Source organism: Paramormyrops kingsleyae, chromosome 19, assembly GCF_048594095.1.
Source record: "Paramormyrops kingsleyae isolate MSU_618 chromosome 19, PKINGS_0.4, whole genome shotgun sequence".
NCBI classification, from domain to species: domain Eukaryota; kingdom Metazoa; phylum Chordata; class Actinopteri; order Osteoglossiformes; family Mormyridae; genus Paramormyrops; species Paramormyrops kingsleyae.
The window spans coordinates 19,512,176-19,656,354 of NC_132815.1; the positions used below are offsets into that span (position 1 = coordinate 19,512,176).

Sequence of the window (144,179 nt, forward strand, 5' to 3'; positions counted from 1 at the left end):
TAGCCTCTGAGGCGCTCACACACGGAGTTACAGCGAACACCGGCTTAGCCTCTGAGGCGCGCACACGCGGAGTTACTGTACAGCGAACACCGGCTTAGCCTCTGAGGCGCGCACACGCGGAGTCACAGCGAACATCGGCCCAGCCTCTGAGGCGCGCACAAGCGGAGTTACAGCGAACACCGGCCTAGCCTCTGAGGCACTCATAAGCTCAGATACGGCAAGTGGCGGCTGAGCCTCTGAAGAGTTATAGGTCGTCGGGTCTGAACAGTTTTCTAGGCTGACATTGTGTTACGTTGTAGGGATTTCCCACCTTCTGAACCGAGTCCTACATAGCAGACCCGCGGATAGCCCTCTCGGCCGAGGCGAATCCAGTGAACTCCACTGTCCGGGATTAATGGGAGTTAAGCAATAGAAAGTACAGGCCAGGAGTAATCTGAATAACAGAAATGTCATGACTAAAAACGCCATAAAAGATCTTTTATTAAATTGGAGTCAGATATAATTCAGTTGTACCTAAAAGGGTAAGTAACTTTGCAGGAGCGCTCGGAAGGATATTCACGCATTCCAAGCCTTCGGCTGTCCAATTGGATTTTGCCATTGGGCCAGTGGATGGTTCCTACATAGCCATAGGCTGAGTTGCTGTGATTCCCAATTGCTTCCACTTTGTTAAAATACCACTAACAGTTGCCCGTGGAATATTTAGCAGCGAGGAAATTTCACAAACGGACTTATTGCACAGGTGGCATCCTATCACGACATCACGCTCAAATTCACTGAGCTCCTGAGCGTGACCCATTCTTGCGAAAATGTTTGTAGAAGCAGTCAGCATGCCTAGACGCTTGATTTAATACACCGGCAGCTATGGAAGTGATTGGAACACCTGAATTCTATGATTTGGAGAGGTGCCCCAATATTTTTGGCAATATAGTGTATCTAGCTTATACTGTAATTGACAGTACAAAGTCTAATGAAGCCTTTACCAGAAAATCTAAAGGTAATGAACTTTTTCGGGGGGTGGGGCTGGTAATTGCTATTATCTGTTTCTCTGTCAATTCCTCCACATTATGCACCTGCATATGTCCTTTTCCATAGTCCATAGCCTAGGTCCAGGCCTTTATTACATAGCAGCTTCACCTTGGCTCAGTATGATTTGCAGCGACACTCTTACCAGGTGTGTCAGCATTTCATGAGTCGAATGGGAAAAAGTCACCCATGCATTAGAACAGGCCATAACAGATACAGATTACCAGGCAAGAACAGGACTCCAAATGCCACACATCAGCTACTGCTACAACCATTTGATTTGTCAAAACTTTGCAATAAAGGCAAAAATTTCAGGTGTTTTGCTTTGCGTCACTTATTACCCCTCCCGGGGCATAGGCCGCCACCAAGGGATCTCGGTCCTGGGCTTTCCAATCCAGCTGATGCATTGCAGCCCATTCTTCTGGCATCTTTTCCAAGGCCTCAACGCCAGGTATTTCTGGGTGATTCCAGGTGAGCACTTGCTTGGTGATGTTTGAGGCCGGCTTGTGGAGTGTGTGGCTGATCCATCTCCAGCGTAGCCTCAGGAGCTAGTCTTCTGCCGTAGTTCCAGATGAGCTTTTGCAGACAGGTGTTAAGGAAGGTCTGCATTTTCTTCATTATTGCCACTGTTGTTCTCCAGGTCTCAGCTCCATAAAGGAGAACCAACTGGACGTTGAATTGCCTGACCTTTATATGCAGAGTCAGTGCCTTTGAGTTCCAGATTTTCTTCAGCTACAGGAATGCTGCCCTTCCTTTGCCTATTCGTGCTTTGAAAATCAGTGTCGGTTCCACCTAACTTGTCAACGACACTGCCCAGGTAGATGAAGGCTTCCACCTCTCCCAGAGCCTCACCTTCCAGCTTGATCGGGTCAACTGTGGTAGTGTTATCTTTCAGGACCTTAGTCTTCCCCTTGTTGATGATCAAGCCTACTTGAGTCGAGGTGGTTGTCAGACTTAATTTTCTCCTGGGTTTGGGACAGTAGTGCAAGGTCATGCCAGTTTTTGCCAACCTGCTGAAGACTGTGTCCACTAGAATGGCAGTAGAATTGAGCTTTTGCTCATTTCATTAATGAGTCTCAGGCACAAGATTCAAGTAATTTCATGAACTAAGTTCACGTACAGCAGACCTACAGTGGACTCACCCACGGTTCGACATTGAGAAAACGGGAACAGACAGCTCCAAACATTTCTGAAGGCAAATATTAGACATTGTAAATGGAGCACCTCTAGATGTTCAGCTCATGTTTGTGACCCTTCGAAAGAATGAAGCACGACCCCCATTTCGATGCACCAAATTCAGAATAAATGGTTCATTATTCTAGATCACAAGACAGAAGGTTAGGTGCAAAACCTGAACCTTGATTTTTGCAGTAAAGAAAGAATCTGTGGGAAAAAAAAAACACAGTAGAAAACAGGTTTATTGTGGTAAGGTTAAGCTGACACAGAACGTTCAAATGACTTCCTTTCAAAACATCCCCCAGGGCTCCCAATTAAACTTCCTTTGAATACCTGAACGCAGAAATAAACTGCAAGGCACAAACTATGAGAAGGTACGCTTGGACATACAAACACAACAAGCTACAATAAAACGCGTCTGCTGTTGAAATAACGACAGGTAAAATGAGAAACTGGAGAAACCCGCGTCTTTAAAAACTCTGCCGACTGCCAGGGGACACATTGGCCCTCGCAATCCAGTGGTCCAAATTTAAATCCAATCCCACCCCCTCGTTGTGTTCTATAAAATATTGTGCATATCAGCTCATCAGGCAGAATATATTTCTCAAAGCAGTGACAGCGCAGACCTAACAAGCGGTGTGTGGAGAGAAAAAAAAAAAAACAAAATCACATGCCCTTTCATTGATCTAAAATTACACAATACTGCACTGTTAAAACAAAATGCAAGGAAAAAAGTCTCAGGATGAAAGTCCTTACAAGATAAAATTCATGATTAGAATTCAAGTACAACACAGAAGATTTGATTAAAAGGTTGAACAAATACAAATCAAACCAACGAAAGATACCCCTTTGAAAAAGGAACACTTGTATTGTAATAAGAGCACAGTTTGGCATGGTCTCACCTTCCCCAGTAAACGGCCCCAACCTGTCAGGAATAAATAATGAATGCGAACATGATTATTAAAGGTTACTGTAGTACACTATGGAGGAAGAGAATGATAATCTGATGGTAAAACCTGTCAGAAGCGGTGTTGACTATTGGTGGGTGGGTGGGGGGGGGCAACCAGTCAGGACTTTTGGACACCATGGAGAAGGGGTGAAATGGTGCAGCAAAATGATGATTAAAAAAAAAAAAAGAATTCACCAGCCTGGGGAAAATGAACCCCCCAAACAGACCATAAAAAAAACAAAAAACAAAAGATGCGGCCAGACACCCACCCTCCATTTTTCAAAGGTTCAGTCAAATCACAGCTGATTACCACTCCAATCACACATAACCCTCTGTGGTGACCAGCTCTGCACTATTCTACACCTGCGAGGCAATCTGTTCAATGTTATCTACAAGTTTGACGAAGGGCTTGAATATCCACTGCAACACATGGCTGGAAAAGTAAAAAAAAAAAAAAAGCTGAACAAACAAGTGTCACTAATCGCGTCCTGCGAAACGCTTGCCACTGCTGGTGCCGACCAATCAAATTCCCGACCTTAAAATCACTAGGGCTGCTGGCTCCGGCATGGAGGAGGAAGGGTGATCTTGAGTGTTTAACCAAAAGGGGCGTCAGATTTGAGTTTAGCTGGTCCACTAGCCCTAGGATGAACCACAGAAGTAAAAAGAATGTTTAAAAAAAAAAAAAAAAGAAAAGAAAAAAATCCTACAGTCACCAGTCTTTTGCATGATGAACAAAGAAACCAGCGTATTTTTCAGCGATGTGCGAATGGGGAGGGCGGGGGGTGTTTGCTTTAACGTTATAGTGTTGCCACTCGTACTTGCGGGGCCTGGCGGCTCTGCGCCGCGACATGTCCGCATGCCACGCCGAAACGCACGGAGTCCGTAAAGGGCCTGATGTGTGCGCCGTCCCCCCCCAGCCCACCGGAGGCGCGCCAGTCCCTTCGCTCTACCACTCGGCATCCCCGATGGCTTTGGAGAAGACGTAGTCTCTTCCATTCAGGTTCATGATGCCATCTTTCAGGTGGAACTTCCATTTGTTCTTACTCCTGTGTATCTGGGGAAAACAGGCAGAGCGAGTCAGCAGACACACGGGGGGGGGGGGGGGGGGGTCGGCAGAGATCATGGGACCACAAGAATGACCCATTTCTTACAGAGGTCCTTCATGCATGCACTTGCATGTTATCCTCACTTTCTAAGGAAATCAACGACCTCCACTGTGTAACCTCACCAGAAGAGGCAGCCATGTGGTGTGTGACACTGACCTCTGATTGCATAATATAGCAATCAGTCAGGAGTGACTATGTATGAAGCAGAGTGCTTTCCATCTCCACGTCACATGCCACCCCCACAGCATCGCCGCCCCCTTACCTTGTCATACTGACACACGACCACATTCTCAGTATCAAACAGCTCCTGGCCCTCTTCATCACTCACATCGTCGCCACTGTTCAAGGGCTCCTGTGAGGTTGAGAGACTCAGGTTAGTTAATAAATAGCTAAATGTGAGAGAGACACACACTGACTGCGAAAACAACAACGATCAATCAGTAGCTAGCTAGAACATAGGTCGGTAACCATTTCATCTTAAATGTCTGACCCAATATTTACAAATTGATAGAGAGGGTTTGAGATACGATTTTTAATGTGATGTCGGTATACATGCATTTAACACAAAAAAAGTACATACAAAGTACACCTCAGTTTTAAATGACTCGGACACGTAACAGCGCAAAGTTCACAATATCATTCAGTTCTGCAGCGATAGTATTCACCCTCACCCAAGTTCGTTTGGCTCTGCAGTTGTCTGCCCTTCACTCTCCACTTTACTACTGTAACTGTGCTGACTGAGCAGTGCAAAATGTATACACTAACCACTCCGACCTCAGCTGACTATAATATGTAAATTGGAGAAAATATAATTTTACGAAGACCTAGGAAGGCGCGGTGAGGATTTAGCTACTATGAAAAGTATATGACATAATTAGGAATCCCAATAAACTTTCATGCTTCATCCAATCTCGGACACAGAAAACTCCGGAAAGCATACAATTTGACCGGAGAAATAATCTCGTCATAGAGAATGACTTTGAGGAAGATGTAAGTTATGCAGATGACATCACAGAAGTGCGCGACATACCGCCTCATTCACATATAGCTAAAGAAACATCTAAATGAAAAATAATTAACCCATAAAAGTACATTTATATTATGTTATGACATGAAGATGTGAATGCGTCTATTGTTCTGAGAAGAGCCGCAGCCTCGTGCTAAGAAATCCGCACGTGGCTCACGAGCCACAGGTTGCCGACCACTGAGCTAGAAGAACTGGGCAATTAAATTGAATTTTAATTTCAATTATGATTTTGGCTTCAACAATTATCAAAAGATATAGATAATGATGGTTTCGCAATGATGCTCACGCTTTGTGTTGCGTTATAAACCCAGTGTGGCCTTTTCTCAATTGAAAGGAAATCCATTAACTTTTACAAGTCCAAAAAAAATGCATATTTGTAAAGTCAGAGTATTGATTTAACATGATTTCAATATTGACCAAAATAATCATGATAATGATTTTTGCCATAATCAAGAAGCATTACTTTTTGCATGGCTAGCAAGCAGTGTTAGCCTTAGACATGCACGACATTGATTAACATACTGGCATTGGTCTGAAGTGTCAGTCTTGGCTGATATAGCCGTCCAATATTTAAACCTTTTCAATGTTCAAAGTTAGGGTTTTTGTTGGTTCATTTACCACTTAGAAGAGGTCTGAAAGCACCGGCCTGTGAAATGTTTACCCTGTACATTTGAGCGTTTTTCTGTGCCTTTGATTTTAGGCTTATTACATTGTATGTACATGAGTCAGTCACATCAGCTGTATGTCTGTTTTCAGGACATTTTGGGCAACTCAGATGGGTCATAATTTGAAGTGTAAATGCTGACATTCTTGATATTCTATTCATAATATTTCTCAAAATATGCTGAGATTAGAGTCTCTATGATGTGGGAAGGCAGGGGTTTCATTGAGGACATTTCTATGGCTTAGTATTGTGAAGGATGAAGACATGGTTAGTGCAAGGTGGTTAGGAATCTGATTTTCCATTTGGTAACTTTTAGAAGTTATCTGACAGACAGCAGTGCATGGTTACACACACACACACACACACACACACACTATTATTACTTTGTAACATCTGAAAGAAAATGAAATTGAAAACCACTGATTAGATTATGATCCACTGAATAAAACAGACAGTTTTAGAGTCTTAATGCTGAATGTTTATCACTATTGTTTTTCCACCTACATACGCTTTGATTGGTAAAGTGAAATCAGGGAATGAAACTTAGTCGGCATTTTAGCCTCAAACAACAAACCAGCGCTGTGACACATTGTTTACACATGTGGGAGGTGTTCCAATTATGCGATGGGCACAATCTATTCTGCTGTTTTGACTTTTGTGAATATTACAAAAATAAAGTAGTTGTCCTCCTAACGAATAGACTACTGCTTTTTGTTGGCATTTTTAGTAAAACTCCAGCCAATGAGTGTTTTTCCATCCCTTTATTTATATGCCTATAATAAATATTTTTCCCCCCAGAGGGGTAGTACGTGGATCATTGCAGAAGCAAATATGCGCGTTGTTTTCTGTCAGATGTGAATATCATCAATGTTTTATGGATTTTTGGGGTGCGTTTTGGTGGAAAATGTTTAAAATATGTCTCATTGCACACAGGATTACTCTGGAATACTTTAGCAATGTTGCAACTTAGACGACTGGATCCAGTAGCTTCTCAATACCACCGTTGTAATTCATATCTGTGCGTTATACCGATCCAAAGTTACGAGTCTGAGATTAACAAGGGTGAAAAATCAATATAATTTTGTGGTTGTTCGGTTCCAAGGGTTAATTCATTATTAAAATTTCTCTTCATGTATCAACATGTTAAGAATAACAAAATCAACCTGAAATGATCGATCTCTTACCGCTACTCTGCACCGGCAAGTACAGCAAGTTTCACCTTGCCACGCGTACAATTCAGTAACTGGCTTTTGACAATTTTACACTGGCATGCTCTTCCTGTTTAACACTGATTTTTAATGTTGTGATATTCTTTTTTGTATTCCATTAAAAGCATGTAATTAAATTCCCCAGGTAATTTGGGAAAATTTTCAAATTAAGTTAAAAGATTTGAATCTTGATTATCAAAATAATCAAATCAATGAATGGAATCAAATTGTAACAGAAATTAAAATTCTCCTAATGGGTCAATTCATTCCCTCAATCGTAAATCAAACTGGCTTGGGGGCAACAAGTTCGACCCCCAGCTACAGGATATTTGCACAATTTGTGAAGCCATTAGGGAATGAAACTAATGTCACTATGACATTAGTTCAAGTCAGACAGACATTTCAAAGCGCAAGGTTACTTGCATGCTTTAGACTAATGACCAGTCTGAATTATTACCTGGGCCTTTGATTAACGCACATCTCTTTCTGATGTTTTCAGAGACTTGTGCCTTCTGGATGACGGCTAATCGTTTAAATGTACGTTAATTAAGCAGGCATTTGTTCAAAGTGACACTAAAGAGGAAAGCTTGGGGTCAGAATGGGTGAGCCAGGGTCCCAGGAGTATTTGGGATTACAAGCCCAACAGTGATACGATTACTGTTGGCCATGGGATTTAAACCAACAACCTTATGGACACAGGCACAGATTACCAACCTACTCAGCTACACATCTGAGTCACAAAGACAGACAGCCAGGTAAGGAGCTGTTAGAAAGGAGCACTGGGCTTGCCACGCTCCTGCCCAACGCCTGACCTCCTGCCTGAAGGAAGCAGCGCAGCAAAATGCCTGACCTCTTCCACCTGTCCATCCTCTCCACCATCCTTGTCCTTGTCCTCATCTTCATCTTCGTCGTACTCGTCTTCCTCTTCCTCATCCTCCTCCGAGGATGTATCCCCAGCACCGTCCACCTGGAGCATCATGGGAGGGGGCTGCTGTGCGGGGGCTTGCTGCTGCTGGGGCTGCTGCGTCTGAGCCTGCGGCGGCGCTGCCTGCTGCTGCGGCTGGATCTGCACGGCTCCCTGGCTCGCCTGCGCAGTCATCGCAGTCGCTTGCATGACCTGTCATACACAGAAGCTACAGGTAAGACTGAGAAACCGAAGAACCTGCCGTTTCCATTAAAGCAAAACTCATATTCCCCCACAATGCAGATCACAAATCAGAGGGCACCATGCAGTGGAAGGGACGTCAGTCTAGCACACTAAAAACAGGTATTTCAGAAATACCATCTAGTAGGGGTGTAACAATACTGTCTACCACGGTATATCATCAAACCTTTTGGTACATCACCTGCTGTAGTATTTAGCCCTTGAAAATAAGACCCCGGTTTTTTAAGATGTATTTTCTTGGTGAAAACACACTCTTATACTCACGCCATTACATATAGAGAAATGACAGGCATATTGTAATATTGTAGTTCACGTGTGCCAGAGATATTCACAAGTAATTTTTTCCAAGTCAAGTCTCGAGTCTTTGAAGGGCAATGCCAAGTCAAATCTCGAGTCTTTGAAGGGCAATGCCAAGTCAAGTCTCGAGTCTTTTGTCCCAAGTCCAAGTCAAGTCTCAAATGAACGTTCTCTCATCAGATGCTATCTGCGGAATAGGCCTACAGTATTTTTGAGATAGACGTTCTGAAGGATTCTTCTTCACGTACTCTACGTTTTAATATTTTTTCCTGAATAACCATTTGGGCAGCTGAACAGTTTTACCAGGTGCACTGATATAACAGTAGCCTATTCTATAACAGCGATTAATGCATAGGATTAACGTTAGGCTACGTCAATAGACTACATCCATATACACTCTGCTGCCATCTGCTAACTGGTAGCAGAGTATAGGGCTTCTATTGGCCTGCTACTTGCTGGTAGCCTAGGCTTGAGCGTAGTGAGATGCTAATCAAATAAAATGGGTGGGGACCAATAAAGCTGTAATCTGCATGTAGTCTGTATAGCCTACAACTGTGGTTTGATTAGTTTGCTAGCAGTAATGTTACTTGTCCATACGCGCCAAGTTTCCCTTTCACCTAACCAAGTGACTGACCAATCCCTTGTACGTTTTGAGGTGCCTGATGAAGTTGGACGTAGTTGAGCCGGCATCATTTGTCCTGATGCCACACACTTTGCAAGTGGCCGTTCGCTTGTTAGCCGTCTGTGTGAAGGCTTTATAACCAAATGCGATAACAAATGGCTCAGCTGCAGGTGAACTTGCCGTCGCCATGGTCTGTGTTGATTTGAAATCTGTGTCTCTGCGCATGCGTTATGTTGTACGTAATATCAAGGGAGGGAAATATTCAGTCTGCCTCCGATTTTCCCATAACACATTGGAAAAACAAATGAATGAATGTATGGTTATTTGGAAATATAGAGTTTAAGTAAAGGGAGACACGTGTTTGTTTTAAAACTAAGGATGCCTGAAACCTTACCACTGCCACGGCCCCAACACCGCGATACATACTGAACTATGGGCAAAATGTATTCAGCCACTCTGCTAACCAGCGTCTTACACAGACCATATTAAGCGACTGAGCTTAATAAAACATGTTACACTGTTAAAACAAATCAGATCAGAGGCTCACACGGGAATAGTGAATAAGCCTTAACTGGGATTATTGGGACTGCAAGTCACCCGAGCTGCTGTTACTGGCATTTGACGAGAGCCATTTAAAAAGGCATTTACCACAACTAGCTGAAATGGGGCCCCGGGCATCAGCGCCATCAGCCATTAGTTTGGACCAACTGTTCATCAGTGAACAGCACATGCCAATTTTTCTGAAGACGTTCTCCTGATTAAGCCTTAATATAAACCATTCAGGCACATAGATGATGTATCTCACAAAGTTTAAAAGGTGGCAGTCAGAGACACATGGACGATCATCCAATGGCTAAGCTACACATTAACAAAATCTTTGAGTACCGCCCCTAAAAGTCCAGGGTGACCTAGGAGAAGGGCAGCAGGTACCCTTTGTACGCTGTAGTCACAGTAACCAGCCTGGCTCTCGGCTCACATGGCCGAGGGAGGGGCCAGTCATAAGTGGTAGAACATCCTGAAGGCTCACCTGCGTGTTCTGTGCGACTTTGTTGCCAGCCAGGACAATCTGTTGAGGCTGGATGATGACACCAGTCTGCTGGGGGATCCCGCCTTGCAGAGGGGTCAGCACCTGATGAAGAGCACAACCTGGGTCAAAGGCACATCAACCACCAAATGAGCAAAGCCACCCCCCCCCAGAAGAACATCTACCTGCTGTATGACCGGCGCCTGCACCCCTCCAGGCTGCATCTGCTGCAGCACCACCTGCTGCTGCGGCTGGAGGATGTACTGGGCACCGTTGGGGGCCCTCATTACCTGCAGGATCTGACCTGGGAACCAAACCACACCGCTAACAAATCCAGCTAAACTTACACAAATTATCAGGAGAGTCATTACCACTCTCAAACCTGGACTAAAACACTACCCAATGTAACAACTAGTGTGAGGTACAAGAATTAAATAAAAGTGCACCCTCTGCTAGTCCTTTGACAGTGTCTGGACCCACCCCATGGGAACAGAGATGCCAGGGGGGGCTTTACCTTGATTGGTTGTTATCAGCTGCTGGTAAGGTCCGACTCCCGTGGGCAGGGCAAGCGTGGCTGCAGTGGCTGCCGCACTCTGCGGGGACAAGCAGCCGACACAGAACAGAGGACGTCTTAGCAAAAGCATATTGAGGGATGCGACGTCAACCGCTGTCTAATGCAGCCTGAAGCTCATCCCCAGCCAACACTCAGGGACAGTGTCACACAGCTGCACAGAAAGCATCTCAATCAGGTGCCAGGTGACTCACCATCCCTGTGACGGTCATGTGCTGGAGGACCTTGGGATCCTGCATGATGACCTGCTGCTGTGGGGCTGCAGGCAGAGGACACACACACACACACACACACACCTCAGTCACTCTACACAAAGGAAATGACATACCACCGGAAGCCACAGGTGACAAAGATAAACCTCACTATTCAAGACCACATCTTAAAAGCAGTGATTCCAGGGTGAACCCTACACTACACCACAACTATGGCTCACAGAACCAGTGCTGGTGGGCTGGTTCTCGCTTGGTGCCTTTGAGAACCTGTCAACGCTTCCACCAGTTTCCAAAAAAAAGAAAAAAGAACAGAACTGATGTTAAGTAGTGCAAAGGTTCATATCCATTCCGTTTTTGGATTTATTTTGATTTTAAGTTTTTAAGTTGGTTTTAAACGACCTAGTTTCTGATTACGTTTTTATAAGCTGCGGAACCAAAAAAATGAGCCTTTAAGTCTCAATTTTTCAGAGTATGACTCATTGCGCCCCAACTCTCTTGCCTGTAGCCGCCTTTGTCTCCGTAAAGGTTCCCCCGTCTGAGTTTATTCTCGTTCCGAGTTTTACCGCTGTCCTTTTAAGGATTGCACAATAAGAGTCTGCTAAAAACTGAACTTTGCTGTCTTTATGATCTCTTCACCATTTGAGCGCCACATCTTATTTATTCTATCAGTGACATGTTTATAAACTACTATTAAATCTGGCCAGTAGATTGTTTTTATACTGTGGAAAACAAAAGATCAATGTAACGTTATTTCGCGAATAAGCTGGCAAGTTGTTTCACTGTCAGCACCGGTGACAAAAGAAAAACTATTGGTTATGGATTAAATTTTCCGGGTATGCAAAAGGTTTGGACGCACTTTCACCAATGTAACAGTTCCAAATTTTGAGACCAGCTTGTCTATGGTGGTATGCTGGAGCAGTTTTTTCTGGCCTAGGGCCAGTGTTTTTTTGCGGTGGAAATGCGCGGAACCAGTTCTGGATTGGAAAAAAGCCCAGCACCGCATTTGTGGAAACGAGGAATTAGAGCATCACAATGTCTGGGTTGAGAGGCCAGGATGACATTTCCCCAAGCTGAGGTCAGAACTTGGTCCAGACCATTGGAACATCTTCCTGTTATTCTCGGAAAACCTAAATACTGGCATTTTGCGGCAGCCATCTTCTGTCAGCTGAGAGGGTGTCCCACATCATCCTGATTTTGGATCACGTGCCATGGATACCCCACTAACATGTGTCAGTACAGAACAGAAATACTTTACCCCCATGGGGAAATTGGGTAGTTCTCACATAGCCCATCATGCTTTCCAATACAGAAACAGGTGAGAGCAAGTTTTGGGGTCAGCCAGTTTCCAGCCTCCCTGGAGAAATTGGGGCTAAAGGCCTTGATCAAGAGCCCCATGATGACGTCGCTCTGTCGACCATGGCACTTGAACCAGTGACCCAATCACAGGTACAGAGTCCTAACAGCAGAGCCCCACACCGTGCCAAGTGAGCCACAGACTAACAGATGCAACCAGAGCACCTCCAAGCCCTATAAGTATCACAACCAGAGCACCACCTGTTCAGGCACACCAAAAGGGGGGGGCGGGGCTTACCTTGATGGGTGGAAGGCAGGACGACCTGCTGGGTATGTGCCTGTACCTGGGCCTGGGGGGCATGCTGATGCGGCTGCGCATGTAGGGTCTGCTCCTCCGAGTGGAAACCCTCCACCGCCTTCGACTGCATCAGCTTACTCTCCCACAGCTGCCGGGGGTGGGGGGTGTCATTGAGCAAGAGTCACAGCAGGCCAGCCAAATATACTCTAAACTGCGAAAATAAACCTCTCCCTCACTCTCCCGTTAATAGAAAATGGGCCTGATGAAGGAGAGTTTATCAGACAAGTCGCAAAGGACCAGAGGGCGACAAACTGACCATCTGGCCCAACACAGCTAAACCCATTTCAAGTATACATCACCTTGCAATAACTTTAGAATATTACCAGCCAACTTCACCCACTAGAACTCAGCTATTTTAACACTTTAGAAATAAAAGGTGAAAACAAAAGTTATACCGTTTTCAGATCCTGTAGGATCTGTTCATCGACACCCTCATCCAGGAAGAGCTCCCGCACGTCATTAATCACATCCTCAATGACACTCCGATAGAGTTTAGGCTGGGGGGGGAGGAAAACAAGTCACATGAACCTAAAGCAGTACAAAGGAACCTTAAGGCATGACAAACGCAGCTTCGGTTTCTAAGGAAACCCCAGAGCAGCACCATGACAACCATAAGCCACCATGGTGCCATGCTGCTCTTTTGATTCCCCCCCATTGTCCCTCAGTCTTCTGATGCAGACAAGTAAGGAAGCAACCATCGAATCATCATCATCACATGGGCATTCACACAAGAGGGAACAACCAGCCCTTCAGAGTCCGAGGGCCAGCAGAGGACATAAGGTGCCCTGTTTATGGGACCGAACATGATGGGCAAACTACCTAAAATGCTTCACAACTAATGTGGGGTGTTCAAAAAAAAAATTGGGCAGCTACTATTGTACTTCTAACTTGATAATTATGGGCAAATAAAGGTGATCACTGACTGACAAAAGGGACAATTCACTACGCACTCAGGTTATAGCAAATTGCCCAAAACAGTTTATTCAACACGTCCAAATAAAGCCTGCATTCCCCGAGAAGTCACACTGACCTACACTCACACAGCCCAAATGTAACCTTCCACAACATTTTCATAACCCATTGCCACCCAAGGTTATAAATTCTATCTACATATACAGACACAAGTCTGTCCACAGAAATAGCATGTCTAATGTGAGGAAGGTCATGGAGGAAAGAAAAATAAAACCTTAAGAGGCTGCCCCCCCACTGGCTTTTATTACCCAGCAATTGATTTAGTGTTAAGTTAAAAAAAAAGTAAATCATTTAAATACATTTAAAATAAGACATGGTGATGCTTTCTAGAGACACAATCTGAAAACTGGGGGAATTCCTGTGTTTGTGAAACCGTTCTGAATTCACCAAAAACATACAGCAGAACAAGTCACTACATGCGTTTTCACAACCCGAGGGGGGGAAAGCAGGGATCTGACCTCACATTTGTCAAATAACAAGCAGATCAACACAGCTGCAGCTGGCACCCAGATACACTAAAGAGCTTTAAGGATGTCCAATTAGATTTTTGTTTCATTTGATCTAAACAATGGGAGTACTAACAATGTTATTTAATAAGCAGCGTTATTTAAAAATGCATGTCTTTTCTAATCTACATGGCAGTACTGAATTTCCATACTAATGTGATTCTAAATAAGCAAAAGCACGCATAGGACGGCGACTTAGCGATAACTAAACGCCGGGATTCATCGGCTGCTAAAGGTATCGCGGGGATCGGAGCATCGACCCCCCCATCCCACCCCGACCATCCGCAGGCATGAGGGAGGCATCCCTAACACGGACGGCTAGATGCGGATCCGCTCTTCGCTCCGCGAATAAAACGCGCTTGGAGGCCCGTTTATGGACATCGATATCCTTTCGCTGCAACGTTACAATATTAATTTCACCAATTTAAGAAGCAGAGCGGTGGGGATGTGCGCGCACGTCCGCCGCTAGGAGCGGACCTCCCTCCCTCAGCCCGACGGCTCTCTATTTAAAGGACAATCCGCCGGTTTATATGGAGAGCCGGTGACGTAGCGTTGAATAGCACCTTCCCATCCCGGGCGGTCTATATTAGAGAGCCGCTATGGCTCTATATAAGCCAAGAGCAGGAGCGGCGGAGGGTCAGAGCCGCCGGGCGGGCGAAGGGAAGGAAAGCCGCGGCGATCGGGCGCCGCCGTACCCACGCCTCTAACCCGCAGCCGCCATTTATTATGTCCGGCAAGGTGGTGTGTGCGTTTACTGGATTTTCATTTGGTTATTTCTGTTTTGGAAGGAGGGTGGCAAAGAGTCGAACACAAAGAGGGGCTTGTGACCAAATGCACATCGAATAATTTTATGAAAGGGGGGTGGAAAATAATTTAGCAGCGAAACCCGAAACTGCAAAACGAGCAGCTTGGTTATATATATATTTTTGTAAAAAATCAGATCTGCCGTGGTGGGCGACGTCCACAAATGCGCTGGGCAGTACTGCGGGAGATGGTGCTTTCCGACTGGGGACACAGATAAGACCGCCTCGTTAAACCGGACGCCGAGACATTTAATGTTGAATGCGCTTGCCCCACTTCTGCAATAAAAACAGCGATTTACTAGGGGGGTGGGAAAAAAAACAGATGTTTGGACGCCAGCTAGCGTTAGACGGACAGAGATGGGGAGTACGGGATGGACACAAGCCTATCCAGCCACCACCGACCCGTTAGCATTAAATCACATTTAGTATAAAAAGTCACCCGGCAAAGAGGGCGGCTTATCCACAAGATCACACTCGACATCCCCCCTCCCGATCGCAGCATAAAGCCAGAGTAGAGACGGCGTCTCCGAAAACGAGTCAAAATCCGTCTCGAAAGAGGGAGGGGAAAAAAGAGAAAAGTTGAAGAAATGGCCGCTTGCGGCTAGCTGACACCCCGCCACACGAACGCGGCCCGCCGGGCTGAAAACACGGCACATTCAGCAGACCCTCCACCACGAAGCGGCAGCGCGATCGGCACACAGCGGACAGGCAGAGAGGATTCACTCGGCGCCGGAGGTCGGGCCGCACGGAAGGCCGGTCCTTACCACTGGGTTAGAGTTAGCCGAGCTCGCCATTACTAGCGGAGTATTAAAAACCCAGAAGGAAAGCAAGCGGACGCCAAAGCACACGGGAAACGGCTAACACCTGGAGCTTAAAACCTCAAAAGAATTCGACATCACGCTCTTGTCACATTAATAAAAACAAAATAAAAGCAAATTAAAAAATCGCGAATTGATCGCAAGCTTATCGTTAATCCCAAGGCTGCGTCGCTCAGCCGTCCTTCTTGCGCCGAGGCCCTCCTTTATATACGGAGCATGAAGCTGCAAATGCGCGAGACACAGGGCAGACTCCAGCCGGCCATTAAATGAAATATCGCGAGAGTAGCGAGGCGCCAGTTGCGGGCGGATTACGCGCTATTAACATACGGATACAGCTCGCGTTCTCGGGAATATGTTTTTTTTGTGCGCGCGTCTGACAGCCGGAATGAAATTAACGCAGAACACTAACATTTAACCATTTTGCCGCTTCATTATTAAACGGTTATGATTATGGCAGTTAAAGTTATTTCTGCGATCTTTCTTTACCAAAAACAGTTTTGCATAACTGTATACATGTGAATATTGATTAATATGTTATTTTATTCAGACTTATATGTAAGTGAAAATGTGCCCTTTTTACACAGACAATACGTTAATTTCTAAATTTCATTAACCGGGTCACAAAAGCAAAGTTTGAAGTGAGTAACAGCCATTTTCTATACTTTTACAACAAGCAGTTAAGAAATAACACATACTATCCAGGAACAAAATTTGTGTTGCACAATGTAATTAAAAAAAATAAATTTCGTGTTATTGAAAAGTGTGTCAACACATTCACCCAGCGATCCTTCCGAAGGCCCAGTATTTAACTGCTGTGAAAGCAAGCATACAGTTTCAGGGCCGAGAAAGAATGTTACCATTCAAGTCCGTCTGGACAGGCAGACAGTCAGAGAAAAGAGGGTGACACTGACAGGGAAGAGTAACTAGTGACTTAGGTGTAGTATTGATCTTAGCCACAAGAGGGCAGCACATTACAAAGATTAAATGTTTTGCGTAAAGTCTCTCGAAATGGGACTCAAACTGCGGGGTCCCAAAATGTGTCGTGGGGCGAAGGATTTAAATGGGCGACTTTCCAAAGGTGTCTCCGGACAAAAACTTTCAGAACCACTGCTTTAGCGGTACTGCGCATTTGAAAGGAGGCTTTTAAAAATACTATTACATACCTTCACAATTCAGGCCTACATGCACTGTGTATGTACATTTTGTCATGACATATTGTAGTACTACTTGGAATAATGGCATTTACACTTAAATGCTCGGTATTTTGTGTTTCTGTAAATTTTGAAATGTTTAGATCAATAATTGCAGGGAGAATATCTGTTAAAAGTGTTTAAAACGCAGCTTTGAATGGAAGACTTCCATCCACTCTAATTTCTTACATACACAGAAAATATTCTCTTTTTAAAGTTGATTAATTCATGTTCTATCTAAAAATAACTACAGTCATTGGCCTTCTTACCTGCTATTTTTCCTTGATTTTTTTCTGAGAGAAAATGAGCATTATTCAGAAACAAAGACTGGGGAGAATTGAAAAGAACAGAGAGTGCGGCATCTACTGTTATACTGCAGATTCTATGCAGCGCTCTTTCTCATCTCAAGTTCTCAATCCTTTTATCCTGATAATTAAAATTAGAAGCTCATTTTATTTTTGGCCTTATTTACCTTAATGGGATACACAGAATTATGTAACAAAAATGAAACAAAAAAACTTTCATCTGTATTTCATACACTTGTTTTGCAACCATCTGAAATCTCTAGATCCTGCGTCTTACCTGATAATACATCAACACAATTGTTGGGAAAATAAATAATAAACCAATTTTTATTATCACCATGGAAACTAGCTGTTTCTCTCACTGCCTCATAAATTATCATGGGGGAATTAGCTTAGACATGCACTGTGGCTGATCAGCCAATTGATGCAAGCAGAACAAAACAACATTGTTTATTCCATCGACAAAATATTATTCCATCTACTAAGAGAGACTTGCGCACACAGACCCACAGATAGATCCACGCAGCATTCTGACAGCTCTGTACATCACTACCGTTGCGAGAGGAATAGAGAAGCAGGGATCACTTGGAGACAGAACTCCAGCCTCGGTGATGTGATTGATGCTCTCCTTGCTTCCTCCCTTTGAGCGCCTTTGGGTGAGCATTGACTGCATCTCCTAATGTTTGGACTTTGTTTCCATAGCTACACTTTTGTTGCATTTCAGCTCAGAAATACTTGATATATCAAAAAATAGTTATGTGCTTATATATATATATATATATATAAACACATTTCTTGTCTCCCTTAATGAGCAGTCATCTGCCTGTAGAATCATTATTACGGATATAAATGTATTTTCTTGTTAGGCTCTGACACTTTAGTTGTAATATAATTAGGCAGTGTGAAGTTTGACTGTCAATCCCATTTTACCATCCATCCATCTATTGTATCTTCCAGCTGCTTATTCTGGACAGGGTGACAGGGATGCCTGGAACCTATCTCAGGCAGCTCCAAGCACTGGGCTCCGACCCACCACCCACCGCATCCCCGTCCAATGCAGACCACATACACTCACACACTACAGGCAATCTAGAGATACCAGTTAGCCGAACCGCATGTCTTTGAACTGCAGAGAGAAACTTGTGTATCTGGAGAAAACCCGTACAACATGGAGAGAACGCACAAACCACACGCACACTGTGATCTGTGTCATAAACACTCCATTGCCTTATGGATGGCAAATCCTACTCTCACCATCCATCCATCCATCCATCCATCCCAGGAGTCACAGGGCACAAGGTAGCAGGCACCTTAAACAGAATTCTGCTCCATCACATGACTCACACACATACATTCACACAGAATAACATGCTATAGGCATTTTGCCTAAAGTGCATGTATTTGGGCTATAGGAGGAAATGTCCTACCAAACAGAATGGGAGCATGAATCGAACCCGTAACCTGAGAGGTGCTGCTGACCCAAACCATCAGGCTGCCTCCATCATCACTATTCTTCAAATCCCTTTTCAAATATTCTTCATTTGAACAGCTCACTGCTGACTTTCCGGCTTCCTTTCAAGCTTCAGTCTTGATGAAAGGCACTGAAGCATCTTAATTCACTCCGTTATGTAACATCGGCAGATTATAACGTCAGTATCAGACTCAAGGCTTGCAACAAGGTGCATTCACTTTTCTTATATTGGAATGACCCATGTTACGAAAAATATAATTTCAGGGTTCATATTAAAGTTTATGACGAAACTTTAGTCCAAAATAAAAATGAGGCAATTTAGAGTTCTCAGAACGTTCAATATTATGTTGACGGATGCAAGTATGATATTTAAGTGAAAATTATTATTAGAAAAAACATTATTATACTTGTGACCAATAGATGGCAGGAGAGTTCATGAGCTGAGAGAGGCTTCCGTGTAATTTTGCCTGTGCGGTGAGATAGACGTAACTCCCCGCTGTTTATTAAGTTATCTCTACGGAGCTGCTACGCAGTCATCGGCGCAGTAATAATCCGTGTTTAAAGAGGTAAATAACAATAGCTGTGATTGTTATACGCGTTTTGCTTATGAGAGCTTTCTGTGTTATTTTGCGCAAGTAAAAGCGTGTAATCACTGTGTTCGGTCGACGCCATTCGGCAGAGTTCGGTCATGCAGCCAGCGAGCTGTTTGGTCTGCAGGCATCACATAAGACACGGACTTCTAATGCATGATACCGTTCGTTTTACTCTCAGAAGGAAATTTGTTCGAGCAGCCATGAGCAAAACCAAAAACTTTTAATTGCTCAAGGAAAATAGATGAAAGGGATATCTTTATGGGTAAAGTTAGGGGAAAAGGGGTTTGAAAAAGATTAAAGAATAACAATAATGACTATACTCATAGGATAGCTGATAGTACAGCCATTAAAAAAATGGAACAGAAGGCCGCCTATGCGGTTCCCAGAACAGCGCTACTGTCCTGCTCCTGACAAGGGTACCTACTCCGGATTATTGCAGCATTACTAAGAACAATAAGAAGAACATAATAATAATGTGTTTCATAATATAATGAATGTATAAGTGGCACATAGATCGTTCTTCTGAAAATAACTGCGCAGCATTTCCTCGTGAGTCTAAATCACGGTGACCACTCACTAACCGTCACCACCGCGGGAAAATGGCAAGGAAGAGTGGGGGGGGAAGCAAAGTCAACTGGAGGCCCATTTGCAGACATTCACAGTCTGATCGAGCTTAAAGACACGGACGTCAAAAAGGCTCACCCAGCGCAACATCTAATTATTACATTTGCAGCAATAAGAGCCAATTTGGCTAAATCTTGCAGTAATTAATAGGTACGAACGTCAAGCTGTCCTCGGATCATTTGAACATGTCTGTTCAGGATTTCAGTTTACTCAGAATTCATTATGACGTGCTCTCTCTGAATGTCTAAATCGAGAGAATGGAAGATGTTAAGTTTCCCCGTTATTTACGGCAGAGCATCTCTTAAAAGCCCCCTTTAACACACACTGGACATGTAACACACCCTTTAACAGTTAGAGGACAGACCTAAAGGTCTGCCTTCTGAAAGAATCCCACTAGTCACACGAGAGAATGGGTGATGGGAATGGAGGTGATAGGACATTAATAACTGCTTGGATACATTTAAATCAGAGTAATAATCTGTCTTAATTATTGTCCAATGGGAGCTGACTGTGGTGGAGGCAGAGTACTAGCAATTCATGTTTCTCTCTTTTTTTTCCCAGGGGTCATGTGACCTTGCACGTAGGCAGTTCCACAGAATTATAAAGATAGAAACTTGCTCTCTTGCTCCTTTCCCACGTCCTCATGCGCAGCCACGACTGCCCTCCCCTCCCGATGAAGTGTTTCTAATCCAGGCGCAGCCATGCCCCCAGTCGTCTTCGTCCTATGCTGCCATTTCTGGGCCTGTGGCCTGTGCTTGGCCCAGAGCCGGGCTCCACAGTTTGGCCTGGACTTCAGTGCTTGGCCAGCGCTGGATCTCCAACGTACCCCTCCCCCCCCAACACACACCCCCCTCTTGTCACCGCAGGCCCAAGATGTTACCAGGTGGTTTCCTGCTGGTTGTGGATGTTCTTCATGTCTACCTGGACCTGGAGCTCTCCACGGCAACTGGAGGGGTTCGATCGGAGCGAGGGCGGGGGGGGGGGGAGGGGAATTGGTGAGGGTCATAAGCTGTTTCAGGCTGTTCGGGAGTCAAGGTTAGTGGAAACAGCACCTCCCCGCTGCCTGTTCATTCATTACTCATTCTGCCAATTTATCCCTCTGGTTAACCTACTTTCAGCAGTTAGGATGGCGGGAGCTTCCCCCCTCTCCTGCTTCCTTGCTCCCTGGATTTTCTGCTCTCTCTTTCTCAGCCTCTCTCAGGCACATGCATATTTTAGTCCATTTACAGTACTGACATTGCAAGGAAGTATGAAAGGGAATGGTGAGCTAAGGAATTTCAAATCAGGGATTCACTCCCTCCACAGATTTTTTTTTACAAGGGGTGCATATAAAACAAATCCCAGCCTGTCCACAGATGCTCTCTGCTCCACCCTGGAGCAATGAACTCTGGGATTGAAGGCGTACACTTGTGTGGAATGCACAGCCAGTCAGCTGCGCTAAATGAAACCTGAAAGATAAATCGACATGGTGAGCGGCTGCGGGTAAATCTGTCGTACATCCCGGCTCAGTAACAACCCCCTGGGCTCCACAACCACGGCTGCCGGCCAAGACATGCCAATTCACCCAGATAAGATTCAATTAAGCTGGGGAAAATCAATTGGCCTTCATTGTCCGCAGGTGACGCAGCTCTGCAAACAAGGCTAAGGGTGGCGGGTCATGTGGAAAAAACACAAGCCATTGGCCACACACCCCTCCTTCTGTACATTAATGCACCAATCATGAGAGGCCTCCGGTGCGACTGGCAGCGTGTGTTCAATACCATAACTGCCATGAGTTAGAGCAGAGTTAATGACTCTAGCTAAGGCTGTTAGGATTCATGTGGCTGGTGGCTTTGCTATCGCACAAACGCAGCAGTGTTGACTTGGATGTAGGTGTGTACACACACAGGACATGTAACACACACAGGACATGTAACACACACAGGCATGTAACACACACAGGACATGTAACACACACAGGACATGTAACACACACAGGCATGTAACACACAGACGTGTAACACACACAGGACATGTAACACACACAGGACATGTAACACACACAGGCATGTAATGCACAAAGGCATGTAATGCACAAAGGCGTGTAACACACACAGACATGTAACACACACAGGACATGTAACACACATAGGCATGTAACAAACACAGGCATGTAGCAAACACAGGCACGTAACACACACAGGCATGTAATGCACAAAGGTGTGTAACACACAGACGTGTAACACACACAGGACATGTTACACACACAGGACATGTAATACACACAGACGTGTAACACACACAGGACATGTAACACACACAGGACATGTAATACACACAGGCGTGTAACACACACAGGACATGTAACACACACAGGACATGTAATACACACAGGCGTGTAACACACACAGGACATGTAACACACACAGGACATGTAATACACACAGACGTGTAACACACACAGACGTGTAACACACAGGCATGTAAAACAGGCACCCACTATGTTTTCTTTTATGTGTTTCCTTCACAGCCGTTAAACTGACACCTCACTAACTGCCTTTTAGGTCTGTCTGTAAAGGAGCTTCCACACCTTGTGTTAAGCACCTTGGGGCAGCCATGTTGGGGGGGCATTGGTGTGTGACGGCTAATGGAAGCCGAACAGCACCAGAGCTGAGCTACGGACATTCTGAATGTGCCGGGGTGGACGGCTCCCCGCACGCAAAGGTTCCTACAGGAACCTTTGATGAATGCTGCTGTTTCACAGATTAATGGGAGCTGACGGTGACTATGGTGGCTGTAGGACAAACGGCACCCTTCTCAAACAGACGTTTAATTATCCTGGTCCACATTTAATCACCGCTGATTGTCAGCTAATTACCACTGGTCCTTGTTTGCTGGTGTAAAAAAGGTGTATTAAAAATGAACAACAACAACAACACCTGAACAAACCAAATGTATTATTGAATACAGATTTAAACTATGAATTGTATTATAAAAAGAAAATGAAATACTTTTATTCAATATCATCTGGCTTTCAAGACATTGTATAACTGCCTAACCCATATTTTGTACCAAAAGGAATTTTTATTACCCTGAGTCTACATCTGGATGCTTTACTTCCGGAAGCCACTCACTCAGGGGTATGGCAGCAGATCCCCAGCTGGGACTCGAACCAACAACCTACTGAGTCTTTCAACCTACCTGCAAACAGCCACTGAGCTTCATTGTGTTTTTAAAAATTAAATCCATCCATCTTCCATAACTGCTTATGCATTACAGGGTCACGGGGAACCCGGAGGATGCACGGGGAATGCGGCAGGGGACACCCTGGAAGGGATTGTTGAAGAGCACACAAAGTCACAAACTGCGGCCGATTTAAAGAAGGCACTTCTCCTAAGTGTTTCTGCTCTGCGGTAGGAAACAGAGTACCTGGTGAAAAGCCACACGAATGGGGAAAACAGTCAAACTCCACACACACAAAGCTGGGGGTGGAAGTCATACTCACAGTCCCTGAGGTGTGAGGTGACAGTGCTACCCACTGAGTCGCCGTGCCATTTAAATGAAATGTAAACTATAAAAAAAACACAAATTGGACACAAAGAGAACGCTCTCCACAGGGAGAAGGAGATGAGTGTGGTTGACCTTTGCATAGAGTAGCAAGACTTCCTCCTACAACTTAATTTACTGGCTCTCACAGAGGCTCCATGCAGGCCCCTCGCGAAACGCCAAAGCTGGCATCCGCCACGGGCTGCGGGGAGACCCCATGTGTAACACCGCCAAGGTCACTGGGGTCGACAGAGCCCCGGCTGCTGCCCGGCTGTAATGGAGAATTCATTCTAAGGCAGTCTCCTGTGTACAGAGGAGAGCCGAAGAGGACGACAGCCTGGCAGTGCACGAGATGGGCTGAGGGAGAAGCAGAGATAGAGACAGAAGAGTTACGTGCCGTAGAATGTGGGGGACGGGTGTCAGATATGGGGAAGCAAAGGCAAATCGGTTTCCCTTACTGCTGTACTACTTTACTTCCTCATGGTCGCTAGCAAGGAACGTTGCTACCTTCCGAATACGCTCCACTCTGCAGCGCATGACATCGCATCCGAGGAACCCAGCGATGGGCCGGAGGGCCAGATTAACTGCATGGATGAGCCGGCCCTCTTCTAAGTGATTTTTTTGACCCACAAATCAATCTCTGAGAATTCTGCGCGTTGATATGTAGATGGCTAATACTCCTTAATGAAGCAAATCAATATTAGGTCTTCCCTCAAGCTTGAGCTCTTTGATACCAAAAGTCTTTGTTGTGCCGAGTAAAAGTGTCTTATTATCCTTTGTGGAGAGGGGCAGGGACAGCCTATCAGGGCCGAGATAAAAACGACAAGGAGCCATTCGCCACCATGACAGGGCATCACAATCCAGGAGTGACGCCCTGGAAGTCCTATTGACGCGGAGCAGAACCCAAGCAGTCCTCATGACTGCAGGTGCATATGAATATTCATCGTTCCCAAGGCAGTTAGACATTCGCTTCTGATTCTAATCATCGCTGGCATGCTTGGAGTGTTCATGATTGCGGCTCAGGCACTGGGAACGGTACGTAATGGTCCTGCTTTCTCACGGATACTCATCGGAGAGGCCAGGACCCACCAAGGAATGAAGGTCACTTGGCTCTCTGGTAAATAATGCTCCCAGAATCGCTACAGAAGCCCTCCATGACTTACTGAGTGTGTTGACTGTGGCAAAACTGTGGCGCCCTCTGGAGGCCATAAGGGAGACGGCATTTTTCCCCCCAAAACCTTCCCTTCTTGTGTTTAGGCAAATTACAGAGAAAACACAAATGCATAGAGCTTGAAATCTATCCTGGCAATCAGCTGCTAATACCCCCGATTCAGTTTAATCCAGCCATGTTTGTGTCTGACTTCAAAGTGCCAGGGGTCAATTTAAGGGGCTGCGAGACAAATTTCGGTGGCTAGTAGCTTTCCATGTTTTCCATTCCCTGGGTCGCTGATTTGCGTTGGTGACTCATTGGGGGCGGGGGGGGTCCCTCATTTTTTCATTACCACCCATGTATTTCCATGCCTGCAAAGACCAGCCATCTCATCCCAGCCTTCAAAGACACGATGTCCTGAGATAAACCCCACGCCAGTGCTGTCTATGTGCTGATTCTGACTCCACAGCAGCGAAACCCGAGAACAAGGAGGCTGCCGGCTGTCTGAGAAACAGCTGGCGTTCCGCACCGGGCCGCGAGGGTGAGGAAGCACAAGCTGGGAACGTGCCCCGACATTCAGGTGAGCTCCAAAGATCACCATTCCAGAACAAGACCCATAACTCTTCAAAGTCACCACACTTTCATCTCTCAGAACAGCAAGCCCATAATCCTCATTCATGTTTTCTTAGATATGATTCATTTAAATGAATGTTCAAATGGATCTTCTTCTATCCCTGCTGACCTGGGAAAAATCAGAAACTGGATTAATACTGTAGTCTTTGTTCAGATTGCAAATCAATGTTTTCTGTCCCAAAATCCAGATGAGCTCAGATTTGCTGCCTTTGTCACTATGAGTGACATAGTAGATATTGCGAAGAACTATAATGATCTGTAGCCACCTGCATCTCCTCTAGTCTTACACTGCTGAGTATAAAGCTCAGTACTTCCACCGTGTGTCTCCAGTAGCACAAATATTCACAGGCTTTAGTGGTGATGAGTCCAGCCGTGTGTTTTTGTCACCACCCCCTCTGTGGGGTCAAAGGTCAGTGGCTTGGGGTTGTGTCCAAGTCCCATGAAGGAGTCTGTTTTCCTTGACATTAACTCTCTCCTTTGAAGCTTCGGCGGAAGACGCTGCTGACATGGCGCCTCTCCCCAAGAGAGCTCTCCAATGCATAACTTCCTTTTACTGGCCCATCAGTGATGACCAGCTTCCCCAACATGTCCTAAAATATCCCACAGAATATCCCATGGAAATTCCCCTAAGAGAGAGAGGACTCAACTAACTATATGGGTCAGTTGTATCATCACATGCCAAAGACACAGATAGATATTTGAATGTCCATCCAGTGGGAAATTACCTTTAGGGCAGAAACACCCAGTAAGAAAGCTGTACCAGAAAGTACCTCTAGAATTATATTCTATGAAGTTAAATTTAAGTGCGGTAACTATGATTGCATGTAAGTCCATAACAGAAGCAGCAAGTACAGGAATCAGACCATGCAAAGCCAACAGGTTTATTCTGTTTGGCTGCGCACCAATATTCTGCTATGATGTCATACTTGGATCCTCTTCATCTACTAGCTGGGCTTTCCTTTAGCACAGCTCAGAAGCACACAACCTGAAGGTTGTGATGGCACTTAGCCCCGCGTGGGTCATACAAAATGAATGCAAGTGGCAGTCTGCATAGGAGCCTTGCACAGCTCACAAACATGCATGTTTTCTTCACTGTCTTTGTTGCATAGCAACAGAGTTGGCCATGGGTGTGGTGAGGGAGCGGCTATGAACGAGGCAGCGGGCTCTGATTTCGATTGCACGTCTTTAATTATAAATGAGACCCTATCTGCTCTTCACTTACAAATGGCAACCATTAATTACGAAGGTGCTTGCAAACAAGGTGCTCGAAAAGATCATGTCTATTCTAAAGCAAGCGTTTACATTATAAGCTCTGGTGTACATTTAAGAGCTGGGACACATCAGAAACAGTCTGAATAATAGGAGTGATGTCATTGGCTTAGCCCATTTGTAATGTCAAACCTTGACACGCTGTCTAGTCAGCTATTAGTCCGGTGTTTTGGGAACCAGACCAACATAATCGAATGCCAGGAGGAGGAGCTGTGTTGCATTTCAGCAAGGTACACGCCCCGAGCTCCATTGATGTGTACAGTATGTATAATACTTAAGCCATGTCCCTTTGAACACAGGCTCCATTTATGCAGATGCATCATGATAAATAATGATGATGATGGTGTTTGACCTCCACTGAATGCCGTCTCAGAGCCCAAAGCCAGGCAGGAGTACTTCAAGAGGGGCGTACTGTACATCCAGACCAGCCCTGCTCCATACAGGGTGAGGAACAGCATCCCGTGAGTCAAAAGAGTGAACACTGAGACCTGAACACTGAGACCTGAACACTGAGCTGGGCAGAGCTCCGAAATCCCGCTGTCTATAGAGAGCAAAGCATTTTCACCAGCTACCACAGAGAGACCTTAATGCGATCCGGCATGTTCTCTTACTTTGACCTGGATACGCTGTTCAAAGATGAAAAGACAGATGAAGAGATTCCTCCCCAGGGGAACAATGAACATTATTTACCTTTGCCCTCTAAAGTCTTTCTTGGTACATATGTTGAACTGTAAATGTTCCTGCCTCTAAAATAAAACATTGATTATGTTTGTTCTGGAATGTTTTATTTGGTACATATGCAGTATTGTAGATGCTCCTGCCCTGCCAAACAATGAACATTGTTTACCTTTGTTCTGGAACATTCTCTTGGGTACACGGTCAGTTCCTGCTCTGCTGAACGTTGTTTACTTCCATTCTGGATCACGTTCCCCATTATGGGTATTGTATCTTCTGCTCAGCCCATGATCGCACATCTTTCCTCTTGTCGCAAGGAGAGATAAGCTGAGCCAAAGGAGCTGAAGTCATCCATGCACCAGATGTCCATTTGACAGGAAGCAAAGCCATGTCATGTTTGATGAAGGCTTTGAATGAGCTGAGTGTATGGGAAGGTAACATAGTGAACAACAGGCAGCAGACAGTAATCACACTTTCATTGCATTTTTATGTATCTGTGTGTTATTGTGTGCAAAGGAGTCAGAAATTCAATAATGGTTAGGAAACTGAACCAGACAGGGAGTCAGACGATTGCAGGACAGCCTCGTTTAATGTCAAGAACCCTTTATATTTTTATCTGTTAAACAAATAAAAGAGAGCAAGCCACGTGTGGAAAGTTGCACAAATGTAAAAATGTTGAACTGTGAGCTTAGCAATTCACTGTAGGTAAGGGTGTGTGCCAAACAAACAGGACATGTGATATAATGAGTGTATTTAACCACGCATACATACAAGTGTGTATAATGTATGAGTGTCTCTTAAATGATTTATCTGAATGATAATTAATGGAGTAAAGTACTCATTGCAGGAATGTTTTGGCCAAAACAAGATATACATTACAGCTGTGTCAACAAGATGCAGATAATAGATGGGCATGAATGGGCCTTAGAAAAATTACTCATAATTAGTGGGAAAACAGAATTGCGGGTAAAGTCACCTACTACATTAACAGAATATTTACCTGAATGAGGTGATCGCATTAAATAGCCTCAGGCAAACACATTAATCATTTTTTTTTTTTACTTTTGCAACCCTTTTTTATTGCAACTGGAAGACAATACATCACAGAACCTTTATGATAGGTTTCAGAAAAGTAAAAACAAAAAGAAAACAAAAGAACATAACATTTCTTTTTCGTCATAATAACGGACAAAGTGATATTTACATTTTCTGATGAAGTAGGTTGTCTTTGGCAATATGATTACACATCAAAGAAACACAGAATGCAGGTACACCTCCGTATTGGTAAGCTTCATTGCTCAGAATGGATGGATCCCTTGTAGATGCCGTCGAATGCATTTGTAAATGAAAATGCAAATCGATTCTGGGCTCTCCCCTTTAGTTTCCTTTGCAGAATGTCATTCTCCAACGACAAATGAAAATAACAGTTAACATTTCAAAACAAGTGTAATAATATTAAAACAACAACCCAGATGGAGCTAAACAGATCGGCTTCTCGATGCCTACTTGGCTAGTGGTGCTGCTGTGATAGTGGATTCTTCCTGTACAGCCTTTTTCACGCGGCAGGATGCCGGTGACTCAAACAGGGATGCGGTGAAGAGCCAGGCAGCGAATGACAAGGCCGTGGGCCATATGACCGACGCTCAGGGGCGGGAAGCGACTTTCCGCGGACCCTCCTGAAGGAGTCTGCTTTGTGGCATCATCATGAATGACTCTGCCGGCGGAATGCACACGGCCGGTGAGGAATGGCACGCCCCCCCAGTGGGTGTGGCAGCAAACCGAATGCACCGTGTTAATGGAGAGCTCTTCCTCCTCGGCCCAGTCAAGCTACACGTTTCATCAGGCAGTGAATACATCACTAACGGGCAGGAGAAGCACACATACTATGAGCTCGAATCAACAAGATCTTTTAGCGCGAGTATTTGAACAAAAACAACATGGCCAGCCCAAATATTGCAATAATGTATATATGCCTGTTAGAACATCCCTATCAATGTAAACCTTCCCAAAGTGGCAGTGTTGTGTTTGGTTTATTATTTGTATTTGACTGAAACATCAGAATGAATATTGAGATAGTAGATAAACTGACCTCCTGCCACTTTATTTAAACCCATAACAGGCTAAAGGCTTTGGCACAGAAATAAAACATGTCAAACAGGCTATAGTGCAAACTTATGGGTTAACATAAACATAAACGTGTGCTAATAAGTTTTTTTTTTTTTTTTTTTTAAACATTTTTTTTTTGTTTACAGTGACAGAATTAATGGGACAAATCTAAAGAGGGGTTTCCTTAGCCGAAGTGAGGATGAGTGTAAGAGGACAGTGTTTGGCTGGTACCTGGAAGCATGAGGGAGGTAGAACGTCAGAGACTCTGTAAGGGGGGGACGTGGGAGTTACACTCACTACTAACTTCACCTCAATGATGCCAAACGTTACACGGCCAAGTGTCCGGGAGGGAGGGGGCTTTAGCAGGCTGTCTGGCCCCCGCCTAAGTGGGACACCTTCATATTGCAGAGTGAGTTTCCCAACAGTCATTTTTTTTTTAAGTCCCTGAAATAAAGGTTCACCTTTAAAAGCCCGCCTTAAAATGAATGTGAAAGACACTAAATGAATTAAACAAACATAAAATGAAACAAAAATCTAGGTCTAAGGGCTTAAAAATGAGAGGCAAGGTCATTATTCACTAGGATCTATATTCATATGAAAATAATTCATGCTCCATGCGAAATACATTATTTACCTTACATGAATTTTGGATTTAAAAAACAGTTTTCTCTCCTTTTTTTTCTTTACAGAACTCATGCAACATGAAATGGATAAAAACTCATCTGGTGACATCGTTTCAGTTGACAAAGGAAAATATATCGACCGTGATTTTCTATACAGCGTTATCCTGACTGAATGAAATTGCTTTACTCTGACATGAGGATCGTAAAAATAACGTCATGACGGAAACAAAAATGATGTTCAAAAAGACTCCACAATCTTTCCGCTGTTTGTATCCGTCTTACACTGACAACACAGTTATTTTTTTCTTCTTTGTCTCCCCGTCTTATCTAGAGTTTTGCTGCTAAATGGAGGACATTGTTATTATTATTCATATCTACACCATTGATTCGGTTGCTTATAAACAGCACAGTTGAAGACGTTGACTATTTATTTAACTTTGTTTTTTGCTTGCTGCTTAGTAAGAACTTATGGCTTTAAACTGGCTGGTTTTCCTCGCTATTCACAGAAGACTGGATCTCACTGGTGGCTTCTGGGTGGCCGCGGTTGTCAACGGCTACTCAACTTGCCCCGTGCCCCTGTTCATGGCGTTCTGGAAGTTGGAGTGACCGATTTTGCAACCTCGACCCCTTCCCCTCTGTCCCCACCCTGGGCGTGACCATCATCTGCCCCCCCCCACCCACCCACCACCACCCACCCCCGCAGCCATTAAAAATAGGGAAAATGCTATGGAACTTCGTGTTTTGGAAAATTGAAGACCTGCTTTCCTGTTCGGCCAGTACAAGAGTAGCCATCTCTGATCGCTGCTGCTGAGCATCAGAAAGTAAGATCTGCTATGGCTTCAATCTCCTTAAAACAACAACAACATAAACAACATAAACAACAACAAAAGACAAACGGAAAAAAAACAACCCGCAGGAACTGAAAGGCAGGAAAACAAAGTGATGGTTGGTATTGCCACAAATTATTAAACTTTACCTGATGCCCTAAAGAAACAATATATCTGGATAAGGTGATGCACTCTGCTGCCGTTCCCCCAGCCTCAGTTTTTCAGCGAGTCCCTGTGCTCCTTCTGACCCTTAGCCGTGCGGTTGGTGATATTGTTCAGACAGGCGCGCATGCCGGCCAGGTGTAAGAGCGAACCGGCCGCCTCCTTCATCTCCTCGTCGTCGCTCTCGGGGGGCTTCTCCGTGCGCCTCTTCTTCAGCGGCAGTGTGTCTCCTCTCGGTTTGCCTTTTGTCCAATGAGCTCGCTTCCTGTGCTGGCTCGGCTCGGCTGCCGCGTCCGCCAGCCCCTTCCCAGGCCGGGACCTGCTCTCGTCCTCTTCGGCGTCGCTCCCGGTGCCGTCGCCCGGGCGACCGCCCTCCTCCGCTGGGTCGGACCCGGGCGAGGCGTCCCCGCGAAACTGGGACGATTTGGCGCTGCTGTAGTTGTGGTCCTGCTTGGGGTCGCTGTTGGCCAGTGGGGAGTCGGCGTCACCATCACCGATGTCGTCAGGTGGTCCGCTGTCACCACGCGCCCGGAAACTTCCTGGTACTGACCTGTGCGTGCGATGAGGGAGACACGGTGTCACGTACAGTGATGTCATTAGCATACACTTATCATTTGCACATATGTATTGGGCAGACGTATAAGAATACTCATCTCATACGGCAGACACACAGTGAGCTACCGTAATCTGAAGGAAGGGCTAATTCAGGGAATAAACCGTCCAGCTGTTTAAATCGTCCGACTTGTTAATTGCTTTGGATAAAAGCACATTTCGATCTAAAACTCTCTGGCAGCCTCCTAAAAACACTTAATTAATTTCTAACCCGTAAGAATCTGTCTGTGTTGGGCGTTTCAGCCTTAAACAAGACGCTGATTGAAGTTCACTCCTAAAACACAATCATACCATTTTCAAAATACATCAAACTCTGCTTTTCGCTGTAAATGAGTGCCGGTGAGATAGACCGGCAGGATGAAATGGAGACGAATCATGAAGACGCGTCTAAATGCTTATTTCCTCATTCATCAAGAGACTTCCTGCACCTTTGTTTATACTTAATTCAACATCCAAACTGACATCTTTGTCACAGTTATTTAATTACAGTGTGCAAGCAGACAAATGGCCACCATACACAGATACACAGTGCGTTAATAAACATTACCCATTCCCCGGGGGGGTGCCACATACAGACACACAGTGCGTTAATAAACACTGATCAGCCCTGGGGGGCACCATACACAGATACACAGTGTATTAATAAACAATGTCCCCTACATACATACAGTGTGCTAAACACTGCTCACCCCCAGGGGGCGCCACACACAGATACACAGTGCTTTAATAAACACTGCCCTTTGCTGGGTGGGGGGTTGGGGCACATAAAGACACACAGTGTGTTAATAAACACTGCTCACCCCCAGGGGGCGCCACACACAGATACAGTGTGTCAATACAAACAGCCCTGACCTCATTAGCGCCCTCGTTTGAAGAGGGCAGCGTATGAAGAGAACGCGGTCTCTGCGTCATCTGTGGTTTCAACAGGGGCAAATAGAAATGCTGCCTGAGGCTACATCACCAGTGGGGGGGGGGGGGGGCGTGTGCATGTCATGATTCTGCTGCAGTGGGGGTCACTGTTTAGAAGCACTCCTGTGGGACCTTCATCTGTCTGTACATCCATCCATCCATAACTGCTTATTCTGTACAAGGCTGGAATCTATTCCTGGATGCATGGGGAAAGAGGGAGGTACACCCAGGACGGGATGCCAGTCCATTGTGCTCATGGGAGTTTTACTTACACAAAAATGTTCTGAGGGCAGAAGGAAAAAATATTGGTTCAGAAAGATAACCAATCAGATTGTAGAGGAAGTGAGTCCAAGCAACCAGAGGAGGGAGGACCAACCAATTGGATGTCTTGGTCCCGCCTCCTCTAGTTGCTTGGACCCACCTCCTCTACAATCTGATTGGTTCAGAAAGATAACCAATCATTGTTCCTTCTGCCCTCAAAACATTTTTGTGTAAGTAAATCTCTCATGAGCATCCATTGCAGGGCACTTTAGAGAAAGGGGAAAAAACACACACACAGAGGAGGTGGGATTCAAACCCCCAGGCATGGAGGCATGAGACCACAGTGTTACCAACGGAGCTGCTGTGCTGCCTTATCTCAGGCTCTCAAACCCACGGCACTTCCTGTAAGGGCATAAACCGCTGGCTTTCATTCTAGTCATTAATTGGTTTAATTGGTCCACTGAGCTCTATTTATAGTGCCTGCTATTTACCACCAGAGAAAACACTGCATTTCTCAAGTGGGATCCACAATTGGCCATCAGCTGTATGTTTATGTACCATTTGGAAAAAAGGCCTTTAAGGATGAAGCTGATTCAGCTTCGGGAAGAGGGTGAAGGACAGACCTGCATGCAGATGGCGAGCACTGGGGATCTGAGAGGCGGAGCCAAGCTTCTGGTCTGTCTATTCCAGGATTCACTGAACTGACTCATTCCAGCCCAAGGTCTGGAAATTTATATCAGTCTGGAATCTTCTAGTGTCAACCAGTGCCCCTCACAGGTCTGGCCTGGTAAACATTTCAACAACTTTGGGCCTGTCTGAATCATTAATTGGAAAAGTGCTGGGGCGTGATTCCTGGGGGCTATGCATACATGGCACACGTATGTCGAGTTGCATGCAATGTCCCAGCAGCGTGACCAGCAGTGAAGTTCAACCTCCGCCCACTGGGGGAAGTACCGTGCTGTGGGAACTGGAGCAGTATTCTCACCTGACCGTGGCTGTCCTGCTCCCCAGGGGGTTGATGGGAAGTGCTCTGATTCCAGGGAACAAGCCTGGGCTCATCATCCGAGCTCCGTTCTGGATCACTCCCTGAGGGACTGGGGAGAGGAGACTGGGTCAGGACAGAGGTACAGGAAACACCACGCACACGCACACACACACACACACACACAAATAGACACAAACAGGTATCAATTTACGATTCACTGCTGCTGTTTCAAACCAGCAGGATTCAGTGCTTACATACCATCCCTCTCCCCAATAAAGGGGGGATCCGTTTTCAAACTACTACACCACTGAGAAAACTGAGATTATTTTGCAAAATAATTTCACAATCAGAGAACTCCATTCCTGCATGAGACATACAGAAATGTTTGTGAAGAACAAATGATTGTGAAAGCTGCCACATTTGAGTGCCAGAAATTGTTTATTTTCAAAGGCATTTACGAGGATGGCTCAAAGAAAGCAAAATGAATATCAGCGACCAATCACAATCTGCCCAGGGTAGCACGGCGTACAGGGATCAAACTGACGTGGCTTTCATTTTGCCGATGGTTAGATAACAAACACACAAAAGCGGTGTGATTTTTGTTACTTGTGCTCATTGCTTTCATTCAGTCACCTCCCTCCTCCTACAGTCCCTGCCTACAGCAGCCCATTGAAGGAAGGAGTGTTCAAAAACAAGACGGACACCGGCATATGTAACGTCAAAAACTGCCCGGGAGTGATGCGACTGAGGCTCTGTCAATATTCGTTTTGTTCTCATCACAACGCAGAGCAGATGTATTGATGAAACAGGAGGGAAGATCCACTGTTAACACAGCATGAATTAGGTCAGTCGTCATTGTTCTTTAACAAAAGAAGGCCAAGCACCCAACCTGACCTATATTACAGATAACAACAATGTTTTCCATAAACAGTGTACTATTTTTGTCACATTTCATTTCATCGGTGTGCTTAGAGCAGGCCAGAGCCTAAAGAGTTTAACTTTCCAATAATCGACACAGAAAACTTTGCAAATTTTCAGTCACTGTGTGTGAACCAAGATTGTCTTACCATTCATTACATACAGCTCCGGGGTCAAATCTGACCTCTCATTTCACACTGGAGGTAAAAATTAGAGGCGGCTTAGGCAGCTTCCCATTGGTCAGCTCTCATCCCTGTGTCAGGGTCAAGCTGCACAGATGGTCACAGACAGAGTATCTCAGCTCTGATCTCCTGCTCCTCAGAAAGAATAAGGTCCTTAAATGATATTTAAACTCGCTCCGTCACTTACTCAGTCACTTACTCCCACCCAAAGTGACTTTTTTTATTTTCACAGCTTTTCCTTCTCAGTTTGTGTTGAGTACCTTGCTCAAGTACACGTCAAGGTCCCAGGGGTGAGGTGTTCTGCGTCTGTACCACGGCTCCGTGTCGCTAACTGCTATGCTACTCATTGGCCCATTTCTGTACGCTACAGAGTGTGTAAGTGATGGGCGCCGGGCGACGGTCTCCAAGCCAAGACACCCAGGACGTCTCTCCTGTCAGGGCCTGACAGCCACATCACCATTAACCTTACAGAGAGAATGACGAGCTCTTACTGCATTACAGAACATGATCACCAGTTGTAACCAACTGTGTGTAAATAGTCTGCAGTTGACAGGGTCAGGTTATAGTATTTACTCAGAGACTTTAATTGGTACACAAGAGTCTTTCATTGACAGCCTGTTTCTCACGTGGCAATATTATGAACTACTTGTCTTGCATCTTTTAGCAGAAATATTTTCCTCTTTGCTCGTTGAAGCCTGACACAGATCACACTGGCGAGGATGTTGTAACCCACAGCGACACTCTCAGTTTACTATAATCAAGACTCGCTGCAATGTTAAAATTGACCTGTTTTCCAAAAAGTCGCAGTAATTGCAGACCAAAATATGCACTGTACTGCACTGTATTATAGCTCATGAGAACCTCTTGTGGCAGAAAGCAGTTATTTTCAGTGACATTCTGATTTCAAATTGTGTGTAAGTGTTGAAATGTGGCTGAATTTCTAAAATAACGCGTGAGAGTATAAATGTGAGCGTGTAAGATGGTGCGCGAGCCGACTAGCTCTACGTCTCAGGGGCTGAGGTCTCAGTCCCACTGGCCCTCTCCTGCGACTGGGACTCTCAGTCCCACTGGCCCTCTCCTGCGACTGGGACTCTCAGTCCCACTGGCCCTCTCCTGCGACTGGGACTCTCAGTCCCACTGGCCCTCTCCTGCGACTGGGACTCTCAGTCCCACTGGGCCTCTCCTGCGACTGGGACTCTCAGTCCCACTGGCCCTCTCCTGCGACTGGGGCAGCACGTTTTGTCAGAGGAAACCTGAGAGCATTTCGGTCCGTTACGTTTGCACAATCGAGCGCGACACTCTGGGGGTCTCCGACCCCCCGGTCCCTCCATCAGCTCCATCAGCTGAACTTGGGCCCCCAGAGAGCCAAAGACTATCAACAGGGAGCTGGGGGCTTCCAGACTGCACTTCAGTGAGCCTCTGCGTGTGTGTGTGTGTGTGTGTGTGTGTGCTGGAGAATGACGGCTCAGAGTTTTTAAAACCGCGGCTATAAAAAGCTACCTTTATACTGGAGCTCCTGGCTCAACACACATTCCATCTGTTCGGCTCACTGTCTCTGCTCCCTTTGCCATAAAAATCATACAGCAGAATGAAATTACGACCAGCGTGGGGCAGAATGACTAAACATACAAGGCACCCCTATTCTAATACTTGATTTCTTGGGGCAAAGGCAAAATAATATCAGAGTGGTGTCTTTTTCACAAACGGAATATGTTTTCATAAAGGATAGTATCCTTTTATAAAAAATGTATTACAGAAAGAAGCGTATTGCCATATAAAGTACCATAATAGGATTTTTATTCGCGGAAAATTCCATAATTTTAAAAAGAACAGTCATTCTGAACCAACTCACAAAACGTCGCTAACCCGTGGAAAACTGCAAACCATGATTTATTCATCAGCTGTTTGTTGTTTAAATCCTTTATGCCATTCAAAGCCTGCTCCCTTTCTCACATCTTTTGTTCCATTAGTCTGTCGCCTTCATCTCAGTCTGGAGAACACCCCCCCCCCCCCCCCCCACCCGCGTGATCACGGCGTCGAGGAAAGCAGCTAAATAAAACTTCACCAAACCTGGTAGGTGTCCATGTAAGTGAATTTCTGGGACAACACTGGTTATAACCCAGCTAATAACATAACATCTTATGAAGAATAAAAGCAAAAATCCTATAAACTTGTGAACAAATCAGGCATCAGATAATTGACTGATAGAATCTAACTTCCCCCGTTCTGGGTCTCTGTAAATTGAAACGTGTTTTATTTTTAACGACAGAACTTTGGGCTTGAGTGATGAAGACGGGGGCAGCCAGGTCCGGATGTGCTCAGGATGACCTTGTCACTGGTCCGTCCAGGCCCCAAAAAGCGAGACACGGGGCGGATTAATGGAGACGCATATCCCGCGTGATCGGCCTCTGAAGAAACAGGTGTAAATCAGGCCTGCTGGATCCCGCGTGATCGGCCTCTGAAGAAACAGGTGTAAATCAGGCCTGCTGGCCTGCCAAGGCAGAGGACTGGTCCAAGAACAAAGTGAACGCCATGGAAAATGCCGGCCCCGTCCAAATTCTCTCCCCCCAAATTCTGGCAAGCACTCCCTCATGGCACCCAATGGATGATTCCAGAAAACAAGCTGCTCAGGACAGACCCTGTAACTCCTCCCCAGGTCTCTGCACCCCACCGGTGGCCCAGGACAACAGAAGCTGTTGCTTGGACAGGATGAACTAGAAGACCTTTCCTGAATCACAGCAGCCAGCTATATTCCTGCAGGTTACCACGAGTCACAGCAGCCAGCTATATTCCTGCAGGTTACCACGAGTCACAGCAGCCAGCTATATTCCTGCAGGTTACCACGAGTCACAGCAGCCAGCTATATTCCTGCAGGTTACCACGAGTCACAGCAGCCAGCTATATTCCTGCAGGTTACCACGAGTCACAGCAGCCAGCTATATTCCTAAAGGTTACCACGAGTCACAGCAGTCAGTAGTCTTTGCCATCTAAGTTACCACGAGTCACAGCAGCCAGCTAACACACCTATCCATGTTACCACGAGTCACAGCAGCCAGCCGTCTTTCTAGTCCACGTTACCACAAATCGCAGCAGCAAGCCACCTTCTCCAATCCCTAGCAGCCAGCCTCCTTCCCCACCCGTCATAGCAGACAGATTCCCGGACTGTGCGGCAACAAGAACTCTAAAGTGAGAATGCCTTTTAAATGAGGAAAGATTCTGCTTTCTGCACTCCCTATTCCAGAGCCTGGCCTTTCATCTCCATTTTTAGTATGAATAAATGCTGGCTCTCCACCAGGGCCTCTTAAGAGAAAGCAGGCCCTGATTTCACAGTCCGCACTGAGGCCAGAATACATGTTAAATCAACAGAGAAGGGAGTGAGGGATTGTGCTGAATCTGCCTACTTCTGGGCAGGGGAGGGGCAAAGCGCCTGCCTGGAAGGGGCCCCTGAGACCAGCCTGGGGCCCGGGGCCTGGGACTAACTGCTCCCGGCAAAAGTCCCAGGGCACAGAGTTGTTGGTGGGTTGGGGGGGGGGGGCGCCACAAAATCATTCCACATTTCTTAGGACAATTTGGGTGAGAACCTAAATCAGGGGCCCCTCTCGTTATTGGCCCCCTCGTTAATGGAGTAAACACACGAGCAAATGGAGCACGGCTGCTTTTATAAGGCCACGGACGAGCTTTCAGCTTGGTTCCACAGACGCTGCGTCATGATTCATACTCCCGGAGAGGATCGTCGACCCGGACGGCTGGAAAAACTGAGGCGGCCCAGGAAGCCCAGTCAGCAAGAGGTCACTGGGGGACAGAGCTGGGGTCTAATGGGGTATACCGAAAATATGACATCACCTCCATGGAGGAAGCTCGTGCCAGTGAAGCAGGTCCAGACGGAAAGCACTCTTCACTTTCCCCATACTTCTCATCATACTTTCCACATGATCCGTTTCATGGATTTAAACATATGGCCATTTCCTGGAATTGTGCTGTAAATTACCTTTATATTGACTAAGCAAATTACTGGAGCCACCCCAGTGTATATTATTCACCAGCTTCCATCTTCTTTATTATACTGCTGCATGTTGTCCATGTGTAATACGTGTTACCTAAATAGAGTTTCTTCTTAAGGTGTCCACTAGCCTTATTCAGGTTTCCACTGTAGATTCCTACTGTAGATTCCTGTAATGGAAACAGCAAACGGAGGTTTTGTGGGAGGATGTACACATATCAGCTTGTGGGACAGCATGAAGGTACTAGGACATCACTCATACTCTCCCATCTAGGCTGTGAATGATATTTTTATTTTTTTCCTGTGAAACAAAATCATCTAAAGAATTGGTATTGACCTTCAGGATGACCTGCCTTATGAGTGACTGACTGTTTTTCCCAATTTACTGACTCATACCCCCAAGTTAATGATGCTCTCCAGGTTGATCTCTTCTTTCTCCTCATGTACTGACCAATACTGTGTAGATTGATCTCTCCATTTTTCACCGTTTCTCCCGATTCTGTGACTGATACTCTGTAGATTCATTTCTTTATTCTTCACTGTTTCTCTTGATGTACTGATTAGTACTCTGTAAATTGGTCTCTTCATTCTTCACTGTTTCTTGTCACATACTGACTGATACTCGATAGACTGATCTCTCAATTCTTCACATGTATTGACTGATACTCTGTAGCATGTACTCTGTTCCTGGCTGTTTCTTCCCATCCACCGAGTGATACTTCCCAGACTGATCGCCCAGTTTGATGTACCCCATACTCCATTTTTAAAGGTGCTTTTCCACTGCTCCAGATACCATACTTTTGGTACTTCAAAAAAGTACCAAAACTACGGAACGTCTTGTGCTGGTTTTTCACTAGTGTAAAACTGGTTCTGGCAGTGAATGACATTATCACAAAGTGAGGCACAGTATTTTGTACAGAATTTGAAAAATGCTATAGTATATAGGGCTGGGTGATATGCAATATCAACACCAACATCGCATGTTATCCACATGCAATTCTTATAGCTGGGTTGCAATCAGGTTTTTTCATACTGTCTGGGTATTATAGTGTGATGGGGTTTAAATTTTGTTAAAACATTTGTACTCTGTCATAGGAAACAAAACTTTGCAAGCTTTGCAATTTTAATGATGGTTCCTTTTCAAGATTATAGTATACATCTAAGAAATCAGTATAAAATTGACCACCACTTCTTTCGCTTGAGCTCTGCATGTGCTCTCCGAGCCAATAATAATCATTTTCATCTTTGCTGTTTAAATCATTCCTAGATGGGTTTGTGAAAAATTAATTTATCTTGAACTCTTTGAACTTTATAAATATCACAGTATTTATTGCAACAAAATCACATCATGATATTTGAAATTTTTCCCATATCGCGTAGCCCTAGTGTATTTGCAGCAGAACACATGTGTCTCTTCATTTGTCTACACATCCATTAGTAACTTTTTATTTTTTTTTACTTCTTTAATTGTCGTTTTTTGAGTTTATAACTACACTTTTTCAGGATGGTAGATATGTTTTGTTTTTGAAAGGCAAGTTATTTGCATAGCCAATCGACAACAAACATGTTTGCGAATACCGCCCCGGAGTACTGAAAAAGTACCCCAGAGATTTGGTACTGGCACCTGACTGGAAATTACTGGAAAAGGGAAAGTACCGAATTTTCTGTAGAGAAAAATGATGCCTGGTGCAGTGGAAAAGCACTCTAATAGGAGCCTGAATCAGACCTTCATCACTCTTACTTCAGATTACTTTGACTGACACTCTACCTTTGTCCAAAAGTCTCCGTACTAACAGCTTCATGGCCTGATCTCCCCATTGTCACCGCTTGTCTGATAGCGCTCCCATGTTTTCCATCACCCCCTCCCCCAGCCCCACCTATCCCAGGGCCTAGATACCAACTGTTATTCTGTTACCAGGTCTGATTGAAGGTATCTGGCTTTCTGTCTCCATCCCCACCTCAGCTAGGCTTGCTGTTGCCATGGCAACAGCCGCGTACCGCTCATCTCGGAGAGATGGATCCTGAACCGCTGGGGTAAGGCGGGAGATGTTCTCCCTGTATAATGCCAGATCCAATAAGGGACAGCCGCTCCAATGGGGGCTCGGGGGATCCAACGGCAACAGCATGCCTCCTCGGCTCTCTGTCCCGGCCCAGCCCGGCTCTGCTTCATATGGCACCAATGGCGTGGAGGCAGCCTGAGGTGAGCCTGTTCTTTGGGGTGGGGCGGGGGGCATGTCTTTGGGGTGGGGCGGGGGGCATGTCTTTGTCTGAGGATGCAGCCACTGACCAGCTTACACAAGTCCAGGCCAGGATGAGAAACATAAATTTCATGTAATACACTATTTCAAAGCACCTTGCAATTGTTAACATTTTTTACTGAACTTACTGGAAGTTCAAAATGATGTTCAGGGGAGTGACAGCCTCCGGTTTGTAGAACTGGTGTCATTTAGGACCTGTTCCTCTGCCTCAGCTACTCGATGACCGCTGGCTGTTCTGAGTAAAAACAAGCCCACTGGCCAGAGACTGGTCCCATGTCCTTTAAAATACACTTTACTTCCATCCCAAAAACACAATGACTGAAGGGGCATGTGGGGGGGATTAGTTTTTGTCTATTGTTCTGCCAGGAAAAGCTGAGATTTTGGACAGATCTTCCTTCATGAAGCTCAGGTGATCTTTGGGCACCTCTCAGGTCTGCTGTGCTGCAGATCACCCTCCCACAAGCAGCTTCTTCCGACGGAGAGCGGGGAGACCCTTGCGGATGCTCCTCGTCAGTGAGCGCGTTTCAAATATGGCCGGGCCGGACAGCGGACCTGGCTGCCCTGTCGCTCCACATCCCGGCACTGACGGATGGCCGACGAAAGCGGGGTCGATCGATGGCCTCGGGGTGGAAGGAGAGGCGCAACGAACCCACGGGCCATACATCATCTGCACGTGTGCAGCGTTTACGCCTCCAGGCCCCCACTGCCCCCCCCCCCCGTTGGATTTATGGCGAACTTAACCCGGAAAACACCGCCGAGCAGCACCATGCAGAGATTTCAATTTGCAGTACAAGACACCCACGCGCTCATTTCACGGAGGGAAAAAGGAGGAAAGAAAATCAATAGTGACGGCAGACTCTCCCTCTCGCAGGCATCTGTACAAGCCTGAGTGCATCCCGTGCTCCTCGTCAGCAGGCTGCTGATGTCTCTCCTTTCTTCTCTCCTCTTCCTCTCTCAAAGCTTTATTGAGAGGCACATGCATCTTCAGCTGAGCCCCTACAGGGACCCTCCCACTCCCCAGAGCTCCATACTGCAGGTAAGTGCCGGGAATCACTGTTTTTCAACACGCTAATATGGCCAAAACGCTAGCTGGCAGTTTCCTGTGCGTGTGCCACATCGTTTTCCTATCTCAGTGTTTCTGCGTCTCAGATGAGAGACGTCTTATGGGCCGTGAGCAGGACTTGTTGGGATCTCCAAAGTGTGCCCTGGGATCTTGGAAGACATTCCATGTCAAGATTTGTCACTAGGGGCAAATGAACCCTCCTCGCAGAAGGAAGACTCTTGGTCCTCGTTCTCGTGAAGCCTAGCCAGTGGGGGGGGGGGGATGTGATATGGCTGCACCTCTCGCACAAGGGAAGGGTGAGCCATGGAGAGGCGCTCAAGCTAGACCTTCTCTACCTTGAAAAGCACTCTGGGTAATAAAAAAAATGGTGGAAAATAAAACACATACACACACAGACAGAGGCCCCCGATGGCTCTTGGTGGAAAAGCGACCATGAAATGCATCCTCGGCTAAAGAAGATGAGGTCACAGACGAGGCAATATCACCATCTCCTCTGTCTCCCGTTCATTCTATTTTGTTTCATCCCCAGGAATCAGTGGGAAAATGAAGAAATGAAACAAATGAATAAATAAACAGCAATATAGAGGAGCAGTTTCTCTTTGTGATTATTACTGGCTGCCAGGTGAAGGTGGGACCACAGATGGACCGTGAACCGTCGCCTGGGACCATAGCTGCCTCATTAGCCGGGCGCTTCACAGATTACCCCAGCCGAATTACCCCCCCCATTCTGATGGCTGTTGCGTATGCTGCAACATGCTCTCCTGGAGGGTCATGCCAACAGCGGATTTCCTGACCAGCTGCACATAGTCCGGTCCGGATAATGTGCGGTCACAGGAGGCTCTGAGCAAAGTGAATAATTAGACCGGGGCAGCCGTGGCAACACCAGAACCACGGTGAGAGACCAAAACACCAGAGGCGAGGAGAACTGTAGCCAGTGGTGCAAATGTCTGGTACAGAAAGTGAAAATCCAGACCAAGATTTTGTTTCAACCAACCAGTTGAGTACTCTGTGACTCTTCACACTCAACTGGTTTGTTGAAACAAAATCATGGTCTGGATTTTCACTTTCTGTACTTGAACTTTCTACCTCTACTTGTGAGAGACGGCAAAACGGCCCCCAGGTGTCCCTCTAGCAAAGCAGTGGCTGGCCTTGAGGACAAGAGGCCCAATGGGATCGCTCTAGCGTTACTCTAAATGTCACATTAAGATGGCGGCGGCCTCACCTGCACTGCGGCCCGGACAGCCGCCTTTGTGAGTAATACAGTTAAATACCACGCAGCCAAAAACCCGCACGACTACTCAATACACCTGGCTGACAGAACAATCAGTATCTGCTTCGCAAGGTTCCACCGAAATACATAAATTACAGTGATGTATAAATGCAGTTTAATTAATACCAGCTGCCCACAGTGGCTGCCTGGGGATCTGCCTTTTGCAGTAATTAATCACCCCCGATAGCTACATTTAAGAACCAAACTTTTACCCGCTGTCTGACGGCGTGTATGAAAAGGATGAAAAGGTGGGGGGAGAGTTTGACCTAAACTCCATTTGAAGAATCCCGAAGACCTGACAAGCGGGGAGCAGAATTCACACCGAGCTGCGGCCTCGGGGACGGCCGGGAGTTCAGCATGCAGCCAAAAACAGACTGAAGGGGGCTCCTGGGTGCAAATTGGGCACAGTTGCCGCCCTAGAAAGCTTTGTTTTGTCGGGTGTGGGAGATGGCAACGTGCCGTCTCCTGTTTCAGACCCCTTCTGATTTATCCCAGTATTCATCAGACAGCCGGGCCGCTTTCCAGCAGCGCCGGGTAAATATCCCCCAGCTTATTATCCCGAATGGAGCCGGAGCGGCACCGAGACGCTAGTGACACTTCAAAGTGCTCTGCACCACCGGGCGACACTTCCTGAATTTATACGGGTGCTCTCTCCCGGAATGAGGGGGAGGACGAGAGGGAGGATGACGCGGACATTAATATTAATCCTGCGCCTCTCTGTGTGTTCAGTGCCTGTCAGTGTTATTGTTGGACTCATTCATTTATATAATTATATAAATGCGAGGCCAGCGGCTGGCTTTGGAAAGCGTCCACCAGTGCATTCAGCGGGAGGCAGGGGAGGGAGACAGGGAAAATGCAGTGGGGGTGCGGATCAGACGCGGACTGGCGGTCTGTGCCTCCCGGTGTCACAGGCACCCCCCAGGAATGGCAAGCCGCTAACTGTCCACCACACTGGCACGTGCCCTGCCTGCCACTCCCATGAGCCACAGTGACACTGCCACCTGACTCCTCGCCGTGCGCGGGCTGCCCTGACACCTTCTGGGTGGCCCGAGAGGCCACAGATGACATAACCAGCACCCAAAGCACAGCTTCACGTTTCAGCCATTTCAGCTTGAGAAGATCACAAACAACACCTCAGAAAGGCAATAAACAGTTAATGCTGTGTTTCACTTACTGAGGTTTCACTGTTATTTTCAGCCTGAAACTGCTACTTACTCGCAGCCCTGTGTGACTGAGCCGGATAATGCGGTCATGTGGCCCTGGCGGCCTCAGAGAAGGGAGCCGCCCTCCCTGGGGAGGGGCGGTTATGACAGGTTGTATTATCCCACGCCTGTCCCATATGACCGGGCCACTCCAGCCCCATGCAGTTCTCTGCACATCCGATGCTGCGCTCCATTTTCTTAAGTACTGTTCGACACAGGAAGCAGGTGGAATAATATCACTGCCCCCCCCCCCCCCAAAGATCCTGACTAGGAAGCCTCCCCAAGCAGGCCTTCAGCTAATTAGACCCCGCCAGTCAGTCCTCCGCCTCGCCCCAGGGCACAGAGCTCTGCTGAGCCCACCCCCCCCAGGTGGGTACGCAGTCAGGACTGACTCGTCTGCCTCGACAAATCACCGCATCCTCCGTGGTCTAATCAGTGAAAGTGGGAAAAGGCCATGGTGAAGGATGCATTTGATGGAGAGAAGATAGGAAAAATGATTCATATTCCAGGGCAGGAGGCGATTGCTTTTCAGGATGGCAGGACGCACGTCTCCCCAAATCACATCCCACATGCTGGAACAGGACCAGTGGCAGAGGGGTCTGCAAATCGGCCCGTCTCCTCCTGCGGCTCTCTATTGCCTCCTGTGGGAGAGACCTGCCTTGTTAATTCCCTGGAAGGCCGCCGGTTCGAGCCTGGCTTCGGCAGAATGGTCACATCTGTTGGCCCTTGAGCGAGGCCCTTTAACCCCCAGCTCCATGGGCGCCGCTGCAGGTGGCTGCCCTTCGCTGCCAAGCTCACTCGCCCCTACATATGTGTCTGTATGTCATGGAGAGCCAGACGGAGTAGGTGAAAAGAGAATTTCCTCACAAGGAATCAATACAGTGTGTATATATATATATATATATATATATATATATATATATATATATATATATATATATATATATTTTTTTTTTTTTAAATAAGCCTGTGTATATTATTCTATCAGACGAAAGCCACAATTTCACTTGTGGTGAAAGAAAGAGGCTGTTTGGGGCCCTGCTGTGGCAGAGGGGAGAGCCGAGCAGGAGACTGAGTCCCTCACAGACCCACGCCAGAAGGCTGTGCGCTCCAATCCCAGAGTCACCTCCAAAGTGATCCGCCAGTGAATAATCTCACTTAGGCCCTATATATTCAGGAAACATCAGTTTAATAATAAAAGTTAATTAACTGCTAGTCGCTCTGAATGACTATTACCCAACTAAAGGAGGGCTAACAAATTGAATATAAAATGTACTTCATTATTTCTAATTACTTCTGAAAGCCATTTTCTCATCAATCCCTGCCAAGTGAAAGACATTTTATTCTCTTTGTTGTGACTGCATAACACAGTCTATGTACGTCTGTTAACCGGTTTATCCAAGTCCTGAGATTAAAGGTATCAAATAACACATGAAGTCACATTGTAAGAAAACTCCATGCGCCACCCTCCCGTCCCAGACCGAGCAGCCGCTGTGCCGGCATCTTCCAGCATTTTCCGGCGAACAAACACCTCCCAGCTGCTTCGTCAGCTTCACTCTGCAAATAATAAAGCAAGTCGTCTGCTGATGTCTAAAGCCCCCTGAATAAGCCACAGGATGCTTGTTTGCCAAACGTCTCTGTCAACAGTAGAAGAGCTTATTAACTTGTGTCTCAGAGCTTTTATGTAAATATTAAGCACCCGACTGGTTGACATTACAGAGTATACAATGAAGGTCTGATTGCCTTTTGTGGGGAAAGTCCCATCATGGTAGAAGGAGCTGATTGGCCAATGCCGTCGAGTCTCGGGAAATAACAGGCAGATCGCCACTGGTTTGAGAGGAAACTCCCGTCATCTCGACACCACTCAGAGGGTCTCCACTCCAGCCGCTCTTCTGTGCCCTTAAGTGGGTCTGAAGGGGCGTGGAGGAGAAGCAAGTGGACCCATCTGACACCATTCCCCGCAACGCTAATGACACCCCGCAGCCAGACTGCCAGGCCTCAAGACGCGGCGTCTTAGTCCGTCCTGCATGTGATTATGGCCAATGGGCATGACGAGCCCTTAGTTTGGTGAATTGGCAATTACTGCCATAAAGGACTCTGTGAGAGCGCTCTTCCATGCTCAGGCCATGGACACGTACGTATACAGATAGGCACACAGGAGCACCACTGACTGGCAGCATTCATCAGTAATTAAAGGGTTAAAAAAAAAAAAGGACTTGAAAAGTAATAATAAAAAACTCAATTACATGAAATGCAACCATGCTGCACCTATAACACTTCCCAAATGTACTTGAATCTACCCTCTTTTTCACTCCAACAAGGCAATCAATCCAATGAGGGTCATCTGGACGTCCACTGGCACAGGACTTGCCGTAAATCACCAGGGTAACGAGGGGGCTCACCGCTACTCTGCCGGCTGCCAGCCACCCTGCTGGAGCCTCCCTGCTAATGTAAGAACTGTGATGTTCTTGGGATGTAACAGGGTCAAACACAGCCTGGTCCCTGGGCAGTACTTTCTCACTTTATATCCCTTTGTCATCATATAAACTGGGAGAGAACATGAGCTGTAAGCCTGAACTGCAGCTTGCACACAGCGGCGGTGGGCTGGGGCACTGAGAGCGGGGTACCGGGCTAAATCTGAGCAGCTGTCTCATCCAGCAGTTAATGCTATTTACGCTGGAAAGCAGGCCTCTTTTTTTTTTTGGGGGGGGGGGGGGGGGTTACATCAGCCGTGTCCTGTAAATTTCATCACTACTTACAAAAACACACTTCCACTCCAAATGAAATACCACAGATATAGAAATATCATTATTAGAAGCAATGGTCAAAATGATTATCCATATTTACATTTTAATCATATTAATATTAATAATAATAATAATATAATGCCCCATGTCAATGACCAGGACAAACAGCTAGATCGATGGATTAGGTATAACACAGACAATTGTACTATTACTGTTGCGGTAGGAGCAACAGCACGAATATCATTCCTACAGAAAATATTCTTATTTGTCTATATTTCACCCCCCAGAAACCTTCCCATACAAGGAAATAGAACATAAGACCGGCTGTATTTATTCTGGAAGATCCCACTGGCGCGATAAACTCGAAAAAATCGCCCCCAGAGAGACACAGGAGCAGCTGACTGCCTCACTCTCATAGCTGACGGTAATTCAGGCTGGTCGCCGACCACACCGACCGCCGCTGGCAGCGATGTCGTCCGCAGGAGTGATGCCTTCCGAAGGTCTGAGGAGGGCTGGAACTTACCGGAAACCATTTTCCCCTGGTGCCCTCCCTCTCCTCAGACACTCACTCACTCACTATTACCACTACGGCTGGTGCATTTCTGCCCGCTTTGGAGAAAGCGGAGACACGGATAACACCTTTCTCACCATTCCCTCCTCAGTGCTCAGTGCTCCTACTCGTTTACCACATTGGACTGAACAGTCCCCTGCCACCATACAAAAGCTCTCCTGAACTTCAGCTGACTGATATACCCACACACATTTTAACTGGGGGGGGCGGGGGCGGTGGTGGATCCGAGGTGCAGGGATTTCAGGGCCGCTGGGGTTGCCCTGGGGGGTGGGAGATGGGTTTGATATTTATTATCTGTACTTTGTTTTGTATCTGTTGTAATCAAAATGTGTTAATTAAAACTTATTTATACACACACACACACACACACACACACACACACACGTATATATATGCACGCACACGCACACACACACACACACACACATATATGTATGTACAAACAAGTTTTTAACACGTTTTGTTGTATATATATAAAAATTGGATGATGCCATGTACCTGAGTTTTTCAATGGCTAAGAAGCTGACTAAAGAGGTGTGACTATGGCAGGTAGCTGCTACAGAACAGCCCTAAGATTCCGTCCACCTCTGTGGGAGCCACAAGGGCATCTTGGGGGGGAACATGGAATGGTATGATAAAGAAGAGGAGGGAGAGGTCAGCAGCCTCAAGAACTTCAGTGGCGGGGAGTCGTGCTGCGTCCAGGCTGGTGCTCCTTCACCGCTGTCCTGCGTCTCCCCCGAGACGTGACGGCCTTAAAGGCCGGGGGCCTGTCTGCCGTCCTGCTGCTCATCAAGGGTTTCTCTTTGCTCTCTGGGTCACACTGAAGCGCTCGCAGTAACGGGAGCCCCCAACAAAGAGAGGCGCATAAAAGTGAATGAATGGCCTGATGGTGGCGCCGCTGCGCACAAAGCCCCGTACCCTCATTGTCACAGGCCGGCGTCCCCGGCGATTGTCTGGCAGCCAGAGAAACCGTGGGGTCACCGCCTTCTTTTACGCAAGGTGCAGCGGCACTGACTTCTGCCTGCAGCCACGTGTCTCCACATATCAATGAACCTGGTAATCCACAGCTGTGTGTGTGTGTGCGTGTGTGTGTGTCTGCGTGTGTGTGCGGGGGGGGGGGGGGTGACTTTGGACTGCAAGCCAGACTGCATTTGTGGGATAAAGGGAAAGAACAGAAGAAGGACAAGCCAGAAGGGTAAAGAGGCAGGATATAAAGAGAGAGAGAGAAACAAGGTGCTGGGTGAGAGAAGGAGAGAGACAGGGTGAAAGGGGAGAGAGACAGGAGGGAAGGATAAAGAGAGAGAGAGAGAGAGAGAGAGAGAGAGAGCGGATGCAAGTGGGGAGGGGCAGCAAAAGGAGTCACTTGAAGGATCTCCAGTTGCATCTGAGCTGGAGGTGCACTAATTGGAGGGGAGGCCTCACACACCATTTCCTGGGCTATTACCCCTGTGACAGAACACAGGTGCAGACCCTCCACGCTACGTCACATCCCCACTCAGCAGGATGTACGGCCCCGGTTTGCCCACGCACTACAGCTGTGGTGGAACGGCAATCTAACCTTCAACTGCCTTTCGGGCCTGTGTGTGTCAGTGTGCTGTGTGTGTGTCAGTGTGTGTATAAGGTGGGTGCTAGAGGGGAAGTCACTGCTCTCCCCGTCAAGCTGTCTGTGGTGTTTGTTTTGGGTCCCGCGAGCCGTCACCAAGAAGCCGCATCACGCACACTGTCAAACAGGAGCGCTCGTCTTCTCTCTGCTCTCCTCCATATTTTTTTCAAACTCGATAGGTGTGAGATAAGTGACGGCTGGATTTATCAAATCCCCCCTGGGGCTAGGGCTCCGTCCCGCTCCTTTTCTGCAGAGCCGGTGAGCTGGCAAAAGCTGAGAGCATGAGGACCACGACTAACAACGTCTAGGCTTCAAAAGAGAGTGGAGAGAACATGACGAAAAAAGAAAATGCAAAGCAACATGATTCAAAGTCAATGGAACAGTCTGTTCAGACAGAAGTGCGTGTGCTTTATTTTACCCAGACTTACTGCTTGCTAAAAATAAAACTGTAAACAATCAAGCTTTTTTGCGTAAATGGTAAGACGACCAAGTGCTTCCTATTATGACCACGCTTTCATTCATGCTACAGGAAACCGTCAAAGTAGAGGGTGCAGATCTGACTGACTGACAGTCCACAAGAGGCTGCCATTGGAAAGCTCTCTAAATGAAGGTGCTCACCTGTGGGCCACTTACAGACAGATGTGGAGCCACTGTCTGCCCCTGAACGTGACTCAGCCCCTGAGATCCGGTGGTACCACCAGGGCTCTGCTGCCGCTGTAGATTATGGCGCGGAGCTCCCACCTGTTTACATTGCTGATTTTCAGATAAACCACCCAGGGCGAGCGGGGATTCAGACCAGACAGTGAAGGACTTATTTAAAGTCCATCGCCAGGAGGGCTGATGGTGCCCCTTCGGGGGAATCCCAGTAAACATCCGGCTGTATAAACACAAATCTCTGTCAAGTTGCTCAGGATGAAACCATATACAAAGCAAACATGACGCATGGGTACATTTAAACCTGTGGGCCTCCGCGTGCCATGTTCACAGTGACAGCTGCAATAACGTGGCTAAGCGGAGGACAGCCACCCAAACTTACCCAGCTAACCCAACCAAGCTATGAATCTGTGCCTTCCGCTGCCTATGGACTCTGTGCTGTTACTCTCTACTCTCCGTCTATCGGCACTGGAATGGGATGACGGCGCCTCCTTAGCAAGACACACCTCCCCGACCCCCAAGCACACCGTTCACCCTCAGCGTGAGCTGGAGGCCTGGGAATGTGGACAGTCTGGTCAGGTGACTACAGAACAATGCCCGTGTCTGTGTGTGAGCCCCCACCGCTATGTCTCAGACGGGAAACTGGGAGTGCTGGCCGGGGGGTGGGTGGGGGTGGTGGGGAAGAAATTCCACCCGATCATAGTAGGAAAAGAAGATGGAAAGAGAAAAGGGAAAAGGCAAAAACAGATCAGGGTGCCTGTGCCAAAATCCAAAAATATGCTAGAAGCTAAAAGGAAAGGCCTACTTGGGATTTGGAGCACGTCTTGTAAAGGAGGACAAACAGAGAAAGCACCCACTCGGGGGGGGGGGGGGTCGCTAAATACCCCGTTCTCCTTCCTCGGAGAAGACGAAAAAAAACAGAAGATGACTTACGTGGCGAGCATATGCTAATGAATGGGAGATGTGTGACATAGACAGCGAGGAGATAGGAGAAGGGGGTGCCAGCAGGTGGGGGGCACAGACAGGGAGGAGATAGGAGAAGGGGGTGCCAGCAGGTGGGGGGCACAGACAGGGGGGAGATAGGAGAAGGGGGTGCCAGCAGGTGGGGGGCACAGACAGGGGGGAGATAGGAGAAGGGGGTGCCAGCAGGTGGGGGGCACAGACAGGGGGGAGATAGGAGAAGGGGGTGCCAGCAGGTGGGGGGCACAGACAGGGGGGAGATAGGAGAAGGGGGTGCCAGCAGGTGGGGGGCACAGACAGGGGGGAGATAGGAGAAGGGGGTGCCAGCAGGTGGGGGGCACAGACAGGGGGGAGATAGGAGAAGGGGGTGCCAGCAGGTGGGGGGCACAGACAGGGAGGAGATAGGAGAAGGGGGTGTCAGCAGGTGGGGGGCACAGACAGGGGGGAGATAGGAGAAGGGGGTGTCAGCAGGTGGGGGGCACAGACAGGGAGGAGATAGGAGAAGGGGGTGCCAGCAGGTGGGGGGCACAGACAGGGAGGAGATAGGAGAAGGGGGTGCCAGCAGGTGGGGGGCACAGACAGGGAGGAGATAGGAGAAGGGGGTGCCAGCAGGTGGGGGGCACAGACAGGGAGGAGATAGGAGAAGGGGGTGCCAGCAGGTGGGGGGCACAGACAGGGAGGAGATAGGAGAAGGGGGTGCCAGCAGGTGGGGGGCACAGCAGGCACGCGGCGGCTGGCAGTACGCTACCTTGCAGGAGGACTCCTCCGTTTTTTCTGAAGAAAGGGCTCCCTGGCCAAAGACACGGGCTTGACATGCTGAGAGAGAAGGGGGGGGAGGGGGGGGGGCGCTGTCAGTTACTAGAAAATCACATGATATCAACATACCTATCCTCACAACAGCAGCTTTCATCCAGCTGGTGTAGTTCCACACTCCACCTACCCTCCACACACATTAACGTCCTCCCAGCCCCCACGTCCTCCTTAGCTACGCTACCCGCGGCCCCGTGTGAACCCCTGGGGAATCCATACACCGAAGTCCTCCGAGTTCAAGAGCGACCTCTGATAATGGACATTTGCTAGCGTTTGATCCGGTACAACCATTCAGAGGCCAATTAGCGGCCAATTACAGGCACAGCACATGAGACGAGAGCAGAGCCCCGAGCTCAAAGAGAGCCGGTCATCCCTGCTTTCCACCTGTGGATGCGGGAAGCTCTCATCTCCTGTGTCGAAGTGTTTTTAGCTGAATTACTGACTCTCCTATCATTTCCAGCCACTGCTGTCACTGTTCATTTTACAGCTGGGCTGCACAACTACCAGCATGTAATATCAGCATGACTGGCCCTTTGAAGCTTTCTAAGAGACGTCAGAGTGCATATGCAGATAAAGTAGGAACGGAGCCTTTACAACAGTCAGGTGACCTTTCCAGCAGCAATGGCCAACCAAGCATTTCCCCTGGGTTTGCAGTTCAAAGCTGTCACCGCTTTGATCCAAGGGCTACGTCGCCTGCAAGCCTGAGCTGTACCCGGGTTATCCGTCCAGTTACTGAACACTAATGTGTTTTTGACCGGCCAGCCTGGGGCTCTAGTGAGTCAGGAGGGAAGAGAGACCCAACCTGTCAATCAAGCCCCCACTTTATTTGACCAGCCTGAAACATCTTTTTATTTTTTATATTTAGAGCACGCTGCTAGTTAGAATTCATTGCCTTGGACCTGCAGACATGATCAGCCATCTACAGAGCGACTCCCAGTCTTGTTAAAAATAACTAGTGCGATCTGCAGCTCTCAGGACCCCGAGACACGGCGGCAGTCTGAGCATCTAATCAAACGATCCTCGCGAGGAGTGAATAAAATCTGGACGAGCCTCCAGTGGAAAACTGGGCTGATTTCTTTTTCTGGCCAGTCGGGATTCAGCCAAACAGCACGACTCATCCACAGAAAGGCGTCGATTTCTTTCCCGCTATCCTCGAGTCCCTACTGGCTTCCCGCATAGTCCAGCCTTTGTTTCCCAAGGTGTTAAATACCACTGCATATGCCACTCTGCGGGCCAGACGGCGCTGTGTATTCCAAACGCACATATGTTTGGCCTCACATTACAGCAGAGATATGTGTTGCTAAGGGCAACGCATGTTTGTGACAAAATACCTTGTCTTTTTATAACTGTTAGAGGGAACTGAAAGGGAATTTTAAAAAAACAGTGACTTTGTCTTCTCAGCACTTCGACATGCACGCACGCACACTCACACACACGCACTCACACACACACACACGCACACACACACACACACACACACATATAATAAAACAAAACAGGGATTAAGTAAAACTACAGCCAGGCACATTACCAGTCAAGCACAATTCACAAAAGCCTTTGGGTGTCGAGGTGAATGATAGCTCCAGTGGGTTCTCTGAAACTTATCCAGAGAAGCAAAATTAATCCCAGAAAAAAATAACACAATAGATTATTTGTAGTCATCTTGTCTGACCAGTGGCAGAAACAGAAATTCAATCACGGACAGCCCTCAAAGTTTCAGGGTGCGGCTTTTACGAGAAGCACGCCTAAATTGAAAAATTCATAGTACAATAGACTGTCGGAGCTGGGCAGCTGCAGCGAATGCGATGGCTAAAGACATCAGCCTATTGCAGCTAACGAGATTAAAAGCGTATCTGTCCCAACCCATCAGCAGTCTGCTTCTTGCATGGCTAGCAGCCTGACGAGCTCCCAACGGAACCAGGCAGGATTGAAGCATCCACTGCAAACAGACGTCAGCATGCCCGTTAGACACAATGCATTGTTATTCTACATGTTATGCTAACGTTAGCGCTCTCTGCTACCGCTGCACCCTTGATTTGGGGGTCATGGCAAAATTAAACAGGCGATTCAATGCCCCATCTATACTCTTTAATGGCTTCTCCATCTCGATCTGCAGTGACCTGAGCCGACACCAGCTGGAGCAGGGTGCGTCTTGGGGGTTGGGGGGGGGGGGGGTAGTATAATTTCTTTTTTTCTGTAGAAGTTATAGCCATGGCAACAGAAAGCGTGACAGACCCATGGTACACTGAACAAAACAGAAAATGGCTTGACCACTTTTCAGTCAGTGTTCCCGATGGGCAAAGCTTGTCATTTTCAGCTCCCCAGACCCAGAGCTGCCCCCAGTACCATTAGATCCATATGTTGGACTCACCTTCTCAGTCAACGGAAAACGTCTATCAGAGTCGGCAGTCCATTCACTGCCCCCCAAATATATAATTTTTTAAAACACAGGCCTGCTCGCCTGAGGGCCATCAGGAGCTGGCGGCGGTACCGGAGGCGGGTGACGCACTGGCAGCGTCCGTGATGCCACCAGGACCCCCGGTTCGCTCTTTGAGGATTGTGAGCTCCTAAGCATTATACCTCTAACAACCCAAAGCCAGGTCTCAGCCAACCTGCACCTGGTTCATTTCAGGCAAAACTCATCAGCTTTTCCTTGAGGCCCAAGAAGCTGGGACAGGTGACACTTTCTGGGCGGGGCCTGAGCCGTGCAGCCAATGGGAGGAGAAATCACTGACGGCTAAGCTTTGACTCGACGTTATGTGAGTATGTCTGGCAAATCCAGGGCAGAATTTCACAGCAAACAGGGGGAGACAAGATCACAGTCTGGCTGTTAATTTAGTTAATTAACCAGCGTTGATTTAATTTAATTTAAAAATAATAATAATAATAATAATAAAAATTTGGACTCTGCCTCTGAAGTTCAGTCATGAAAATTCTTGTACAAACCGATTATATTTTTATTTTGTCCCTATCTGGGCAGTGACCCTTTACAGAATTAAATGTGACTCAGTTACTCCTCAAGGGTACAACAGCAGTTGCTGTGCTCGTGACAATATCTTCTTTTGCATTCTGCTCTACCAGCCCCCCCACCAGACACAAGAGCCACTCGTGAAAAATCATTTAACTGGACTAAAACTGGGAGCTTCATCCCAAGCAAGAGGAAAAGACATGCGTTAGACTCGGCACGAGTTCACCTCAGAGTATAAAAAAAACCCTGCTAGGGAAGCTTTAAGCGAAGCTGCTTCAGCGGACAGAGACCTCAATATCCCTCACGCACCTGCACACACAGACTCACGCACCACAACCGACTGAAGCGTGCATGTTGTTGATAAAGAAGCACCACTGGAACCCTGCTTCAGTATGCCAAAGGCAAATATTTTCCATGGCTGGACGGGTTTCCTTCCAAAGCCAAAATACTCTGTGGAACAATAAAGCGACCATCCGTGGCGAGACAGCGAGGCCGGACGGAAACACGTCGCCGCCGACCGAATGCGGACTGGCAGTCATGCCGCCGCATTTGGAGGCTCCTCCACTGCCGTTACACACGCGGGGACCTGGAAAGATCCTTTTGTAAGCATTTAAACAAAACAATCCAGTAAAAACACAGAAGTCCAGCTCCTAATATGGTCAACAGGACCGGCAGTCATTTGTCACTAATGCTCAGTAATGACTCGCATTATTATTGGCACACGCAGTACGAACAGGGAGATATACACGCACAAGTAATATACAGATTAGAGATTTTATATGCAGATATATCTTAGAAATAAATATATAAACACAGGCACATTTTTTGGTCACGATCCTCATAAATCTGTGGAAAAAGACCTAATTTTGGAAGGTGGCGAATGCGTGATTTATGCCCGTGCCCCCCCCCCGGTTACGCGTTTGCGGGATGAAAGGGGCCCAGCGAGCGCCCGAGACGCGGAAGCATCATCATTTAACATTTCTATTTCCATTATAATGGCTGTCTCACCCTCCGAGTGATCCTGTAATTTTCTGTAACTACAGAACAGGCAGTCAATACACGGCACAGAGGGAGCGAGGGGTGGGTAATGCTTATCTGCGTCCGCGTGTGCCAGGGAGAAAACGGGACCTGTGTGCACACATGAAGAGACATGCAGCCTATGTATCTGTATAAAAACAGAAGCACACTGCGAGGAGATAAACACGGAATTATTTCAGTCCTGTTCGTAGCACTTGTTTCTGTCCATTTATTTTTCAGAGCAGATGAAGGTAACACAAAAAAGCTATAGGCTGACCACAGCGCCCCCGGCCCGATTTATTTCTTTAAAGGCTCGTCTCCCGTATATAAGGGACCTCAAGCTGTCATCTCAGATAATTCACGCATCTGCTGATTTTTATGAAGATGGACAAAAGCAGGTACTAAACCCCCGAAAGCAGGCTCCAAGCCATCCACCGTTGCCATGGAGAGCTACGCGTTGCCAGGGCGATGGCGCTAATGGCCTGTCCTTTTGCCAGGCAACAAATAGCCTCGTGATGCAACCGCACCTGTCTCTGCTCGTGTGTTGCCATGGAGGCGTTCCAGTTGCCACAGCAACGCTCACGCTAATCGGCTGGCGGGGGCAAACATTCGCCGGCCTCCTAGGCACAGCTGTCGAGGCAAAGCCCTCCGTCCAGCATCTCTCCAGATGTGCTTACCGTGCGCAGGAATCCGCCTGACCCCCAGCTGCCGTAACTCCAGCCCCATGGCCAAAGGCAGGCTTTGGCCTCACTCATTCGCTGGTTACACTGGTGCCAGCACATGCCCCGCCTTCTCAGGTAACGCAGCCCCGCGTCGCCCCCCCCGCTCACTCTCACGCTGCAGTGAGCCAGGCACCAGGAACGTGACCAGGGCAGTGGGGTGACGCGATGCACGCGCTGGTGATGAAAGGTTAATAGAGTTCAGAGCCTCGGGGTTCACTTAAGGAGCTGTCAAAGTGCCAGGTGAGCTGCTGGCATCGCTCAGGGCACTCGGGGGCACAGGACCAGCTGGGCTGTGCCTCGGCTTGGGAGTCTGCTCCCCCCCCACCCTCAGTTACTGTCTGTCTATCACTCTGTCTGTCTGTCAATATGCTGGCGCAAAAGCTAACATGCTGGGTGTGTTGTTTTTCTGCTAAACAGCAAAGGTTGACAGTAATATGCACACACAGACAAACTTAGGCACACACATACTTTGCCATATCCATACCCTTGGCCCCTTCTGCACTCGCATCAATCACCACAGATCGCCATAGATCTTTTGCCGAACAGTTTCCAGGTTATTCCACCACCAGCCATCTGTGAGGCCGCTCAGGCCAGGTCGCACGACACAGAAAATTGACCATTCTGCTGGTTAGGTGATCAAACCCCTTCAAGCCTATTGGACAAGCCTGAGGGAGGGGGCGGACCTTCACACTCTTCGGCCTGTAGGGGAAAAGGGGCGGTTCCTTGCTCACCTTTGATATGCCTGAGAAGTGGGAGGCGTTGAGAAGACCTGGGAGTAGGAATGGTAGGGGGTCTTCTTCAGGGCTTGGATGAGGTTCTGCCGGTACTCAGGATCTATGCACCACAAGGAGCCTTTCCCGATGTTCTGGAGAGAGACAACCACGAGTCAGACAATGACAAGGGTGGCAATGGCTACCGGAAATGGTGAGGTTTAATAAACAGCAAAGAATATCTGCATAAATAGAGCCCTGAGACATTTCATAACCTCCCTAATTCAGACGGCTGGCATGCAGGGCTGAATGTGAGCCTGAAAAGCGGCGTCACAGAGTACGGGTGACAAAATCCCCCACAGCAGGAGGCGCGCCGTGTCCCGATCGCGTTCAGGGCCGTAACGAGCTGCCGGCTCGCTTGCTCGCACCTGTGCTCACGCTCATTTCACAGCAGTAAGAGAGACCTGCATGGGATTCCACACGCTGCTGGCCCCGCTGGGCCCAGCCATCGTGCGCCCCGGCGATGAATGCTGAGGATTTACCCAGCAATCGGCTTAGAGCTGGTACAGTGTGGGGGAGAGAGATGGTCCAGAAGGTGCGGGAAGCAATTCCTACTGCAACCACCCAGCCATCTTCCAGACACTGACCATGGACACGGTTGTGGGAGCAGGGGGGTAGGCTCCAGAGCCGGATGGACAGGATGCCAGGTCAGCACAGGGTGTATACACACACACTCACTCACTCACTATGGGCAATATGGAGATGCCAGTCAGCCATATTGCATGTCACTGAAATGAGGGCGGTACCCAGAGTACAGGGAGGAAACCCACAAAACACGGCGAGAACGTGTAAACTGTACACATAAAACGGCGAGAACGTGTAAACTGTACACAAAACATGGGGAGAACGTGTAAACTGTACACATAACACGGGGAGAACGTGTAAACTGTACACATAACACGGGGAGAACGTGTAAACTGTACACATAACACGGGGAGAACGTGTAAACTGTACACATAACACGGCGAGAACGTGTAAAGTGTACACATAACACGGCGAGAACATTCAAACTGTACACATAACACGGGGAGAACATTCAAACTGTACACATAACACGGGAGGGCATTCAAACTGTACATACAACATGGGGAGAACATACACACTGCACGCAACATGAGAGAAACATGCAAACCATACACACAACACAGGGAGAACATGCACGCAACATGAGAAGAACATGCCAACCGTACACATAACATGGGGAGAACATGCAAACTGCTAACACAACATGGAGAGAACATGCAAAATGAACACAAAACCCAAGGAGAACAAGCAAACTGTATACATTAGGGCTGGGTGATATATCGATAAAATATCATACCGTGATTATGAGCATTCACATTGTCATCAATTTGAATATTGTATTCTGGTGTGGCCTAAAAACTTGCTTTCTTGATAGTCATAATACATTATTTTTACACAAATTCTGTCAATGAATGACTCTGTAGCCATAATTTATCATTATACGTATAACATGCTACTAGTGAAACAATCTGGTTATCATACTCAGAAAAACACAATACCACCATATTTTACTGCTTTCTACATATGAATTTTAGAATATTGTGAAAATCTATGAAAATATTGTGATATCACTTTTATGGCCCAGTTCTAGTCAAAAATGTTCCCTTGAATGAACAGTGAGGCAGTCAAAGAAAAATCCTAGCAACAAAATGTACTGGCTGTTAATTTAGTTAAGCAGCGGTCAGCAGCACCATGGTAAACACAGTGGCGGGGTGGGGTGGGGTGGGGGGGGGAGTGATGCCCCATGACAGTCCATCAAAGAAAAGAAAAAAGAATGTATTTGTACGTTATGCCCTATGATTTATTTTTATATGATTCATTTATTAAAATTAGATTTCAGTTTGCAGTCCATTCTTTTTGTCAAACCTTGTTTCATGTTCTGAATCTGTTTAGGGGCAATTTTAAGGGAATTTAAGGCAAAAGTGGAGCATTGAAGTAAAGAAGTAATGACTCGAATTATATCGTGATAATTATCCATATCGTTTGGAATGGGAAAAAAAATGATCATGAAATATTTTGCCATCACTCCACAGGGTGCCCGGAGCAGGACTGGAACCCCAACCCTACAGAGGTAAGGCTCCAGAAATGCCCGCTTCGCAAAATCAAATGAATAAAAGCACTGGCCCTGCTGCTGTTCCTGCCAGGCCATTTTGTAAGCTGATACCCTCTAAACAAGGCGCAGTGGGCATCAGCGTCGCTGTTTATAAAGTGTAGATAGAGCCCATGAAGTCAGGCTCCCTGCACAAAGAAGCTGGTGGACAATGAGCTGGACAAATTCAGCAGCTGACCTTCATTCAGACTCAAAAGGAACAATTGAAGGGGGACTCTGATAATTAATTTCTTCTCCTAGCCCCCCAATTGCCAGTAACTGCATGTAGGCACTCCCCCCCACCCCCATCAACCCAGAACAGCGGGGTTCCTGATAAATGGGAGAATTCCCTGTTGCCCTCAACATTGATAGCGAATGTCTCGCTCACATCTCCGCACGCCCAACCAGCCGCCGGAGCCGCGTGCGCAGCTGGGGGCCACGATACGCCGCGGGCCGCCTGACAAAGGCGAGAGATGACCTTCCGGATGCCGTGGAGCGCTGCCTGCCCATTAGGCAGAATGGGCCGCTTAGCGATTCGCATCGGCGCTGAGATAAAGCCGACTCGCCCCCATTTACTGCTGCAGAGCGCAGACGGAAATGAACAGCTTACCCTGGTCTTTACGTTCGCAGGTATAGATTTTAATATGAGAATAAAAATGGGAGGTCTGCCAATAAAGATGCCCGACATGGGCAGAAGAGGAGCCTCCTGGGATTAATATGCGGCCGAATCGTGGATTTATGTTCACCGGGTCTTCGGGGACACTTCATTCACAAGTAATTAAAAAAAAAAAAAACTGCGAGAAATACCTGAGAGACAGGAAAGCACATTTAGGAATTAAGCAAAAACAGGCATGTTAGAATGAACCGCAGCTTCCTGTCACATGACTCCTTGCACACCACATGCTCAGCTGCTTCTATGAGCTGAGAAGATCACCAGTGACTACAAAAAGGAAATAAAAAAAGGTGCTATTTGTGTATCCAGATTTAACAGCTGCTTAGGTCAACAGCCACTACACAACACAGAGAATACTGCGTGTAGAATTATTAGCCAAGTACTATTCCTGAAGATCGTTTATAATAATTAGAGTAATAAAAGTGAATTCAAAGTCTTGGCTAAATGTCAATTTATCTAGAGAGTAAATGTTACACTAATTTGTTACAAACAAAAAAAGACATAAAAACATTGTCATTATCAGTGTGCTCGATTAGGTGATTACAGCCAAAGTGAATTTCTGTCCACCATGAACAGGAAAAAAAAAAAGTTTTAATTATCATATCTACAGAATTACTGGCTATTCTATACAGGCATATTTTAAGTTGAATGCCCTGTCACATCCTGTTATCCATTAAACGAGTAGTTTCTGATTTGATATCATCCTGCATTTGCTGAGGCAGCTACGACAGACTCTCAGATACACACAACCCAGCTCTGAATGGTGTACTGCTTGTCACCTTGATAAATCAAACGTTTTAGCAAGACCCAGCAACTCCCAGTGGGGTGTGAGACTTGTGAGGAATGGGCCCTGGTCATAATTTGATCGCCTTTCAAGTCTTTCTTGGCCAATCTATGGAATACTTTGATGTGTGAGAAGGGGCGTTGCCCTCCATCTATATCATAGCTTCTTTGAAAGCTGGGGACTTCTTATATGACTGTTTGAAGAAGGTGTCCACTGGAAATTGGCAGGAGATCTGGCAGTTTTTACACCATCTACAAGTCCTACAAGCACATCACTGATAACTGCAGCCCAGACTGTCGCACCTCTGCCGCTTGATCTGAAGCGGTTTATAATGTCCCTCGCTGATCCAGCCACAGGCATATCCACCTGGTCCGAGAGTCACTGTCATCTCATCTGTCCACAAAAACCTTTGTGAAATCAATTCTGAGACGTTTCTGGGCCCATTCTTGATGTTTTAGCTCGTGTGTCGTGTTTGAGCCTCCGTGACCTTAGTAATGTCATGTAACTCACTGCAGCCGCCACTTCTGAAGATTCTACTCGGATTGCATTTTTGAAAAATGGTCTCCAGAAGTTTCCCATCTAGTTCTGCGCAAATCTTCAGTTCTTTTATGTCTCTACACGATTCTTCCATCCTGTTTGGCTTTTGACCACAGAATGCTTGACTGTATGGAGACTGCGCTTTAAAAGTTTGTCAGTCTCAGTTGTTTTGCATCCCTATTAGAGGCATTTTATTATTTCGGTTTTTTTTACTCTCTATTTACTCTGTAATGTGCCTTTCTAGGACCGTTTTGTGAGTAATAACAATTCGCTTAACGACCCAGCACGGGCCAGTATTCGCGGCTTCCTGTCTTACGCCACGGTGCCGTCCTCCTGCGGCGAGTTCCATCAGAAACAGGAGGACGGAGGTGACAGTGAGCAGGAGGAAATGAAGATGAGATAACTCAGACTTAAACAGTCAGACACTTACGCGCTCACGCTGAGCCCATTCAGGTGAAGTGCTGCTGTGAAAGCAGACGCCAGGGAGGACATCGATGAGAGTGGGGGCCCCCATATCCCGACAGATCACAGCACGGCCAGGCGTCGACGCCAGAGCTTCTCCGCCGCTTTGCTAAAAGCACTTTCGGAGCATTTCAGTTTCCTGGCTACCTGTGTTCTAATCGACGTATTATTTCCTTGGGCGCTGTCAAATGAACGTAACATGAAAATGCGAGCGATATGTTCAAAAACAAACCACAGGCAAATAAAAACAGGCATTCGGGGAGCCACCCCTGATGTAAGACAAGGACTCCCAGTCGTGGATCTGTAGACCATCTTCCGGCCTGTGATGCAGCCATGTTGGGTGAAGTTGGGGGGGGGGGGGGGGGGGGGGGGAGCACCTCAGATGTACAGGCTGTGTCTGTGGGACTGGTGTGACTGTACTTCAATATGAGCAGGAATAGTCTAGAAAATGTGGTTTGCAGTGCAAAACCTAATGAACAGAAAAATTATCACAACCTTTCTAAAAAAAAGAAAAAAGAAAAAACAAACCCTGCTGGGGTTGACTATGGCTCTGTTATATTAAGTACATTTACGCTTTAAATCGTAACTGGAAGCCACTCTCCCATCCCAAGTGATGAGTTGTATTCTCAACGCTGCTAAATTATGAATGTGGCAATCGATGTAGTAAACAGGCGAGCCGAGGAGGGAAAGATGCGAGGAATGGGTCTGACGGCGCTTTCAGCCGAAAGTGGACCGCTAACAGCACCATCGCCTGCCTGAGCACGAGGCCACGTATTTGTACGGCGTGTGAAATCTGTCCGTTCACGCTCTCGCGGCGCCGCCTTTCCAAAGGCAATCAGAGCCGGGAATGCACACAAACTTCAAGGCCACACCTGCCACATACACATTCGACATGTTAAGGCATTAAGGACTCTCCCCGAACTCACCCCTGCATTGGGGAACTTTAAGGGCCTGTCCATGCCTGCTAAGTATTGGGAAAACTAACCATGTTGCTCTGTCCTTCTCAACAAAAAAAGATTCATTGTTCAAATAAAAAATCAATACCCATGGACTCCACGCGATACTCATTGGATACCTGTGTCTGTGTGCTGAACGCCTGACTGGCTTCAGTGAACATCTGTAGTACTGCGCAGCCATGTCTTAGTGTGTCACACAAGACTGAAAGCCCCCCCACCACGGGCTAGGGCACCCACACCATGGGATCAAATCACATTCCTCCTCCTCGCGAGGTGCCCCCCCCCTCTCTAAATTTTCAAATGCACCGTAACGAGGGAGAATCAATCAGGGTTCCAGCACCTCCCGGGCTGGGCGCGTCCGTGTCTTGGCTTCGGGTCGGAGATGGAAGTCGATACAGGAGCGAAGGAGCAGGGCGCGAGGGTCAGAGCACCTGACTCGGGCCGGTCGCCTAGGCAACAGGCCTGCAACAGAGGAGTCGATGGAGGCTGGCCGTCTGATCAGTTTGCTGGAAGGGGGCCTAAGAGGTGTGCGTCTCCGAGGGCAGCGCACCTTATCATTGCCGAAATGGTTAATCCTTCGCCAGAAAACACACAGAGCCCCCCCCCCCCAACCCCAGGGATCTCCGTGACAGGCACAGACACACTAAAGTGCCTCCACACCATCAGAGAAACAGAGGAGCAACCCTCTCCATCACTGCGGCCATCCAGGAGCACGCCCCGCGGCCTGCACCCGCGCCTGCCATCCCATGGGTATTTTTAGGTGATCCATTAGTATTTATAGTTATATTTCAGCACCGAAAGGCAAACCTGGACTGGAGCCACACAAGGTGACTTAAAGGACGGGCTCAGGCAGACCTTTCAGCCAGCCTGGGGGATCTACTGGGCTTGGCGCAGTGTGATTGTGGGAGAGCAGTGGCGGTGATTTGCCTGCCTGCAGGAGAGAGGACAGAGTGAGCGTCCTTGGGCGGGGAGGGGGGGGGGGCAATGTGCTGAACAAGCTGCTATCGCTCCCACAACAGCCACTTCAGTGCTTCTGCCTCAGTCTCTGGCCATTAGCATTTGAGCGAATCAGAGCAACACGTACTAGTGGTCAAAGATGCAGGGGGGGGGGGGGGGGGATCCTCAAAATTTTTTTGGTGCTTCTCAAGACAGACCACCTTGCTGCATGGAGTCTACCCCAAGCAGGGATCCTGACAGACCCCCTGGTCCACTTAGAGGTCCTTATGCATAGCAGACTACCAAGAGTATTCTTACAGACAAGCTTGACCAATAAAGAATCCCAATGTAACCAAGCCTGGGGAGGTCAGCGCCCTGCAGCTCAGAAGGCTCTTCTCAGCTCCTCTTCACCCCCCTGACCACCACCCTAGGCTGGGACTGCCAGGAAGCAGATAACAGAGAAAAACACAGAAGCCCTCCCCCCCCCACCCCCAGGGAGCCAAACCCAGCCTCCAGCAGGTAAACACAGGTCTGACTAGGGGAATATCCACGTTTCATCTTCCATAACAACAAAACCAGGTATTGAAAGCACGGTGAGCGACACCCGCCGTCATCTCTCTCTCTCATACTCTCAACCTGATTATCCCAGATTAATGCTCCGCCGTCAGGCTGAGAGCCAAGCTCACGAGCACATCCACATTCCACACGCATCACGTCACACCGAATGGGACGCAAACCGCTTCACAGGCGCTGCACGGCCACTCGTAGGGAACGGGAACCTCCCAACGCGTCACCGAAAGGCAACTGAGAGTGCAAGGAGATCTGTCAAGGAAAATACATCAGGGCTAAAGGTGGAGGATGGATGGACAGTGAAGAGTGAGAGGAAATGATTATTTAGAACCGTGATCCTTTCCAGCTTTTGGAGACAATGTAGACATGTCTCATGCAGTATAACATGAATGAGTGCAGAAAGGAAGGAGAAGGAGAAGAACAGGAGAGGGAGAGGCCCAGCCGTGAGCCGGGGTAAGGCTGCAGCACGGAGATTCAGAACAGCATTCAAATCAAATTCTGATGAGCTGGCAGACCCCCCTGGGCCGGCCATCATCTCAGCCCAGAAGAGATTTTCTGGTTTGGCCATTTTCGTTGGGTGAGGGGGTCTGCTGTTATCAATTAGGCTATTACCTAACCGGGAATGCGGTCAGCAGCACCATGGTAAACACAGTGGCGGGGTGGGGTGGGGGGGGGGAGTGATGCCCCATGACAGTCCATCAAAGAAAAGAAAAAAGAAAGAAAAAGGACAGCTATTGAGTAGACACCAGGGTCATTGGCGAGTGGTTAAAGCCAGTACATCAAAATGCCGAGGTCTGACATCAATAGTGTGTAATAAAGTTATTGAACACAAAGTACTGAGGCTGACAGCAAAAACAAGCCGAAGTACAGCAGTATGTCTCACAAAGTCTCAAGGGCCTCTCAAGAGACAGCGTCGCTAACGTGACGGGGGCCAAACCGCCTGTCCCGGTGAGACAGCGTCGCTAACGTGACGGGGGCCAAACCGCCTGTCCCGGTGAGACAGCGTCGCTAACGTGACGGGGGCCAAACCGCCTGTCCCGGTGAGACAGAGTCGCTAACGTGACGGGGGCCAAACCGCCTGTCCCGGTGAGACAGAGTCGCAAATGTGACGGGGGCCAAAACGCCTGTCCCGGTGAGACAGAGTCGCTAATGTGACGGGGGCCAAACCGCCTGTCCCGGTGAGACAGCGTCGCTAACGTGACGGGGGCCAAACCGCCTGTCCCGGTGAGAGAGCGTCGCTAACGTGACGGGGGCCAAACCGCCTGTCCCGGTGAGACAGAGTCGCTAATGTGACGGGGGCCAAAATGCCTGTCCCAGCGAGACAGAGTCGCTAATGTGACGGGGGCCAAAACGCCTGTCCCGGTGAGACAGAGTCGCTAACGTGACGGGGGCCAAGCCGCCTGTCCCGGTGAGACAGAGTCGCAAATGTGACGGGGGCCAAAACGCCTGTCCCGGTGAGACAGAGTCGCTAACGTGACGGGGGCCAAACCGCCTGTCCCGGTGAGACAGAGTCGCAAATGTGACGGGGGCCAAAACGCCTGTCCCGGTGAGACAGAGTCGCTAATGTGATGGGGGCCAAACCGCCTGTCCCGGCGAGACAGCGTCGCTAACGTGACGGGGGCCAAACCGCCTGTCCCGGTGAGAGAGCGTCGCTAATGTGACGGGGGCCAAACCGCCTGTCCCGGTGAGACAGAGTCGCTAACGTGACGGGGGCCAAACCGCCTGTCCCGGTGAGAGAGCGTCGCTAATGTGACGGGGGCCAAACCGCCTGTCCCGGTGAGACAGAGTCGCTAATGTGATGGGGGCCAAACCGCCTGTCCCGGTGAGACAGAGTCGCTAACGTGACGGGGGCCAAACCGCCTGTCCCGGCGAGACAGCGTCGCTAACGTGACGGGGGCCAAACCGCCTGTCCCGGTGAGAGAGCGTCGCTAACGTGACGGGGGCCAAACCGCCTGTCCCGGTGAGAGAGCGTCGCTAATGTGACGGGGGCCAAACCGCCTGTCCCGGTGAGACAGAGTCGCTAACGTGACGGGGGCCAAACCGCCTGTCCCGGTGAGAGAGCGTCGCTAATGTGACGGGGGCCAAACCGCCTGTCCCGGTGAGACAGAGTCGCTAACGTGACGGGGGCCAAACCGCCTGTCCCGGTGAGAGAGCGTCGCTAATGTGACGGGGGCCAAACCGCCTGTCCCGGTGAGACAGAGTCGCTAATGTGACGGGGGCCAAACCGCCTGTCCCGGTGAGACAGAGTCGCTAATGTGACGGGGGCCAAAATGCCTGTCCCGGTGAGACAGAGTTGCTAATGTGATGGGGGCCAAACCGCCTGTCCCGGTGAGACAGAGTCGCTAACGTGACGGGGGCCAAACCGCCTGTCCCGGTGAGAGAGCGTCGCTAATGTGACGGGGGCCAAACCGCCTGTCCCGGTGAGACAGAGTCGCTAACGTGACGGGGGCCAAACCGCCTGTCCCGGTGAGAGAGCGTCGCTAATGTGACGGGGGCCAAACCGCCTGTCCCGGTGAGACAGAGTCGCTAATGTGACGGGGGCCAAACCGCCTGTCCCGGTGAGACAGAGTCGCTAATGTGACGGGGGCCAAACCGCCTGTCCCGGTGAGACAGAGTCGCTAATGTGACGGGGGCCAAAATGCCTGTCCCGGTGAGACAGAGTTGCTAATGTGATGGGGGCCAAACCGCCTGTCCCGGTGAGACAGAGTCGCTAATGTGACGGGGGCCAAAATGCCTGTCCCGGTGAGACAGAGTCGCTAATGTGACGGGGGCCAAACCGCCTGTCCCGGTGAGACAGAGTCGCTAATGTGACGGGGGCCAAAATGCCTGTCCCGGTGAGACAGAGTCGCTAATGTGACGGGGGCCAAACCGCCTGTCCCGGTGAGACAGAGTCGCTAATGTGACGGGGGCCAAACCGCCTGTCCCGGTGAGACAGAGTCGCTAATGTGACGGGGGCCAAACCGCCTGTCCCGGTGAGACAGAGTCGCTAATGTGACGGGGGCCAAAATGCCTGTCCCAGCGAGACAGAGTTGCTAATGTGACGGGGGCCAAACCGCCTGTCCCGGTGAGACAGAGTCGCTAATGTGACGGGGGCCAAAATGCCTGTCCCGGTGAGACAGAGTCGCTAATGTGACGGGGTCCAAACTGCCAGTCACAATGTGACAGCGCCGCTAATGTGACAGGGACATGTCTCACTTGTTTAAATGCTCAGCTTGCCACCTGCTGTCATTATTATTTGGTTGTTCCCTTGAGCCTGTTCTGAAGGGGCAGGGATGGAAGTGAAAGGTTGGTTTCCTCAGGCCACTGTGTGACATAATGGCAGCCTGTGGTCAACAGGCAGTTCCAGGCAGTGTGAAAACTCCCCGAATGGCGAGACATCTTTCCGTCTTCCACACACAATTTCCAGCCTGTGCCTTGGAAAGTGGAATTTACCTGAAAAGAGACACAACGACCATCAGGCGCAAACAGGGAAGGAGCGGACAGGCCTGCTGCTGCTTTGCCCCCATTGGGCTGTGATGTCTGCAATGCAGCACCAGGTTTATCAGCATCTCTAAGGGTGCGATTTAGCCACCGCTCACACATGCAACCTTGGTGCGTCACGGTAACTAAAACATTTAGACAATTAAAGGAATGAATCACTGAAAATGTGACTGCGGCAGGTGATGCTGAATGGACATGTGCCGTCCTGCCTGTAAACGGCAGCCAGACTGAGTACGCTGCCAGCAAGTGCTGACGTGCCATTAACCGTCCTGCTGCGGGTGCCAGAGTCGACCCTGACCGAAACTGAACAGTTCAGAAGACCAGCTGTTCCTCTGTTTAGCTCTTCATCTAGAGCATTTCATCCAAAGCTGTTGACTTATGAAGATCTATCAATTAACTCAAGATCTATTCATCAACTGCCGTATCATCTTGACTCCTTCTTCATCAGTGGGGTAGGGGTGGTCTACACCGGGGCTCGAGACACGCACATTGACCAGCCAGGCAGAAAACAAGCCCTCTTTACCCATTCATCTGAAAGGTCCAACTGAAGAACCCCAGGGAGCAGAAGAGTGCCCTGGACCGCCCTGACATCACGGCGACCGTAACGAGCAGTGGGCCCTTAATGGAGATATCGACACTCTTTATGACGCATTATCGCAGGGTCGATATCGCCCACTCCCGTCTGTTTATCAATAATGTAAGCGCCGCTTTGGTTAACGAAGGCGGCGCGGGCCGGACCATCCAGCCGCACGCTAACAGCAGAGTTGTTTACACAGCCTCGCCAACACAAACGAGGCCACGTGGTGAGCGTTTCCCGGCTGTCACCACCCCCTGCGGGATGAAGGCGGGGTAGCCTTAGAGAAATTAATCTTTACTCCAGAAGAAAGCAGAAACCTGTACACACCATAACAGGCGGATGCTAATATCGGATGGCACACCGAGAGCGTGGAGGAAGTGCGTCTTCAGCCTTTTAATCATGTAAAAAGTAATGTCTTACTCCCTCTGACTTATCTAGTTAAAATAATGTGACAAACATAACTATTAATTAAAATAACTTGATAATTAAAAGTGCCTGCAATAACTTATGTGGGCAGACTTCTCCTGGTACTGATGGTGCCCAGCCTGAATCTCCAGTCCAAAAGTGTTTGGACTGGGCTGGTTACCATCAGACCATAGATTAGTCTCTAGTCAGCACCGTGAACAAACCAAACTCACATACCCCCAATACCTCCTTCCTTCAGATGGCTGTTTTGCCTGTCTTAATTGGTCTACACCAGGGGTCACCAACATGGTGCCCGCGGGCACCAGGGTGCCCCCAAGGATCACATGAGTCGCCCGCGGGCCTGTTCTAAAAATAGCACAACTAAACAGCATCTAAAGTTTAATTTTATCTTGTTGCTATTCTTCTTTAATCACATTTGCATTTATATAGATTTGAAAATGACAATATCTAAAAAAAGCATATAAAACATGTTTATTATACATGAAGTTTAGATAAGTTTGGGATGGTGTTTTCTGGTAGCCCTTCGTATGGCTCAGTACCTGTGAAGTAGCTCTCAGTTTCAAAAAGGTTGGTGACCCCTGGTCTACATCATTAAGCCAGCAAATAATCGACAATAACAACAAATACATAAAAACGAATGCATCACCGCTTTTCAGACCAGATTGCATTCCAACGTGAGACAGTGCTCAGTTTTAGTGCCTGCTACCCAAGGCAAGCCTCACCTTGAAAGTAAGGAGTTTGTGTCTATATACAGCGGTGTTCACGTTCTGTGTGTGTGTGTGTGTGTGTGTGTGTGTGTGTGTATGTGTGTGTGGATTAGGTTTATATTACATTGTGGGGGCCACAATGTAATAAAAACCAATTATTTTGACGTTGTGGGGACCCCTTTTCAGGTCCTCAGAAAGATCTGTGAATGCAATCAAAAAACTAAAAATGCCAAAAGTCTCGTATTTTATTTGGTTACTTATGGTTAAGGTTAGGGCCGGGTAGGGGTTAAGGTCGTCATGTTGGGATTAAAGTTTTCCCCACAGAATGGAGAGTCCCTAAAAAGATACAATTACAAACTTGTGTGTGTGTGTGTGTGTGTGTGTGTGTGTGTGTGTGTGTGTGGTTTGCATAACCTCCCCATGTTCGCATGTGTTTATTCCTGCAGTCTAAAGGCACTGTGAGGGTTCGTGTCAGCGTGTGCCCCTTGGTGGACTGGCATCATAAGCAGGGCAACCGCCACCTCGTGCCCCATGTTTCCTGGGCTGAGTTCCAAGCTTGCCGCAACCTTGCGTTTGGAGAAGCAGTCATGGAAAATGGATGGAGGCCAGCAACAGGAAGCGTCTCGCTAAAGGATTCATCTTCACTGCGTCTAGACGGATGGAAATTATGTGTGAAACTTTTCTCCAGTACAGAAATGGCAGAAGAACGAGATTCTGTCATTGACGCCACAAGCATTTGAAAAGGCAGTTTCATGATTCCTGACTGAAATTGAGCCAGAAACATAGGAACACAAACAATGTTACGTCGTCCCAAAAAGGATCAAACAGAAGCTTATCTGCAATAAATACGTGATTTGGAGCATTTGCAAGAAATAAGTCAATACTACAGAAGCCACAGCTAGCTTGAAAAAAATTCTTAAAATCCTCACCCTTGTTTACTGTAAGTATGCATCCTGGTTTCTTAGGAACAGCTGACTCAGGATGAGTGTGCCCAAAATACTCAAGCAGGGGATCGGTACAAGCCAGCAAGGAAGGCTATGACCTTTAGATCTGCATCTGGGGTAGGTTTTATTTTGTTATCACCTTCATCATTTTAAAAACATCACTGGGAAAAAAATGGGTCTTTCATGTCTGCAGGAAGGAACACGGTGACCTTATTACTGCCCTTGGGATTTTAAGGACAGCAGAACCAAGCAGCGCGCAAACCAACCTCAACGAGCCAAACCGTAGGGGGCTCCATCATATACATTTTTGATAAATGTAGTGACAGGCATTTAGAAGGGTTTGACCCCTGACCTCACCCCGTCTATAAAACACCCACACCCTCCCCGTGTGTTTCACAATCATCAGCAAAATAACCGGTTGTCATGGAAGCATAGAGTCAACACTGGCCGTTCTCGCCTCTCTTTCCTAGTGCACACTCACGCCTTCACGTGAGGGCGCCTCACGCTGGGCTGGATTTGCTGAGGGCGGACTCCGCTTCAGTGAAAGATCCCACTGTTTTGTGGATTTTACCCATTAATCACACAGAAACCCCCCCCCCCCCCCAAAGCTTCCTGAGAATGTCTCCCTGAACGCTGAGATGGAGCGTGCATACTCCCCAGCCTAAAGCACTCTGGGGCCCTACCCTCGGCCAGTCACTCCACCTGGGGCCTGTACTACGAAGCGGGGTTACTGGCTTATTGGGGTAACTTGTCGGATTTAAGGTACCACAGTTTAAATTCATATTCATTCACTTACATTTTGCCCAGACTACCTTAAATCCGACAAGTTACCCCGATAAGCCAGTAACCCCGCTTCGTAGTACAGGCCACTGGTCTCTCTCGAGCACCTCCATCAGACCCAGGAGGAAGGAGCCTGCCCGAATGGCTGAACATCTCGCACGCCATTAGAGGGCACAGGCGCTCGTCACAGGAGCGCTTAGCATTCACCATGAAGCTCTTTGCCCAAGCCCCCCTGTTAAATGCAATCGAGTGCCCAAGCCCCCCTGTTAAATGCAATCGAGTGCAGCTATCCGGACCTGGGTCCATGGGAGCGAGGTCCAGCAGGGGAGCTGGCGGGTGACATGGATCAGCTGGACGAGGCGGGGGTGGGCGGACAGGCATCCGGGACGGGGCCGCCCATCGAGCCGCCCAGACGGAGAGTCGCCCCGCCGACGGCGCAGAACCCCGGCGAGCACATCAGTTTTCCCCGTTGCTACAGCAACCGCTTGCTTTCCGTGTCAACTGCAGCTCGGTTACCATGGGGATGTGTATACAGAAAAAAATACTATGTGGAGCGGCTGGGGACCAGGTGGCAGTGAACCGTGAGAGTCACATTGAAGCCCACAGATAGAGGAACAGTGCACTGCGGCCATGAGCTGGAACAAGGAAAAACACACAGACACACACAAACATGCACGCACATTCATTTCTATGGGCATAACCCTAAGCCCAACCTTAACCCCTACCCAGCCCTAACCATAACCAAGTAACCAAACAAAATTCGAGACTTCTGGCATTTTTAGTTCTTTGATTGCAGTCACTGATTTTTAGAAAATTGAGGTTATCCTTGTGGGGACTAAAAAAATGTCCTGGTCCCCAAAGAAATGAATTAAAATGACTAAAATAGATACATTCATATGCACGCACGCACGCACACACACCCACACACACTTCTCTCCTGTCAATGTGACCTGAGTAAACAGCAGAGACTGCACTCCCAACGTTTCTTCAGACACCACCAAACTAAACCCTCCAGGCTGAAAATGAGGATTACAGTAAATATTTGAGTGCTGATTCCATAGCGATAAACAGAGAGCGTGCATGGTAACCCGCACTGCTGATTAAGTAATGAAGAACACACGCGGCCACAGGGTCATGGAGGGCTGGGGGACCGTACTCAGTCCCAGCTTTACTGGGTATTGACACCCCTCACCCAAGTCTTGAACCCAGGCTGACTAATGTGAGCCAGAACCCCCTCCAGTTTTAACCCAAAATGCACAGATACCAGTACACAAGGCCAGCTGTCCACGGGAAGGAGGGTACAGTCACCTGGGCCCCTGCACACTGTCCCCAACTCACATGGCGTTTGTTTCGCTTTTAGTAATTTCACATTTACAGTACCATTCATTTGAACCTGGTCCTCTATGCTGGTTTTTGATTAAAACTCTGATACCTGGCCTTTTCCCACACATTCCCTGCTCCATCAGGTTTGTTTCCTGTTAAACGGATGCAGTATTGTTACTGACATAAAATAAATCTTATTAAATTCTTGCTGTAACCTCATTTAGGTATATTCTGCATGGAAGCTGAAGCAGCGTGTCTCTCAGTGTGGATTGTGGACCTCCGGCCTGGGGGTGGCGCCACCCTACCTGGCTCCGGTCCTTGTCCACCTTCTTGAAGCACTTATTGAGGGACAGGTTGTGCCTGACCGAGTTCTTCCAGCCAGTGGGGGCACTGGCGAAGTACGGGAAGTGCTCCAGGATCCAGTTGTAGATGTCCTTGACAGGCAGCCGCTTGGCGGGCGCCTCCTCGATGGCCATGAAGATGAGGCAGCTGAAGGAGTAGGGCGGCTTGCCGTTGGGGTCGCGGCGCAGGTCGCCGGGTGCCTCAGGGGGCGCCGGCGAGGGGGGTGGGCGCCGGCCGGGCTCCTGCACGGGGCTGACGCTGCGCAGCACCGCGTCGCCGCCGAAGCTGTTGAGGAGGTCGGCGGTTTCATGCAGCCAGTTCAGGTTGGTGAGCTCCTCGTCCTCTGGCTTAAGGACGGGCGAGAGCGGCAGCGGCAGCCCCAGCACCGCCGCCTCCTGCAGCGCCTCCCCCAAGGAGCTGGCGCGGCAGAACGGGCTGAGCCCACGGGCCACGCTGACGCCAGGGCTCTCCGCCTTCTTACTGGGGGGCATGACGGGGCCCATCAGGGCCAAGATACCTGGGGAGGCAGAAAAAGCAACGATTCAGGGAGGTGAGGGGAGTGAGCATCTTCTCCCCAGGAAGCAGATTCGCACACCACTGCCCTAAAACGCAGAGCGCTGGAGCGCAGAGCACTGGAGCGCAGAGCCATTCATACAGCTGGACACTGTACTGATGGCCAGAGGCGGAAAGTTCAGGTCCAGGTAGTACAAATCCAGACCAGGATTGTGTTCCAACCAACCAGTTGAGTACTCTGTAAATGTGGCTCTTTTTATACTCTTTTTAAACTTGGTTGAAACAAAATTTTGGTCTGGATTTGTACTTTCTGAACCTGAACTTTCCACCTCTGCTGATGGCCCAGAAGCCCAAACAAACTCCGGGCTGGAAGCGGTCAGGACAATATGTTTAGCCCCCATGTGACGACCTTAACTGATGGTTCAAATCTACCAAGGAATGAAAACCTAGGCCTTCCCTGACTCAGTCCCATTCGAATACATCCCTGAGTTAAACGCCAGTGTTGCGTTAACGAATCTCCAGGCTCTCAAAACACCTCGGAGCAGACAGAATGCGGGGCACACCAGCCCGAGCACACAGCTGCCCATACGCAAACTGAGACGCACAAAGACACCTTTGTAACAGGCCAGCGGCAGCTGTGGAATGAGAGGAATGCAGGGAGGTGTGAACATCGTGGGTGATTATGATACATGGGTTTGACGCGCCCATCTCAGAGGGAACACGCCAACGGCAGCGAAGCGGACCGTGAAACACGCATACAGCACTTGAAACAGTCGCGAATGCTACAAATAAATGCATACATACACACGCCATGCCATAAGCATAGCCACACGCAATGCTACACGGCCGACACTGCATTTAGCTGCATGCACATTTCTAAAAAAACACACACATATACACTGGCTCACACTGGGTCTCCATCATTCTCAGCCGAAGAGAATGACCACCTGTCTTCCACCCACTGATCCAGTACAGAAAGGAGCCAAACCCAGGAGGGCAAAAACCTGGGACTAGATGCCAGTCCTTTGCAGGGCACACCCATATTCACGGGCCATTCAGAGAAACCTGCAGAACACGAGGAGAACATGCAAACTCTCAGATTAAGGATTCGAACCCCTAACCCTGGAGAGTGAGGCTATGGTGCTACCCACTAAGCCACCGCATCACTGGCCTTCCCTGTAGCTGTTCCAGTAGATGTGGTGGGCTTGGCGGGTGTCAGTGCTTTTAGGGACCCACACTGTAACGAGTGACCTGGTGGGGGCGCTGAGGGACCCCTCAACGGCTCACATGGTGTCAGTGACCTGCCCCGTTACAGCCTGACCTGGTGGGGGCGCTGAGGGACCCCTCAACGGCTCACATGGTGTCAGTGACCTGCACCGTTACAGCCTGACCTGGTGGGGGCGCTGAGGGACCCCTCAACGGCTCACATGGTGTCAGTGACCTGCACCGTTACAGCCTGACCTGGTGGGGGCGCTGAGGGACCCCTCAACGGCTCACATGGTGTCAGTGACCTGCACCGTTACAGCCTGACCTGGTGGGGGCGCTGAGGGACCCCTCAACGGCTCACATGGTGTCAGTGACCTGCACCGTTACAGCCTGACCTGGTGGGGGCGCTGAGGGACCCCTCAACGGCTCACATGGTGTCAGTGACCTGCACCGTTACAGCCTGACCTGGTGGGGGCGCTGAGGGACCCCTCAACGGCTCACATCGTGTCAGTGACGTGTATCATTATCTGCTGATGTGGCCTCGTTCTGATTGATTTATCTGCATCCGTCTCCGGCTGTAGGCAGCCTCAGCTGCTCCTCCCCGCGTATCTAATTAAGTGAACTGTCATGTTTATACTGTTTAATCCCCTGTTTTAAAAGCCCCTGTGATCCCACGCAGTTGGCGAGAATACTGGCCCGTAATATGGCAATTAGCGCTGGTTGCTCTAAGGCCGCGTGCTGCCAGCGACGCCGGCATGGCAGAGGTGCCCATCCTCCAGGGCGGCCCGGCGGACGTCGGGCCCGGCGGACGCGCAGCAGGACTTTCTTAACCAGATTACCCAAATGGTGGACAGACAAACATAATAATTAATAATAATAATAATAATAATAATAATAATAATAATAATAATAATAATAATAATAATAAATGTGACAGTCACGTAAGCCTCCGGCTGACATCAGAGCAGATGAGGACATTAATTTGAAGGTACCTGCTTAGCTGCTTAAGCCCCATACAGAATCCTTCTGTCACACCCTCGAGTCCGATACACAATTACTCCGGTAAACTGTCCAAGCATCCAAATAATCAGCCAGGACATTCAGACCGCTTCTCCAGAAAAAAGCACCTGATAACCAAAAATGTATAAACTAGTGAAACAGACTCTCCAGAATTTGATAAATACGCCAATTTACCACAATAAGGCGAAGGGCTTTCGGAGCCCGTCCCTCGACCAGTGTGAGGCATAGCTTGTGGTTTGATTCCGCGGGGAATAACGAGACTTTGATCCGTACAACATCGCCCCAATAAACATTATGACCTCATCCACGCTCACCAAAGGACATAAACACTGGACATGTGACCGCTTGTGATTTAACAACCCATCAAATTAGTGCCCGAGGTATCTACGGGATAAGGTCCGTAAGGCGAGGTCCGCAAACAGGGAGTCGTTTTATTACAGCAAGCGCCACCGCCTCCGAGATATCACCGGCGTGATAGGAATGCAATCCCCCCCCCCGTTAATGGAATTTTAATTACAAACGTCAAAATGTTTACCCAATAATCTGGGCCACTAAAATGCAGGATGGCAAACGTAAACAGATCACTTCTGAAAGGGTGAGGAAGAGCAGCGTGTGAGCGTCTAATCGCTGCGTGAGGTATCTAAGGTACTGCAGGAAGCCGCGGTCGCCCGCTCAGAGCAGACGCAGACATGCTAATTATATTTCTATGCTCGCCGGCCCCTGAGTCTGTGAGCCGGAAAATTATATTACAGCTGACAGTAAAGTCATTTAATTGTGCTGTTGCTATGACAACAAACGGTTCTATTTGGGCCTCGCTGAACTGCTAGACGCATCCCAGAGGGATGCATGCGCTCCTCTCAAAACACGCTTACTTTCTCGGAGACTGCCGCCTGAAGGTCGACCTCCCCAAACACCTGGCCGCTAAATTTGGGCGACAGGACCTGCAGATGGCGTGGTCCCCTAACGTCTATCTGACATTAAATGAATCCCCTCGCCCGGAGGTGCGCTTAGGGCCTGGAAATTCGCTAACTACAGAATGACGTTTAACTTGAGGAGGTATAGCTGCGATTCAGGATGGGCTGAAAGTTTAACCTAAATAACGCAATTAGATTTAAAAAAAAAAAAAAAAAAAAAAAAAAAAAAAAAAAAAAACTCGAGAAGAATAAAATAAATCAGATGTTTAACTCCGCAAATGATTGGGCTAGAAGCCCACATGCTGCCTGCAATAGTTCCACCCAGAAATATTATTATTTTATTTATCTGTTTGTTTATATATTGGTTTTGTCATGGTGTCGTGCCCCAGAGAAACATGTGGGGGGAAATAAATACCTCGTCCTCCGCTTCTCCATCGCCGGTCATAGAAAACAGAAGTCACGCACACAAAAAGACCAATTCAATTCCTACACAAATGCCTTTAAAAGCCTCCGCTGGATTATTCTGCAGTGAGCCAATGGCGTGTGAGAGCGAGCGGGGCCACTGGAGCGGGGCTCAGATTTACTTTCAGGCTCTCTTGTCTGACTGATCTCGACATTAACACAAGCGGCTGTGGTCAAAACCTCTTTTCAGACCGATCAGAATGAGCGAGAAAGGCTTTGGAGTCCTCCTCCTCCGGCTCGGCCCGGGAGACTCGCATTTGCATAAAGAGCTCCTTTGAACTTCCGAGGCACCGGCAGGATGCAGAAGCTCGCGTGCGCGATGGTTTCCCCGTCCGAAAGTCGAGGCTACAGCTGAAGTGATGAACAGTGTGCAGGAAGAGCATCTCCGTTCTCATCCCGGGGCGGGACGGCGGACGGATCCGCAGGGAGGATGACGGCGGGGTCAGACTAATGCCACGGCAGAGGAAATGCCGAAACAAGGAGCCACGCTCGCCGGCCGAGGGGAAAGATAAATAAAGCAGAATGCATAGCGCTGCACTGTTCCCTCAGGGATGGACATGGGAGGCGGTCGACGGGGGGGGGGGGGCAGAACAGCACGTGGGCTGTGCGGAATTCGAGGGGCAAGGTGGAACCAATCAATGAGAACGACCCCGGTCACATGACACACACAAACATGCACAGCTGTCATGCACACATGCGCGCACACCCATAATTCCTCAGGCTGTACTGCAGATAGCAACAGGTCTCGGCATCAGAGGTAGCTTCCCGGAAACTCTAAGCTATTGCACGCTGGGGCAGGGCATAGCCTGCGGCGCAGCCCCCGTTCTACACGCCCCCACACGCCTCCTTCTGAAACACCTTTTTGCTATATCGGTAAAAGCGAACCCCCAACACAGACCCGCCCCCCCCCCGCGGGGGAGTCCTTGACTGAAGGGCGGCCCTCTTGAGTAAACAAACAAGGCGTTTATCGGCAATGATAAGGCTGCTGTCGGCTACGCTGGCGTTAGTCGGGCCGAGCGTGGAAAGAGGCAGCCTGGCCAAGCTTGTTGGAGAGGCCGAGGCAGCCTGAGCAGCTGTTACGGAGGGCTGAAGATGGGCGCTTAATTCTCACAATGCACTGCAGTTGCTGCACCGTATGGACATTCCCTAAGTTCACGCAGATGGATACGATGTAGAAACTCCCGTTTATGCAATCTGTGCATGGGGTGAGAGGGGCGCGCGTGCCGCTCTCGTGCCGACTCACACGAAGGCTGTTTGCGGCTGGGTGACTGGCAGGCTCTTGCAGCGGTAATGAACTGCCCTCTGAGGCAGTGACCCGGCTAAGCAGGCAGCCGGGCCAAAGTAAACTCTAGGGACAGCGTCGCTAAGGGTACAGCGATCTCATTATCCCCAGGGTGCAATCCGCCACAGCTTTGGATTGGATTCTGCGGATGTTTGGGGTGGGTCAAAGGTCAAATCCCGCCACAATGGAAGCTGCCGCAATGCCCCCACTGCTCCCTGCGAAGCGCTACGCCGCCCACAGTGACCCCTGACTGTCCCCGGCCGTCCGCTGTAACGAATGCTGGACACGTAACGGCACAAAGCCATTAAAACGCGATGACAGCTGTCAGTTTGCTGACGGCTCCGCTTACGTACCAAAGGAATCATGAAAAAGGTGGGAAACGCTGATTCATCGTTAGGAAACACAAACATAAAACATAAATTATTAACGATAAACACTTCTCGTTTAGGTTCAACAGATGCAGCCCCAAAACACCAAAACCGGCACGTTTATTTTAATTATTGAGACTGTATGACTGTCAGCTTACTTTTCCATCATAAAGGGTTTATAAAGGGATTATAGCTGGGCTGCTTCGTTCCTACAGCCGGACGCTGGCCTCAGCTGCTGGGTAACCTCCTTCACTCACCTGGAACTCTGCCTCCAGTCTCATACCCCCCCGATCCTCTATGAGTCTCACATGCTTTCACATCTCCGCTGGCCCTGAGTGGAGCAGGTTAGTGGGGAACAAACATGGGCTAAACCCACAGCGGCAGCTCAGGCAAGCCCCGACTCATCCTGCCTTGCGTGCCCAGCTGAATTCCACGGCCCCCTTTCCCATGTCGGGGGGGGGGGGGGAGGGGGTGAGCCTCGATAACCTGTCTGGCGAGCGCAACCCCTGGTGTGTCTCATTGGATGAAATCGTCCATTTCTACGTGGCATCCACGCTATGGAACAGACATCTCTGGCAGCAGTAGGCAGGGATACTGGGGGGCACATCAAAGCGGTGGGGGGGGGACACCGCATTCGGCACAGAAATCATTGCAGTAACAGCTCTAACATATAAATATGTATTAATATATCACTATTTACTGATGGTTAGTGTATGCTCACAAGTGGATCTATGTTTGTATACTGATAATTATTGCATTAAAAAAAAATAATAAATGGAAAAGCTTTAAAAGCTTTTATGTCAAATACTAATGAAAAAGTTCCTGCAATCAAAGAAGATAACCTGTTTATATCTGTCCCAGCCATTTTTTGCATTCAATAAAGGTAAAATATTACAAATAAACAAAAATTGAGAAACTATTTAACATTCATACATTTACCAGCAACGTTTAAAAACTTTAAATAATGAACCAAAAAGCTTGGTGAGTTGCAGTTAAAGTGAAAAAGGTGGGTCTGATGTAAACCACAGTGACATGGAGCTGCGGCGAAACGTCCTGCAGAAATGACAGGACCGTAAACGGCAGGAGCACAGCCACCCGACAGGCACCAGGCCCACAGCCACCCCTGACAGGCACCAGGCCCACAGCCACCCGACAGGCACCAGGCCCACAGCCACCCCGGACAGGCACCAGGCCCACAGCCACCCGACAGGCACCAGGCCCACAGCCACCCGACAGGCACCAGGCCCACAGCCACCCGACAGGCACCAGGCCCACAGCCACCCGACAGGCACCAGGCCCACAGCCACCCCTGACAGGCACCAGGCCCACAGAATCAGCTGCTGTTCTTCCTCCTCGGTAGCTTAGCCGCTTCCATCTCTAACCCCCTGAATTTCAGGCCTAAATGGACGCTTTGTCTGGGCTTTGTGCAGTCGGGCTTCCAAACACACAGCCGTGTTTAAACTAGGGATTCCAGACTCGAGTTACGCGTCGTCGGAACGGAGACGGATTGTTCTTAAGGAGCGTCGGCAGCCACAGCAGCCCGGGCCACAGATGAGAGCCGCTTTCCGCAGCCATCAAGAAGCCTCGCTAAAAAGCGCAAACATTTCACGGACTCGGTCCCACAAATCAAAGTCGACTGTTCTGCCCGATTCATTTTGCAGACATGCAATGGACTCATCCCCAGACCCCAAAAAACAATAATCAGAGCTGTTTTCCCAGCCACACCGCGCACGTCAGCTTTTAAATGTCACTTTATTAAAGCGAGACTCTCTAGCGAGCTCTAATCGCGACGCTGCTCCTGTTTCTTGAGTTTTACGCCTTAATTACAGACTAACCACTAACACTGCCTGCTTTCTTACATTTTTATCGCGCATATCATGCCAGTAATACAGCTAATAAATGCTTTGTACCATGTGGGTCACTTTCATTAATTAATAGCAGAACCAAATTAAAGGGACAGACATTGTTTTGGTGTAATCTAATTGGACCCCCTACATCAAACTGTAATCCCCCCCAAGCCCATAGTGGCTCCACTATTAGGTTGAGGTCGAGGGTCACTTAGCCCCACAGTGGGGGGGGGTGCCATTCCATTATGCTTAGTACCTCAACACAGCCCTGGTTTTGGGGTGGGGGAGGGAGGGGCAAAGGCACCGCCTCTTAGGGTCATTTTTGTTCCAGTTAAAAATTAGTCCCTGTCCCCCTGCCCCCCCATGGAGAGGATCTATCTTGTGGGGTGACCGTCTGAGTGGCCTGAATCTTTATTTACGCCCCCCTCCACCCACCGCAAGAGAAAAAGTTAGCATTACTTAGCTTGCAACCAAAACTGAACTCGCCTACCTTAAAAAGTTAGACAGACCACAGCTCTGCATTCATCAAGATGAATCAATTCAGGCTGAACACCTCAATCGGGCTGCTGGGACTTAAGCATGAAAGGCTTTGGCCCGTAAACTGAGATCTGATCCGATCCTCACAGACCGTGATGCCACACACATTGAGTCTGAATAATACAAACAAAACGGGGCCAGCGGGTATTAAAGGAATAAAGCGTCGGCAGGCTTTCCCTCCCTCCCCGTGCGATACGCACTTTTCCAGCTTCATACTGCACTCACACACAGAGGCCCAGAACGCCTGTTTTCAGGCCAGATATTATACGACAACAAACAAAGCTGAGCTACGCATCAGGTTATTAAAACCTTATCATTATTATAAAATAATAAACAAAGGAAACACTGCATGGTGGCACAGCGGTTTGCACTGCTGCCTCACTGGGTTCGAGTCTCCACCATGGCTCCGTGTGTGTGTGGTCTGCATGTTCTCCCCGTGTCGTTGAGTTTCCTCTGAGGTTCATTGGAGTTACCAAAATTGCCTGCAGGTGTGCATGTGTTCATGAATGGTGTGTGACTGTGCCCTGCGATGGGTTGGTGCCCCATCCTGGGTTTTTCCCTGCCTTGCGCCCATAGCCTCCAGGATAGGCTCCAGACCCCACCTGGGACCCTAAACAGGACTAGGGCTTTCAGAAAATGGATGGATGGATGGAAACATGACCCCGACAGTAGCCTTCCATTTACAGTTTAAATACCGTTTAAAAAGTGGCTGATGTGCCGGTTTCACCACTCGCTTCTGCTCTGTTGTACAGTGGAAATGAGACCCCTGGAATAACATTCGCTGACTGGGATGTGAGCTGCTGCAACCCAGCAGACGGCTTCAGGAAAAACAGGAGGGGCCGCGACGGAAAACTCATTAAACGAATCACAGGATGAGAGCAGCAGAAGTTTGTTTTTCTGTCACCGAGGCTGGCAGCTAGCTGGCCTAGCAGGAGGACGGGATCTGACGGTGGCCCTGGCAACCGTGTCACCGCGAGCGGAGCTGCCTGGCGAACGCACGCACTGGTCACCTTGGAAACCGGGGGGTGGAGGGGAGAGGGGGGTTTAATGGCTAACGGAGTTAATTCCATCACCCGTGAACTTCACATCGAGGACACGGGGAGGGGGGTTCGAAACATCCATCTCGATCTCCGTTAGCGGCGTGGAATCGGGAGCACTTTCCCTCCCGGCTGGCATTCACACCTCGGCCCTCTCTCCTCGCTCTCAGCACTCGCACATATGTGTGCCGTCCTTCCCAGTGCGGTAATGGATCACCGCGAGACGCCAGCCGCCATTACTCATCGCCGCCCGCGCACCTCCGGACTCTCCCGCTGCGCCCACCAAGCGGGATCTGCCGCTGGGGTCCGCTTTCTCCCACCCGGAAAAACTGCCGCACTCTGGGGGGGGGAGCAGCCCTCCGCGGGGACTCCTCAACCCTCAGAACTGCAAACAAAAACACTAAATCGTGGCGTTGATGATGGGTCGGTGAGTTGGCGAAATAACTCGATTCGGGGGATTGGCGATCCAGATGGGGCTATGTACACCACAGCTGACCCTCCATAACCAAACCGCGCTCCTAACGCACATCGGCACTCATTCGGCCTCAGGAATTCTTCTCAGCGGTTCTGTGCCTTGGATTATGGTGCCTAACCTGAGATGGTTCTTCGGTATACCTGTCAGTCTATGGACGTGAAACTGCATGTGGAGTGGACTGCCCGGGCGAAGGCAGATTGGTAACATGGAATCCTGGAAACCTCAGCTTTTGGGCTTACTCTGCTTTCCATCTCCATATAACTATCCCTCCTTGTCAAGGCGAGAGAAAGAGCATAAAGCCATCTAACAAGAAGTGAAAGAGGCAGGAGCATCTTCCTGAGAGGCAGGCTAACGGGATCTCTGGGCTCATTGGAGTTTTACTTACACAAAAATGTTCTGAGGGCAGAACGAAAAATGACTGGTTCAGAGAGATAACCAATCAGATTGTAGGGGAGGTGGGTCCACGCAGCTAGAGAAGGCAGAACCAAGACATCTGATTGGCTGGTCCTGCCTACTCTCATTGCTTGGACCCACCTCCTCCTAACTCCCACGAGCTTTTTCATGCATTTAAATCTCCATGCAGTAAAGCCACATTTAAACTCTAGATGACTGAAACCCAAGAGGGCCCAGAGAGCTGTCGCTACACCCCCCCCCCAAAACAAAAACAATAAAACACACCCAGAGATGATCTACCGAGGGAACATCACAGGACCAAGAGGGACCACAAATCTGATTAGGCGGAACAAGTGGCAGGGAACGCTGAGGTGGATGGGAAGGAACCTGGAGGGCATGGGGAAGGTCTCCTGGAATGGGGGGGGGGGCAAATGAGGATGTGGCCAGGAAGGGCCACCAAAGTGCAGAGATGTCCATTTGAAAGTTCTCCTGGACTGGCGACATGAGACCTTGCAGGGACTCCCGTCTCACTTTCGAGTGCTCACAGCCACCAATCGAGTGTTGCGTCTTAGCCGCTAGGAAAGGAGGGGCGCGGGGGGGGATGACGCACATGAGTGAGGAAGCCACAATTAATTCAGCAAATCCGCAGCTCTGAGACGTGTACAGGCATGACATTTGCTGGGCTTCCAGTTCTGCAGAGAAAAGAGCAATGCGTCCCGATTAAGCCTTCTCGCCGCCATGTGGGGGCGCCGCCAGTGTGCGGATGACTCCATTAACAGCCGCTTTCTTCTTTAAATGGTGTTTTCTTTCGAGCAAATCAAGCCATTCCTAATCTCTGTTAAGAGGATGGGAAACGTGAGCGTCTGCACCGACAACATGATTACACCGCACAATAAAAGATGGCAGCTGGCAGACTATGAGAAATCAAGCGTTGTGTTTAACTAACCGACATGCACAAACATGGTAATCTCAACAGCTCCTGACAGGCAGAAAGCAAATAAATGCACATGTATCACATTTTGAAATGAATTTAATTAGCCGGCATGTTTATATAACGCGCGTGCATACACTATACACTCACTGAGTAATTCAATTTATTTCAAAATCCTAGCATAATACATTTATATGGCTTGTGCCAAGTATAATACACACTCACACACACACATATATATATATGGTTTGTGACTAGTATTCTATATAAATATAGGTACAGTATATCACTGTATAAACATAATGTACTGGTATTTATATATACCAGCGGATGCACTCACACATGATCACACACCTGACTCGTCTAACAAGACACAGCTCCCTGCAGCAGCGAATGAGGAAAATTTGTTAACCAATTTAAAACCAGGAACTTATTTAAAGACCTGAGGAGCTTGGATAGCACCTGTGCCGCCGACACACAGGTTCCCCACGAGTGATGCGGTTGCCTGGCAACGCCCAAGCTGCAGGTCCTGGGCTGGTGGTGGGAAGCCAATCGGCAGTTCCGCCATTGCCAAGGACTGCCCGTTCAACTGGGATGGACGGACCGAGTGGTACCCCCCTCCCCCCCCACCTCCAATCGCCTTTTCAACCCTCCTGTTCCGGAAATCAATAGAATACTGGTTTTCATGCCTTGCTCACTCACTGCACTGGGGGCGCTATGCTCAGGCTGTCCACTCAGGCTCCGCCTTTCTGCTGACACATACGTCACATTTTCTCTGGACCCTCATTGGCATGATCCAGGTGGGCGGAGCCAAGTCGAGGTCACAGAGACATTCGATTGGCTGAGAGTGAGAGAATAAGTCCCGGCGATAAAGCCGCTCCTCTCTGTATACAGAGCTGAAATCTCCTCGTGGTGAACATGCACACAGCTGGAACCGAGCGCTCCGCCGGAACCATTCCTGTGTGACTCCATGTGGGCTGGCCGACGTTAAGCCGTGTTCTGGCAAGTGGAGAGTAAGGAGCTGTCCACCGTGAGGGCACAGGGAGCCTGGGAGCGCCGGCTTGGACGGAACGGGCAGGGATCCCGCCCCGCTGGGGACGCCGGCTCGCTTGCGGGTCCGTCTGCTCACCGGAACCCATGCAGCCGCAGTGGTAGCCTCCCCGTCCTCCATCGCCCTGCGAGCTGAGCCACTTATCTCCTCAAAACAGTTATGCGGTGCTCTGTCACAGGCCCAAAGTTTGTGCTTGTTGATGATGCCATGGAAACAAAGGGTGGGGGGGGGGGGCAGGGGGCAGGGCTGAGACAGAAGGGGCCAGTTAGACTCAAGGGGCATGTCGGTTGGCACGATGCCCCGTCCTGCTTCCTTCTCACGGAAAGTTCAGCTCGGAGAGAAGCCAGGTTCAAAAGTTTAAGTAAAGAAATGCCACGGAGCCGCTGCTAATGTCGCGAGGCAGCCGAGCCGCTTCTAAGCAAATAGCCCGTGCGGCCCTCAAAAATAAAGGCAGGACTGACAGCCTGTTTAGGGGCTCTGCGTTATAGCTGCACCAGGCCAATTAAACGTTGCAAACAGGATGGAGATCTGAGTGATGGGGGTGGGGATCAAACGCACGTTGGGTTTACTTCATTAACTCTTCAAGTGAATGTCTGTACATTGCGCATTATTCACAGGACCATACGAGGAAAGTACAAATCCCGATCAAGATTTTATTTTAACCAACCAGTTAAGTATATAGAGCACAGCTGAAACAAAAACTTGGTCAGGATTTGTACATTCTGGACCTGACCTTTCGACCTCTGCCATTATTATAGCAATGTGGATCACAAGTTTCCTGTTAGAAAGACTACTGTGAGATCAGTGCAATTCCACTTCCGCCCGACCTGGTTTTATGCTAAATTTGTGCTAAGCATTAAAGTACCACGCAAGTTTGGGGTCAGAGCTGCATCTGCCAAACCATATTCCCCAGTTCCTCCCAAAACACAAACCTCATGGGGAAAATCGGGCTAAGTGATGAAGAGACCCGTGGGTGCCCCTGCAGGCCGAAGCAGGCAGGGAGCCACTGCATCCATTCCCATAAACAGGAAAGACGTTCTGGTGTCCCCTCTGAGAACCTGTGTGAACCTGGACTATGGAACAGCCCTGCTTTGACTGCCTATCATGGAGAGACTCCAAAACACCATTTTTAAACAAAATTCTCTGCAAGACATTGCTGGGCTTCTGCAGTTTTGTCAAAAGTGCAGCCTGAATATCAAAGTGAATGCTGTGACTCAGCTAACCTCAGATGACCGCGCTCGTGTTCTGTCAAGCATGACAATTCCTGTCTTATTAATTAGGTGAAGATTACTCTGCAAATCTAAGGCCACTGGAAGCATTTTAAAGCAAATGTTATTCGGCCTGCTCTTGCCTGTTATGCAGAGAAGAATCAGGAAGAGGAGAGATGCAACAAGAGAGATAAGACAGCAACTAGACTGCCCAGGGTGGCTTCCCTGTCACGCATGGGCGGGACCACGAAGCTGATGGGCGAGACTTGGAGGCTGATGGGCAGGAGCTCATACAATCACCCTCACCTCATTTTACAAGTTTGCACAAGCCTCCGTATGGAATGCTATCACAATATCAAGCTGACGAGCCCAAGCAGAAAGGGTGCGTTAAAGCATCCGTAGCCCTCCTATCAGCTCGAGGAGCTCCACCTCCACCTGAGTAGCCACTCCCACTAATTACCACTTCAGCTGAAGACGGACTGGATGAAGAGTGAGGGAACAGGACAGACTCAAAATATTCCTCCAGAGCATAGATCCAGCTTCTGGCATCAGCCATGACCCAGTGAAAATCAGGACTGACAAAATAATTGCCTACTTGCACAACACTACCAGAAGTCCTGCTTCTATTCTAGGATACTCTGATCTGGTTGAGGTGGGCCCAGAACTCTAATCCTCCCTGAACATCTTGGGGCAACTGGTTCTCCGTTACCAGTACCTTTCTAACAATCCCTGCACCCCCCTCCTCTGAATGGCTGATTTGTGGTACCAGCAAGAGGGTTATTATCCAGGGTCGTCTCATGGTCACTTGGTCTAAGCACTACACTGATCAGAGCTTGGTCAGGGAAAATGTATCAGCCATCACAGATATACTGTGAAAGGCGGCCCGGAATGTTTCACTCTGTGAGGAAGCTCCTCCCCTTCAGCCAGTAAGCAGCAGGCTTGCAAAAAACAAGGACCGCAGAGATTTATGGACGGCAGGCCAGAACCAAGCCATTGAACAGCCAATACAGATACGAACGGCACCCATGGTGACTTCTGAAATAAGCCTGGTGGTGCCACTTCTTAAGGTAACAGGTTTTACGCCGGAAGGGAAACAGGTGCGCAAGACCTGCCCGACAGCCATGCGGTCGTCTGCGGCAGAGCCGTGTCGAGGAGGGGCCGCGGAGGACCGCGCCAACAGATGGGAGTGCTACCAGCGATGGTTCCATTCTCCGGGAAAGTGTGCCATTAGTTGGTGCTTTCACCAAACCATCAGAGAGAGCACTGCCGCGGGGATCCCTTCCAGGAAGCTGAGACACTCCTCTGCAGAGCAGGGGAGGCTGAGGGGAAGCGCTCCCTCTCCATCTATCAAAACAGAAAAACTACCTCTCACTAAAGATGCTGGCTGTGTCCAGAGCAGGGTGGCCGTTTTGTTGATGGGGACAAAACCTTCTCACGCTCATCCGGCTTCTCCTTTTCCCTGCTTACAAGGCCATGGACCAAAGCCACCCCTCTTGGGGAATAGAAAACTTTTCTTTTCACTGCTATGGTCCTGCTATGGAGTGTTTTTACAGTACTTCTCCCTCAAAAAAAGAAAATATTGGACATCTTGCAAACAAAACAATTTCTAACCTTTTAATTAAACAGTTAAAGAAAACTGCAATCCTGCTTTCTCCTGTGTAATCAATAGCTGTGTTCAACGTTGCTTTTCACAGGTAGAGACCGTTTTCCTTCCCTCTGACTGATTCACAGGGGATGAAGGACACAAAAGCATTCAAAGGACACAAACGCACTCTTAATTTTATCGATCTAGAATCAACTGCTTCATATACCTCCCATTTGCAGATGTGCACACGCCGTAGCAAAACACACAGCCAGTGATGCAAAACACTCAAAGCTAAAATGTTAACGCTAACAGAAACTAAAGCTAAAATGTTAACGCTAACAGAAAAGTAGCCCAGAAAAAAAGGAAGGTGTTCTTTCCAGGGCCATTAATCATCTGGCGACCCTATAAATACCACTGGAGCTATTCGTCTCCTGAATGTGGTGACATTTTGTAGCTGTTTAGCACAATAAAGGAGGCAAATATTTAGACAACTAGATCTATTTTATGGGCATAATGTTGGCAGCGTAGAAGTGTATCAAAGATTCACAGTGTTAAGACGCACAGCAGGCCCGAGGAGATCTCGGAGGACAGGACAGATCCTTGTTCCGCTCATGTTGTGCACGTGCCAGATGCCAACCAGACTAAAGGTTCCCCAAGAAGAACCCAAGGGAGGAGGTCACATGGGAATATCACATCCACACAAGCTGCTTCTGCCCTGCACAGCCAGAGTGAGCATGACGCACTTCCTGCCGCAGATAATCGAACAATCCCGGTCAACAGGAAATCCCTTTTAGCAAGAGCCCACCCCCCCGCAGTCACAGGCAATCTGCCCCCTGCCACCCTGCAGACGCGCTTCCCCGGTCCCGTCACAATGGGCCACATTTACGTTGAGATGAGAACGGCTACACGGGCGTGAAGGACAGCTGCAGACTCAGACGCGTAACGCCCACAGACTCGTCGAAAATAGCCGAGCCTTTGGATTTAGACACAAACACCTGCAAAGTATTAAATGGCTGCCACAGCGCCCATGCTGGACACACACGCATCCCCCAACCCCGCCATCTGCACAAACGCTAGCAGACACCACACCGTCTGACGCAAACACCCACACCAGTGTGCGGAACAGCCAACGGTAGGGCTACAAAGCTTCTGTTCGTAAGTTTCTAAAAAGGGCCAAGGGCCAGATTTGGTCCCAGGTAGTGGGTAACTGGCCATGGGCAAACAGGCAGGAACCAGGGACCTCATTGGCCGACAAGAGGGCGCGCAAATATCATGCGACTCCCCATCCCGGAAAATCAATTAGCCTCCAGCGGCGCTGGCCATGACATCAGCGCCCAGAAATAGACACAACTCTGGCGCATTACAGCTGCTGGCTCAGGACGGAGCCTCACTCCAGGTGCTCACATCCAACTCACAAAAGCTAAAGGGGGGGGGGGGGTATATTTCCACGAATCACCTACTGCTACAGCTACCCACCGTGACAGCCTGCGGCAAGGGCGGAAAGCACCAGCCAAACAAGATTCGCTCGCTTAAAAAGTAGGCGTTCCTATGTTAACCATGCCCGGAAACCACAAGAACCACACTGAATGGGATAACTGAGCTGTACAGCAAGAGAGCAAGCGACCCTGCAGGATACAGGCCTTCCCAGGGAGCCTGCATACCTTCCAGCCTCCCCCCTCACCGCCGACTCGCTGACCTGACGTGACCCGACCTTCTTTCATTGACCCGTTCTAAAATCTGAACCTGATCCACAATGAGCGGCCCCGTTTCTGTAGGTGTGGCGGACTGTCGGCTGGCGGGCCAGAGTCACCACATGAGGGCGCCCTTTCTGGCAGCGCACTGCAGGGGAAAAGGCTCTGGCGGAATCCACTGGCAGGTTTGCGGCAGGACAGACGCTAAGTCACCCTGAGCTCTACAGAGAAGAACAAACGTCCAGTGAGACGCGTGTATAAACTGACTGCAGGACAGTGACGTTCTCGGGGAGGAAACGCATTTCTCATCGATAACTGGTAGAGCGTCTTCACAGTCACATTTCACGTAATATTATTTTACACATTTACCTGCAAGATTAGTTCATTAGTTCACAGTCAGCCCAAAATTAGCTCGCTTTCAAGCATTTTCAATCACACCCCTGCACTAACACTATATGAATGGTCCTGCTGGGCCAAGCAGACCTTGAGCCTTCCTATTCAGAATTTACACCATCCTGCTATAGGCCTGCTGTCTATGCACCACTACAAACTGAATAATAATAATAATAATAATAATAATAATAATAATATTAGCGGTATTATGGTCTCAATGAAGCAGCTATTTACCTGATGTAGTGTAACAAGTATCAGGATAGAGGCAAACTCCACCTTAATCATTCCTATCTGCACATGAATATCATAAATAGATTTGTACATTGAAAACGTCGACTCAGGACACTTATTTCGTTATTCATAGGCTTTGCAGTTAAACAGCCTGTAAGGCCATGACTGATAGGGACGGTCACCATGCTACTGGCAGGGTACAGTGATGAGTCCTGTCCATCCCAATCATGAGGACAACAAACTGCAGACCTTTTTAGTATAAGAACAGCAGAATAGCGGGATTTGGACAAAAGAAAGCAGATGTATTTAGCCTGTGCCAGAAAAAATAAACCAGTAAAAAAAAAAGTGGAATATTAAGATGATTTGTGGCAGTTTTATGACCAAACTGCAGTGCTACGAGCTTCCACACGGTGACATTGCCCATGTCAAGGGCCACACAAAGTGCTGCTCTGGGTCTCAGAGCGACAGGAAGGTGCAGCAGAAAGGTCGTCATGTTCAAGGCAGAGACCACCCCATCACAAAATACATTAACGTCCCTCCATCTCCATAACGTGTCGGAAAGAGACAGAGAGATGCTCAAACTCATGTAAACATGCCTGCCAGACCTGAGCTCCCCCAGCGCGTCTGTGCTGGGGGCCGGGGGGGTTGTGGCGTCGGACATTGTGAATGGACGTGCCTCCACAAGTGCCGTGTGTATTTCAGAGGCGAGCCCGCCGCCACTCTCCTCAGATGAAATGAAAATTCCTCAATGAACACTGCTTTTGTCTCCCCACAATGGGAACACTTCAAGTCTGACAGCACTCCCAGAGGAACTGGGGGGGGCGGAGGGGGGTGACGCGGGTACTCTCTCAATGTGAATTACATGTGTGTACACCAATCACAATAACAATTAACAACTAAAATTCTCAAGTATGCCCTGCGTGGGTGTGTCCAGCCCATCTATATATACATAGTCATATAGTGAATATACACTATATATAGTCAGTTCAAGACGGGGTCCAGGAAGTGGAATTAAAGACACACTCGCTCATTCTCCGGAGTAAACACACTCACACGGGCACAGAAAGCTGCAGAGACGAAAATACGTTCCTCTGCATTCCCAATCAAACGATATAAGCAAAGTGACTTCCTTTGCTGCGCCGCTGCGCCCCCGGGAAGGCGGACCGGGAGCGTGGCTCTCCCTCGGCTCCGGTGCATCTGAACACATCTGCTTCATGCACTCTTTACGGACTGCTTTCCATTAGCGCGCCGTACTCTCAGCGGCCACCCCGCGTCCAGAGCGTCCCCTTCACTGGGGGAAGTTATTTCACCCCGAAACGCCGCATCGAGCGCAATCGCACATCTCACAGTCCTACAGCAGTTAGAGGGAATAGCCGCGGTGTCACTCGGTGGAGAAAATCTCTAAACCCCCCTCCGCTCCAACCATGCCCGACCAAAGCAGAAAAAGTTCATTCCTGAAAAGGCTTAATCCCCGTACCGACAGTACCTGGACCATCCGCACGAACCTACCCCCAAACTGTCTGCCTTTCCCCTCCCGGGACTTGCGCTCCCCTCCCTGAGCCCCACGAACTCTATTTATTTCAGTCTCATCGTACGACGGTAGCACATGCCTGCACTGAAACGCACTTGGTTTGTGGGTGTGGGAGGGGATCCGCCAGGCTGCGCGGAGCGCCAGGACGGGGAAGGAGCGGTGGCAAAGTCACCTTTTAATCCCGGTCGTCTCCGGTGGGGCCCCTCCACATGGGCGTCTGCTCCGGACTGGGCTCCTTAAATCCCAAAGGTTGGTCCCTCCATTTGGGCTGTGGTTTGGGTTTTCTGGCAGTGGCCGGGCGCAGCTGCAGCGGCTCCCTCTCTCTCTCTGGCACTCTCTCTCTCTCTTCTCTCTATACCTCTCCTCCACTCCACTCCTTTCCTCTCCTGTACTCTCTCCTTCTCTGAGCTCCGGAGCGCAGCTCTGTGACTGAGGCAGTTGGACGGGCAGCGCGGGCTCCTCCCAGGTCCTAGCGCCCCCCGGATGCCACGCGTTACTCCGGTTTACCTCTCAGCCAGACCGTGTTTAGGCGATTGAGAGATTGAGAGTTTCCATGACAAAACATGCTTTAGTGGGGTGGGGAGGTTAGGAAACGGCAAGATTGGTTCCTTATCGGAACCACCTGTGTAAAGCGCTTTCAACGTTATGGCCCATCACTTTAAAAAATTGACGTCAAATTCCACAAGACTGCAAGAGAAAGAAGCCCCAAAACACAGCTCACCTTGCCCCAGACAATGCAGGAAAACTACAGGTTTCAGGGAAAAAAACAACTCTCAGAAAACTGCCTTTATATTTACACTTGAAAGTGTTAAAGCAATGGGTAACACCTTACTTAAAGGGGCACAAATTAATATGTAGTAATACATAATAATTAATGTATTAATTAACCAGAAATTTAGTGTTAGTTATGTACTGATCCCATGTTCGTTCCTCAGTAAATCAATTGTAATGGCTCATGTATTCCATACAGTTACAGCATTTGTTCATGATTCGTACTTGAGTATTAACTGAGTTACCAAGTTACTTGTGAATCTGTAAGTAAAGTTTTACCATTAACTTAAAATAAAAGGCACCTCAAAACCATGTGAGTAGCCCAGTCAAGAATAGATTTGAAAGGACACCGTCTGTGTAGGTATGTGTGTAAGCTTAACTTAAGGACTTAAATCCCATTGGGAGTTGTGCAATTATGACACAGTGATTTCCGCATCTAACATCAACACATCGCTTGAGTCATCAAGGGGTTATTCCAGCAAACATAACCATTACCTCATTTAAATTACTCAGAAAAGCGATAAAGTCCATTGTGTAACAGAAGCAATCAATCTGTCACAAACAGCAAGGCCCGTATGTTGTCAGCCGATGTTTTGATGCTGTGAAAACAGGATGGATTTATGAAGCTCCAGCGAATAAGGCTCACTGGGTCAGGGAACTTCAAATGATGCCAGAAAACAAGAATGAAAGCTCCATTACATTCTTTGTGCAAAAATAAAACTAGAAAAGGAGACGTCTTTTGTGGTCCATTGCCCAATCTGAGATGAGCGTAACTGGGTTGCCCGTGACACCTCAAAGGTGTAGAATCATGTGCCAACAGCTTTGAGAAAAGCCGCGGTGTTTGGATGTCAGGCATAGCGGAGGTGGCGAGACCCCGACCATGCGGCTGCTATTATGAGCTGTGTTGCCGTGAGACCTGGTTACTGGCATGGGGGGGGGGGGACCTCTGGTCAGTGAACCCCCCCTGGCACCTTATCACACAGCCTCTCTGACTCGTAGGCTGTCTGGTAGGGTGGTACGCTGGGCAGGGGCTGCCTCTGGCACGCCCCCACGTGCCGGCTCATCCACGGTACCTTGTTTTACCTATTTAACTTCCTCCACACTGCTGCAGTGAGAACAGACAGCAGGAGTCTCCTATTGACATCATTCTGCTATCTGTGAACTACTGTTTGCCCTCCTGTGTGTGTGTGTGTGTGTGTGTGTGTGTGAGGGGGGGGGGGGTACAAATTACTGGGGGCATATAAACAATCACCATCCCACTTGAGTGCCAACTAAATAAAACGTAAATCTCCTGCACCATACAAAATGCAGCAAAGTCAATTACAGCCTTACCCCCTCCCTGCCTGCCTGCTTCTCTGTATTGACTTGATTATGTGGAGGAGTCGTTTACATGCCACCACTGTTATTGAATGTAATATGTATTATTCTCTAAATCCTTAAATTCTCCATGTTACAGACTTACTAAACACGCATTCTCACCATGCGGCCTTTTAAACCTGCGGTATGACACGGCAAGCAACAGAGAATGGAGACAAATCACAGTGAGTAAATACTTCAGAGCTTATTTTATAAATGCCCCGTGTCTGAGACATTCGCCAGCAGATGCCTCAGCATTACGGGGAGAATCACACAGAGAGTTTTCTTTGGGAAACCGTAGGAACAATGACCCACATAATACATCAATTCGGAACACTTTTTCTGTATGTATAAAGGGCCCCTAATGCCTGGGGAAAAACAATAAACAAAATCAATGAAATGGGAAAAAGGAGGCAATGTGACGGAGACTAGGGAAGAAGGGCCATTGTGTGCGTGTCAATCTAAAAACAATAGCATTAATTACAATGACTTAAATCTGCCATTAGGCTGTGGCCGTAAAGAGTGAGTAAACCACGCTTGAAGCAGCCTGTCGACGGGTTGCGTGTTGGCCAGCCTTTGTTTGTTTATCGCTTGCCTTTTGAGGAACGCACAGTATGAATTTCCATTTATCTTTGGCACATCTGTTCCGTGTCGCCCAATTAAAAGAAATCACAGTGTGATAAATATGGAGACAGTCTAGTTTTGTTATCTTTTAGGCTCCTTCTAAGTCACCGGAATATTCATTACGCAGTGATCCCTCTCCATAAATATGCAAGGAAAAAGCGTAAAACCTAACGAGAGATAACCCTCAACAGTAATTACAAAGATTATTTTCTGGTTTCGAATTCAATTGAATAACATAGCATGGCTGAATGTTTTTAACATATTACATATCGTGTAAGTTAATGTGCAGCATCCTGTTCTGCAGTCCCATGTTGTCGAATGCAATTAAGCCTCCAGCGCTTGAAAACTTTCTTATCGTGGACACTTGTAGCATTACTGAAGCCTGAAAAAAACAACCAGGTTTGTCTTCAAAACTATGGCACGACAACCTTGGCTGCACGAGGAAGGCCTTCACTTTGCCGCAGGACGGGGTTTTTCCACGGAGAGTCACGAATGCCACCGTAAACATCTCTATGCCTGCTTGGCCGGATTGTTCTCTGCCTGGAGAGCTCCTTTTAAACCGAGACAGCGGAAAACACCCTTAGAGTATCAGGCTGAAGCTACACCACATGTCTGAATCAAATGGGACTGTGACCTTCCTGAGCTACCCTGACCACTGTTGACCTTTAATAGCAGCCCTGTGCAGTGTCATCTGGTCTGTGGTCAGAGAAGAGAATCCCTAACAGCCTGCTCTCTGTGGAAACACCCCCCCTCCTCCCCACACACCAGATATTTAAGAAAGACCCTCTGTCACTCTAGGGAGTCCTGTTCCCAAATTTCTTTCCTAACTGCTCACTGAGTGAAAGGGACAAGATATTTGGAAAAACAAACTTACTTTGCACCGGTCGCTACTCTAGAACCATGGAATCGGCTACACACTCTGTCATTAGCTTCACACCGTTTCCCTCTGTAAGAGCGTGTGACACATCTGAGCAGATGCCTGTGATGGCTCTTAACTTGCTGGTGGTCTAAGCTAACAGCATAAGTGAACCTATTATTTTAACTGACATATTGGTTTTATAATTGTAATGAAATTAAATAACAGGGAATGTATTTTAAATATTAACTTCACTTAACTATGTTTTCATTAGCTGGACAGAATAGTGGCTCACTGCGAAGTACAACTGTGTCCCATCTCCAGTGATGGGGTTACAATTGTGTGTGTGTGTGTTTGTGTGTGTGTGTGTGTGTGCGTGTGTGTGTGTGTAATTATTACATTAATAAAATTCTGTACGTTTTTATCTTGTGGGGACTTTTTTTTTCTGTTTCCAGAAGTATAACCTCAATTTTATAAAAATCTGCGACTGCAATCAAAAAATAAAAATGCCAAAAGATTTGTATTGAATCTTGTTACTTATGCTTAAGGTTAGGGATTGGTTAGGGTTAAGGGTGTCATTGCTGAAATTATGTGTGTGTGTGTGTGCGATTGTGTGTGTGTATGTATGATTGTGTGTGTGTGTGTGTATCTGTCTGTGTGATTGTGTGTGTCTGTGTATGTGTGATTGTGTGTGTCTATGTGTGTGTGATTGTGTGTATCTGTGTGTGTGATTGTGTGTGCGTGTGTGTGTGTCCATGTCCTATGTTGTGTGGGTTTCCTTCTGCAAGTTCAAAAGCATACAGTTAGGTGAAATGTAAGTGCTTGGAGGAATGTTTTCTTTGATGCAATTGAATAACATTGACAAAACAATAATCTAACACAAGGGACATGTTTAAAGGGACATGATTAAAATGTGCAGATACAAGTTTAATATCGCATTACTTCCTAATAAACATATTGAGGTTCATTTCCAAGACATACCACCAAATTCCATGACTACCGTTAACCAGTGGATGTAGAGCAAACTAACAGCCCCTATCAGTAATTCCCATCAGGTGCCCAGCGCTCCTGCCATGACACACGCCATGTCGCTCTCCATTCCCACCATGTGCTGGGCTGCGGGTGACGGGGGTGCAGGGGGTGACGGGTGTGCAGGGGGTGACGGGTGTGCAGGGGGTGACGGGGGTGCAGGGGGTGACGGGTGTGCAGGGGGTGACGGGTGTGCAGGGGGTGACGGGGGTGCAGGGGGTGACGGGTGTGCAGGGGGTGACGGGGGTGCAGGGGGTGACGGGTGTGCAGGGGGTGACGGGGGTGCAGGGGGTGACGGGGGTGCAGGGAGGCACGTGTTCGCCACTTAGAGGAGAAATCCATCACCGTAATGGCTAGAGCTCTCGCACCGATTTGCTTGCCGAATGGAATGTGGTGGAAATGTGATACGTGGGCAATATCATGGAAGAGAACCTGTCCGGGGGTCTTCTCAGTCACTGCAAGCTTGTATTTACAGTTTTAGGATGCTAAGCCACATATTGTTGAGATATGGTTCTGGCCTCCATTTAAACACAGTGCTACTATGTTGCTGTGCTGAAGAACATGGTGTCCGACATCACTGTCATTACAATGCTTAGTTCATGCTTTTATCCAAATCAGCTGCTAACTGATAATACAAGACCTTTTAGAAGAGCAAGTATCTCAGTCAGGGGCTTAAATCAGCAACCCTCATGTTTTAAATGTACGTTCTCTACTGTTGCCCATAAATATAAAAGCAGACACTGATTGCGGAATTATGGGATGCACACTGGAAAGCAGATGACAGATGCTCCCTCTGATCTGTGCCATTGATTGAGAACTTGGAATCGATGCCACCAATGAGGATGGGTGACTCATGGAAGGACACATCAAGGCCACGATGAAGCTTGGGACACCTTGGGGAAGCTCCGGGGAACTAACCGGGGGAGGCGGGTATGCGGCCGACGCACGGCCAGCAGTGAGATCATCTCAGAGACGCAGCACGCGTCCGTCTCGTATGACCCGGCTTATATAACCGACCGATTTCCGAAACGCCCGCCATGACACGGAGAGCAGACGAGATGAGAGAGTTCAGAGGAGGAATCCGGTATTTGCTGGGCAGCGTCTGATACGTACACCGGAACTGTCTCGCGTTGGGATAAATAATCCACATGCTCTCGCTGCGATTAAAGCCAGACCTTTCTGAAATCTGACACCGCAGCTGCTCACAGCAAAAACACACACTGGCTCCACTCTTTGTCTCGATACCCCAGCGTAAGTTAATCCTGAAAGCATCCCTAATGTGCTGAAAAACCATCCCTGATGTCACCAAAATTCCAGTAGCAATTTCCCCCAGAGAATTAAGAACGCTTTGGGATAAGGACACTCAATCCCCCCCGACAAGCCCCCCCCCCCCAACGCGAGTCTTACTGGGTCGTGCATTCATCTGGTTTGCATGAGAAAATCAGACCCTCTCAGTTTGCGGAGTAAGTCCCACAGACAGTGTATACAGTACGTGCTTCTGTTTTGAACACATAGTGGTCTGATTCTTTTTACATAAACATACATAAACAGGACATTTTTGTACATACTGTCCCTCTGATCGTCTGTCACCAGCCGCTCCTTAAGGATGCAAGCACCAATATAAACATCCTATACAAATCTTATAAACATTCAAATATGACCATATATGGGTGGAATATTAAACAAAGGATGCAGTAGACCTGTCTCCTTTACTTCAGTTGGTGAAGTCATCACATGAAGTTCAGTGAATGTAATTATACGTTTACCAACATCTTCTGAAACACCTTAATCTAGTCTTTTTTCTTGGTGAAAACAACACCAGTAAGTGTACAAACTGCACACAATGTGAGGGTCTGCCACACTGATTTTATCACTCTTTCTGTAACTTTTGATGACCAAGCAGGGCCAGTCAATCCCATGGGCAACATGGGCGGCCACCTAGGGCACTAACTTCTGAAGGGGTGCCGATTTAGCAAACTGCCAACAAAGAGAAACTGGATGGTAACATTTGCTGGGGGGAGGGGGGGGGGGGGCAGCGGTGATGCTTAGGGTACCACATTGGCTGTGACCAGCACTGTGACCAAGTTATGGAAAAATTACACAAAGGAATTCTACAGAGAAACATAGCTGGGTTTCCATCCATCCATCCATCCATCCGACAATCATTTAGCCAGTACAGAGGCACAAAGCACCTGAAGCCTATTCCTGAAAGCAGGGAATAAGTCAGGTGACACCAGGGATGAGCTCCGATTGGAGGGACCACACATGCTCTCACTCATACACACTGTGGCTCTGTTGGGTTTCCAAGGCAAGGAAAGCTCATTTACCTTTCTACAGAATGGGGAAAAAAAAGGGGAAATACTTCTGGCCGTGCAATAGGCATGCAATATAAAGAAATTATATTATATGTAGGGTGCCGCATTTAATGCTAAGGTGTCACCACGAGGCAGCCTCACAGTCACGCATAGAGTCTGGCAGAAGCTGAGCAGCTAAAACTTGTAATTAGGTAACTTAGATGCATCTGGTTATGGGAAGTCAGAATTAATGCATATTAATTACAGTAATGAAGCAGAAAATAACACCAGCAACGGCAAGATGTTTGGGTCAACGGGGTATCCGCTGCATTCGCTAATCCGTTTAGTTACACATTTTTCATTTTTTTTTACCCGTGCAAAATAATCTGGAAAGGCTGTCCCATCCACAAGATTATTCTGACATAGCAGATCATGTTAAAAAGTTGCATTTTCCTTTCCAAATCTCTACTGACTTAACTCCAGTTTTCAGGGTGAAATGTACCTCTGATGATTTATCTTCATAATGTGGCGAAGAGCGGAAAAGGGGGAAATATATTCGGAAACACTGACATGTCAAAGTATTCAACTTAACATTCAAAATAAAGTTTAAATGCCAATGGTTGGAAATGTAATCTGCAAACACTATAAATATAACGTCTTAAAACTTCCTAATCCTATAAAAAAGTCCTAGTACCTCTTCGCAATTGTATGCATTTCTTAATTAGGTCTATTCTATTTTCTACACAAATGCTGTACAAATGATTTCCAAGCGCCACTTACTGTAAAGCAAGGCAGAACAGGTAAGTTAATGGCTAAATTTGAATACACAATGTGTTCATGCATTAAAAGCTGCTTACATTACTACAGCGTCAGCTATTTATTACAGCATGGCCTGTTTGTCCTCCGTGTTGCAAAAAACATTAAAGCGTCTTCCTCTCCATTTTAAAGATAATAACAACGATAATAATGATATAATTGACATTTACTTTACAACATTACTTTATTTATTTAATATTATCATTATATTATTACTTTTTTATAAATAATCTTTAGCTGTCGTTTTAATTAGAAGCTAAATTAAAAACCTGCCGTATTTTATAAGCTATCCTGAATAGTGCTGGCATGATATAAATATAGTTTAAATTATGAAAAGTTTCTTCAGGGAGCGCAAAGCCACTCCCCGTGGGATCGCTCGAGATAAAAATGGTTCAACGACGACAGAGGATCTGTCTCTATGGCAACCGTCCGCTGCTGAGCTCCCGTCCTTCGCTGTTACACACGTTCAGTGACATAAAGGACTCAAACACTGGCTGCTCTTTATTATTATTATTATTATTATGGCTGGAATGAATGCAGAAAGCGCATGGTGCAGATGCCCCTACGTTTTCGGTACACGTGTAGTCTTTTTTTGGAGTGGTTCCTTCCAAAAGGACAATTTTTATACTATTCACAGGGGTGGACGGAGTGGGGGTGTGTCAAAGCAGACCTGTTCCGGTGGATGTGTCCGTTTTGCCTCCTCCAGCTCTGTCTGGAGTTTGCTTGCTGTCTCTTGCTTCCACCCATGCTGTTTCCTCTTGTGGCTGACTGCCCTGATGCAGCCGGCTGGACCCCCTCGCCCCCCTGCTGGCTCTGGATTAATGCAAAGCTAGGTGGACAAGCGGTTATCAAATATGATCTCATCTGACTATTGTTTCATAATTCTTTACTAGTATTCTTGACATAATTATTTTGCATTATAGATGGAAGTGCTAACAATATATAACTATTATACATTAACAACGTCCAAATAACAAGTTCTTATCGCTTTGTCCGCACAATGTAATGTATACATCACACACACACACACACACACACACACACACACACGTATTTTTGCCACTTATGTTTTATGATTGAAATGAAACACAACTAAAATAGCACTAACAGTAAATCCATTAGCTTCTCTGCAACTGCTTATTTTTAATTGACGAATGTTACTGACTCATGATGGGAGGGGTGGATAAACAGATTTCAGTAATACTGGCTGCAGATGTAGTAGAAGTAGTAAGGGCAGTAATGTTCAGCCAGTATAATCAACAGTGTTTTTCACTCTCAGATGAGAAAGAGCACCATGTAATTCATCTGTCATATAGAGGCATTTGGCCCGCGGTGTGATCTTCACACATCCCAGAGATCACTGAGGACACATATGTGAAACGCCGAAGCCTTCCCACGACCGGAACACTCCGGAAGCGTGGGTCAGCTGCCTTTCTCGGAAGCTATCCCTGCTGACGCCCCACCGGGTACTCCTTGTGTCAGTCAGGGATTTGTAAGCCTTAGTGTTTGCGGCGTAAGCACAGCCGCCGGCCGTCCGGGGCGCAGCCGATGCCGGGAAGCTTAGCGACAGCGTTGCTCCGGGCAGAGCCGCGCTACTACTAATTTCCCATTCATTTATGCCCAGGGCACTTTCTCAAAGGAGGCCAAGGCACTGAGCCGAGGAATCGGCACGTCAGGGCCGTGAGGGAGGGAGGGAGGGTTACAGCGAGTTAAGCTGCTCTCTACCCGGCCACTGCAGCCGGCTGTCTGGCCGCAGCTCATTGATCAGGCTGCCATCGATCCAGCTCACGTGTGGGATTGTCTGCGGCCTGCTCTGTCCGGCAGGCTGCTGGACGCCAGTCTGGAATTCCGGGACGGGAATACGGAACAGTTTACACCTGTGAAAGTGACGTGGGCTTTAGCCCCTCCCACTGACTAACGATAAGGCTCTATTGGACCCATAAAGCTGGCTAGTAAGTTTTGTAATTTGCACATTTTCGGGTTGAGTTCTCAGGAGTTTGTGTGAGTATAATACATAATTGGCCTCATAATCTGGAAAAGACTCCCTGTGTAGTTTTCAGAATTCCCAAATGGTGCATTTAGGATCAAATGGATCAAGGAGACTCCCGCTGGCACCTCTGAGGCAGGCCAAAGTTCAGGGATGAAAAAATGGTCCTCTTTGACTCCAGAATCACAAACGGCTGATTCAGAGGAGACTCACAGCTGCAATTCTTTACTCAAATCTCCTTAAGATGCAGTTTCCTCGCTTTGATATTTTTGCCAATAAATTCAGTAGCAGTACCTTGTTGTGATTCTCCAGAGATTGAAGACAACACCAACACTGCAGGAGACACGGCCCCCAGGAGGCTACGATCTGGCTAGGGCTTTTCTGCCTGATTCTGCCCCTGCTGGGTCTCCGCATCCAAGGGTGCCAGAGGGGCATGTATTCCCTGGTGGATCCATGGGGCCCAGCATTTCCAGGTTTGCCCCTGTTCACGTCTTAGCGACAGTGATGGAGGGATAGGCACGTGACGGAGGAAGGAAGATGCCCTGGAGCCACTGCCATATGAATACTGCCTGTGATACAGCCCCCCACGGGGTCTCCCGAAAACGGGCTCTAAAGCTGATAGATCACCACTGTAGGCCCCTAGGGCTACAGACAGGGGCATAGCTAAAAACTATGGGCCCCCTCACAAAATGTTACCTTAGGCTCCCCTGCCAATTTTATGCTTAATTCTATGTATTCAAGGGCCCCTATAAAGTGTTGGGCCCCCTGAATCTGCCAGAGAATCCACATCCCTACCTGCAGGTCGCATTTCAGGACATGAACTTACACCCTACAGCTTGCTAAAACAAGCCCTCTGACTGGGCCTGCTGTAACATCCGTGACCAGGTTACCTCACCTGGGCTCCTCTGGTAAACTGCCCTGGTATAGGAATGGGTAACAAGACTAGTACAAGCTAAGCCAAGCATTGAAATGTTTATATTCACCAAGGTCTGAGTTGCTAAATAAAGTGGTCACTTTGGTGTGTTTGGAAACAGAATGTGCTTCATATTTTGTAAAACTGTGGATTGGCAAAAACAGATTACACCCTCTCCTAGATCAGCAACCATTCACAAATATAACGGTAATTTAAAAAAATTAATTTACTACCAACTCATGTATTTAAGACGACAATGCAATGCAATGTAACGTGGCAAAGGTGTACTCTCATACTTTATCTGAATAAGGTGGCAGCAACCAGTGATCTTCACGGCGTGACGCACGGTCTTGGATACACGTAAGCTGCCGTAATTTATAGTGTGACCATTTCTCTTAATGATCTGGTTGCTGGAACCAAACTCAGTCACTAAATGAGGAGAGGGTGTGTTATTAATTCATTTGGTCTACTCAGCATCTTGGGGAACATTTTTTATAAATATGCTTTATGCATGTTTCACAGATCCACATGGTACGTCCAACGCCCCACCACTGCTATGACATCCGAGTCACCATGGCACCAGGGTTTCCGGGATACCGTCTATCAGAGGCACTCACTCACCTGCCGTTCAGACGAAATGCTGAAAGACAGGAGGCATGATGTTCATAATGTTCAGACCAGCGCTGAGGATATATGTTTACATGCGGCAACTGCCAGAATCACGCCACCGCCCCCCAGAAAGGTAGCCATCCAACTATTGTGTAAAATAAGCCCATCCTCTAGGAAGAGGAACGAGGTAGCCACATACAGTAGGGATAGGAATCAGAGCACAAGGAAAAAAACAAAGGCGGATAAATTTAGAGCAGGACGGAAAGGCTGTCATCTGGTTGGTCGACGGACTGTATGTGCAAATCTATTTTAACATACAGTACAGTTTGACTGGCTCAAAATAGAATGTTTGCTTACCAACACAGAAAAGGGGGAACCAAATAAGTTGGTGTGACAGACCTTAGTAAGTACAGCCCTTTGGCCACAGCACGGAGGTGCTTGTTGTCAAAGATAATCAGCACTGGGGCTCCTTTGGAGCGTGTATGCGAGGGCACACACGTGTGAGGCAGAAATAGAGATATTTGTTTAGTATTAATGCTGAGGTAGGGATATACTAGCCTCCCCCCCTGCCGTGTGTGTATCCGCATGTGTGGACGGGTGCTAGGAGTATGTGCGTCATGTTGAAATGGTAAATCTTCTGTTTAATGCAGGGGACGGCAGCTGTGTGGCATTGTTTGGGGATGACATAATGCAGATCTGCTGGTGCTGCTGGCCGGGCGAAATGTGGCTGAACTAAGACCCTGCCAGAACTAAGACCCTGCAGCCAGCCTCCTGCCAAAACGGCTAAGCTGTGGTCTGATGCCACAGAGGCCCTGATGAACCTTCAATAACCCTGAAGGTTTGCAGAAGACAGGTGAGCTTGTACCCATACACTGGGTAGGCCAGTGCACACACTGCATCTTTTAATGGAGGTGGCCACTCTGGTTTCTACTCACTGGCCCAGTCAAAGGCTGCGGCCCCAACAGATCCCGTGTCTCCTTCTGGTACCTTCTCCCAGTGAAGAGAGGACAGCCAGTCCCAGGACGTGCACCGTGACCTCGTTCCTTGTGCCCCCGCCACTGACGTGATCATTTGTTTGGCGTGCCTGAATAAACTGAGTTACAAGCCAAGGGGGGGGGGGGAGTCATGCCTTGCCACTGTGGGGGGGAGACTCAACGGCACATTTCCCAGCCTTAAACAAACCCCGAGATGAAAATTACGCATCGCTCGCCTGGTCTCGATTAAGAACAGCGTTTCGGCGCAACACTGGGTGAGCCTGACAGCCCCTAGGAGATCTCGGGGTGGGGGGGGGGCACCATGAAAATAACAGGACATGTACAAAGGCACCACATGGTCCAGCCCCATAAAACAGAGTGTGTACGGCATGTACTAGCATAACAAATGGGTCACTTTCAGTGGAAAGCAAGACATTACTGACTGCATTTATTCTTTTTCAACCATAAAGAGTGTTATTAGTGTAAATATGTACCTTACACAGTAAACATTGCATGTAATATTTGGACATTTCTGCAATTCATGCATTCAGCATATTGCATTTTGTAGCATAATTGTGATTATGACTGTAGAGGATTCCCTAAAGATATCCATGCAGTCTTTTCATGAGATTTAGGCCTCCATTACTGTGGAGTTGCAGCAGGCTCTTAAACCACCTGTTTGGAAATCATTCAATTCGAGCAGCGAGCTCAATTAATCAGTCAATTACCACTGGTACTCAGTTAATCAATTAGGCACGCGAGAGCACGGACTGATGTCTACCGACACTACTCGTGAGCTTCAGACAGTGCAGAAGTCAATGCAATTTCCAAGGAATCGCATAAAGAATTAGTTTAATAATCGGGTTTTGTTTAAAAGTTCCTCCACTGATAAAATATTGCATATCTGCAGCTGTCATATAAAAAACAGTAGAGTGTAGATGAGAAGAATGGGGTGAGCAGAATGAATCTAGCAATGAAAAATGTGTTTACCGCAAATTGCTGACTCACATGGACGCAAGATCAAAGGCCTGATCAAAACAGTTCAATAATAAATCCACAGACACATTTCATTTGTTTTTCAAAGACCATCAGTTATGAGTGATTCCATAAGTCAGCCTGGCAGATGGGCATCTGGAATGTCTACAGGCACACAGAGTGGATTTTAATACCAAGCATTTAACAACTTGGCTTCACATTTCCTACACAGTGTAATGGGGGGGGGGGTCCAATTCTCCAATTTTACATGTCTGCTTTTTGGAAATCCACTTTTCTTTGCACTTGCTCAATGCCTTTATGCCAGATCATAAAAGAAAACAGGCTACCATTTGTCACTCTTTCTTACATGTCCATCTGTGAGTGTCGTTTCATGATTCTCTGTTACACTCCTGTATTTTCTGTGTGATATATTCAGAGACAAATTACCAGTAGTGCGTGAAAATAAATCATATTTTGTCAGATGTTGACTGAAACGCATCTTGACATTTCCAGCACTTTCAGTATCACAATGTGCGAGTGTACAGCCCTGCACATATACCTGATAATAAATCCTTAATTGTCCAATTACAGGTAAGTCACTTTAATTGCCACACAGTTAATTACAAAAAGATGGCCGAACATGAAGGTGCCTTCAGGGACACCTTGAGTAAAACTGGGGAAGTGCAGCTTCGTGCATGGAGACATGCTCAGCGAAACGTTTGACTTCTACATATAACATAATGTTAAGGAAACAGGTATAATTCTGATTTTATATAAATATAGATAAACCAACAAATATCAAACAAACAGATGCATAAATGAGTGAGTAATATCTGGGGATTCCCAGGCATGGTTTGCCTAACCAGGTCTGTGATTATATATTCCCTGATAAGACATCTCTGAGAATTACAGTTAGCAGGGATGAGTGTGGACAGTATCTGCTCATGTCTTACATTACAGTGTCTCTGTAAAACCATTACTGTAAAATCACAGCACCTAAAAAATCTATTCTGCGATAAGAGGACTGAAAAAAGGTGGCAGTTTTTCACTGGTAAAATTCATAGAAAACACAAACGTCAGAACTGTGTCTGGTTGCGCAGAGGATGGGAACTTTATTTGAAGAAACGGTGTCCTTTCCAGGACAAACAGGGCCAGACTGGAACAGAGCAGACAGCACACTCTAAGTAAACATGAAAAGAATACTGGGAGCAACCAGTAGTCCAGCCTGACCATCTCACCAGAGACTGCGATGCCTGGCCCTTCTCACAGACCGCCAGCGGCCAGGCCTTGCTAAATGGTTTCTACAATGGCATGAAGGAACCTCAAAGTCTCAAGGGATCCTTGACCAATCAGACTGTAAATCACTCCCCATTGGCCTTCCCCATTGCAACTGAGGCATTGTGGGTCTAAACTGGGCTTAAGTGAAAGAATGAAGAAAATCTCTATGAGTCATGTCTAATGGGCCATTGGTGTAAAATCAATATTTTCAGGTTGCATTCTTTGTTGACAGTAGATTTATTAATGGATTTTCTTTTCAGAGCCTTATTTTGACACTTTTAATTTCTGACGTGCAGGAGGAAACTTTGCATAATGATCAATGCACTAGATTTGGCACTGAATTGTTAGATCTTTACCACCTTTTCCTGACAATTCTATGGCACAAAGGGATAAGAAATGTAAATCAGGGAAGATGTAATACATCTGTCTCAATATGCACAAAAAAATCCATCTGCAACACTGGCATTACAGCATCAGGCAGTGCTGTAAATCTGTGAATGGCATTCGGGTTTGGCTTCTGTAACGAATGCTGGTATCTGTGTGATTCCAAATTGCCACCGGGTATAACCTGTAATCTCCATGGTAATATGGCTATCAGTGAATGAAACCTGTGATCCCTGCAGTAATGTTCGTATCAGTGAATAAAACCTGTGATCTCTATGGTAACAATTATATTAGTGGAATAATATGTGATCTGTGGTCATATTTGTACCATTGAACAAAACCTGTGATCTCTATCATAATATTTGTATTAGAGAATGAATCCTGAAATCTCTGTGGTAATAATTATATTGGTAAATAAAATGTCATTCCTTGGTTAATATTATATTAGCAAATGAAATACAATGTCTACAGTAATATTGTATGAGTGAATAAAATGTGTCTCGAGTATTACATGAGTGAATGAAGCCCGATCTGTCATCATGATGATGTCTATGTTAATGAATAGTATATATTTCATTAAGTAAATCAAATGTTTGACATCTTTTCGGTAGTATTTGAGTCCCTTCAAAAACTTCTGCGGGTAGGCGAATAAGAGCCCACAACAATGCCTCATTTCAATGCCTGTCGACTACATGCGCTGAACTCGTCCCCTCGTCCTATCAATTACTCGCCTCTTGCTATCAGCTCCATCCCAAAGCTCCCTCTGTGCGACGTCCAGCAATCCTTCAATGTCGACGGGAAGGGACGTTCTCTGGAGTTTCACGAGACGTCAGAAACGGTAGGCGCTGGACCGCTCACAGGCTCCGGCCGCCTGGGTCACTCCAGATGGTCAGATATGACTTTCAGGGCTGGCTGTTTTTTTTTGTCACCCATCCGAATGCCCAGATTGATTAAAAATAGAGCATCAGACGACGGCTGAATAGCGAATGGGATTGGAGGGTTTGCTTCTTTCTGGACTGAGGGATCTGTAGCAACAGCGCGAGTGGAGCAGGGAGCACAGCACCTCATTTGTATCTGACACAACTGATTAATGGCACCTCTTTCTCCCACTGCAGTCCCATCTCCTCATGGGCTCATTTCCATAAAGAGGCAGAGAGCTCTGGACTTGGGCACCAAAGGACACCGGTCAGGTGTGGTGAGGCGAGAGGCACACTCAATGTCGTGACCCCCCCACCCCCCGCCAAAAAAAAAACTTTCACACTACTACATAGCTGGGTATTTTATGGAAGAATTTCGGGCTTAAGACCATAAGAGGCACAAAACATCACTAATCCAGGAGCTAAGAGTCCAAACAAGCCTCCAAACAATCAGCACGTCAGTGATGTCTTTCTAATTGTTTTTTCTTACACACTGAATTGATTGCAGTTTTGCTTAAAAAAAAGGATATAAAAGCTTGTGGGAGGAGTTTTACTTACACAAAAAATGTTTTGAGGGCAAAAGGAAAAAAATGACTGGTTCAGAGAGATAACCAATCAGATTGAAGATGAGGTGGGTCCAAGCAACTAGAGGAGGTGGGACCAAAACATCTGATTGGTTAGTCCTGGCTCCTCTAGTTGCTTGGACCCACCTCCTTCACAATCTGATTGGTCATCTCTCTGAAGCAATCATTTTTCCTTCTGCCCCTAGAATATTTTTGTGTAAGTAAAACTCCCACGAGCGACATAAAACCCCTATTGGGACAGAACATGATCATCCACACCATAGAGGGCCTGGAGGCTGCACAGGAAACAAATCAGAAGAACTGTCTAAAGAGGATGCCAGTTCATTACAGATCGCATACTCACACTGAGCAATACAGAGAAGCCCAAATCCAAACTGCACCTACACAAAGTAGGAATAAATCTCCCAATTGGGCACCCCCACCCAAGCACTGTTACATTTTTTTTGCAGTCCCTATTTTACATGCTGTGTAAATGGGAAGGCGGGGGTGTCTGAATGTTACATGGGGGCACAGGGTCTGTGCAACGGCAGCACAACACAATGGATTTTATCCCATGCATCCTAACGGGGGGCATTGTTGTCCGCCGCTCCTCAAAATGAAATTGTCCCTTTCGCATACAATCGCTCGACTGTGGGTCTCCAGTAATCTCATTTTGGAGCACGGGCTGTAGATTAAAATAGCCAGTCTCCACTCCAGCTGGCTGTCCCTCGGAGAGCATGTCCGTGTGTGGATTACAGTGCGATTCACCGGGGAGCATTTGATTATTTAGTGAGGCCCGTTCGCTGCGCCTGTGCCTTCAGGACCCTGAGGCTGATCCGCAGGTGGGACGCCCGTTCGACAGGCATTCCTGGCTGATTACAAAAACAAATTAATCTTCATTCAGATGGGACTGCCGCAAATCTCCCGAAACACAAACAAGTATTTACAGCTCCATAATCATCGACGACAAGAGAAGCTCTGGAAAATCCTTCTGAACAAATACGCCCAGGTCCTTTGATAGGTGGGCACGGCGGAAGGGGGGGGGGGGGTGTGTTCTGGAGGACTGATTAAAAACGGAGCCAGTTTATGGTAGCCGACTTTTCATTTTAAAAACAGGCCAGGCTGATTTTCACCTGCCAGTGGGTGACTGGATTATTAAGAGATACTTTGAACTTGATTGTGTACTTTTAACATAATCTTAGGGGGCAAATATTCTTTACCATATGAAACCAGTTAAAAAAAAACAAGAAGGGGAAACACCCCAGGTAAAAAAACTGCAGGCTGTGGAAAAAAACTCAATCAATGGGGACGGGGAAGGAGTCCTTCTTGAAGCCGGTTAATTTGGCCTTGTCAGGTCCGGATTACCCACGGTGTAGCTTGTCAGGTTCCTATTTTCCTCCAGACTTGCTGAGCCGAGACAAAAAAGGGGGATATCACCCTCATTCGCGGGGGTTTGGAGCAGCGGAGATAAACTTGCTCATTTGTGGTGTAATGCGAGAATTACGCTCATTATCCAGCAGGAACCGCATATCCCGTTCCTGCAGGACCGCGGCGCTCTGTGGTTCACTCTAAATTACTATCCCCCCGAGAGGCGAGAAAGCGCTTAAATTGGCTCAATGAAAACGATGATTAGCTGAATCGGGCCTCTAAGTGGCTGGGCCAGACAGAGTCGCTCGTACGCGGCTGCCCTCCTGTACCGCGACCGGGGGGCCCTGCCGTGTAATTACTGCACTGCCGGTGCCGCTGTGCAAACACAGGGCCTTTGATACTGGCACGAGCTCTGCTGAGTTGCGTTTCGGGGAACGGCAGTGTACGTGGGGCTGCCTGCGACCCAGCAGCAGGACTCCGGGCCCAACCAGGGTGTTCCAGAACCTGGGCTCACCACACCAAATAGCGGATGGAGCACTGCCTGATAGGCATTTCGCAGGGTGAGTTTGATATGGGCCTTGCCGTTTGTGTCGGCCTCCTACCATGAGTGCCGTGAACCCTCTCCCGTCTGGCACCTGCTGCACACCACTGCTCTTCCTGGCAGAGGAACCCCGCAGGCCACCCAGCAAGCCGAATGCAGGGCATCGCCGGGGAGAAGCAGGGCAGCTTCCCAGGCTAAGCCGGATCAAACCAGAACTCAGCACATCCTGGTGTGGTACAGCAGGAAGGAGAGGGAGGGTGTGTGCTGTTACGGTGGCATTTTTACCATGAGGCATTGCTGCTCAGATCCTCGATTCTATCTCAGACATGTTCAGCTGGATGAGAGATAAGGAGAGAGATGACCTCCGAGGGCTGGGTAGCCGTCGCTGAGACTCTGAGCTGTGCTGGAGCACTCGGGGTTAATGGCAAAACATCTTATTAACAGCTGCTGGCTCCCTTCCTCAGATCAAAGCCGCTCTACCCGCACCCCAGAGGTAATTCTAATTTTTGTCTTTTTACTTGCTCAGTTCTGATATCACTTAGTCAAAGTGATTATTTACATGGTAACTCACCTTACTTAGTAACACAGATCTCAAAGCCCAAATGCATTCAAACGTGCAGGACTGGCCGCCCCTGCTTGTCTTACGGCTTCCAGCAAGTAGTGGCTCTTGACTGATTCCCTAACAGGAAGATGGGTTTCCCCCGAGTGGACTGTGAGTCACGGTGGCATCAGGAATCCACATATTGGCACCGAATCAGGCTGGCATGGTGTGTCCACAGAGGAGGATGACATGGCATGGAGTGACAAAGGCATCCAAGATCCAGCCACACCCTCCATTGATGCCCACATCACTCTGGCTGCATCCTGCTAATCTGCGTCGCTTTTTTTTTTAGGGGCGATGGTGGTGCAGGAGGTAGTGCTACCGTTCAGTAACCGGAGGGTTGCAGGTTCGAGCTCCGGGTCCTCCTGACCCCATCGAAGTGTCCTTGAGCAAGACACTGAACCCCAAATTGCTGTTGGTGTGCAGGTTGGTGCCTTGCATGGCAGCCTCTGCCACCGGTGTGTGGTGTGAATGTGAGGCATAGATTGTAAAGCGCTTTGGTACTCGTAAGAGTAGTAAAAACGCTATATAAATGCAGTCCATTTACCATTTTCATTTGTCGTGCAGCTCGGCATCGGATGTTATGAAAGATTAGCAGGTGACAGACCGTCAGCTGGGGGCCCGTTTTTGGGAACGCACTGCCGCAAGAATGGCGGGAACGGAGAGAGGGCCAGCTATGTCTCTCCAGCTGATTCTCGATCTAACATAGGGCTAAATTCTGGCCCTATCTTGTTGACTGCTGCCTGTCTCACTTCCTGTTTGAGAGCCCTGCCCCGTGTTCCTCCACCTCAGTGTAATCCCACTCCGGCCTGCTCCTCTGTCGCTCACATTGCTTCCCGCTCGCACCGCTGATTTATTTGTCCTGCCGCCGCGTCACTCCCCAGCCCGCGCCTGCATTAATTCCCTTCGGCTCAGCTCCTTTGCCGCGAAAGCAGCAGATGCAGGAGAAATCTGCTCGCAGTCGGGCGGAAGATTAAAACAACATTAAGCATCCAACAACGGGAAACCCAGACCCCCTCTCTCAACGCAGTGGCACCCCCCCCCCCCACCTCCACTGCTTTCACAGTCGCGTGGCTCTGCCTGACGGTCCTTCACACCCAGAGGAAAGAGGAAGCCTTTCGGCATGGACCCGGGAGAAAATGGAAGCACAAGCCGGGAAGAGCACATCCAGAACAGCCACGAGCAGCTCAGTCTGCCTGCTGGTATAACTGTGCTCCCTCTGAACACCGCATATGGAGGTACTGATGGATGGTAGCGCAGACCAGGCTTCAAACAGCAGACTTAATTACGCACAAATACAGGCTATTTATATGCCAGCAGAATTCCCCTGAGAGGAAGTGCGTACCCATTTGGGGGGGCAGGTGGAATGAAAAACCCTCTGTAAAACCCTGATGTGTCATTAAATTAGCTCTGGGTTTAATCAGCCATGCCGTCACTGTAAAATCCACGCTCTGGACTAAGATGGGGCAGTTTGAAGGGGAAAGCATTTATGGGGGGTGCGGTTAGCTCGAGACCCCGAGTTCCGGCGGGCGGATAAGGCCAGGATTACTCCTAACAGGTGTGTGGATGCTGAACAAGGAGCTGCACAATAACCTCTCAATTGCAGCGGACAGGATGCTTTAAAAGAGCCCCCCCCCCCTGGCAAACACAGACAGTGGTCACTCACGCTTCCCCATGCTTCAACTCCAGCTCCATCCTGCTCTTATCTGGGCCAAAGGCTAATGCCGCGGGAGGCTTCTGGCAGGAGGTGCAGTCCAGTCCGGTCGCTGCCCTGGTGCCTCCTGCCAGCTCGGGTCATTAAGGAAATAAGAGTGACTCTTAGAGACATTCAGGGCCTCAAATTGTCACACAATCTACACCTTGAGGTGCCAGACCACCGTGAATCTGACCAGACAGCCACATACTCAAAATACTGAAAATTACAGTTCAATATAAACAAGAATTCAGTAACTAGGTTCAAAAGACAATGGAGTAAAATAGAAGACCTGTTGTATGTAGAGGTGTGTATGTGTGTGACACATCTCCTGGGGTTTAATTGGGAGCAACTTTGGCTGCTACTACTTTCTCCATAGAGATCAGAGGCTGTATCGCTGATGTGGCCCTGCAATGACAGAGACCCACCAAAGGGGGAGCTGCATCTCGTCATCTATTTCTCTTCATCCAGTTTGGAAGAAGAGAGAAGAACATATCAGCTGTCAGAAACTGAAACATGATCATGGAAAGAGCTAGTAAAAATCATGTGTGCACCTCTGAAGTACCAACTGTGATACGCCTCTCGGGGCCTGGGCTGTTCTTCGCTGACGTGTTCAGTTGTGCCGCTCGACTCCCGTGTGCGCCTCCTGCTTATTAGTGAAAGCCGCGGCACGGATGCCTCTGGCTGGCACGTGTCTCATATCACAAGGTAAGACAAAGGAGACAGTTGACATAGGAGCACACAAGCCAAAGCGTGTGTGATACGAGCACTGCCCCGCCTGTGAAATCATTCACCGCTCTTGGCAAAAACAAATCTGAGAATGACAAAAATACAACAATAAAGAGTGAAACGTAACAAGGCAAACTGATTGCCTCGACTGACCTCCTCTTGCCCCCCCCCCCCCCAGCCCACCAAACATTTGCCGGGGTCCCGTAAGGCTGAGGCCGTGCTGCTGAAGGTAGAGGCACTGGTAGAGCTGCGGCAGTCGACCGGGAGCATCCATGCTGCGGGGAAGGTGTCACGCCGGCAGCACCGTCCCTATTAAGTGTAAATCATGTCTATTAAAAGCACTGGCGCCTCGCTGCCATGGCAACAGAGAAAGCCTGGATGGAAGTCATGAAACGTTGCACAGCCCCTCTCTCTCTCCCTCTCTCTATTTCCTCCGTCTCTCCTTCTCTCTCTCTCTAAATCACCCTTTCTTCTGTTTCCTTCTCCAGCACTTTCTCTGCAACTCCCCTTCCTCATCTCTTTCTCACTTCCCATCACCTTTTCCTCCATCTCTTTCCTTCCCTCTCTGTATCTCCCTTTCCTGTCTCTCTCTATCTCCCTTTCCTGTCTCTCCTTCTCTCTCTCTGTTTCCCACTCCTGTCTCTCCTTCTCTGCATCTCCCTTTCCTGTTTCTCCTTCTCTCTCTCTGCATCTCCCTTTCTTCTGTCTCTCTTTCTCTCTCTGCATCTCCCTTTCTTCCATCTCTCTTTTCTCTTCTCTCTGCATCTCCATTCTCTCACTTCCCATCACCTTTTCCTCCATCTATCCTTCCTTCTCTGTATCTCCATTTCCTCTCTCCTCCTTCTCTGTATCCCCCTTTCCTCTCTCCTTTCTCTGTATCTTCCTTTCCTTTCTGCTTCTCCCTTTACTCCATCTCTTTCTCTCCCCTCATTCTCTGTATCTTTCCCCTGTCTCTCTCTCTGTATCTCCCTTTCCTGTCCCTCCTTCTCTCACCCTTTCCTCCATCTTTCTTTCTCTCATCTTCCTCTGTATTCTCCCTTTTCTCTGTCTTTACTTGTCTCTCTTGCTCTCTCTCCTTCTCCATGTTGCTCCCTGGCAGGGATCCTCAGCTCCGCTACCCCCATGGTGACAGTGCCTCGCCGATCGAGGAGGACCACTATTGTTGTGTGTGTCCTGAATGTGAGAGGAGTCACAAATCTGCTTGCTCAACACCATCTAACGTCATCTGCTGCTTTTTGCATAAAATTTGCATTTGTAGAAGAATTGCAAAGAAAGGTCATTTGCGATCAATGTTTCAGGGCAGAAGCATGTCTAGTTGGTGGCTGAATGTACAAATTTACACACACGACTTATTCTAAGGAGATTAATGACCCCGAACTTTGTCAGGCTATTAATAAGGTGGGGACATTTTCTTGAAAAGACAGGAAAGCTAAGAGAAGTGGGGTACCCGCCCTGAGAGCGACTCAGAAACACCCAGAGTACATGCCAGCACACATGTACACACTGTCACTGTATTTCTGCAGAGCTGGCAATGGCTGACTCCCCCCCCCCCCCACAGCACAATGCTAAACCCTGGGCAATATACCCCGACAACCCTGTCACGTGCCCCTGCGGGAGACTGGTGTGCCAAGAGGCAAAACCGCAGCCAGAGCAGAACAGAGCCGAGAGGCAAGAAGGTACCGCTCGCGCCCCACCGCTCACTCGACGGCCAATCAGCCGCGCTGCCTCTCCACCATCTCATTAATGTCGAAAGGAGCCAGCTGGTGAGAAAAAAAACAACATGAAACAACCTCCAATAAGACGGGCTCCGCTCGGACGCCTCACCCTTTAGTTAATGCAGAAGGGAAGCAAGCTGGATGGGGGGAAAAAAACAGCCAATTACATTCACACCACCTGCTGCTCGCACACACGCGCGCGCGCACACACACACGCGCACACATGAAAAAGGACTACTTCAAACAATCTGTCAGTATTTTGATGGCTCCAAACAAGACATTGTTTCCTGCAATGACAAGACTGCCTTCTTAAAATTAGAGAACACATTTTTACCAGACGGATGACGGATAACTGCTCCAACCGCCTCTTATGGTTTCCTCCATTTAGCTAATACCGCACCAGGGCAATATGCTGACAGGCTGGCGCTCGTGGAAAACACTGGAGCGGGTGTCTCTTTACGGAGAATTAAGGCACATTTTCAGGTGGGTTTTTTGTGTGATCGAATGGGTGAAAGGCTACTAGTAACACAAGATATTATTTTTCTTGGTGGAGTGAATCTATTAGGTTTCTATGAGGATGGGGTGGTACCGTATTAATTGGTTTCATTAGAAGTAAAAAGAAGCCGACTTTCTTGTCTTCACAACAACAGGGTTTCTTAGCTACATCAAAAGGCCGAAAATGTAATTATTTAAAACCATATTGGTGAGGGCATTTGTGACCAGAAAAGAGTGGGTCCAAGTCCCACCAGTGGATGCGCAATTGTACCCTTGAACTATTCACTCTGCCTCCAATAAATAACTATGCGAGTGGGGCAATTGCTGGATGAATAAACACCACCATCTGTGTCTCCACATCTCATTGTCATTTCCAAGCACCAGCCCCTTTGGTCGGAGCAGTCCGATTATCCGCCATTGTTTACTCTGTTCCACTTACATCACTGGCCAGTCTGCTGGAGTTTACATGGCCTGCGTCTGTGACAGACCGGTGTCTGCTCATGGCAGCCACCCCGATGTGTCACTAAATTAGCTCTGGGTTTAATCAGCCATGCCTAGATCACCGTCTCGCTCTGGGAGGTGACAAGTACACTCCATGAAAGGCACCACGTCCCCTCTTACACATATACACTTCTCCATTTTCTTCTTCCTCCAATGTTTAGCAAGTAACCCCCCAACTCATAATTTCCTCCAGGCCATTTTTAAGGCCATTTTTTAATGTTGATGTTTATGACATATGATTGCTGGATATTTATTGTGCATGCGTGTGAGTATTTTTTTACATTTGCTTATGTCCCTCTGTTAGCTTACCACAGGATTAGCTGTTTCTGAAAGAATGTCAAATTTGCAGCCTGGCGTCTGGACCTCGTTTCATTTTGGCTGTGCCTGCGGCAGGCACAGGGAAAGCAGAACGCACTGTCAGGGCTGTAGGATGCAACGGGGGAACGGCTTGGTCTCCGCAGAGCACCATGACACTCCTGCTGGCTTGCACTGACTGCGGGCCATTCTGCTAGCGTGGCAGCTAATGGCGGAGTTAGCTCTCCGAGGACTATCACAGACTAACTGCGGGGGCAGGGATGAAAAGAGGCGAGGGAACGGAGTCCTGAAGTAACTCAGGATAGAGTGCTAATGTAAGTGAAGAGAGAAAAGATTTTCGTAGTGTTACTTAATGGACACTTTGGTCAGTGTCAGTGAGGGAAGAAAAGGACAAAGGGGCAGTTTGGCCAGTGTCACCGAGGGAAGGAGAGAACTAAGGGGCAGTTGGATCAGTGTCACTGAGGAAAGCAAAGGACAAAGGAACAGTTAGGTCAGTGTCACTGAGGGAAAGAGGCTAAGGGGCAGTTTGGTCAGTGTCACAGAGGGAAGGATTGGAATGAGGGGCAGTTTGGTTAGTATCACTGAGGGAAGGAGAGGTCTAAGGGCAGTTTGATTAGTGTCACTGAGGGAGAGAGAGGACTGAGGGGCAGTTGTGTCTGTGTCACTGAGGGAGAGAGAGGACTGAGGGGCAGTTTGGTCAGAGTCACTGAGGGAAGGAGAAGACTGAGGGGTAGTTTGTTCTGTGTCACTGAGGAATGGAGAGGACTGAAGGGCAGTTTTGTCAGTATTAAAGAGAGAAGCCCAGGATTATGGGACAGTTAGGTGATTGACAGATGGCAGCCTCTTTACACACAAAGTGTTTGACTGCTTTTGTTTTTGTGTAAAAAGCTAAAACCGCACACCGGCTGTCTGCTTTGTTTTTCATTCAGGCACAACTTGCTCTGCTTCGTGAAAAAGCATGTCATTTTGTTTCTTTTTATGGCACAAAATGCTTGGTGAAAGGTCTCCTCCCTCCAGAAATATCTCCAGACCACCCTTTCATCACTAGTTACGGTGCGTATGATTATTTCTCTCCAAGTCAGAACTCGGATGAAAACGTCACGAAAAACGTCACTTCCCGTCGGAAACACGCCTCTTTTACAACGTTGATGTCGGACAAGATTTTGTTGCCCGAGTTGCCCCTGTGACGTAACTTCAATATGCCGGCTTACCAACAGTAATTCTATTTTATAAATCTTTAAAAATTATTATTTTGTTAAATGTATTAATAGTTATAAATGTAACTGCACGTGTTCGATTTAGAGAATACAATACCATGACCGTAAACAGTATCCTAGCATGCAATATCAGATTTTTACCAGACTTGTTAGTGTCTTTGGTTTGTTTGTAGTTTGTTTGCCTCTCGAAAAAAGAATATCGCTATGAATGTGCTAAAATATTTTATAAAGCTTTTAATGTGGTTTGACTAGTTTGTGTTTCTTGTTTGTTTGTCTCTCGGAAAAAATGATCTCACTCCAAATCTGCTAAAATATAAAGCAACAACACACAGCAGCGTGTTCATGGAGGCAGCCATGTTTGTTCCGAGATGTGGTAGCTCGAACGGGAGATTGTCGGACGTGATGTCACTCAACTCGGAATTTCCAAGTTCCGAGAGAAAAACGAACGCACCATTACTTGATCTCATCAGTAATGTTCCCTTTTGTCATCAGGTAGGTGAGCTACTGTAATAACTGAAGAAAGCATGTTGGCCCCCGCCCATAGCAGTGATGTCTGGAGTGACATTTTCAAATCTGGCTCCATCTCTTTGTGCAGTGTTCATATTCACCCTGTGGTCTGTGGGTTTGCTGTGCATACTCTGGTTTCATCTCATGGTCCAAAAAACATGTCCTTCAGTTTTGGACTCTGTACTGCCTTGTGTTTTGTGTGTTTATGACCAATGATAGATTGGTCTTTCTTTAAGAAACTAGTAAACTCTAATGTTTAAACAATAACTGTCTCTTGTTTACATACACTTTCACTGAGCAGTCATTACATAGAACATGACAGGGCTTAATAAAAACAAGGTTTCATGACCATAACTTTTTTCAAAATCATGCATCTTGGATGAAGGCCAGTTTAGAAAGTTTAGATATGGAATTTATGGATGTAGACTGTTCATAATTTCCTGAAATAAGTCTTAATTTTGAGTTGCTTAGTATGATTACACACGGTAGTGTGATTTTGGCTCTTTTTCTCAATCCAGAGATTGGCACTTTAGCTGGCAAAATGCCAATGATGAAAGCTAAGCTAAATCAGATGCTTGTCTGAATGTCTAGAAATGTTCTGTGATCATTGGGCATTTGGTCAGAAAGCATTGTTTGGTAGTTTTCTTTATCCAGAACATCTGTTCCTTCTCCTAAAAACAAAAATCGACAGTTCAATACTATCGGACAAAGCCAGGTGACTCACTCTTTTTTTTATTTTTAAATGATTGTTTTCACTCAATGCCACACAATCTCTCTGAGAACAATAGAGTTCATCTGAGGGAATCCAATTAATAGCAGAAGTCATGCGGCACCGATCTTCAGAGGAAGTGGTCCGCAGGATTTTTATCGTTATGTGAGACAGTCAGCTGCCCCTGGCTCACAATGTCAGGGGGAGTTAATTATTTTGAGGATGAAGTAACAAAATCTATTATGACTCTGACTTCCTTCTCAGACAGAAGTCATGGATACGGACGTACTTGAGAAATGGGGGGGGGTCTCCCAAGATGCCTGTTTATTTTCTGTGTTGATGCGTCCGTGGCTGTGTATGCTGCACATGCATTATTACAACTTTTTAACGTAGTTGACAGATGCTTTTATCTGAATCAATTTGCATAGGTCACTGACACTGCAAATTCACCCATTAAGAGGTCTCAGGAAGCAATTCAGGTACTCCCCTCTCATTAAGACAGCCGTAGATCCCTACTTGTACTTGAGTGAGTCAACTTCCAACTATGCTACATTCGCTACTACAGATATGGAGCCTAACATATGCACAATACACACTCTCAACCTCTATTGCTGCAACCAAGATGACACAGCTTCAATAACAGGACTTAAATTCCTAAAAGCAAAAGGAATGGTAAAATAGGACTTGACAGAATTGATGATCCAAGTTTAGGAGAAGTGGAGTTTGGAATCTGCTAGTGGTCCTGGAAGCTTTTTCTTTCTCTTCCAGCAGACTCCTCCGCTGTCCTACGGGATGTCCATGTTAGTGTGTGTCTGAGCAACACACCCGCTGAAGAGAATTCTTCACAGGCTCAGCAGGCGAAACAAAAGCTTATTCCAATTCTGGCCCTGAAACTAACCAGGGAGGAGTTGATTGGCTGGATTTTAGAGCGTCCACTGAGCCGGGGACAGACCTCAAGTTGGAGCGAGGGCGGTTGGAAGAGTGGGGCTGTGGTAATACAGCGGAACTGTGAGACTCTCCTGGGTGAAAACAAACAGTCCATGGGCGGGGGGAGCGAGGTGCCTAACGATCTGTCACTGAACGTCTAATTTGCTCCTGGTCTCAACGGCACAAATCAAACGCCCCAGCACTCCACTTAATGCCACTTGTTACTGAATTCAGGAAGCTTTAATGTACATGGGGGGAGGGGAGGATTTACAAAATGCCCAAACCAAACATAATTAAAGTATGCTCAGCAAGTCAAGACAATCTGCCCATATGCTGATTTAGATGAGCCTGCAGTCTATCCCAAGAAGAACGGGGCAATAGTCTACGGCAGTCCTGCATGGGGTACTAGTCCATTGCAGAGGACTAGTACACTATGAGCAATTTAGAGCTACCAATTCACAAACACAGGGATAACATATAAACTACATACACAGAGCCAGAGGTAGGATCCGAAGCTCCATCCCCGGAGGTGTGGGACCACAGTACTAACTTCAAAGCTATCATGGTTCAATATTGACTCAATTTACTGGGAGCATTTGGCAATATGTCTGTAACAGAAGCAGTCTACAGTCTGATTGGAGTCTCAGTGATTGATAGATGTCATACACCAAACAGAAACCAAAGAAATAACCAAGCTCTCTCATTGGTGAGGGCAGGGCAAGTACAAGACTCTGGGATGTGCTCATTTAACATGTCACCAGGGTCAATCCGGTAGCGGAAATATTCTTAGACTAAATGGAGGGTGTCTTAAATTGAACGGAATGCCTCAAATGCTGTTTTTTTGTGCTTTGGCCTGCAGAAGCGGACAGAAAGAAGCGAGGGGCTGTTTGAAACGTAATTTCCTCACTAATGGGTTCCAGCTTTCTGATTGAATTGGGAGCTTTCACTCAAAAGCCTTCCATTTACAGAGGCCCCTCAAAGGTTGTAACTGCCAGTCTAGCAGATAGCTTTAACTTATGTGGAACATTAAAACATTTTTCTCAGCAATGTTCCCAAAGATCCTCTGTAATTTTTGAAAAGTTAACATGCTTTTTTGTAGAAACAATTGGGTAAATGTGGGATAAGATCCCAAAATAGCACATTTACCTCTATATTTCAAAATGAAAGATGTTTTCTTTGTCATCTCCTTATATCAAGCTTTATCTGGCCATAAAATGTAGTTGCACAGACACAACCCCTTCTGGGGTATTAAGATCCACTTAATTCAGTCAATGCACCACCTGAAGGTTTGTCTGGGCTCTTTTTCTAGGTGATACTGGAAATTTCCATGCCCAATGATGCAACCCACATTTCTGCACCTTCCCCTGAAATGCTCCCTCTTTGTCTCCTGGACTCTGTCACCTTCTTCCACTCAATCTGCATCACATACTCGCTTTTACTCAAGGCCTTTCTGACTCACACTCCCCTCTCCTTTCTCTCCCGTCTCTCCCTCCTACTATGAAACCAGGTCTTTTGGCTCCAACAGTTGTGTGTGTGGGGTGTGCACTCTTCTTCCTCCCTGACCACGCCTGATCAGAAGGATTCATGGCAATTTATAAAGCTCACCCAAATTTGCGACAGCATATTTAGAAAGCTGAAATCAGCTACACTCTGATAATCACTTCTTGTGCTGGGTGGAACTTGATTATAAGATCAGGGGCGCAGAGAGATCGTAATCATTTAATCCTCTCATACCCTAGAACTGCTTTTGACATCTGAAGCTCTCCAGTACTTCAGGCCTAGAACTTGCTATAAAAAGAGACCAACATAGATACCACCATTTGACCTCAGAAGGGAATTTGATTGTCTTCACACCTCCTTGGTAGTTTCTGGGAGGTTAATTAAATGGGGGGGCGCAATTCAGTGAGGTACCCTGAGGATAAAAATATGACACAGAGGTTGCAGGGTCAACCGAGTTATTTTGGGAGGGTGAGAGAGAGAAAGAAAGCAACAGATCTCTTTATAACCGGGCTGTGTCATTGCTTCGCTGTGACTCGTGACGATGGCTGGGGAACCTTCCTATGGAGAGTCCATCTGCCTTGGTATAAAGTAACACAGGAGGGGACCACGGGGTGTCACGGAAAAACACACACAGCAACCAATGCTGTGTCAGAAAGACAGATGGAGTGTTGAAAATACCCCGTGGGTGCCTCGGCACGGCTCACTTTTTCACATGGGGGCTAATTTATCGGCTGCCGCCACGAGAGTGCTTGACGTCCCCTCTGAACTTTGAGCCTTCTCGAGGCAGAGAACCTCTCTTTCCACATTCTGTAGTTCTTTATTCCAGTCTCAGGCATGGCAAGGCACTGGATGAGGTCTCTCAGGAGTCTGATATGGGGGGAGGAGGGCTTCAGCTGCTAGATCACCCTGTCCCAACTCCTCAAGCTTACCTTTAGAACACAGGGCTCTGTGTTCTGGTCAGGGTTCTGGTCCTCCAACAGGTCGTTGACTGCAGGAAGCAGGAAACTACAGTATTGACAGTAATTTAAGGTAAGATAAATGTTTAACCATTATTTAATGTAGAGGAGTTTACCTACTTGCCACGCATGGTAGACTATCACTCATGAGTCACAAAGTTTGACCAAGGTATTTGACCAATTAGTGGAATACATTGTACAGAAATACAGCCAATGGCATCAATGTTCAACTTGCAGCCCACCAAAAAGTGGCCTATCCACATAAGTAGATGCTGAATTATTGATTGCTGTGAAGATGGCTTTCTCTACACTTAGGATTCTTCTGCTCCACCATTCTACTGTCACGTCATCTGCTTACCTTCTTGCTGCTCTTATCTGGAAATAAAGTTCTCATGGAGAACTCTTGCCTATCCATTGGTAGCATCACCTTCATTGTTACATTCTGAACCTTAAGGACACCTGGGATCAATTTCCCACCCCAGCCTGATTCCTTCAAGTGCTCCACAGGCAGATCTCCTGAGCTGCTCTCTGTTGCAGGGCAACCCTATCCCTTGCTCACATGTATTTGCAGCAAAGGTCACGCTCTGCAAGCTGACACTCCCACGGAGCACCATCATCCAAGAAGCTGGCCAAGAGGCGGTTTGCGTGATGCGTCAATGCCAGTTTCCTGTTTGTGGACCCATCTGGGTGACTGAGAGCTACTGGGCTGTGGACGTGGGCCAGTTCTTTTCAAAGACTGGAGGGTTAGAGTGATATGGTGTATGCCAGTGTGTTCTGTGACTATCCTGCAGCGCACCCTGGTGACAAAAGCCGGAAGAGGCGTGGCTGATCACAGTTGGCAGGACCCTTCCTCCTGCCAGGACCCTCATCCCCCATGGGGGCGGGGTCTGCAGGCATTATTGCATACCGCAGTAGCCTGAGAAAGCAGCCAAGTTCCGGCAGCCATGATGGGAAATTGGAAGGAGCTCGACTGTGGCGACAGCTTGGATGAGATTATTGTCGATGTCCCTGCGGCCTTTTCTGCATGGTGCAGCCTCTGATTATTCCGTAGGGGCCAACACGTGTGAAATCCAGGTACCCGTATGGGCCATATATGTAGAAAGGAGAACTTCCTAGATTCCTGAGCACAGGTGAACCCTGGGGGGGTTCCAAGCTCATCCACTGGGTTGGCAGTTGACGAGCCCACAAGGGACTGAGCAAGTCCATATAACCCTCCCCCCCCACTCTAGAGACACTCCCAGACCAGCTGGCATGACGAAAGCCCAAGGGCTCAGCTGGGGGACTCTGCCCTGCTGGCTTGCGTGTACCCGCCCCCAGCCAACCTGCCCCGCAAGCCTCACAGTCTCAGCGGCCTTGCTAAAGAGATGGATTAATTATGTGCGTTCATCCCCGTGTTCAAGCAGTGGAACAACAGCCTCACAAGATAAGAGTAAGAAGAACGGTGGCCCAGCTACGGGGCTCTTTTATGCCATTTAACCGCCGTGAGAGAGCTTGTCGATAGACTGCCGAAGGGGCCTGCTCTTTCTACATTACCTTAATTAGCTGTCAAGCTGGGTGACATTTAATTTTACACTGTTCGTACGGATAGATATTTTCTGAAGCAATTCCGGCTTTCTTGTGCTGAATAACCTCACGTAACATCTTACCCAGGCATTCCATCTGTGACGACAGCCTGGAACCATTTAACACGGAGTTCTTCTCCTCCAGGAAAAAGTTTCCCGCCTGCTAACTGTAGTGTTGATGCAGGCGGCCCTCATTTCTACTGTCCTCACGCTTCAGCTGTCTCTGGTTTTGGCAATCTGTGTCCCGGGTGGGGGGTGAGGTTGAGCTTCTTTATTCTTCTTAAGAGCTCTCCGCTTTTAGTTTTAGGCGCCTTCGACAGAGCATCACGAGTCGGCCATGAATGAAAAGTGGTGTCTTCTCTCGGCACGGGTGACATGCATGCCCCCCCCCCATCCTTCCCGGCAGGGGTAGCAAGCCTCTGGAAAGACTCAGCGGACGTGACGCCAACAACTCGCCATCAGCTCCCCATCAAAATTCATCTGTCAGGGGTATGCTTCCAAAAAAATTTTATAAATAAATATGGGGATGAAAACAGTACATCTTTGTGGCTCCTTTTTTCCAGCTCAGGGGACCATGAACAAAGTGCGGATTGCTATGAGAGCAAAATGCAATGCTTCGTTTTCATAGGGTTATATTTAGAGGCAGCACTGGTGTGAATGCAGAGCCAGGAAGCAGCACCCCTCACACAGAAACAGCTCCCAGTCTGACCTTAAGGTTGTTTTACTCTCTTACCGCTGCTTGCGTGTTTATTAAACGGCCCTGGAAGCCAGATGTTTCTCCACATTATAGTGATCAAAGCCACAGCGCTTCTTTACATTAAGAAAGAAACATTTTTGTTATTTAAAAGCAAAAGGGAATATAAAATGAATGAAAACATAGATCAAAAATACATAACTCTACAAATGAATATGTAACACATTTGACTGTTTTGTTAGAGCACTGCTCTATATTGTACCATGTATTGTAACAGAATATATTGTGCTCTGATGACACGGTAACCACATTTAATCCAACCGCACTAACCTGTGAGATATGACTGCCGCTTCACCAACAGGGGGTGGTCCATTCGGATCTGCTAGTCACAGCTCTCAAACCCCCCTGCCCCACTACCTCAGACACTCAAAGACCTTACGTAATCAAACACCTTATTTATCTTTCCATCTGTTTCAGTTTGTTAATTTTCTAGTAAAATATGCCTTTCTTTCTGTATGTCATTGTCTTGTCTGTTGTTTTATGTTTGTCTGTTGTTTTCAAAGCTTAACCAAGACAACTGTGCAAGAATTCCAATGTACTTGTACATGTGCAAATGGAAAATAAAATTTCAGTTCAATTCAACTTTTTTCTTCTTCCCATGTCTGGGCAGAGATGACCGAGAACATGGGTCCCAAAAAGGTGAACCCTGCCTGACAGCATATGACTGCTGGGACTGATTCCCAGTCATCGAATCATAGTAGCTGAATATAGTCATCAAAAAGGACGGATGTGCTCATCAATAATCCTAATGTGCCATGAATGATATTTGTCTGCAACTGTAAGAACTGATGTAATAATCCGAAATGTATTGAAAAAAAGCCTCTTATAAATAGTTCTGATGCACCAACCTTAAAGCAGATATTAGTCGTAGGTGTGAAAAGAGACCGGGGTTTTCTGAGGCTTCTGTTTTCCTAAAAAAAAAATGTGGACTACATTTCTTGCCAAGTTTCAGCCTCATTTCCTCCAAAGGTGCAGTTTCCCCAACTTTGTTTATAAGCCTCCGCTGATACTCTTTTGAGCAGTGCACAGCAAGGATGAGTGGCTTCATGTTGACGCCTTCAGGACATCGCTGAGATTTCACTGTTCAGATCACCGAGTCGGAAGTGGGCCTGACTGACAGGTGACAGGTGTGCTGACGCCTCCAGTAGATGTTTTGGCGAGGATCTCCTTTGAAATGTCCCGCGTTTAACAGACATCGGAGGGTTTAGGGGTGCAGAGAATATCTTAAACAGGCCCTGCAACCGCAGCAGGGTTCCTTCCAAAAATAGGTGAATAACGCCTGACTTTCAGATCTTTGGTTCTAAATCAACACTTAGAGAGAACTCTGAGCTAAGCATGCATCTAAAGGCCTTGTCTCTGTTGGACAGCAGCCGCAAGATAAATCATGTCATAGGAAGGACAACAGAGCCCTAAATAATAAGATTAAATGAAGATGCGGCTCCCCGCCAGTTTCCGTTGGTGGGTACTGTACACAGCTGCAAACCACTGTGCTTCCTGACGCCAAGGGCTGAAGAACACTCAGTGCAGTCAGTCACATACAGCCTCTTGCACTGTGCCTTGTTTCCGCTGAAGGTGTTGTCAAAGATGTTCTCTCTGCAGGGCCTTTCTGAGGGAAGGAGACAGAGGCTGTGAAGATGATGTGGCCCATACTGAGAAGCTGACCTCATCTGCACTAAGTAATGCAACGATGGCCATCATTTGGTCATGAAATATCAATCTCTTAATAGAATTTTTATATATAATGTGTATATATGTATATATAAGTAAATTATGTATATGCTATTAATATGTTAATGTATAAATAAGCATTTTAATATAAGTATGTTCATGCTGTGACATATAAGTATGTTAATATAGTCAAATTACTTTGTTTGCTGTTAATCCATTGTTACTCCACAAATGGTAATAATCTAGCGATGGTAATTCATTTTATGCAATTAATTATTCAAATTATTGAAACGCTCCAAGTTGATTACCCACTGCACTTTGGCAAAGAGTTTAAGGGAGGTTAATCATGATTGGATAATTTATCGCTTTGTTCAGTCAGATGGGCAAAAGGCCTCCTGCCAGGTTTTTGGAAGGTTCAGTCGAGTTCAGCGTTCACTCGAGTTAGTGACCATAAACAGGCGTGACGCGAGCTCCCCCTGGGCACACCTGAGCGGCACATGCTCTCAGAGGCTGGGCCGCGGGCCAGTCTTTCTACAGGAAGCACTCTGATGGGGGGAGACACCGGGCCGTCATTAACACCGCAGAGGAAAGGCAGCGTCGTACGCCTGGCCTCCTCAGCTTCTGTTAAGCTCCAGGTCATTCAAAAGCACCTGTGCTGCTTGTTAATTTGAATTATTAAACCGAAGCATGAAGATCAAAGGAATACGAGGGCTCCTCAAAGTGGAACAACACGCAAGCTGAAAAAAAGAGTTATTAGGGCATATTCCTCTCTTCTTTGTTTTTAAAAGGTACTTACACGCAGCCTGTAATCCTACGGAAATAAGAAGGGCTATTGGGCGCTTTGAACAAGCACACAGACAGGAGCCTTCCTCATTACCAGAGGAATGTTCCACCAAGGGCCCATTACGAATGACTTCCGGGACCTTCTGTAACTCATGCAGAGTGGCTCCATCCCATACACCAATGAGCCGTGAGCAGGCCTGGCGCTGGCTGCCAAGGCCTCACCCCTGTGCCAGGTGTCACGTTCTGTTCCTACAGTTAATGTGCCTTTTGTTGTTGTCAGTTAAAGCCATTAAGGAGGCGCCCTTCAGCACAGACAGCCGTCAGATTAATGAGGCAGCTGACCAACGTGCCTCATGCCTTCAGATGGAGGGAAAATGGAGAAGGGCTGCCTTCACACAGCATCCCACTAGCGAGGGCCGCCTCTGTCACAGCTCCGGGTTCCTGAGAGCCGGCGTAATTCCATCGGGAAGCAAGACCTTCAAGCTGAAATTGCAGGCTGAGCATGTGAATGGTGTCCTCCCCCCCATCTGCTCTGAACACTGCCCTTATTTTGGATTTGCTGGCTCCAGCTGAGGTTCAGCCACCATAAGGTGGACAGCAAACATGGCTCGTCTCAGGACAGTCTTAGATGCTATTGCCGAGGTTTAACAATTCATGGCACACTTACATTGGGGAGTCAGGAAGAGCTGCGTGAGATTGCATTCAGAGAGGTTAGCCGAGATGGCAAGTGTCCGCAATCCGTCCAGCGTGGAGGGTGCGTGGGGGGCTGTTTTACCGAGGGGAGCCTGCGAGAGAGACGCGCGGCGCCGACTCCTGGTGGCTGACCAGCTGTCGCCTCCTGTCAGCACCACACCGCCCTCGGCCCGCACGCTCGGCTTCACTCCTCACCATACGCTGCCCCCCCCGCCAGGGTCCACGCCATCGTGTATTGTTTACACATTTCCAAATGGAGTATGTGTAGCGAGGGGGGCCGGTTTTTGGAGAATGCTCCATCTTGGTTGATTGCCTGGCACGCTCGTGGTACCGTCCCACGCAACACGGTGCTGTCCTGAAGCTGCCACTCCGGGCTCCACAGATCCTTTAACCGGACCCAGGGAGAGGACAGTGGTCTGGGCTGGTGTGGGAAATGTGTGGGAGGATCTTTTCGGAAATGAACCTGGAGATATTTTCTTTCACATGCACTGTTATAGAACTGAATCAATTGCATTAACTGCTTTACCTGATAGTTCGTATGGGTCATACAGGCCTTTCTGCTTTAAACAAAAATGCCTTCACAGTTTCAGGTGACAGTACTGCTCAAAGTGGCCCCTCCATTTTGGGGTAGTGGGGGTGGCTTCTTTTCAATCTTTCCCCTAATATTGTAGTATCGCCCCCTACAGTGGGACACGGGTTATTGAAAGATGTGTCTGGCTCTCCCCCATTCTCTTTAACTGGCGCTTAATAACACATGAAATGTAATTATAAGATGTGTTTGTTAATATGCATATTCATCTAATTAGGCTGCCTTTATTGAAACACATCAGTGGCGTGGCTGCGTCGCCGCCCGCCTGACATCAGAATAAATTGCCATTATTCAAATCAGATCACACTTACTTGGCTGAAGTCCTCGCTTTTGTTCAGGCAGCTTAAGCGATTACAAACAAGTCAATGGCAGCTCGCTCCGGCGCTCCTCTTTGGTGTGGCGGAACAGACGGCAGTAAGTGGTGAAAACAGAGCGGCTAACTGCATTAGCCACCTTTTATCCTCACAAGAGCCTGTCTCCCATCTCCCCAGAGACCCACTATTGTTTCTCACGCCTCAGCTAACGAGGCGCCCGGAAAGGGGGGGCGTTGTTCCGGGAGACGTTTATCGCTTTTACCGGATCTCTGATAGTGAGGAAAGACCTCCCCCCTTTCTGGTCAGTGGGGGGGGGGGGGGCATCTCTGGCCTCATGGCTCTGCCCTCCCTTACATTCACTGTGTTGGACATTATTTCCATGACAACTGAACGCTGCAACAAGACCCAGGCAGAAAAGGTTTCCGATACCCACCCCCCACTCCCATGATCCAAAGCTGCCTGGTTTCAATATGGATATAGAGGGGGTAATCTACAGAGGTAGAAAGAGACGTCCGGTAACGCCTCAAGCTCACTCTGACAATCTAATAAATATTTAAAGGCGTTAATTTTTATCTGCTGGTCTGGTGCATTTTCCACCTGTTTTCAGCCCCTATTCTCCCACAGGTTGGCATGATTGCAGCCTCTGGAGGGCGCTCTTTCTAACCTTTCTGAATGCTGTCACTGTGTGGGAAAGCCAGTGGCCTGCAGTGGGTGATGAACACTGCATTCATCATATGGTTAAGGGCAAAGCTGATCAATATGGCTAAAAGGAGGCAAAGGAAGGCGCATGTTCTCCGACACCTGTTCAGGCGGCAGCAGGTATGGGCACCTTCATCGGGCTTTCATTAAGCGCGCCATGTCGACAGGGAAAGAGAAGCCGCAGTAAAGCTCACAGGGGCCGCACCAATCTCCTTGTGGTGGTACAAAGCAGCGTTAATTACACTGATAGGATGTTGATGGAAAAGGGCAAACTTTCAACGCGCTGTGAAAGGCACCCCCGCTGAGGCCTGACCAGAACGGCTCTCCAGAGCCCATGCCGGGGGTGTGAACCTCCCAGCAGGGGGAGCAGCAGTTCAACGCTCATCAATAACTGCAATTAAGGCTGACGTGGTGTCACGGTAATGCGGAAAATCTGAAATGTTTTTGTATTAAAAGAAGCTTTGAAAAGAGAGCAGAGGGGCCCCCTCCGCCCCCCAAATATGCTATGAGACTCTGCAGGCAGGTTTTTATGGAGAAGTGATGACAGATAGTTGCTTTGGAAACCGAAAACAACAAAAGAGCAAAACCGCCATGGGCCTCGCTCAAGGTATCGGGGGCGCCGACTCGGGTGTACCTTGTCGCCATGGCAACAGGCAGCCGTGAGACGGTCTCGCAAAAGCTTGTTTTCAGCGCGGCGGGAGCGTGCGCCCGCGAGGAGCCTGCCCATCGGCTGGCTTGCTCACAGGGCACAATTAGCAACATGAAAAAGGGGGAAAAGGCGGGCTCGTTGTACTTTTTGGGAGGCTGTGTGAAAGCGGGCGGGGCTGCCCACAAGGCAGGGGGGTGTTCCTCATCACTCACCTGGCAGCTTTTAGCCCAGGCTGCTACCATAACTTATTTATCACTTTGTTGTGACAATCAGTCCTAAATAGCGCCCCAGGCCTGTGCATAAACACCCCACACATCACTCAAGCCCCCCCCCCCCCCCCCCCCCACCTCAACACTGTCAATGATCTGCTGTTTGTTGTGCACATGCCAGACAGCAGACTGAGTATAGAGGTAGGGGGTGTGGCTGTCAGCACCTGTCACGCCCTAGGCGAGTGATTGGTCATATCTTCATCTCCCACATACCCGCCGCACTAATTATCACTCACCAGCTGAGCTGATGGTAAAGTTGGACTGACCCTAACTCTCATTCCTACTTTGCATGTACAGTGGGATGTTGGGTGACTCATAGCTTGTGCCTGACAGAGGACGTCCCTGAGATGGGGATACAAAAAAGCTTTATTAGGTACATCAAGCTAGTACCAGGTAGGACCTGCTTTATTACGGACACCTAGATAGAACTGGGTAGGACCCCCATTATTAGGTACACCTAGCTAGTACCGGGCTGAACCCACTGTATTAGCTACCACTAGCAAGTACCAGGTAGGACCAACTTTATTAGGTATACCTAGCTAGAACCAGGTTGGACCAACTTTATTAGGTATACTGTACCTAGCTAGAACCAGGTGGGACCCACAATATTAGGTACAACTAGCTAGAACCAGGTGGGACCCACAATATTAGGTACAACTAGCTAGTACCCGGTAGGACCCATTTTTTCATCCAGAACTGCTTCATGCATTGCTGAGATGTGCGTTCAGAAAAGCCTCTTTGAACGCCACTGCTGTACTGAGCTGTTACTTTTGTGCTTTTCTAACCTTCCTGTTAGCTTTAACGAGTCTGGCCATTCTCCTCTGACCGCTCTCATTACCCAGATGTTTTCAGTCACAGAAATACTACAGAATGGACGTTTTTCATTTATCACACCATTCTCGATAAACTCTGGACACTACAGTGTGTGAAAATCCCAGGAGGGTGGCTGTTTCTGAGATGCTGGAACCGCCATGTCTGGCACCAACCATCACACCACATTTAAAATCACTTAGATCGACTGTCTGAGCTGTTATAATGCATAACTGAGCACTAACTGAACCTCCTGACCTTGTCTGTATTGACTCGTTATTAGGAAAAGGAGGCTGCTTGTGTGAACAAGTAGTCGTACTTAATAAAGTGGCCACTGAGTGCGTGTGTTACACATACACACATATAAATTATATAATCTGATACTGTGGAGGTTCAGTGGGCAGCACTCTTGCCTCATACTTCCAGGGATAGGAGTCTATATGTGTATGGGCATCCTTCAAGTTCTCCAGTTTACTCCTGTAGTCCAAGGACATTTAGGTATAATGGTATCTCTGAATTGCCATAGTGTGCATGATTGTGTGTGCTCTGTCACTGACTGCCATACTAAGTACCCCAGTGTTGTGCTCTGTACTTCCCAGGAAAGGCTCCTGAACACCCCACTGACCCAGTCCTGGAAATGCTTGGAAGATGGATGTAATAATGTGATATGAATAACATTCAGACTGTATTTGGTATATTAAATGGGTTCCAAAGGCACGCAGCAAAACAAGCAAAATGGCCTTTTGACTTAGCAAGTAATTTATGGTATATTTACACAAACAGATATGAACGCGCCACTCCAGTAAAAACACGAGAGTGCGTTCACTTGCTGTGGCTGTGAAAGAGAAAAAAAAAAGTGAATCCCTATCTGGAAAGTTCCGTTGTCATGCAGTAACTGGTTTCTGCTCAAAAGTAAAAAAAAAAAAAAGAAAAGAAACTCAATTAGTGAGGGCTGACCGGCTCTATCGCAATTTATATTTCCTTAATGCAGCTGTTCATTAACGGGTGGCAGACCCTGGCTTTCTCCTCCTCCTGGTTTGACCTTGATGGGGGTCTCAGGGGACCGGTGTGTCCATAAGGTCTGAGCAGCTGGCGACGTCGTTCAAGAAGCTGAACCTGGAGAACTTAAAGCTGCGGTTTTGGATCCCAGGAGGTCATAACCCTTGAGCAGAGTGGTTCACCTGAAGCGCTTCATTAATTACACAGCTGTAGGCCGTTAACGACCGTTAACTGCTAGGCAGCTACAAGAGCACTGCGGCGGCCCGTCAACGATCTCCTCTCATATCCATACGCAACTAAACCCCACCCCTCATCCTCCATCCCTCCCCCTGCCCCCTCCATAGCCACCTTTTGTGCAACTGCATGCGGTGACTCACCGGCGCCTCCACGCGCGATGAATAATGGGGAGATATACATCTCCTGCCATACGACGCCTGCTAAAAATGGAACAAGCACCACCGTGTGATGTCCCCGTACTGCCGAGCATAGAACCAGCAGCAATATGGTACTATGGTGCGTCCTGCTGATGAAGTCAAATCTGCCCCATCTCCAGTTGAAAAAAAAAACCTGTATGATACATTCATGCATGCATGCAAAAAAAAAAAGACAGAAGCTCAGCAACTCCTCGGTCTTGAACCAAAAGCATTGGTCCAAAGGTTTAAGATCTATGCCACAGGTTCACATCTACCACAAACATAAGAGCTTAACCAGCAACGGAGGGTCACATGATACGACTCAGCTGACTACAAAAATTCATGTGGAAGCCTAAAGTCACCTGATTCTCTCCCGTTCAAACTCCTGGTTCTGACAAAATAAATACTGCAAATTAACTAATTAGCTAATAAAGGACTGGTTTTAGAAAATATCTTATGGGAAGGTCCTTCCCCTCTAAATACGCAAGCAGGAAGGGTGAGGCTTCTCAGAATAGAGAAGATGTAGTCTTTACTTAGGGCATCAGTAGCAGGTGTGGATTGTGCTTGGACAGCGGGTGATGGCGATGAGCTCTGAATGTGATGTTCAGTTTACCTGCTCGTACAAGGGAACCCACTAATCAATCTAATGGAGGGAAGAATCTTTTCCTCTGAAGGAGACCTGGCCTTGGGGACCAGGATGTTATGGATGAGCTGTAGCACTGCTGGACAGACCCCCAAGTCACATCCCATTACCCAAAAACAATTAAAAAGCTGTTAAAAGGCTCTCTTTGTCTCCCAGGACATGATTTATGCCTTGCCTGGGCCTGAAAGAGAGACCCCTGTGAAGCTGTCCTTGGAGTGGTACCGGAGCAAGGAGAGAAATGCTGTTCTGTGTGATGGTGCAGGCAGGCTGAGAGCTAGGACTTGTAGTGCCCTCTAGTGTCATTCCTGTAATATTGCTCTGTTCAAAAGAACACGTCTTTCCTCTTTGCGCTGGAATAGCATTCTTATTTAGGATGAGTTGCAAGGATTATAATTCACAACAGACTGAGCAGTCCACATGCAAACAGACCATGAAAGTAATGGAGGTGATGGAGAAGGGGTGGAGGTGGTCCAGGAGAACCGGGCAGGTCTCTGAAGGTAATGCGGGTTGAAGAGAGTGGACTGTGCTCAAAACTCACATATTCATCAGCTACAGAATTCATCCCGCTTCCTTTCCTAACTGCTCCTCAATTGTGATCCATAATCAAGATGAACCTCCATGTCTGTGAGTTTGGAACCCTTGCCGTTGCAGCACAGAGACAACCTCTTAGTAAATCTAAGGTCATCACATCTTGGGGATACTCTCAGAATACATGAAATATGTGGATGGAGACATGGGCACCTACTGAAATAACTGGGATACACTGAAGACTTTTTATTTACAGCATCTATCCATCCATCATCCAGCTGCTTATACAATAAGGGCTTGCAGTGAGCCTAGTCCAGGAAACTGAGGGCAAGAAGCAGTGGATAGGATGCCAGTCCATTACAGGGCTAATCTTACATTTCGTTACTATACCCATTTTTAAATGACTAGACATGTACACCACCTTCTAAGGTACAACGGCAGTGACACTTGTCCCTCCAAAGCTGCTGTTGTCCTTTAACCATAGTACAAGGTTTAAAGGGTGATGCCATCCTTTCCCGCCATTTTTTATGGTGCCTGCCTTAGGTCATATTGATCCAAAGCATCCTCAGAGAACCTTTATGGGAAAAGGTGATATTGATAGAGAATCTAATTCCTGCTGCGATCACACTGTGCAGACACTTGTTTTTACCTGAATGATATATCCCTCTGTTTTCCATACAAAGGCAAGGAATTTAAACGTGCTGCCTTCAGACAAGAGCTGGCTGATGTATTGCTCCTTTAAACGATTGGCGTCTGTCCTAGTTTTAGTCTCCAGGCAGTGCCTTATGAATAGCGATTCACGCCCCTCACCCAGCCCTGTTGTGAAGTCGTTCCATGTAAAGAGCGATTCCTCCCTCGAGCGTCCTGAGGTTTCTGAGAGCGCCTTCACTAGGGACAAAAGCCGGGCCGAGAGTGGCGGGGACCGGGGACACCAAACACGTCAAAGGAGGCTTTGGGGAAAGTTCTAGGTTCTATTTCTAAAGGACTAGCCCAGGCGATGGCTGGATGCTAATTTTATTTTTTGAGGGCTAATTCATGAATCTGATCTGCAGTCAGTTCCTGGGGGTAGGTGTTCTCCTCAGACTTTCATGCAAAGCAACTTCAGCCTCTTGCTCATTTATTCATGCAGCTGGTTGTACCCTGACGGATCTCGCGAGAGACTTGAACCTGCAATAAATCACTGTTCTTCTCATGCCGACTGCATTCGGCTAGCAGAAAGGACAGTGGCCTCAGTGGATAAGTTGCAAAGAACTCAGTCACCACTGAGTACCTTGGGGACTCTTCAGACATGAATGGGGACTGGGGGGCGGAATGCAGTACACTTCTAGACATGCAACACACAAAGCAAACAGAGGAAGAGGAGCATGAAAGATCTTCACATGTTTTACAGCACCTGAGGATCAACAGCTCACACAGACGGTATGTCCATAGATTCCCGCCTGGCGTTTAAATTGGACTTGGTAAGCAAATGGAATAATGAAGATTACCCCCAACAATAAGGCCAAAAAAGAGCTGTCTCGCACCCATTGTGAGAATAGATCATCTGGCCCTGCCCATGGCGCTACCACACACAGGCTGGTTTTCCCGCCGCTGTTTCTAATGCTGTAATCACACCGAAAACAGAAGAGGAGCAGTTTAATTTGCCATTCACTCCAAGCAAGATGTAATGGTGGAAAATTTCATTGCAGCCGCCAGTTTAACTGGATTATTCTGCATTTTCCTGTGGGGCACAGAACAAAAGCAATTTGCTGGTGGTGGAAAGGAAAAAAAACAATTTGTTCGCCAATCTAGGTCTTCAACTGTTAAACATCTGTGATTCAAAATTTGTCTTTCCAGCCTTTCTTCACATCCTGTTGGCCATGTACATATATTCTAAGGATTTGGGAGAGTAATTCACCACCCGCTAAAAATACAATGACACTTTCTCTGCATGGAAATAAGTATTAGTAATGTCATTGTTGCTTTCTAACCTAGTAAAATATTTCGTGTTTTGGATCATGCTGTACAGCGTAGATCAGCAATGAGGAGCCCAATTTCTATTAAATCCAGAATGATACTGCTTTTTTATTCCACTAAATATCTTCGACTGGATCAATTACTGCACTCGATTACATAGGCAATTATGCGACCGAAGTACTCATTATTTGGCTATTAACAGAAAAAGAGTGCAATTGGTTTAAGGCTGCGGAAGAGTGTATTTGGCCAGCCTTTGTACATATTAATACTATAGTTTTAATAATTTTATGAAAGGAGAGCAGATACTGGAGCTTCTGGAGCTTGTGTTAGTCATGTCAACCCATGGCTAACTGCACCTTTGAATTACCAAAAGGATTCTCCTGTGTCGTTTAAGCAGAGGTTTCAGCGCAGTGTGTTGGCTGTGTAATTAGGAAGCATGTGGTTCATGACCACAAGCTTCACAGTCTGTTTCAGTCTTTGACAGCATATGCTGTGAGAACCCCTTAGGTAGAACATAGGCATCCCTCTAATCCCTTCCTAAAAATGTGTTGGATAATGAATTTTTGGATGTATATTCCATTATTTAAAAAGGGGAATAATAATAATAATAATAATGCGATGGGCTGGCCCCCTGTCCTGGGTTGTTCCCCGCCTCGTGTCCGTAGCTTCTGGGATAGGCTCCGGACCCCCCGTGACCCAGAAGGATAATTGGTTTGAAAAATGAATGGATGGATGGATAATAATAATAATAAAATGCTCCCAGTTCATCCAAAAACCACAACCAACTTCCCCAAATATCATTTAAACTATTAAATACGTCGATAACAGTATTTTAAAGATATATGCAAAACATAAAGCACTTAAAACAGCCATTACCTAATTATTTAAGACACAATGACCTCATTAGTGGGCATGTTTGCGTGCAGTACGGATGGGTGATACTACAACTTTTAAATCCAGTACCGATATAGTCATATTTTACTAACAATATTACATTTTAATTACAATAACATTTCCAAATATGGTAATTGTAGCAGTTTAAAAATTATGCTTATGCATCTATAAAGCGTGTATTGAAAAAAGTAAATCACAAAAGCTAGACAACACTACGTTTTAGAAAAGTTATTAGCTAATAGAATGAAATTGAAAAATAAACAAAAAGAACTTTGTGATATATTTAATTCTGTTTATAGAATTAAAAAATGAAAATGTCAAACTATAAAAGAAAACAAATTTTACATATTTATAAATATCGTGGGCTTTGGGGATTATTGTATTACTGAGGGTCTGTTATTGTGGATATGGGATGTGTAGGAGCAGCAAGCGCCTAAGTGAACCCTGAAGTTTTCGAGAGAATACTAAAACTTACCACTGCATGTTTCTTCAAATTGCAGACCAAATTCTTGAATGCATATTTCTTGACAGGCGTAGGCAGGCAGAGCCGATGTTCTGACGAGTCGCGCTACCTATCGAGACGCATCATCGAACCTTTCTCCGAATGTGCAGTTCCACCGTCTTGGGACTAGGGTTAGGTTTTAGGGGTTATGGTTAGGGTTTAAGGGTTTTTTGGGGGGTTCGATTCGCCTAACCCGGACAAAGTAGCTCAATTCATGACGACGCTATGCTCTCGCAGGTGCGGCCATGGACGTAACGGATCAGTAGTCCAGGAAATTCCGGCCACGAGCTATTAACTTTTCAGTTTATCAACCTGCCACGAGAATACACCGGTTTTAGGCGCGCTTTGATGTGATTGGCTACCTAAAATTGACAGTCCAATTGCAATTGAAGTCAACAGAAAGGCAAAACATGAGCCAATAAAATCAGTAGGCTAAAATAGGGAAGTAGCGAACACACTTGCTGGTACATTGCGGAGTCAATTCTGGAAGAAAAAAAATGGATTAGCATATGTTGGTCTTTACACTGTTGGTAATGGTGCATATTTGGATAGTGAATTATGGGTACTAATTTTTGCATTTTCTATTAATCACACAGTCCCATTCAGTGTTTTGATATCATCTCAGGGTTGCCAACTCTCACGCATATGGTGTGACACTCACGCTTTCTGACTCTCACGCTCACCAAGAAATCTTACGGGAAATCTATATTACTCCATTACAAAACTAAAATTAGCTAAATCAAAAACGCTGGGGTAATTTGCAAACCCTACAGACTATTTACAAGATCTCTTATATACAAGTAAGTGAGTGTGCAGACTTGTCTCAAATTGAATCTCATGCCAGCCAACTGACCAAAGCAGACAACACTGTGATCAATTGTTTTCACTATTGTTGGATGTTAAAGACATGCTTAAACAGCACAGCTTATTTATTCTTCTTCTTTTTTTTTTTTTTTTTTACTTAATCTTCAGTTGAAGTCCGGCTTTTTGGTAGCTTGGACCTTTGTTCCATCTGCTCTGATCAACAGAATTTAAGAAATACCATAGCGCCCTCTCGTGGCACATATTTACAATTACTTCAATCTTTTTAGTGCTTGTAAAATTTCATGTTTTGCAACATCTGTTGTGTACATTACAAACAATAAATACACGATTAACACGTGATATGAAAGCACATATTTAACGGCTTTATCACAGGATATTCTGCAAGTAAGAATTGCCCAAAATCCATTCGATTTATGAATCTTGATATGGTACAAATGTGGGTGATACAGACTGAAAGAGGCACAGAGAGCTATATAACCTAATTATTAAGTTATAAAATAAATTATTTATTTGTTTGTTTGTTTGTTTGGGAAGCGTTAAAGTTCATCGACATGAATTGAACTTATGCTACTCTTTCAAGCAAGATAAAGTATTTTAAGAAAAAGTATATTTCACTGAGATCACCAAACTAATTACATGTCCCATTTTCAATTTTTATTATAACTACAATTAAAGTTTAAAGATATGAGTCAGTGACCTGGCTGGACTATACTGCACAATTCTGATGAAAACAAGACATACTAGCAAATGTGGGATTTCATTCGAATGAAACATTATCCGTAAGGAAGTCTGTTCATTACCTTGATGTCTCTTCCTCTACATTGTGTGCAGAATTATTAGGCAAGTATTCTATTACCGGTGATACTTTTAGCAAAAGTATCTCCGGTAATAGTTGTTTGTTTTTTTTTGTTTGTTTGTTTGCTCTAAGTAAATTTAATTAGAGAGAAAATGTTACAAATGAAATGGGAAAAAAAACCACTTTATCAGTTTGCAGAATTATTAGGCACTGAGAAACAAAATGGATTTTTCTCTCTTTGCCATCAACAGACTTTGTACTGCATGAATATTATAACCTTTTTGAAAGCCACTGACTTATTCTTGCACCAAGGTATCTTATAGAAATTGGTAGTAGATCTTTTAGTTAATTTTTACAGTATCAGCAAGTCTGAAAGGTCCGACAAGTACATCACTTATAATTGCAGCCCACATCATCACTCCTCTACCACTCTGTTGGCACAGTTGTCCACCCAGTGCCCATCCATCTGCTCGATTAAGAGTCTCTCTCATCTCATCTGCCCACATAACCTTTGTGACATCAGTCTTGAGATGTATCTGTGCCCATTTTTAATGTTTTAGCTTGTGTGCCTTATTGAGTGGAGGTGGTGTTTCAGCCTTTGGCAATGTCACACAGCACACTGCACCTAGTACTTCCCTAAATTCTGTTCAGATTGCTGTTTCAAAAAACGGTGGCACTTGATTCTAAAGAGTTTCTGTAAGTCTCATCCTTTAATTTGGCACAATCATTGGCAGTTAATGTGTGTATTTGTTTCTATACATGCTTCTTCTATCTTCTTTGGCTTTTGGCCACAAAACACTAAACTGTACAGTGATCACATTTCAAAAGTTTGGGAATTTCGATTGTTTTGCATCCCTCTGACTGGCACTTTCTTATTTTTTTTACCTCTCTATCTGTAAGGCCACTTTTCAGCCATTTAAATAGTAATAATTTGCTTAATAATTCTGCACAGGGGATTATCTACAGTTTCTTATCTTACTCAGACAAGGAAGTACTGAGGCCAAATGCTACACATGATCTATTTTTAAACAGTCTATTCTTTGTACTTTTCCTCTTTTTCCTTTCCCCCCTTTTTCCATGTTTTTCTTTTTTCCCTCTGTTTTCTTTTTTTAATAAACAGTCTATTCTTAATTGGAGATTAATCTGGACTGAAACTACTGGTTAGAAAAGAAGACAAGCAAAATACACACTTGCCTAATAATTCCGCATGTAGTGTAGAATTCTTGTCTTTAGGTGCCAACAACATCTGCTTCGGCAATGACACTCCACTAATAGCAGGTAGAAGCATTATTGCTAGGCTACAGGAATAAGAGGAATATCTAACAGAAGAACACAGTTTAACCATGTTCTAGGTAGGTGGGTATCAATAAATGAATGGTTGTTTCCTCCCGCAAGACTTTTTTGCAGTTCTCAATTGTGTCCACCTGAGGGAGACATACAGCTGCAGGTGATTTTTCCCGCTTTTTTTTTTGGTATGTAACGGAAAAAACCCCAGAAAATTATTGTTAATGCAAAAATGTTAATATGATTATCCAAAAAAATATATAATCTGTACGGATAATAATTACAGTGTAACAACTCCCATTAAAATCTTGCCAGATAATCTACAGCTATTAGGTTATTATAACGATTGATTATAATTGTATCTCCAAATTAGATCACTATGCTAAATTAAGTCTGCTGCTGTATTACGTGTTGTAATGCACCGTAGCTCGCGTCTATGGTGTAGTTGTATATGGATACAGTTTTTGTCTCACGTAACAGGTGTGGAAATGGATACCAGGAATGTTTCATTCATTCTTTGAGCAAAATCCATTACTCATACGAGATGGCATGAATTCACTGTGGAAAAAATAATACTTGTTGCCATCATGAGCACCAAACTCAAAAATTACACGGCATGCTCTTGTTGAATATATGCTAATCAAAGTCTTGCAATGTATGGTATATAACTAAAAGTAACAGAAGAACCTGTGGTTAATGTACTGAGGATAAAGGATGGAGGTGAAAGACATTAGGCCTATGGGTTACCCTAATATATACTACAGATATAGGCCTACCGTATATTGTCAGGTACTCCTTACATTGCAGTTGTTGTACAAGAGAAAAACAGGGAATAATAATAATAATTATTATTATTATTATGCACTGCATACAAATATACTGTATATAGACCTACACATAGCGTGAGGTAAGCGTCAGTATTCTAAAAATATCGCAAACAAATAAGCCCGTGATTAAAATAAATAGGCTTAGCATTTATATGATGGATTGCGGTGTGAAAGTATCATTCTCAATCAGAGCGGGTCCCTGCCTCAGTGCTATTCTCTGCCGTCAGTCTCCTCAGTGTAAGTGCGGCGGAGCAACAGGTAAACGGCGTAGATGGTGCCGAGTCTCCCCGAAGCAGAAGAGCGGCAGCCGCTTAATGCCTTGTTGATTACGCGGTCTCATTTTGCGTCGCTTTTTTCCTCCTGAATGGCACTTGAGATTTTTTCGTCAGTGTGGCATGTCTAATTGATTCACACGTTTATTCTTTCAAATTCGGAAGAAAAAACACATTTAGCGATCTTAACTGAACAGCGCATTGAAAATCATAACTTATCTGCTAATTTCTTTTTTTTTTTTATGTTATGTGTGGGTTATAAAAATAAACAGTAATGAATTTCGATTATATTGTTCTTCGATATTATTAAAATACGCACAGAAACCTCCTTAAAACTTTTTAAAAACTTCCTTACAAATTTTAAAAACATATAATAGAATTTATGGTGTATACATCAACACATATTTGGCGTTTTAATAAAGGCCTATAGATCAATTAATGTCAGTTCATATAATGTGTACATCAGTGCAATCCTTTTAATATAATAATCGAAATATGAATTAGTTCAATATATACATCGATCTACACACATTTGGCCTTTGGATATATATACACCGCATATTAGTTTTACTTGCTGGCTATGCTCAAAGTTTTTCCTACCAATACCTTTCTAGAAAAAATATTTCCACAGAACTATATGTTCTAGGGCTAGTTTGTGGTGGGCTGGTGTGGGAATTGGGGTTTCTAGGAGATTCACGGTCACGACGGTCACAACTGGCGTAGCCTACGTGATGACGTCAGGGTTTTTCGGAATGATATTTAGAAGGGCGTCCCGTGCGGACGATCACCTGATGTTTATGATGCGGTTTGTAAGTGCTAAAAACATCAGTGAACTGATGCCATAACAATCTCCAGGAATCCCTGCATCGGGAGGTACCCTGTCTGGGATTACGCACTTAATGGCGTCTAGCAGGGAAATTGTTTTACAGATGCCACAAATTTGTGAGGAATGGGATTCCCAAACTAGGAATCAAGTCAGCATTAAACTATTTACATCAGATCCAGAGTCGATGTTCAGATAAATCCAATTTAATCCAGAGGAGTTTAACCAATAAATGTTCCTTATGTAAAATCCTAGCGAGAATGTTATTTTCATCCATTATTTTGTCTGCTCAGTTAATCTTTTACATATTTCTTTATACACATTGTTCAATAGCTGCAAGACAACATGCATGATGGCTTTAATTTAACAATGCAGTTCTGCTTGTTGCTACGGAAACATTTTAAGCAGCTTAAAAGGTCATTGAAATAAGTAACAAAGCTTGTCAAAAGACATGTGATGAAACCATTTCCCGTGGCCCTTACCTTTTGATATTTTAAAATTGAACACAGCTAAATTAACATGAATAGTTTATCATTAAAAACATTTTTCATTGTTTCACTATCAGTTTATCAGTCAAGAAAAATTTTGCATTGCTATGTATACTGCATATCATATATGTACACGGAAACCACTGACTAATGAAGTGATTAACATTGATTATCTCATTACAGTGGCATCTTTCAAGGGTGCCATTTTATAGTAGGCAAGGGAACAGTCAGATCTTGAAGTAGATGTGTTGGAAGCAGGACAAGTATGTGGAGGAAAAGATCTAAGCAACTGGGGATAAGGGCCAAATTGTGATGGCTTGATGTCAGAGTATCTCCAAACCAGCAGGTCCTGTGGGGTGTTCCCAGTATGCAGTGGTCAGTACCTACCAAAAGGGGTCCAAGGAAGGCTAACCAGTGAATCAGCAAAGGGGTCATAGGTGCCCAAGGCTCGTTGATGTGGGTGAGGAGCGACGGCTGGCTCGTCTGCTCTGATTCTACAGGGGAGCATCTGTAGCACAAATTGCTGAGACAGTTAATGCTGACTTTGATAGAAAGGTGTCAGAACACACAGGGCATGGCAGCCTGGTGCGTATGGGGCTGCAGAGCCACAGACCAGTCAGAGTGTCCATGCTGACCTCTGTCCAGCACCGTAAGTGTTTACAATGGGCACATGAGTGTCAGAACTGGGCCATGGAACAATGGAAGAAGATGGCTGGATCTGATGCGTCACGTAATCTGTTACATCATGCGGACGGCCGGGTGCGTGTGCGTCACTTACCTGGGGAAGAGATGGGACCAGGACGCACTATGGGAAGAAGGTAAGCCGGGGGAGGCAGTGTGACGCTCTGGGCAATGTTCTGCTGGGAAACACTGGGTCCTGGCATTCATGTGGGTGTTACTCTGACACATACCACCTACCTTAACACTGCTGCAGACCAAGCACACCCCTTCATGGCAATGGGATTCCCCGATGGCAGTGGCCTCTTTCAGCAGGGTAATGCTCCCTGCCACACTGCAGAAATTGCTCAGGAACGGTTTGAGGATCATGGAAAAGAGTTCAAGGTGTTGACTTCAATGTGATCAAGCATCTGTGGGATTTGCTGGACAAACAACTCCTATCCATGCAGGCCCTGACTCGCAACTAACAGGACTTAAAGGATCTACCTGTACTACTAACGTCTTTGTGCCAGATACCACAGGGCACCTTCAGAGGTCTTATGGAGTCCATGCCTTTATGGGTCTGAGCTGTTCTGGCAGCATGAGGGGGGCCGAGACAATATTTAGCAGGTGGTTTTTATGTAATGGCTGATGGGTGTATATCATGTGTTTATCTGTTTTGCACTGTGCATGTAATTTTATGCCTTGTGCCCGTAGCCTAAGGGTTAAGTCCAATTCAGTACACAAGCAAATATGGGAGAAAAATGGCCAATTTGTTACAGTAAGGCTTGTGTAAAGAACCCTGATCAAAAACGTAGGGTATAGAACTGACACGCACCATAGACTGTGCCTGGTGATGTGCACCTTCTGTGGGCCCCAAGGATAATGCCAGAGGAGATGCACCCGCAGATGGCTGCTGCACTGCCAGAAAAGATGGTTCTATGTGGCACTCAAGGGTTCTGTTACTTGCTCCATATATGGTACTCAAGATGGTTTCAAATGGACCCTTCTTTGTGAGGCACCTTTAAAGAACCATATTGGTTCTGTCGCTAACATACTGATAAGGTTCCATATAGTACCTCAAGGTGCTATTTTTTATAAAGTAAGAAAAATATGTTATTATATTTATTCATTCATAATTTAATAAACCCAGTCATCATTTAGTGTCACATATATTTTTGTATATTTTTAATGAAGATTTAACATTGAAAATAAGTGTCAGGTAACAATGACATAAACATGCATGGTAATGTAAAAGATTTATTTTAGGTTTTTAAGTTTTTTTAAAAGCATTTTATTAGTAGACAAATTCAACATAGAAAGATTTAATCTGTAAACATTTAGTTAATAACTATGTTTGAACACTTAAAGTATTGTGATAAATGTGTATGAACAAATACAGGTAATTTGGTATACATAAAAGCAATTTCACAAATGGACTGTAAAAGCAACAAGCTAATTTTGAACAATAGTAAGATTACATTATATTACAATGTATACATATTACATGAAATTACACACCATGGCACTTTAAAATAAAAGCTAACGCTTTACATTAACTGCACCTTCATAATGCATTCATTATGCACTCATAGAACATTCAGTGCACCTTCATAATGCATTCATTATGCACACATAGAACATTCAG

At 47.3% G+C, this 144,179-nt stretch overlaps 2 protein-coding genes across 3 annotated transcripts; both read right to left on the minus strand.

Moving 5' to 3' along the window:
• Window positions 1–2,423: 2,423 nt before the first annotated feature.
• Window positions 2,424–16,069, minus strand: gtf2a1 (general transcription factor IIA, 1). Its single transcript, XM_072702487.1, has 10 exons — window positions 15,741–16,069; window positions 13,091–13,192; window positions 12,636–12,783; window positions 11,027–11,091; window positions 10,776–10,854; window positions 10,447–10,565; window positions 10,265–10,366; window positions 8,004–8,270; window positions 4,517–4,606; window positions 2,424–4,202 (listed from the first exon to the last, which is right to left on the minus strand). The coding sequence occupies exons 1-10, from the start codon at window positions 15,768–15,770 to the stop codon at window positions 4,095–4,097; spliced, it is 1,110 nt and encodes a 369-aa protein (XP_072558588.1). The 5' UTR covers window positions 15,771–16,069; the 3' UTR covers window positions 2,424–4,094.
• Window positions 16,070–30,654: 14,585 nt separating this feature from the next.
• On the minus strand, window positions 30,655–92,503 carry LOC111841766 (forkhead box protein N3-like). 2 transcript variants are annotated; one of them, XM_023807744.2, is made up of 6 exons: window positions 91,887–92,281; window positions 73,003–73,556; window positions 57,391–57,524; window positions 51,891–51,958; window positions 33,715–33,823; window positions 30,655–31,497 (listed from the first exon to the last, which is right to left on the minus strand). In XM_023807744.2, exons 2-6 carry the CDS (start codon window positions 73,540–73,542, stop codon window positions 30,999–31,001), a joined length of 1,350 nt encoding a protein of 449 aa, XP_023663512.1. In that variant the 5' UTR covers window positions 73,543–73,556; window positions 91,887–92,281; the 3' UTR covers window positions 30,655–30,998. The 2 variants fall into 2 exon arrangements, with proteins under 2 accessions (XP_023663512.1, XP_072558762.1); XM_072702661.1 differs by lacking the exon at window positions 51,891–51,958 and having other exon boundaries at window positions 31,329–31,497; window positions 91,887–92,503.
• Window positions 92,504–144,179: the final 51,676 nt, after the last annotated feature.

Coding starts and splice junctions, on each gene's coding strand:
- gtf2a1 (XM_072702487.1), bottom strand. CDS start 15,770: ATGGCGAGCTCGGCTAACTCTAACCCAGTG. Junction 13,193..15,740: donor CGGCTAACTCTAACCCAGTG/GTAAGGACCGGC, acceptor CTCCCCCCCCAG/CCTAAACTCTATCGGAGTGT. Junction 11,092..12,635: donor CCTGCCTTCCACCCATCAAG/GTAAGCCCCGCC, acceptor CTCTGCCTGCAG/CCCCACAGCAGCAGGTCATC.
- LOC111841766 (XM_023807744.2), bottom strand. CDS start 73,542: ATGGGCCCCGTCATGCCCCCCAGTAAGAAGGCGGAGAGCCCTGGCGTC. Junction 57,525..73,002: donor TGGACAAGGACCGGAGCCAG/GTAGGGTGGCGC, acceptor GTCTCTCTCCAG/AACATCGGGAAAGGCTCCTT. Junction 33,824..51,890: donor CGGAGGAGTCCTCCTGCAAG/GTAGCGTACTGC, acceptor TCCTCTCCCCAG/TCCCTCAGGGAGTGATCCAG.